Raw genomic sequence first — 144179 nt, 5'->3', positions numbered from 1 at the left:
GCGCACGAACGCGCGTGCGTGCGCGTGCTCGTGCGCGCTCACCTTCGCCTCCGGTCGATCCACTCTTTCTCCGCGCCGCCTTCGCCACCTTGTCCTCTCGGGTCGCGACCTGCAGCTCCGCGGCCGCCTCGTAGCTGCACGAGGACAGGCGCTGGGGGCTGCTGTCCCCGGCCGTGGCGGCTCCCGTGGGGGACCGCGACGATGGAGACGCGGGCCTCACTCCGCCGGGCTCGCCAGAGCCGCTTCGCCGCATCACGGCCGACACGGCCGCGGACCTTGGACTCTGCTGCTGCCACTCTGGTTGTTGCTGCTGGTGTTGGGTCTGCTGCTGCTGCTGTTGATGGTGGTGGTGCTGCTGCTGCTGTTGTTGCTGCTGCTGCTGCTGCTGTGGTGGTGGTGGCGGTGCACGTACGAGCGGCCGCCGCTGCTCATGAAAGCGGCGTCAGCGCACGGGAACCCCGGCGTGGAGACGGCGCAGGAGGCGGAGATGTCCGGGAACGAGAAGCGATGGAGACCGGGCAGCGGAATCCCGCCGTGTTCTTGGCTCATATATCCGAACATGGTGTGCTCCATTGTTGCGCTTCTTCCCTCTCTCTCTGCGAGGAGACTCGGGGCTGGGGTGGAGGGTCGAGGCGGGGGGGTAAGAGATGCCTTCGCTGTGCGTCAGATGAGGGACCCCAGACATTCGCGTCTCATCATCACGCGCGTACGTGCGTCCGCGCAGGATAGCGCGCCGGAGAGAGTACCGTGATCATCAGCTGAAGATAATTCGAAAGGACTCTGACTTCGGGAAAGTATCTTGCCGTGGAGACAAGGCGCGGTATACTTTGCACACTCACTGTGCCCGCCTAAGCAGCCTCAGAGCTATCACGCGAGCATGGGAGGAGAGACGCGGGCCGGGTTATAACGGAGAGTGGCTCCTAAAGGAGGGCGTGGGCCGGGGCGGGCGAGGGTGGAGGAAGAGGAGGAGATGGTGGTGCTGCTGCTGCTGGTGGTGGGGCTGCTTCTGTTGCTCGTGGTGGATTATTTGGAGGGAACTCGATGTGTGGGCGGATTCTCCAAAACCGCGGCCCCGCGGCCCAACGAGCATCGTAAATCATCGACATCAGGATTGCAGAAACTCCGACATCACTCACAACAACCCACCCCCCCCCCTCTTCAACAACTCACGCGCACTAAGCCCCGTGAGGGTCCACAGGGCACACAACGCAGCCGCTCAGTGGCTTCAACATCCACTTCCTGAACACAAGTTCACAACACACACAAAAAAATGCGAAGCACTCGGTGGAGAGAAAGAGGCAAACGGGTTTATTTTTATTTTATTTCTCAACCAGATGTGAGATGTGTGGCTCCGAGTAAGGGCAAACCCGCCACCCTGTAGTTTGTAGAATAAGTCACGTCAACTGGACCCGTGATGATGATATAAACAGGGTAATTCCATGGCACCGTGAGATATAACGCGGGGCCTCTTATCGAATAAAAAGTGTCTGATACTGCGTATGGCAGCGGAGCATGATCACAAATAACACAGGAAATCAAAAAGATATCTGCTATTGGGGTGGGAGATTGCCTGAAACGTCGCCTATTGTGTACGTATTCCTTGTCAGGGCAGCGTTATTCACGTTTGTTTTGCGTCTTTATTTTTTGAAGTCAGGCCATAGAAATAATCTGCGTCGCATCTCATGCATAGTTCATTAGGTTTGCAATGATATGGCGATACAGTACTACGATGTATCGTGTCTATCGTAAGGTCCACGATGATCGTGTCGTTCGTTTTGCTAAATATCGGTATATCGTAATTATAATGGGTCATATATAGTTTTTGTTCGTGACAAAATATGTACACGTTAACAAAAGCACAAAAAAGCAAACTTCTAAATAAGCGGCTATTGTTGATCAAAACTGGTTCTTTGCAAAACATTTTCCGGAATGATTGAAGACATTGTGGTTATTGACGTGGCCTAGCAGGAACGCGTTAGCCTATTTGTTGAAAAGGGTCACGGTTCGAATCCAGCGGCGGCCCTGGTTATTTCTGCAGTGTGCGTATTAACCATAAAACATACTACGCGCCCTCTGCCTCACAGTCGATGTCAAACATCCCGTTATGTCATTTGCAGGAGTAAGCCATTGTGTGGCGGCGTCGTGGTCCAAATTTACCAAATATGATAAATTACTCCGCAAATGTCTCCTTTGGAACATAATCATTGACCCCCCCACTCTCCCGCACTGCCAAAACTGTAGGCCTCTCATGAAAACGTGATGAGACTCAGGCTTTCGTCGGTAAACAAGTTGAATAAATAATAAAACATTACTATAACGTCGTAAATTTCGTGCTCTTTTTATTATTGATCTCACGTGTAACTGATGCTTTCTAAAGCTTCGATTGTCAGGCGAAGAGTTGCGAAGAACGCTTCACGTCACCCCGATCCGCGCGCAAAGCGATGTCAAATCAAACTACCCAAGTTGTGGGAAATTGATATCGCGATAATCGTCGTACCGGATGAACATTTACTATCGCGACAGCCCCCAAATGAGCGTTCATCACATGCCCCTCTTCTGGGTTCAGGCGGAGGCCGCGCTGCTTGCTGCTCGCGCCGTTGAGCTGGATGACAGCGGCGTCACCGTGGATTTGGATGTCGCTGAGAACGTCTCCTGCTGTACAATGTTTGTCGCTGGTACCGGCACGGCGCACATGGGGATGCGAAAGACGTGGTCGGGTCCTGTGGGGGTAGGGAGATGAGGGAGGGAGAGAGGCGTATAGGGAGTATGTATTATGGGTGTGAGTGTGGGGTACAGGGGAGTATGTATTATGGGTGTGAGTGTAGGGTATGGGGAGTATGTATTATGGGTGTGAGTGTAGGGTATGGGGAGTATGTATTATGGGTGTGAGTGTAGGGTATGGGGAATATGTATTATGGGTGTGAGTGTAGGGGTACAGGGAGTATGTATTATGGGTGTGAGTGTAGGGGTGTAGGGGAGTATGTATTATGGGTGTGAGTGTAGGGTACGGGGAGTATGTATTATGGGTGTGAGTGTAGGGTACGGGAAGTATGTATTATGGGTGTGAGTGTGGGGGTGTTGGGGACTCTGAGGGGTAGAGAAGTGATGTGATGAGCTGGGTGTGGAGGCAGGGGGAGACTGCGGTGTGCGTGGTGGTGTCGGTGTGGCGTGGTAGGGGGGAGGAGAGGGCCCATTAAAGCCAAGTCTCTTCCTCATCATCTGCTCCCGTCACTCAACAATAGCAGCAGCAGCAGACGTCCCACTGCCGGGGAGACGCATAAGTATGGACAGGGGAAGTTGAGGTCTTACATTTGTACCAATAAAAAATCATATCCGTGGATTAGCGAGGAATTTGATGACACGTGTGTCTGCTCTCCATCTGGCTTCAGTGCTGTGCAATGCAAGAACATATTCATACACGCAGCCAGCTTCACTCAACCGTCGCTGTTCAGACATCGGTATGAATGTTTACAAGCACAGTCCATCGGCAGTCCGCGCGTGAAAGGGTAAAGTGTGGGTACTCACACCTGTTACAAGAGCAAGCAAATGTCAGGTCTGTAACCCCTTTGGCAGAGTTTGTGAGCTCTCGTCTTGTACAACAACAACAACAGCAGCAACAAACCTCAATTCAGGCGTGTTCAGCAGCGCTGGGTCTTGGAGCAATGAGGCAATGAGGAGCACGTGACGAGGGATCTGCTGCTACAGGTCACGCCAGTGGGTCGTAGCGCGATTGACATGGTCCCTGGTGCGACGAATGAAATTGGACCCCTTTTGCAGCCGGTGTAACAGTAGTATACCCACAGGCCGTAGTATACCCGGGGTTAAAACTGCCTAGGCTAGATTATACCCGGGTATATTATGGCCTAGGCCAATTTATACTCTGGGGTATATTATGGCCTCAGCCAAATTATGCCCCTCTAGGCCAAATCTTACCCCCATGATAGTAATAGTTTTTACACCATTGGAACCTCATTTGCCAGTTGCAAAATATGATAATTGTTTTTTTACCCTTTTATCTGGCAACAAAAATGACACATTTTTTTTACAAGGAGTCATGTTTGCATTGACCACAATACCTGCAGTCGAAATGCAAACAAAAAACACAACTCTGATAATGTATGCACTGTCCTTGAAATTGATGGTGTTGGACCAGATGACGCCAAAAGGCGTCATCTGGTCCAACACCATGCGAGAATAGGCTCTAAAGAAAGCTGTCTCGGGTGTGGACCAATCAATTTCAAGGACAGTGCATACATTATCAGAGTTATGTTTTTTGTTTGCATTTCGACTGCAGGTATTGTGGTTAATGCAAACCTGACTCCTTGTAAAAAAGGTGTCAGTTTTGTTGCCAGATAAAATGGTAAGAAAACAATTATGATAGTAATAGTGTTGAGCGATATGCACATGAATTCGCTGTGGCCATGATCTCGGCATCTGTTGCCCAGACTCTATCACGAGAGATGCCAGAGGTGTTTACATATTCATTGGCATCTTGGTCCAAGTAGTCCTGTAGTTCTTAGTTCCTAACCCTAACCCTACTCCGTGACTTCCGACAAGACTTCAATGGAACTGCACGCTTATTCCACTTCACTGGCTTCGACTGCTTCTAAAAATGCTTCAATTGATCAAATTGAGATTCTTACTTCCATTTATACGATTTTTAGATATCGATTGAAGTTCGTTGTCGGCTGTTCTCTGTATGGATAATTGCCTTTGAACTTTCACATGGGGCATATTCTGGCCTGGAGGGGTATGGTCTGGCCCAGTCTAGTTTAAACCCCCGGGTATAGTTTAGCCAAGGACACTTTATCCCCCCGGGTATACTCTGGCCTGGGCCAAACTATACCCGGGTTTAATCGGGGCAGGGGTTATTTTAGCCTCTTACACCGGCGCCTGTGCCCCCGCTGTCCCGTGGTTTTCCGGTGCAGTTGTACCGCCTTCACACTCGACAGCCGCGCCACGAGGTCCACTCTTTCCTCGGTGCACATTGCGAGGATGGTGTGAGCTGCTGGGGTGCCGCGATGGCTTAGATGTTAACTACCTCGCCTGGTATAAATTTCGATTTAAAGCTTTCGTGACTGCAGGGATTCATCTTCTTGGTTCTTTCGGTAAAGTCACGTAGAAGGGAAGTAATAAAATAATAAAAATAAAACATAATAAAACAATTCTCACGACGTTTCGGCCACAACGCAAGCAGCCATCCTCAGGCGAAGAATGAAACACCCCAAGCTTGGAGCGTATATTTAAGCTGGGTTAGAGGGGGGGGAGGTGGGAAGAAGAGCGCCTAAACAAAATAATTTGCATATCAAGAGGAATTCAGCATATGGAAAATGCGTAGGAGGTGGGCGGGGGGGGTTCCAAATCAATACTATGCCCGTGCATTATGCAGGATTAGCAGCATCAAAGGGGGGGGGGGGAAGGGGGGGAGCATTAACAAAGGAAAGGAATGTTAATAGTATGTAGCTGTAGTTACTAAACAACCACGTAAAAAACTACAGTATAAACTGCATGACAAACTAAAGTATAAACTACATAGCATCATCAGTAAACTTACTATACTCTACAATAAGCTGAGTTACTAACAGTAAGTAATACATGAAAAATTCTACGTTGTAAAAAATTATATAATATGCTTCCATCTAAACTTTATTCTCTTACATCACACGCGTCTATACCGTACTATATACTTCCATAGGCAAAACCAACATTAAATTACATACTGTATTGCTATAAACCACCCTATACCTTATACATTTTTAATATAACACTATGTATTATTCTACCCACCCTAATGTGTATCAAAATGGTTTATTACGTCCTTCCAGTGATTGCTAAGCCAGAATCCATCTTCTCGGTTAAAATTGTCTCTGTGTTTGTAAATGTGGATCGCCTCATGTACGAATCTCTCATGATAGCCAGATGGCTTGCAGAGAACCTCTGTCTTGGAGAAGTCAATGTCATGTGAGCCCACTGAGTTGTAACAGTGATCTGCCACGGCTGAGGTGTTTGTCCTACAGTGTTTCAGGTCAGCTTTATGTTCACGGATGCGGTCCGAGACATGTCGTTTGGTTTCCCCAATGTAACTGCTACCACAGAGGCAACTTAGTTTGTAGACACCAGGGTACTGTATGTCTGGAACCACATCTTTTACAGACGGTACCAGATCACGGATTTTATGTACTGTGTTGAATCGGACCTGGATCTTGTGTTTAATCAGGATTTTGGAGATCTTTTTTGTGACCCCAGCAATGTAGGGTAAGGTGATGGTCTTGAAAGGCTCCTCAACAGGATCCTTCTTGGTGGTTGGAGTGATGGCTTTGCGGATTGTGTAGTCGGAGTAACCATTAGCCTTAAGAGCTTGGCGTACGTGTTTGAGTTCACTGGAAATGTGTTCATGGTCGGAGATGCATTGGGCTCTATGATATAGAGTCTTGATGAGGGAATTCTTCTGGGATGGATGGTGGTGGGAATCCGGTTTTAGATAAGCATCCGTGTGGGTGGCTTTCCTGTAGACAGAGTGGCTCATTGAACCATCAGGTCTCCTTTTGATTAGGACATCCAAAAAGGGTAGCTTGCCATCATTTTCGACTTCCATGGTGAATCTGATGGCTGGGTGTATGGAATTGATGTGGTCGAGAAATTGGTCTAGAGCAGGCCGGCCATGTGGCCAGATGACAAAAGTGTCGTCTACGTACCTCTTCCATAAGGTCGGGCGTAGAGTGGCAGTCTGGATGGCGTCCGTCTCAAATTTCTCCATGAAGATGTTGGCTACAACCGGAGATAGGGGGGAGCCCATTGGGGTGCCCTCAATTTGCTTGTAGAAGGTTCCATTCCAGGTGAAGTATGTATTGGTTAAGCAGTGTCTCACCAGGGGGGGTACCCCAGCATTCAGTCCTTGATGAACCAAGTCTTCAATGATTGCGATGGTGTCAGGCACAGGCACCTTGGTGAACAAGGAAACCACATCAAAACTGACAAGCAGGTCGTCTGGGGACAGGGCAATCCCCTTGATTGTCGATACCAGGTCAGTAGAGTTTAGTACTGCAGAGGTGGTTTTTCCAGTGAAAGGCCGTAGGATTTCGGACAAAAAACGAGCCAGTTTGTAAGTGGGGGAGTTGATAGTAGAGACAATGGGACGAAGAGGTGTATCTTCTTTATGTATCTTTGGCAAGCCGTACAATCTTGGTGGCCTGGCTGCAGAAGGTTTCAACGAGAACTGTTTGGTCTGATCAATTAATGCGGTTGAAGCAGAAATGATGTTGTTGGTTTTGGAGACGAGGCTGTTGGTGGGGTCTCTTTTTATTTTTGTATAGCTGCCATCGGTGAGTAGTTCTTGAATTTTGTTGTTGTATTCTATTTTGTCCATGATGACAGTGGCATTGCCTTTGTCGGCTGAGAGGATGACAATGTCATCCCTCTTTTTTAATTGAGCTAATTCAAAACGCTCATCTTTGCTGATGTTGCTAGCTGGCATCTTAGCGTTTTTGAGGGTTACAGAGATTTCCGATCTTGCTACGTCTGCAGCGATGTGACTCAAGCCCTTGAGAGCTACATCTACTCGAGCAATTATATCATTAACTGGTATGTGTCTAGGTGTGACTGCAAAGTTTAGTCCTTTAGCTAAAACGGATTTCAAACCTTCAGAAATAGGACTGTTACTGCGATTAATTACGACTTTGTTAACATCTAGCTTTTCAATGTGTGGGTCCGGTTTCTTGTTTGAGAGGCGGTTGAATTTGGAAATCAAGTTGTCCTTACATTTAGTCGACATAGCGGCAGCTGAAGAGGCAGTCATTTTTTCCACATGTTCCCAATCCGATGTGGACATTGTTGCACTCAAGGATAAGTGTGATTTGTAGAGTGTCTTGTCTAACTGATCTAGTTCGGTGCGCGTAAGTCTGATTTTCTCTGAGATAAGAGCTAAGCTAGTTCTAGACAGAATTCGTTTCGCATTAGAAGAAGTTACAGCAGCAGATGTTAGTGTAAATGCGTTCGGTATTACCTTAGAGTCGCGGCATCTCTTCAGAAAGGTGAGAGACTCGATTAGCTGAGCCTTCTTGTCCCGGAGCTTGTTGAAGGATCTCAAAGTTATGTGGAAACCCTCCCCGTAGAGGCGGTTAAATTTCGATTTAAAGCTTTCGTGACTGCAGGGATTCATCTTCTTGGTTCTTTCGGTAAAGTCACGTAGAAGGGAAGTAATAAAATAATAAAAATAAAACATAATAAAACAATTCTCACGACGTTTCGGCCACAACGCAAGCAGCCATCCTCAGGCGAAGAATGAAACACCCCAAGCTTGGAGCGTATATTTAAGCTGGGTTAGAGGGGGGGGAGGTGGGAAGAAGAGCGCCTAAACAAAATAATTTGCATATCAAGAGGAATTCAGCATATGGAAAATGCGTAGGAGGTGGGCGGGGGGGGTTCCAAATCAATACTATGCCCGTGCATTATGCAGGATTAGCAGCATCAAAGGGGGGGGGAAGGGGGGGAGCATTAACAAAGGAAAGGAATGTTAATAGTATGTAGCTGTAGTTACTAAACAACCACGTAAAAAACTACAGTATAAACTGCATGACAAACTAAAGTATAAACTACATAGCATCATCAGTAAACTTACTATACTCTACAATAAGCTGAGTTACTAACAGTAAGTAATACATGAAAAATTCTACGTTGTAAAAAATTATATAATATGCTTCCATCTAAACTTTATTCTCTTACATCACACGCGTCTATACCGTACTATATACTTCCATAGGCAAAACCAACATTAAATTACATACTGTATTGCTATAAACCACCCTATACCTTATACATTTTTAATATAACACTATGTATTATTCTACCCACCCTAATGTGTATCAAAATGGTTTATTACGTCCTTCCAGTGATTGCTAAGCCAGAATCCATCTTCTCGGTTAAAATTGTCTCTGTGTTTGTAAATGTGGATCGCCTCATGTACGAATCTCTCATGATAGCCAGATGGCTTGCAGAGAACCTCTGTCTTGGAGAAGTCAATGTCATGTGAGCCCACTGAGTTGTAACAGTGATCTGCCACGGCTGAGGTGTTTGTCCTACAGTGTTTCAGGTCAGCTTTATGTTCACGGATGCGGTCCGAGACATGTCGTTTGGTTTCCCCAATGTAACTGCTACCACAGAGGCAACTTAGTTTGTAGACACCAGGGTACTGTATGTCTGGAACCACATCTTTTACAGACGGTACCAGATCACGGATTTTATGTACTGTGTTGAATCGGACCTGGATCTTGTGTTTAATCAGGATTTTGGAGATCTTTTTTGTGACCCCAGCAATGTAGGGTAAGGTGATGGTCTTGAAAGGCTCCTCAACAGGATCCTTCTTGGTGGTTGGAGTGATGGCTTTGCGGATTGTGTAGTCGGAGTAACCATTAGCCTTAAGAGCTTGGCGTACGTGTTTGAGTTCACTGGAAATGTGTTCATGGTCGGAGATGCATTGGGCTCTATGATATCGAGTCTTGATGAGGGAATTCTTCTGGGATGGATGGTGGTGGGAATCCGGTTTTAGATAAGCATCCGTGTGGGTGGCTTTCCTGTAGACAGAGTGGCTCATTGAACCATCAGGTCTCCTTTTGATTAGGACATCCAAAAAGGGTAGCTTGCCATCATTTTCGACTTCCATGGTGAATCTGATGGCTGGGTGTATGGAATTGATATGGTCGAGAAATTGGTCTAGAGCAGGCCGGCCATGTGGCCAGATGACAAAAGTGTCGTCTACGTACCTCTTCCATAAGGTCGGGCGTAGAGTGGCAGTCTGGATGGCGTCCGTCTCAAATTTCTCCATGAAGATGTTGGCTACAACCGGAGATAAGGGGGAGCCCATTGGGGTGCCCTCAATTTGCTTGTAGAAGGTTCCATTCCAGGTGAAGTATGTATTGGTTAAGCAGTGTCTCACCAGGGGGGGTACCCCAGCATTCAGTCCTTGATGAACCAAGTCTTCAATGATTGCGATGGTGTCAGGCACATGCACCTTGGTGAACAAGGAAACCACATCAAAACTGACAAGCAGGTCGTCTGGGGACAGGGCAATCCCCTTGATTGTTGATACCAGGTCAGTAGAGTTTAGTACTGCAGAGGTGGTTTTTCCAGTGAAAGGCCGTAGGATTTCGGACAAAAAACGAGCCAGTTTGTAAGTCGGGGAGTTGATAGTAGAGACAATGGGACGAAGAGGTGTATCTTCTTTATGTATCTTTGGCAAGCCGTACAATCTTGGTGGCCTGGCTGCAGAAGGTTTCAACGAGAACTGTTTGGTCTGATCAATTAATGCGGTTGAAGCAGAAATGATGTACCCGTACCTGGCCGGGTACGGGTACCCGTTTGCGACCCTGGTGCGGCCGGGTACGGGTACGGGTAGACCGTGAGTCACTGGTGAGTAACTGTTTGTCACTCATTTCCCAACGTCTTGTCTCTTCTCACAATTCAAGTTCCTAGAATCAACCCACCCGCGCCTGCAACATGGCTTCATCCCAGAGGTCGCAATCAGGTACCCGATACCCGTACCCTACCCGTACCCGGCCGGGTACGGGTACGGTCGGGTACGGATACGGGTACCCGTTTGCGACCCTGGTGCGGCCGGGCATAGGTACGGGTAAGGAATCAAAACCCGTTGGCGACCTCTGATCCCGACCTTGACGCCTGCATAATTTGGAGTGTGCACGTTTGCCCCGTTGTCGCGTGGATTGTATTACTCCGGCTCCGGGTTTTTCCTCCACATTTAATGTATTCGGTTGCTATTAATATTATTACGATAAGCTGCTTAGTTGAGCTATCATGTGACCAGATCGCTTCGGAAAAAGAGCTATACAGCTCAGTGGGCCTTACCTGGTAAATATATATTTAGAAAAATGTATCTTAACCGGGAGATGAAATATAAGCCAGTTGGGACTCATGATACATTTAATTATTTACCAGGGCGAACTGCGACTCCAATATACAGGGTGATCCATGTATAAGCACCTCAACTGAATTATGAGGGCCCTCAATTTCTTCTTCAACGATAATTGAATGATGCGGCTGCCTTCCCGCTTGTCTGTTCGCCATAAGCGATTGTGAGACGTCAATTTGCATGAACTGCGACGCGACACACAGCACGGACCACCCTTCTCCACGTGGGGGGCTGCTGGAGTCCAATTGTCAGCACGCTGGGACAGTTTCAGTTTTCAGTTTCATTTATTTGGTAAAGCCCTGTGAGCCCTGTGAGCCATTCGGCTCTTGAATCGGGTGCAACCGCAACAAACAAAAACATGAACAAGAAACATCTTGAAGTGACTATGCGCAAACAGAAAAATCCAGGAAAAAACAGCAAAGTCTTCCAGAAAAAGCACCGCATTTCAACGCTGTGTGCAAAACTCCCAGTGGGATGCAAGTCAAACAATAACAACCATAAGACAATTTAGATTAAAGTTATCAGTCTAACTCTGTACTACAACAAACAAATATGGCTAATCCAAAAACTTTTCGAAATCACCAAAAGAAAGCTATAAAAGCAATGTAACAGTGATCATAGGATATGTGATTGAAATTTTACAATAAACGATTTACATAACATGTACCACCAAACTTTGCAGCCATAGCTGGCTGCATGAGTCACTCCATAACAGCAGTAGCATCAGTAGGAGTATAACAAAATGTTCAATGCACCTTTAAGATCAGCACACTATCATCAAAACTCAAGATCATACTTTGCAGCGGTCATCCGGAGCGAAACATTTGATTTCAGGCCACTAAATAGCAGTGGCAGCTAGGGGTGTACAACTCCTCTAGAGCAGTTTTGAGTGAAGATCTCACAGGTAGTGATTCAAGTTGCAGTTTATTGGCAATAGCATTCCAGACCCTGGGGGCATCAATAGCAAAGGCCCTTCCTCCAGTATTTGTACGGCAATAAGGAATGTGAAGCTGGTAAATGAGCGAAGACCTTGGGTCACATTTGTTCTTCGAAACAGAGAGGAGATTCAGCAGGTAGTCTGCGAATTTTTTTGTAAGTACATCGTGAATAAATAAGATATGATGCATAAGCTGTCGAACATTAAGAAAAGTTTGACCCAATGTAGAGAACACAGTGGTGGGTCCTATATGGGCAGTTCAATGCAAGTTAAGCTTCTTCAGTACAGTACTTGGGGCTGATTTATACACGATGTCACAGTAATCAAGTAGAGGCAGTATTGTAGCTTTTATCAATTCCAAACGGAACATAGGGGGGAAGCAGTGCATGTGTCGATACAGAAAACCATTTTTTTGTTTTTTTACCAATATAATCAAAGTGATCTTAAAAATTCAGTTTTGAATCCAGGATTACCCCAAGCTACGTATAGATCTTGACTTGCTCTATTTGATCATTATTTAAGGAATGTAATTGGGGAACAATAACTTCCTGCTCTAGTCCTGGTGAGAAGCATAGCGCCTTGGGTTTGGAGGTATTCAGGACTAGTTTAAGAGCACAGCGTCCCCCCGGTAAGAAACAGATGGATGATGGTTCCTAAACCCCCACCGCCTCTGCGCACACATTAGTATGTTTACCGCCATAATAGACTCAAGGGTCGGACAATCAATCGACTTCAACATTTGACATTTCTTTTGTAACACTCGCCTGTGACTGGTTGTCCCCCTGCCGTGAATTCGTGGTGCAATACCCCGCGGCGGCCAGAGGAGAGCGCTGTGCCGCGTTTTCGCACAGCCGCAGAGACCCAGTAGGCCCAGGAGGGGGCGTGCGCGTGGAGGGGTATGAATCTAGAAGGGGGCCCAAATCCATCAGTGGCTTGAGAATGACCGATGAGTATGATACGCAGTATTGGTTCGTCGTGAGCACGAGCCTGTGACCAAATCACTCTGAATGCGTCCGATTCTCGGAAGCTCAGGGTGGTTAAGATGTGGTCTTAAACGGCATGAAGACGGAGACAGGAATTGACACTCGGATGGAGTGGACGATGGTTGCGTTCAGCTTCATCGTCAGCCCCCTGGTTGACGACCGACGGAAGGGATGAAACAGAAACAACACAAGTTTCCAGCACTGCCACTAGGGGGGAGGATAGGACCTCCTTCAGAAGTTGTACGAGTGAATGGAGAGTCCCTGTTTTAACAAGAGGGCTGGCGTCCATATGGGCTCGCGTTGTTGGTCCTAAAGTAGCATAATTTATACCCACAGTCAACTGCAGGTGGCAGTGCTGTTCAAGGGTATGGCAATACGTATTTAACATTGTAGAATAATAATTATCCAACAACTGGGAGAAAAAACATCTCAGATTTCTCAATAATTAACTTGCGTCACTGCGAAGCAACAACGCTGATCTATAGTTCGGCCGAACACAATCGTGACTTTCCAATTCAGTTGTAAAATAAAATCCGTGCACTTTCTGCGATGGCTTCTTCACGGCAATGTTGGCGGAAGGGCCTCCGCTAGACGGAGTTCTAGCGAGAGAGGCATCGACTGCCTCCTCGGAGGAATGTTGGCCTACTCTTCCAAGCTGACCAGCCGTCCTTGGAGGAAGCGTCAATCGAGCTACAATCACTGGCGTGACCTTGTGCACGTAGATACTTCTTCACTGCTACTTGCATGCCTGTCAATTCACACGGGTTTACCCGTATTCTTGTACAGGGAAATTGCGTTTTCAGGTCCATACGGCGTTAAGATTTATAAGGGCACGGGGTAACCAATGAGGTCTGAATTAGTCTGTAATAAGATAGGCCCTTATACTCTTAGTTCTTTCGGTAAAGTCACGTAGGTAAAAAATGAAATTTAAATTAATTAAAAAGAAAAAAAGAAAAATCACGACGTTTTTTTTTATTAATTTTCATTTCATTTTTTACCTACGTGACTTTACCGAAAGAACTAAGAGTATGAATCCTTGCGGTCACGAAAGCTTCAAATCTAAGATAGGCCCTGATAAGGGGTTGCCAGGTATGGGTTGACAGGTATGCACTTGATGTCTCATTGCTCCAAGACCCAGCGCCGCTGATCAAACCTGAGCGGGGCTGTTGTTATTGAATCATACGAGAGCTCACAACCCCACGCTCTGCCATAGTGGATACAGCCCTGCCATTGCTTCCTCTTGAACGAAGTGGGAGTAACACCGACACTTTACCCTCCCGCACGTGGACTGTCGATCGATAACAGTGTTTGTCCCCATACTATACTGGTGAGTGGACAGTTAGGGTTAGTTTTTAATTTACATTGTTTCAACTGCCACGCCAAAAGTTATAATGGAACCAATACTAAACTAAACGATGTATATTCTTGGTTCTTTCGGTAAAGTCACGTAGAAGGGAAATAATAAAATAATATTAAACAATAAAAATGATCACGACGTTTCGACTGCAAAACAAGCAATCATCATCAGGTGTGAAATCCACAGCAAGAAAATTTGAAAAATCTTGAAAATTTTCTTGCTGTGGATTTCACACCTGATGATGATTTCTTGTGTTGCAGTCGAAACGTCGTGAGACTTTTTATTGTTTTATATTTATATTATTTTATTATTTCCCTTCTACGTGACTTTACCGAAAGAACCAAGAATATGAATCCCTGCAGTCACGAAAGCTTTAAATACAAATTTAAACTATGTATTTGACCAGGTAAGGCCTACCGATATATCTATATAGCTCCTTTTCAGAAGCAACCTGGCCACAAATGATAGCTCAGAGAAGTGGCTTATGTGAACAAAAAATATTCAAAACGCACGTTTTTACATGTGAAGGCATAAAATCAGAGGACCCGGAGAAAACTCCACGCGGCCACAGGGAGAACACGCAAACTACAAATATATAGCAGCAGGCGTCAGGATCAGGATCGAAGCCACGACCTACTGTGTACCAGGCGAGGTAGTTAACATCTCCTAGCCACCGTGATGATGATGATGAGAGAGAGACATGCAAACTCCAAATATACAGCAGGCATCAGGGGTCGGGATCGAACCCACGACCTCCTGTATACCAGGCGAGGTAGTTAACATCTCCTAGCCACCGTGATGACGATGAGAGAGAAAGACACGCAAACTCCAAATATACAGCAGCAGGCATCAGGGGTCGGGATCGAAGCCACGACCTCCTGTATACCAGGCGAGGTAGTTAACATCTCGTAGCCACCGTGATGATGACGATGAGAGAGAGAGACACGCATACTCCAAATATACAGCAGCAGGCGTCAGGGTCGGTATCGAACCCACGCGCTCCTGTATAGCAGGCGAGGCAGTTAACATCTCGACACCACGGCGCCCGGGGTGCTAAGCAGTCCACCATAGCAGCAGTACCAGCGGTGTTCGTGTGTGTGCGTGGCATACGTAAAAATAACGAGGCTGGAAGCTGACGTGACGGCGAGGCTCCCCTCGGCTTCGCACTCCCTCAGCGACAGTGGGCGACGATCGTGAACCGCAAAGGGAACACATCACACGGACGCTGCGGGCAGCTTGTGCACACAACGGGACGGACACTCAAGGGCACTCACTCGGCACTGCGAATGTGGTGGACCGCTGCAAACAATGGAACATCGAGTGATCAACTGGGTTCACTGTTAGTCATCCCCCAGAAACATCTTTGGGATTCACTCCACATCGACTGGACATATGTGAAAAAGAGCTTCATAGCTCATCGGATTCCTCCAGTAAAAATACATATTCTGCTCTCCCGAAGTCTCTGGCCTGGATATTAACACAGGTTAACGTAATGTTGTTAAATGTTTCAATTCCCCCATACGACACCACCACCATCATCAAAAACATGCAAAATGAATGGGGTCTATATGCGAGTCTACGGGTCTTCATGTGGAGTCTGTGGGGGAAAGGGCTCTGTATATAAATCTACAAACAGTATCTCACATTCACTCTGCTGCGTCTCCCGACAAGCTCGAGTGAATATTCAAAACGTTGACGTCACACTACCAAATGTTTCACTTCCCCCATACGACATCATCATAATCTCCATCACGTGCGCGTCTGTGGGCTCCACGTGTGAATCAAACGTGTCTCCATGCGGGAGTCTATGTTTAGGGGGGCGGGGTGTGAATGCAAATCGATCTTAAATTCACTCTGCTGCATCTCACCAAACCTCTTGAATGAACATCCAAACTTTGACGTCACCCTGGGCATCTTCTGCTCAATCAGCTGCGTGCGCGCGCACGGCTCGTGGCTATGGAAACCTCCTCTGCGTTTCAGGAGCGCGCGCGCGAGGGCGTGCGCACGAGCGCGTGCGTGTGCGCGCGACCCATGCGCGCTCGTGCACACCCGTGCTGCAATGACCTTTGCGCTCGCTGCGTGTGCCGAGGAAGGGGGGAGCCGAGGAGTGTGTGTGGGGGGGGGTAACAAGGTGCATTGTATGTCACTGCGCTCGGGTCACGGGACAGTGAGTTCGCGTTAATCAAATGGAAAACAAGCCACGCCACGCCTCTGCGTTGCACTCGAGCGAGATGTTGTTGTTTGTTCAGTCGGAGGCGACTGCGGCAAGCGAAGTTAACATTATTCGCGGCCACGAAATAGCGGGGGAGGGAGAGGGGAGGGGTGGGTTGGTTCTTCTTTACAAACACGCATTGCGCTGAGCCACGCAGAGTGATGGACAGCCTATCTCGCGCGACGTGCCCCCACGTCCTTTCTCAAAGACTTCGCGATCATGCCCTTCCTTCCATTCAGCTCTGTCCGTGATATTATTCAAGAAATTTGCATTCGATACGCCCAGTTGCATCCCAATTTATTACATCGCTAATGTACTTAATTCGCTGTGTTTCCCGCCTTCCCCGTAATCCCTATAATTTTCCGAGTCAAAACAATATTTAGTCGCTTATTTTCTCATTACATATCCCCCCCCCCCCAAAAAAAAATCTGACTTGCTTTTCTCTACTGTTTGGGCCTTTCGGTAAAGTCACGTAGATAGAAAAATAAAATAAATATTTAAAAAATCACGACGTTTCGATCGCAACACAAGCAATCGTCTTCAGGTGAAAAAATACAGCCGGCGGACTGCTGAGGCAGGAATAAATAATTGTTCTTATTAGTATATACAATATATGTATACTGTACAGGATAATGCATGTGAGCCTATATGTTAATAACACACTCTTGAACCCTGACTTTGAAGCTAGCTATCCCATCGGTCAAACGGGTTCGACTTGTCAATAACTTGTGTGAATACATAGTTTGCACTACTTATGGTGACAGTTCGTAGGACTATTCTTATTTTATTAGCAGCATGTAATGTTTCAAGAAAACACAATGCAAAACACCCCACATTGAAACAATGTTACATCCAGGGCTGGAAATGGGAAGGAATTAATGGGGACGACTCATAAAATATTTTCTCCATCCGTGGGTCTCTGTGGGTCTCTGTGCGTGTCTGTGGGTTTATGTGTGTGTCTGTGGGTCTATGTGCGTGTCTGTAGGTTTCTGTGTGTATCTGTGGGTTTCTCTGTCTGTGGGTTTCTGTGTGTGTCTGTGGGTCTATGTGCGTGTCTGTGGGTTTCTGTGTGTGTCTGTGGGTCTACAGTATGTGTGTGTCTGTGGGTCTCCCTGCATGTCTGTGGCTCTCTGTGCGTGTCTGTGGGTTTTTGTGTGTGTCTGCGGGTGTGTGTCTGTGGGTCTCTGTGCGTGTCTGTGGGTATCTGCGGGTCTATGTGTGTGTCTGTGGGTCTCCCTGTGTGTCTGTGGCTCTCTGTGCGTGTCTGTGGGTCTTCGTGTGTGTCTGTTGGTCTCTGTGCGTGTCTGTGGGTATCTGTGCTCGTCTGCGAATCTCTGTGCGTGTTTGTGGGTCTTTGAGCGTGCGTGCGTGGTGTCTGTGGGTCTCTCTAATATCATCTAGGGGTCTATCTGCGAGTCAAATAAATAAAACAGATGAATTCTTGATTCCTTCCGGAACGCAGTCGGGGTTCAAATGTACACTCCCACGACGGCGTTCCGGCCCATTTCCACCACTGGTTCCATCAATTTCAGCTGTGATTTATCCACTGCCTGGATGAAAGCATTCCCAAAGTCGTCCATCATACCCTCACGGTCCCGCGATGTAGTAATCCACCTCGCACCTGCAAACGAGCTGATTCCATCCCTCCATCTCCACAGTGGACATTCTCTCGGGCGTGAGTTCCCCGTTCCGCCTTGAATATCAACTCTGTAGTTAGGCTCGACCATCGGCCATCATCACCATCATCTTCCTCCTCCTGGCTCGTCATTTTTCCTGCTCGACGATGCATGCGAAACAATAAACAAATTACGACACGGCAGTCAATCACTGTGCAACATTTGTTTCTAACCTCATTGTCCGACTGTGAGCACGTGGCTCCTTAATAAAGAAACCCTTCCCAGGATAAGTGCGTCGAAGTCGTCTTTACATATGTAAGATGGAACTTCTTTCGCACCGTGCGTAGCCAAGCGTGCTAATCGGAGGTGCGGGCACATATCTGCTTGGCTTATGAGATGTAACCGCGTGTGAGGGTTACACTGTTTGGAACATTCCAGCCAGGCATTGGCAGCTATACTCCGGTTTCCGTCGGGGATGCGTTTCTGAAAGGTGAATATCGAAACGACGTCAGTCAAAAGCGAAGGCCGAGGCGACGGATACGAGAAAGCACGGACGATGCTGTCAGCGAATCAGGTAGTGGTAATTATAAAGGGCGCAACAGTAGCGAGCTGTTAACTACCTCGCCTGGTACACGAGGTCGTGGGTCCGATCCCGACCCTGACGCCTGCTGTACATTTGGAGTTTGCGCGTCTCTCTTCCCGTGGTCGCGTGGATTTTTCTCCGGTTCCTCCGGTTTTTTATTACACGCTTTTTATTAACTCACTCTGTCTGTTGTTGTTGTTGTTGTATCCTCAAATATTGTAACTCAATTTTAACCCACTTCCCAATGTGGTATCGACTGCAAACTTGGTATACTTATGTCATACTGATGACAATACTATATTCTGTCATAAAACATTAAACAAAAATATTTGTAAACATTATTTTTTTTATATGTTATGTTTCGGCTTGGGTCTAATTATTATCCACGGTCAACTGACGTTGGCTATAATTGGCCACGATCCCTTACGTTATGGCAAGCTTCGGGGTCACTTCCTGGAGTCGTGGAGTTTTTCCATTACTAGTACACTTCATTAAAGCGTGTTTAAAAAAAGTGTTTTTTAAATATCACTTATTATTTCCACCATATTTAGAAACGTGCGTTTAGAGTATTTGGCTGCTATACATTTCGACGTGATAAGCCGCTTCGTTGAGCTACCATTGGTGGCCAGGTCGCTTCTGAAAAAAGAGCTGTGTTGCTCAGTGGGCCTTACCTGGTAAAATACAAAAAGTGTTTAAATATTCATGAAGTTACAAAGTTTTGAAAGTATTCAATAGTAAACAAAAATACCTAAAAAGGTTGCTAATTGCAGTCACTTCCTTACATTTTGGAAACGATTGGGATAGCATACATTGAGAAAAGAATCAATACAGAGGGATCGCTCCTATGGAGGGTGTAATTGAATGTGTATATGTTCGCTTCACATTTGGCTGATTCAAACCCATCCTCCCACAGAAGAGCAGAGATGAAGTGACGACGTATTTGCGGAACGACGTGAAAGAGGGAAACATAAATCGGGGTATTTCTATACAAAGTAAAAAAAACCCCTATAAACTTACGATTTGGGCAATGGGACTAAACAAACAAAACTCAAAGTTCGACGCGTATGTACCAAGACCTTGTGATGCCTGGCCAAGCGAGCACTTTGACTTCAGCTTAAGTGCTCCCCACCACAGCTTTGAAAACGAAACGTGTTTCACGACAACAACAACAACAACAAAAACCCCGATCCCCTCGTAGTATCTACCTCTGCTGTGATGTAAAGCAGCGCTGCCTCTCCTTGCGGCTATGGGGCCGTCCATAAATGACGTCAAGCACCTGGGCGGGGGAGGGGTCAGATATTTGTGACGATGTGTGACGACGGGGGGGGGGGGGGAGACATGTGACGTCACATCAAAATGCGCAACTTTAAATAAATATAGACAACACGTTCTACTCAATTAAATAGACGTTTTAATACATGTTTTCTCCTACAACATCAGAGTGCAGCGCTACATTAAATACGCACTACAATGACAATAGTTTAAAGCGATTTAAAGCTTTTTTTCTTTTTTGGGGGGATGGGCAGAGCTTTGTGACGTCATATTTGAAGGGGGGGGGGGGCTGACTTTTTGCGACGCCGTGTGACTAGGGGAGGGGGGGGTCAAAAATCGTCCAAAATCGCGTGACGTCATTTATGGACGGCCCCTATGATCAAATCACCTGGAATGTGCCCCGATGATTCCATCAGATCTCATCCACGCCACGCATAGTGGAGCCTGCAATAATAATAGCGCCTTGCGCAGGCACTGCAAGGCAGGCTGCTAGAGGCTGCTGCCTGGGGCGACGCAGTGGGTAGCGTAGGGCAGTGCAGGGAAAACAAGATCCATCCATTGTTGTACCCAACTTCTGTGCTCCCCACCGCGTGCCGCATATGCTTCCGGGCCTTCACCAACCCCGCACTGACCGATATGGGGTCGTCCATAAATGGCGTCACGCGATTTTGGACGATTTTTGACCCCCCCTCCCCCACCTTGTCACACGGCGTCACAAAAAGTCAGACCCCCCTCAAGTATGACGTCACAAAGCTCTGCCCCCCCCCCCCAACCATATTTCCATTTTGAAAATAAAACATGCTTCAAATCGCTTTAAACTATTGTAATTGTAGTGCGTATTTAATGTGGCGCTGCACTCTGATGTTGTAGGAGTGTTTTATGACAATTAATGTTGTTATAACAATTCTATATTTATTTAAAGTTGCGCATGCTGATGTGACGTCACATTTCTCAAACACCCCCTCCCTTCGTCACAAATCGTCACAAATGTCTGACCCCTCCTCCCCCCCAGGTGCGTGACGTCATTTATGGACGGCCCCTATGGTGAAGCATGGTCAGATAACCCCCCCGACCCGCACGGGGTGGGCAGAGCCATCCTCTAAGTTTAACCGGTGCTCAGGGCGACGCGTAGGTTGGCTGGGACCTGAGTAAGAGTACTAAGCTCATGACAGGACAATACATTGCCAACTACCGCAGTACGGTTAAGCAAGATTAGTGTCAACAACAACAACAACGCACAAACTAGAACGTAATTTACACTATGGGAACCTCATTTGCCAGTAAAAATATGATAATTGGTTCTTTACCCTTCTATCTGGCAACAAAACTGACACCTTTTTACAAGGAGTCATGTTTGCATAGACCGCAATACCTGCAGTCATAATACAAACAAAAGAACATAACTCTGATAATGTGCACTGTCCTTAAAGTTGATTGATCCACACCCGAGACAGCTTTCCTTAGAGCCTAGTCTCATATGGGTTGGACCAGATGACGCCAAAAGGCGTCATCTTATGACTGCAGGTATTGCGGTCTATGCAAACATGACTCCTTGTAAAAAGGTGTCAGTTTTGTTGCCAGATAGAAGGGTAAAGAACCAATTAGAACGTAATTGTAACATTTAACAACGCATCGCTACGCTGTGTAATAATGTCAACTATTTGATTTATAGCAGTGTGGAATATTAACGCTGCTCTTGTGTAACAATTGCAATTTGTTCACTTTGGATGGGTGTTTTATTTTTTTACCAAGTCCTCTCCTCTTCCAGGATTTGTCTGTCACAGTACGAGAGGTACATGGATACAGAGAGCTAAACCCCGGATCAGCGTTCTGACACAGCATGAGCTGCCTGAGCCACCTAGATCTTTGAGGATATCATGTGTCCCTCTCTACCTTTCAATTACAAACACATTCCTGCGGAGGGAGCTGGTAGGAACGTTGGGTTGCTCGGTCAATGGCCAGGGTCAACGGCGGCGTGGTGTATTCCGCAAATATCGCCGACTGTGAGGGCGGGCACAAGCCGGCGTGAGTAGGTTAAACGTTGAGTTTATAAGGGCACCACGGGGTGACCAGCCCCTCTCCACCCAGCACCACCCCTCCCACCCCCCCACCCAGCCCCTCCCCACCCAGCCCTTCCCCACCCTCCCCTCCCCACCCAGCCCCTCCCCACCCTTCCCTTCCCTCCCCACCCAGCCCCTCCCTCCCTCCCACCCCCCACCCAGCCCCTCCCCACCCAGCCCCTTCCCACCCAGCCCCTCCCCACCATCCCCTCCCCACCCAGCCCCACCCTCAACACTCAGCCCCTCCCCACCCTCCCCTCCCCACCCAGCCCCTCCCTCCCCACCCAGCCCCTCCCTGCACGACGGACGGACGGACACAATAATCCCCTGTGGGCTGGTGTAACCAGGAGGTTCCTACCAGTATTATACTTCATCGTGAGTCGCGAGTATCAACCCATCATTCCTTCTTGCAAAGTGTTCTGCTCAAGCCCACCTATTTTGCGTCACCATTTGATTCTCTGATCCACATTTTTATTCCTCTCCCTTAATTTAACTTCATTCCACCTCTGGCAATTGCACACGTCAGGTTCAATAAGCCCTGACAATAATGCCCTAGAGGAACTTCATAAGTAGTTCTAATGTCCTTTCCCCACCCACCCCCATAATTTGTTCTCCAACACAAGGTTGTGCAACGCTGACTGTGAGTTTCAAATGTAAAATGTTTAAAGCATGTCGTGACATGACATTAATAGCACAATTGGGGTACGATTTTTGGAGGATAACCAACCCACGGAAAATAATCTCCTCAAGGTTTTATTTAGCAAAGTTGATTTGTGCGCTGCGTGTAGCCTACACAGACCACATCGCCTGTTTGTTTATGTGCAAAAAAACTGGAACATATGGCTAGAGCAATTAAAAACATTCAAAAGAATACACGGCGAATATTAACGTTGTTATCGCGATAACAAAGGATTCAATAGCCGTGTGTTGAAAATGTAATTATCGCCCAAATGCCCTCGTGTCTGGCACACTGCTTCTTTTTTCCCTTTCACGTTTCACAGAGATAAAGGCAATTTTACATCGCCGACAAAGACACACACATACAACAGTTAGTTTAAAGCAAATCTGAACGGTGCAACATAATATGATTCAATTGTTCGGCTAAACATGTCTATCTGCCCTTAAACTAATCTGTTGTACAATATAATCTGCTTCTGTATTCAAGAGGAATGGGCTATCTTTTATCTTTATGCGTCATCATACGAATATACTCAGACGCGTGTACTCTTCAAAATGTAAGACACTTCAGAAATACCGACTATAATCACCCAGGAATGTCTGTCCTTAACGCTCGTGACATCACTACACATCGACCAGCCCCCCTCATTAATAATCATGAGCAGGTGACGTCCTCCAAATAGACCCCCCCCCCCCCCCCATTATTACCTACTATAATGAGCCAAGAATGTCTGTGTGCAACGCTCGTGACGTCAATCCACATCAACCAGCCCCCCTCATTAATAATCATGAACAGGTTACATCCTCCACATGGACACCCCCCCCTCATTAATAATCATGTGCAGATGACGTCACTCCACATGGAGCAACCCCCACCCTCAATAATAATCATGAGCAGGTGACGTCACTCCACATCGAACAGCCCCCCTCATTAATAATCATTATTAGGTGACGTCCTTCAAATGGACACCTCCCCCCCCCATTCACATATATAATAGCCCAGATCTGTCCTTCTGTGACTGTGATTAACGCGAGCTAGCAGCCAACCAGAGGTGCGCCCCTCCCAAACATGTACGCTCCCGGATTGGTTGAAGTGCGTCACGTGACCGCGAACTGGCCACTTCCTGTTGTGGTGCGCCCCGCACCTCAGAGGCCCGAGAAGCAGCAACATGACGGCCACAGCGCCGGAGACGCAGCCACGGAAAGCTGACGGTCGATCCACTCACACACAGCTCACTCACTCTCACTCACACAATCGCATGCAGCTCAGAGGAGACGGGTGAGTCAGAGTGAGACAGAGCCATACTCCGTCCACTGCTGCCCTGAGGGACCCCCTTGCTCTCCACTGCTGCCCTGAGGGAGAGCCGCGCTATCTCCACTGCTGCCGTGAGGGAGCCAGACGCAACTCTCTCCATTGCTGCCCTGAGGCAGAGCCATGCTCGCTCCGCTGCTGCCCTGAGGGAGAGCCGTGCTCTGTCCACTGCTGCCCTGAGGGAGAGCCGTGCTCTGTCCAATACATTAGTACTCGAGTTTTTTTGGTGCTTAAATCCACTGCTGGATGAAGGCCCACCGCACGCTGTGCGAGTGGATCGTAAGGATTTACTTGACCAGTCTGTTGGGGGCCGCCGCACGCTGTGGTTGTTGGGGGGTGCCGCACGCTGTGGTTGTTAGGGGACGCAGCGCCCCCCAACAACCTAGTTCATAATTAGCGGGTGACGTCACTCCACATGGGGGGGGGCGAGGCGCCCCCCCCCTCCTCGAAGTCAACTTACAACCCTTACTGCAAAAGCAGAAAACCCTCACGTCACGCGATCTTCGAAACTCTGTTGAGACATCAAACTAAAAAGGACGTCATAATGAACAAGAGATTATAACCTTAAAATGAAATAGGTCTGTGTCACCGCGCCCTTACAAATTGCACACGCGTTGATGCAATAACTATCACGTTGCGGTCTACTTTTCGCTTGCAAGTTTCAGATTTACTGCAATACACCCGTCCTTGGACGGGTAAAAGGCTAGGACTTTAATAAAAAAAACCGGCGTCTACACGTGTGTTAAATTTGTTGTCCTTCTCCCACACCTCCGATTAGCACGGTTGGCTAGGTACGGTGCGAAATAAGTTCAACACACATACATAGTCACTGTGTAGGGTTTACTAAAAAGACTCACTTTTACAGTGCATTCATTGTTGACAAGAAAATACCATTGGTGCCAAATTATCATTATTTACGGTACCAATCTCTTTTTAGATATCTCTCAAATTCGCAGGATGTATCGGAAATTGCACTTACTCCACATTCTACTTTGCCTTTTTACTATGTGGCCATTCATGCTATGTTTGCACTTGGTTGGACTACACTCAAACCAAGATTTCATCTCTGCAGTGACGGTGCCTAGAATGGTGCATTAAAGAAGCCGGAGATACCAAGAAGCTACGCGCGAGAGAAATCATGGATTACTGAGACCAGCGGCAAAGAGGAAGGACAACGAGGACATCTGAACGTCTCTGTTAAATGCATAATCGTGGCAATTTATGCACCGTGTTTAGCATAGCTCAAACTATATAATGATGCGGCCATTTCAATAGATACGTCAACAGCGTTTATGTTCGTACAAAAGCCATTTAATGGTACCCTCATTGTGGGTTTTGAAAGTCTATTTTTAATTGTGTTCTCTTTTTCAACAATGCTACCCCAATTGTGTCTATTTGCGTCCCGTCATTAGACGAACAATACATTGTGAACTCTCTCCTTACAAAAGAGTGCACTGAAGTTGATATCACGCAACTATTTAACACATTCCTGCGGAGGGAGCTGGCAGGAACGTTGGGTTGCTCGGTCAATGGCCAGGGTCAACGGCGGCGTGGTGTATTCCGCAAATATGCCCGACAGTGATGGCGGGCACAAGCCGGTGTGAGTAGGTTAAACGTTGAGTTTTATAAGGGCACCACGGGGTGACCAGCCCCTACCCACCTAGCCCCACCCTCCCCAACCAGCCCCTCCCCACCCTTCCCTCCCAACCCCTCCCTTCCCTCCCCACCCAGCCCCTCCCTGCACCACGGACACAACAATCCCCTGTGGGCTGGTGTAACCAGGAGGTTCCTACCAGTATGAGATTCTTTCAAGTGACCACTGATCATACTAGAGGGCAGCACTTTCCCACTCGCCCGCCCGGCAAAAATAACGTTCGTCACATGGAAATCAAACCAATATTACCAGGGCTGGAATGTATCCAAATTGAGCGCATAACATAATAAAATTACGATGTCCATTAATTGGTGACCGGTCTGAGATGATAAACTCACTTCAATTGAGAACCCAGTTTCATCACATGACAAGCAGCTGCCTGGGTTCGATACTTCGACCTTAGGCTTTCAGCTGTGCTGGGCTCACGTGCTCTGACTTCGGAGCCACACGGACACTTCCCGTTCGGTTTCAAATCTTACAGGGATTTGTTTTTGTCTTTGTACATTAGATAGTTTTTTTTTCCATATGTATATATGTAGGTCACTATTGATATGCATGTAATGTTATTCCACATTCAGCAAGCACGCACAGTTTTAATCCAATTGCAAAAGGAATACGTACAAATCGATATAAAAATCTACGTAGTTTATAATGTATTTCTGCCAAAAGGGAAGGAATGCCACAATATTTCAATTGGATGATCCTCATGTACAGTAAATTAATGTAAAAAAATATATACATGTTCGACAATGTATGCGTGGAGCTCATTCCTGGGCTTAAACGTTGCATTTTGCAAGATACACGGATTCATTATGTATGCCTTTAACCACTTTGCTCTGAACATGGTGTGTTTTTTTTAAACAAAACATTGTTTGGTAGTCTTGCCACGAGGGAAGTACACCAGTGAGTACAAACCACGCATCTTTTTTGCCGGATATTTTTTCACACGTAACACTAGAGGCTTCAAACAAGCGTCGTGGCGGGGTGCTCGTGCCAGAGCGCCACCATCATACACCGCACTATATTTCCGGAAGAAAAAAAAACTCAACAAAATAAACCGCCCGTCAAATCAATACAACGAACTTGAGAAGTGCAGGAACGGTCAAATATATATTTTTTAAATGTCAACAATTAAGCCGTGGCACGTGTGACAGATGTATTGTTCAAAACAAGTGGGGCTCGTGCGAGTAGAAGTTGCACGGGTATCGTTCGGCGATGATACCCGCGGTCGACGAAGCACTTCGTTGCTTATTTGTAATTCAAAAGTGGGTGGCGTGCGTGCGTGCCGCCCGTGGTTGGTGGTGGCGGTGGGGGTGTGCGGCGATTGGGGGGGGAGGGGGGAGAAGTCGATTGAGGTCGTTCGCTCGTTCGCTCGCGCGTGCACGGCACCGATGCTGTCCAGGGGTGAGTTGAGGACACCCACCGACTGCGTCACGCTGGAGGAGAGTAAATCCGGCACACACGGGGTGCGAGAGAGGGGAGCGAGCGAGCGGGCGTGTCAAGCCCGCAGCTAACAGCGGCGGTAGTCACTGCTTGTGGTGGGTGCCGTTCGCGTGGTGGGGTTGTTGTTTTCGGTGGCGCGCATGCCGGCTTTTTTTTCTCTTCTCTCTCTCTCTTTTGTTGCATGGCCCACATAAAAAGCCATTACTCTAATGCACGTACGCATTCGCTCGTGTACGGCACCAGCTTCGATTTTTGTTGTTTGCGCGTGTAGATGGATGTCAGGCGTCGTTAAAATACGGCGATTCTAACGTATGGGTGGAAGGATGGAGCGGCGGCGGGGGGGGTCACAGGATGAAGGACGCACTGACACACACACCGCCACACACGCGCTCACAAGTTGGGCTTAGGTTTTTGAAAATGTACCGCGTGGAAAAACGGGAGTATCGCCGCTGTGGTCTTTTGCAAGTGTTCCAGATTTCACCACCCCCATGCTTTATACATTAACATGCCAGCACCATGCCAGCACCATGCCAAGGGGCTTCACGGGGGGCTTTGTGAATAATGTCTGCTCAGGAGTCTGGCCGCTGACAGTGGCTATACTATCAAGAGGCAAGTACGCACCAGGCCAGAGGGAATGTTGAACTTATTTTGCACGTAACCAGCCGTACTAATCGGAGGGTGAGTGTTCTGGAATATGTACCGTGCGTTTAACTGTTGCGGCTGATAGCCCCTTTTTTAATTTTCATTGTTGCACCTTGAACATCGGTCACCCAAATTAGATTCCTGGTCATGGCTGACAAGTGACGAGTGATATCTGGACTGCTCCTGCTGCCACGTACCCCTACCGCTACTCACACCGACCATCGCAGTGAAGTATGACTGAACAACATTCGCCCTGTAAATAAAAAAAAATATTTTATCCATTAAATATTTTTGTTATATGTATGCATGTCATGTATAGGTTACGTGCAACAAGTTTGCTAAACAAAAGGAAAGATATTGTCTTGAAGAACACAAATAGGCGTACATACGTAGGCTTAGCAATCGAAAGCGGAACAATTCAAATCTATGTAAAGACCTTAATCTGTATGTTCCAAAAACCTCAAGGGTACTTCCCGACATGGTAGGAAGCTGACATTGGTACATAAGTAGGCCACAAACAGGAAAACAATCTGAAAATCATTTTAAGGCCCCCAAATCTCCATAAACATGTTTGTGCCTTGTGTCATTGAGAAACCGTTAAAATACAAGATTTATAGAGCGTTAAACAGCAAATAAAATTAAAGCGAGAACCATTGTTCTATCTTTGATTATTTTTTAGATATTTCGGATTAAAGAGGGTTTGAACGAAAAAAAGACGCATTTTATGATATTCAAATTTGAATCATTCTATAACGGTCAAAGATAGGAGCTCACCCTCATAGAGTATTAAGTTCATAAATGTTTGTTCTTTCTAATATAAAATTGCATAATCTTTAAATTGAATGGTTTCCGAGGTGTACGTCTTTAAATTTAAGAATTTAAATCAAGTCGTCAACAATGTGTTTTTTGCAGAAAAATACAGATTTTGTTGAGTAGTTAGTGTCTGATCGTAGATAAAAATTGAAAAAAAAAATCATCGGGTTAATCATTATATTTATTGAAAACTTCTGCTTGGCGAAGACAGGCAATGTAATAAAGAGGCGCACGAGAGCATGTCGTTGGAGTGCTTTTGCAAAGCTGACCTTGGTAAGCAAACCAATTCACCTGAAGAAAAAAGTTTTCACTTAGTTCGTGCGACTTGCTGTGATTCGTGCTTCAGGAAATACGGCGGTCATCAGCGAAAAATATGGAACAAACTCTGAACAGGGCGCAAAGAAGCACAAAGTGACAACGCGCCAAGGCATGTTGCATCCTCTCTGCTCTTCTGTGGGAGGATGGGTTTGAATCAGCCAAATGTGAAGCGAACATATACACATTCAATTACACCCTCCATAGGAGCGATCCCTCTGTATTGATTATTTTCTCAATGTATGCTATCCCAATCGTTTCTAAAATGTAAGGAGGTGACTTCAATTAGCAACCTTTTTAGGTATTTTTGTTTACGTTTAAATACTTTCAAAATTCATAAATATTTTTTTTTATTTTACCAGGTAAAGCCCACTGAGCTGTGTAGCTCTTTTTCAGAAGCAACCTGGCCACATATGATGTACATTTGTAGCAGCGAAATACTCTAAACGGATGTTTCTAAATGTGGAGGGAAAAACCAGAGGACCAGGAGAAAAATCCACACGACTACGGGGAGAACATGCAAATTCCAAATATACAGATGTTAGGGTCAGGATTGAACCCACAACCTCTTGTATACCAGGCGAGGGAGATAACATCTCGCCACCGTGGCACCCATATACTTTCATCACCTATATATATTTAAAGCAATTTCTTTGGGTGGTGTGCCATCCCGAATGCCCCATACAGATCATCTGCCACTGGTCTACTGTATGTGTACCACACAGGCACACCGCTCGCCTGTGCTCCCATCATTTGTCGGTTGTTTGTGCACGAGGGTGACATCTTGCCAAGTATGTTTGGAGTATAAACACTGCCCCATGGATCAAATTAATATGCATACTGAAACTCACGTACCGAAACTCAGCTCCCTATGCAGATATAGATTAATGTGTCAGAAGAAACATTATATTTGAATATAACAGTAGAAGTGTTCAAAACATTAAATTGTACCATCAACAGGTGGAGTCCCAGTTAACAGAACGTTGGGCCAACGTTGGTCCAACGGTTCCAACCACATGCCAACGTTGGCTCAAAGTTGGCATGTTTTGTGTTCATCCCCCCCCCCCACCTCTGATTAGCACGGTGCGAAAAAAAAATCAACATACGTACGTTTACTGGAGTAGTCGTTGGGATGAGCCACCTTTTCATATTGAGAGCATGTACCGATCTTCCAATGTCTCGTGCCCTTTCACGGAATATTTCAAGTTATCTATTACAACGATTTATATTTTTTCCTCATTGCTTCTCTTGAATTGCTAAGGAATATACCCTGGTGGAACCGCAACACACAGCCCACATGCAAATAAAAGACAACGGAAATACATTTAATCCCGATTTACATAATACAATTAGAAAGCATCACAAGGCAACACAGGAGTCAAGCGTCTAACGTCATGTCAATCTTTGTAAGTTATGGATTCCTGCACGCACGTAGCCTCTCTTCATTGGCGCTGAGGTGGGCGGCAGCGTGGCGCTGTGGTAAACACTCGTGCCTCACAGCATAGAAGGGCCTGAGTTTAATTCCTTGACTTGGGTGCCTTGTGTGCTCTGTCCCTGTTCTGCACAGGGTTCTTCTGACTCCCTCTGGGGTCTCTGGTTTCCTCCCAGAGCTAAAAAAAAATACACACAATGTAACTAAAAAAACATTACCTTCAAGTTATTTAATTTGGATTATACACAGCAGCAATGTCATGCCCCCTACTGCAAAACTTGGCAGGACCCTCCTGAAAAGAGTATTGAGCCTCGGTGAGGTTTTCCTGAGTAAACAAGGGTAATAGGCAAGTTGTAAATTAAAGGTAAGAATGCATTTTTCAAACAGATAAAAAATAATCTAGATTTGAAGCTTTCGTGACTGCAGGAATCCATACACTCTGTTTCTTTCGGTAAAGTCACGTAGGTATAAAATAAGATAAGAAATTATCACGACGTTTCGATTGCAACACAAGCAATCATCATCAGGTGGGAAAAATAAAAATACCCCACAGGAGCTAGGTGGATTGTTGCATCACAGGATTGTAATAATAAGTAGCAGTAGCTGGGGAGGCTTTCAGCCAACAGTAGATGGACCATGGCTTAATGATGATGATGAAAAACACATTCGTAGTCTAAAAAAATCGGTACTATATGCTACATGCGACGTATGGTAGGTTGGTGAATCTATTTATTTGAACCAGGTGACATCCCGCTGAGACAATGTGTGTCTTCTTCAAGCGAGAATTTTGGCAAACTACGAAGGGAACGTACGGAAGGGTCTGGGATGCAGAGGGGAGCAAAAATGCCTTTTTTTAATTATCAACATGAGCCATGATCAATTCAAGGCGTCTTCATCTCTAACGATTCTGGAATATAACGATCCACGCTCCTCCTTCCGATATTTGGAAGCCACTGGAGCTATAAGCACTTTTAAATCTAGTTCAAAGCTCATTTCTTTAGAACTTATTTTTGTGTTTAGGTTGTCCTACCACGGACCACACCTATGATTATCACGGTTGGCTACATACGGTACTTAAGAAGTTCTACATATATGCATAACTTAGTACATATGTAGTGTAACAGCGCCGGCTGGTGGACAGCAGCGGCAACTGTGGTGGACAGACAGGACACACACCGGTGAGGGCGTGAGCACGGTGTGGGCAGAGGGGAGGAACTGGGGTAAGGGTCACAGAGGACTCCATCTGGAGGCCCCTGGAACCTGCTAGCGGGTTTGAGAAGGGAGGCGCAGTCAGGGCGGAGCCAGGCTGCGCTGGGAGCATAAAAGGAGCTGAGAGCGGGGGGCTCAGGGCTGTCGGTTCTGGGAGTGGACTCGTCTCGTCGTTGCTGTCGTTTTGTCACCGTCGTCGCTAAATGTCTCCACTAGATATTGCATTAGGAAGGATAGTAGTTGGCTATCTCAGTCAGCGCCGTCAGTGTTAGATGGCTAGTGTTGTGTACAGGCTAGGCTGAGCTACTGTGGAGAGTGTGCGGACGAGACCGTGAAAGTTGTTAAGAAAGTGCCTCCTAGAAACTCTGTCTCTGAATCGTTGACACTACACATACATCCACCGCGGATCTGGATGACACCTTCCCTTCCCCCTTGGCTGCCATTGATTTTTACCACTGGCTATCATCGCGTCTAGATATGTGTCTGGTTAGGGTTGCCTGCCGCAACCTGTAAGTCACAGAAAAACTGGGACATAAGGGGAAGAATAAGAAGGATTATCTTATGATGCAATAAGAAGGGACACCTACATGCAATTGCATTGCGTACAGTATTCCTAGGTCAATGACAAAAAGGTTAATGTCCCAGGAAGATTTACAGATTTCCCAGGATGGACAACTCAACAACAGGATGTACTGGAAAAAACCAGGACAGGTGGCAACTCAATGGCCTGCCAAAGCCCACTCACTTGACAGATACTAACACTGCTACTACACATGCCGTACAATGTGATAGTTATGAAGAAAAACAAGTTAAACTGATTTCTCGTTGGGATGGACATTGAGGTGGTGCTCATCTCCCTGGAGCCAGTGGTGGAAGTTCCACATTCTTATGGCGGGGAGCGGGGGGTTAGATTTTCAATCTTAGATTATGAACAACAGTTAAGTGAAACCAATCGAAGGAACGTTCACATGAGGAATGGGCGAGGATATCCACAGTGGAATTCCCAAAGGGGGTCTGGGATATGGAGGGTATTCTCCAGATTGTAAGCCACACACCCCCAACTTCCTGCTAGGGGTCAATTAATTTGGCGTCACAAGACATCTGGGCTACGCTGCTTAGGGCAAAGTGTGTCAAGAGTACAGTGTTTGCAAGCATGGGTGTTTCATTTTGGACGCACGAGTGATTTAAAGGCTGGGATTCATCTGGACACGGGGTTGTCTTATTTATACCACTGCAAGGAACTGCCAGGAATAATGGCAATGAAACGCATTAACATCTTACAAGAGTGTTAATGAGTTTCCTGCATATTTGATATGTTTCGTTTGGCAATCAATCGTAAACCGAGTAGCTAATTCACGCGCTGTTAAAATGTAAATGCTCGGATTTGTTTGTCATTTGTATTTTTGACAGGAACTAACGGTTATTTATTCATTGTTTTGCTCAGACGTTTAAAACTGACGTCTTCCTTTGCTAACAGTGACCAATCAGGCTCAGGAATAAGGCAGGCGATGCAATTTCCCTTTCAATGAAAGCAGGGCGGCGATCAAGGCCTCTTAAAAGCAGCACCCCGCAGCTTTGAGAAAGTCGGATTCTAAAAGCGCTACCACCAAATTGGCTCTCTGTGTGCGTGCGTCATAATCGAAAGGTAATTGCAGTGATGTTACTCCACGGTCAACAGCCACGGTTTTTTTTCCTCTTCTTAACGTGACGTCAAAAAACATCCCAATTATAGCCTTAACAGACTGTTGGGGCGACTGCTGTTAGCGAGTAGCACATGTGAAGGCCGGCACAGCGCACGAGGGGGTGGGGTGGCTAGCACCACGCCCGGCCGCCTTTGTCTCCCCGGCGGCGATGTTTACGCATAGCACCATTGACTCATTTGAGGCTGAGTTGACCTACGGGACCGGTTCAGATAATCGTCACCGGCGTTGCGCGGTGTGCGGGAATCGAACTCGGGTCCCTAAGCTTCGTAGTGCAGCGCGCTGACCGTACACACGCGCACACGCGCGCGCGTACGCACCGCAAAGGATTTGCAGGGATGTTCACAATCTCGTAAAACCTGTCCGACGGTACTGTAAAGCATTCACGCGCAAAAGCAGCAGCAGCGTGCGTGGCGGTGTCCCTGACAGCCAAGTGACCATACAGTGAGCTCTTCATTGTTTCGGATCTTGAGAGTCCATAGTGGTCAGCGCGCACAATAAATCTGCTGACCGAACAGTGGTTCGGTTGGCTCACATCGTGAGAAGGGGTTGTGGTCTTTACCTCCAATCCGCGCTTGTGCGTTATACGGTTACGGTAAAAGCGTTGGGATTATTAGATATATTTTTGCACAAAATAAGCGTGGCCTCGAGTGGCCACGTGTATGGCACATGCTGCAAAGGGGATACTTGCACAGCGCGCGGGCTGTAAACACCATCGACTGTCGTTAGTTCTGCGTGGCAAGGAGAGGCATTTGTGTTGAATCACGGTGGCGAGATGCTAACTAACCTCGCCTGGTGCGCAGGATATCGTGGGGTTCGATCCGACCCTGACACCTGTATATTTGGAACTTGCGTCTGAATGCTGTCTCCCCGACAGACCTGATCTTCACCTGAGGACGGCTGCTTGCGTTGTGGCCGAAACGTCGTGAGAATGATTTTATTATGTTTTATTTTTATTATTTTATTACTTCCCTTCTACGTGACTTTACCGAAAGAACCAAGAAGATGAATCCCTGCAGTCACGAAAGCTTTAAATCGAAATTTAATGTCAACATGATTATCCACTTCGTTGAAAAAAATAGTTTAGTTTAAATCTCATAGTTGCTCGGAAATCTCATAAATTGTCATGTTCAGCCAGCTCTAGTCGTTTCGGAAGTGCGCTTGAATATGGTCTGAGCACTGACGGATGAAAAAGTAAAAGGCGCAGTCCTGCAATTTTCTGCTCACGTCCCCCGGTCTAGAGAGCCCTTCTCTTAGAGCAGTGTTCTTCACGAGCTTTCAGAGGGAGGGGGACACCATCGCCGATAAGACATCATCAGTGTGAGGGCCGCCACACATTTGAAACCATTGGGGGTTTGACAGCAGCACGATGATGGGTGGTGGTGGTGGTGGTGTTTTCACATTTGTGTATTGTCAGGGGCCGCCAGTGGCCCGCGGGCCTCTCAATGAAAGAACAATGTCATCAGAGGGTGCTTCCATGCTGGCCAGATTATGTTTTTTGAAAAAGGAAGGAGTTACCCACACTCTACTTCAGCCGATCGACTTTGTTTTGACCCACTTATGGCTGCTCGATGGACAGAGCCGGAGCCGGACGGGGAGAGGGGGTTTAAGAACCTTTCCCTGTCGTCTCCTCTGGATTGTCGAGTCCGCTCACCACTACACCACCAGGGCAGTAATATTTGTTTAAAGGATATGGAACGAGTATGAAAACTGTATTATAGTGCAAACGCGTGGATATTAAATGCATCACATTGTATATATGTGAGTAACTTTTCTAATACGATAAGCACATTATTTATTTAAGACCTGACCCGGCTACGTGGTTCAGCAATTCTGCATGGGTAGATAAAGTGAACATCACTTTCTGGTGGAGTCAACACTGATTGTCCTATGGATAGACTCGCCCCCACCATAGAATTGTGGAATTCCCACGACTGGCTTAACGCTGTATAGAGAAGATGAGTGCCTCCTCAATCCTCATTTTGAGCGGGAAATTACTTTGACTTTCGATTTGAGACGAGGTGAGAGCCCATTTCCTGGGCCTACTGGTCCACTCTCTTCCTCTGAACACCATTCGTGAGTTAAAAGCGTGAACATTTCTGGGACGCAATCTTACATAACGTAGCTTGGAAATTTAAAGCATCTCTCCGGTGGGCGAATATAAAAAAAATGTGAATTATTTAACACGTGGTGTAATTTGTGACTCCACTGAAGGGCACACATTCGGCAAGGTGAGCGAGTTTGCACGCAACAGCAGTACAGAAATTGAAACGTGTAAAAAAACTTTTTTTTTACACGCAGCCTGCCAAGTTCTGATAGTTGAAATTGTTGGAGAAAGCTCTTAATCAATGTGACTCCTGGCACACAATCACTGGAAAACAGCATCTATTTTGGTTGGGAGAATTGAAAGACTCGACCAGACAGACTAAAGGCACGTGCCTCTAGTCTGTCTGGTCAACGCACATCTCGTGATGGTTTTAGCGATCATCGGGTGAACAAAAATCGGCTTGCCCGTAGTCTCTTCATCACCAGGGTTATATCGCCACCGGATATCGAAAGTGCGCCGAATGTGTCTTAATTCCGTGGCCTGTGCAAGGCCCACCTATTCCGACTTGCATCCCCATAAAATCGATTTAAAAAAAATTAAAACTAGCTCATTACTGATTCATTATTGTATTAATTTTCATTTGCCGCTTACCTTTCTTATCCTATTAATTGCGCACGGTTGTGATTTACTTTGTTCGGTCGGTGTTAGCCGCTGAGGTCGTCAAGGGTTTATTTTTTCATTCCTGTTGCGGTATGCCAGTGAGGCTCGTAGGTTACTTCACTATACTTCACCGCCCTAGTCCGTGCGGGTTAGTGAGCGCAGGGAGCACAGATGTGGGAGCAAAGAATCACGGTATGACAAAAGACTATACCGTTCCCGTTCCGTTGTCATATGCACTGACGCCGTTATTGAGGGTGGATTGATGGAGATGTGTTCATCACTCTTGCAGTGTCACGTGGTATTGAACATATGTGTACATATGTTGAACTTCTTTCACACCGTACGTAGCAAACCATGCTTATCGGAGGTGTGGGACACGCAACATTTGCAAACGTGTAGGCACACGCAACATTTGCCAAATATTCATGGCTGCAGCAGTGCAAGTAAAATAATATTTTTGCTATTTAACATATGGAAATGCATCACTTTTTAATTGCCAAAATGTACAACGTACAACTCTTTTGTCAATCTATTGCTGGATGAAGGCCTTCCCATTCGATATTGGTCATGAGAGGTGTTTAATTGCCCATATTTCACTGCACTCGGTCGGTGCAAATTGGTGATTGTGGGAATCAATACTGGTTCATCTCCAGTATATCAGCCACCACTGATTTAGCTGAGAATTGAACTCAAGTCGGTGCGATAAACACTGCACTATTTCCATCGGATTACAAGTATGAAAATAAATCACACCTCGCAGTGCATGTATAATGTAAATTTACCCAGAAAAGCCTCACAGACCCCCACACTGACATGAGGCACTGGCACAAAATGGAATTCCAGATGGAAAGAAAACATCTGAAATGCAGGAGAGAGAAAAACATTCATCCAACTCTACAGTTCACCTCAAGTTCTTAAGAAATCCACCTCTAAATCTGGAAATGTAAATTTTGCCGAATTCAAGTATCACACATATAAAGGTACAACCTCTCATCTGACACATTCTGCCAGTGTTAACACACACGAGAATGCAAACGCTCTGTTGTGGAGTATCCTGAGCAATACAAAAAAACACATACAAGGCAAAGGTGAAGCTGTACAATATCGTACTCCTCAAGTGATGCTCCTTTTATCCACCCAATAACTCTTCCATGGCTGGGTCAGACGCCTTGGAAGAGGCGAGAGCACACACACTTAATCCCAACATGCGCAACCTCTCAATCGTCTACCTGTGTTGAACACCTTCGTGCTTGCGTCATTGTTTAAACTTCGGGGTCCAGGGCTGGGAGATCGAACCTATGTTGCATATACTGTATGTTGAACTTCTTTCGCACCGTACGTAGCCAACCGTGATAATTTAAGGTGCGGAACAGGAAAACCTCTGGATTGCAAGTCCAGTGTGCTAACCATCACACCACGGCAGCAACCATCACACCACGGCAGCCTCCCATTGCAGCATATATATCATACTGTTTCGTGTTTGGCCCATTGGCCTTCTAGAATTGTTAATGTTATGGTGTTAGCGAGATCATTTATACACTTTGCGTGAAAAAAACACTTAATTTTTCAAAACACCAACATACCATATATTGATGCTCCTGATCAGCCATCCCTGTGTGGGGTGCTCTTTATTTGACAAAATAAGATTAAAATTAATAATTTGGCCAGGTAAAAATTACACCTCTTTTAAATAATTTACTCCACTGAAGACTACAACACATTTTCCATCTCCTTAGTTTTGTTGTTGTGAGCAGATGCATTTAGGGTGCAGTGACAAATAGATATGAGACAACCATCTTTATTAATTACATGTCATCACATCTCTGCTTTAAAACCCAGCCACAGCTGTCAAATTGACTTCTGGATAAGACACAAAAAAACACACGGACAATAAAAACCCTTCACAATTCATGGACAAACGCTCTGCAACGCCTTCGTACATTTCCACAAATGCAGCCTCTATGGCTCAAGAGGTAAAAAAAAACATCTGAACCTGGCATGGGAAACCCTCTGCGGGTGCCATGAATTTGCCAGATGAGAGGGCCCACGCCGGATTGGTTGGCCCCGTCTACACCCACACATCGGCCACATCCAATGGTGCCGCGGCTTGCTTGGCCAGAGGCCAGCAGCATAAATAACATCTGCGTCAACTAGGTTTGTGGCTAGAGCCGCTGTTGCCGCTTGCTATTGAAGCAGCACCGTATACATACAAGGAGGGGGGTAGGGGTTGGTGGTGGTGGTGGTTGTAACGCCGCAAAACAACAGTGTCGTGACGGCCATTTGCCTTCCAGGAAAAATCGCACGGCGAAGAGGACGAAGAGGCGGGCTGTCATAAGTGTGTGTGTGTGCCCGTGTGTGTGTGAACACATTTCACGCAGAGAAGAGAGAATCGGTCGTCGTCTTAAAATGAAAGTTTAAGGGGAGGGGGAGGCCGCTGAGAGAGGAACCGAGACCCGTGACACGGGAGCCGACTGGGGTTTGGCGTGAGAACGTTTCTCCCCTCTGGGGTTAGGGACTGGGGTGGATGGGTGGGTGGACTTGCGAGAGAGACACAACAACAACAACATCATCATCATCAGCGGCGGCGGCGGCGGCTTGGGTTGTCAGTGGCGCGAGAAGAAAAGTTTGGAAAAGCCAACAGGTCGGTACGGACGTTTCGGTGGCTATTCTTCAATGTGGCGAGTGGTTTGTGTTTATTATTGACAATTTTACAGCTGGTCCTGTGTGCACAGAACGGCACCATACATTTGCTATCTTGTTTTGAGCAACGTTTTGAATGCAATCAGCGTTGTTGTTGTTGAAGGGTAGGGTTAGGGTGAGTGGCATGGCATATTACCGTGTGTGTATGTGCATGTCTTTGTGGGTGTTTGTGTAGGATCTGTGTGTGTGTACGGTAACCAAATGTACTTATTTCCATCCCCCCATTAGATACTGTATTACATAATCTCGCACGCGTGATAACTGGCCGAACCGAGTACTACAGCGCTTGTTAAAGCTTTATAACACTGCGTCTTCAATGCTATAACTCAACAGCAGCCGTGCCGATTTAAAAGTAGATACGATGGACGGCCAAAAGCCGCCTGCCCCTCGAGACCAGATGACATTTGGGGCATTCGATCTCTCTTCGACATCGGCCTCATCCCCGTAATAATGATCATCGTGTACTGACGCAGATCAATTGACCGTCGTCAAATGTCAAAGTGCGCACGTGGTCGTAAAATGTTGACGCAAATGTCCCCGTTCTCTTGGCTTTTAGCGCGCGAAAAGCCAGAACCCTGCGTGCTTATGGTGACGGAATTATCATTTGGCTTGTTTGCACAAATCTGGACAACATTATGGAGCAGTATATATAAAAAAAAACCCAACTCCCCGAGAAAACAACATACCGGTGATAAATATTGTCGTTTGTCCGTGAATTATGGGTGAACTGCAAGGCATTTAATTGTTAGCACCAGCCTAGATTGTTTGTTTCTTGTGTGTACGCCCCAATTGTGTCTTGTCTATTTGTGTCCGTGTGTCAATTTGTGCTGATTATGTGTATGTTACGTGTATCTCATTTTTGTAGCTGGCTGTCCAGCACCTGGTCCAAAGGTCTGTTAAGACCATCATCATGTGTCTTTGTGTGCATCAGTCTTGTCTTTGAGTGCGTGTCAGTGTCTCTGTTCATCTATTTATCTGTGTGTGTGTCCATGTGTCTTTGTGTATCTATTTTTCTGTATATATTTATTTGTCTATCTTTATGCCGGTCTCTTTGTATCTGTGTCACTGTCTCTGGCTTTTTCTGTCTTTGTGCTGTCTCTGTATTTGTTTGTATCTATGTGCGTGTTTCATTGTCTTTGTATAGCTGTGTATTTGTATTTGTTTGTATTTCTGTGTCTATATCTGGCCGTGTTTGCGTACCAGTACGTGTATGTGTGAGCCTGTGTGTCTCTCTGTGTTTCTATCTGTGTGTCTGCGTTAAGTGTGCCTGCATATCAGTATATCTGCACGTTCCTGCGTTTCTCTGTTATGTGTGGGCCCACCTTTCAGCGGGGTCCAAACATCTAAAACTCTGCCATTTTTTCGCAATGTTCCTCCAGGATTGTGAAATGGGTCGTGATGCCACTTATAGGATGAGCGTAATATCACCCCCTTCGCCACTGCTTCTGCCTGACATTGGACAAACGCACATTGTGATGTGAATGTGGGCAAACTCGTTCGAAAGCAGTTTTTTTTCTCTCCCCTCCCCATTAATAAAGTGCTGTAAGGTATCTGTTTATTTTGATAGACTCGTAAATTCAGCATTGCAGGGGCAGACTTGTGGTTCAGTGCAATAGCCGTCAGCTTAACTTGATTATCTTCCGATTGTGAATGACAACACTGCCATAACACTCAAACTGATGTCGTTCACCTTGGTTTGTCTTGTACAAGGGCACACTGAAATAAACAAATAAAATAGCTCATTGCTTAACAAGTAAAGCTGGATTACAGTGGCAGATTAATTGTCTTATTTTCTTGCATAGTTTAGGGCAAATGTATAGCATGAAAACACTGCAACTACCTATACGCATTAAATACATTTTCATTTTGAGGTTTTATATAATTGCTACTCGAGGGGCAGCTGAATTGTTATAATGTTTTGCAAAAGAATACCAATCACACAGTCAAAGGATGATCATCCTGAGATTGAAGACATACATTTACAGATTCCAGTGATACAATGCTCTCTCTCTGTAGGATAGGGTGCGCATGCACAACGCAATTTCCACTGCCGTTGTGAATTCCACCGTCGATATTTCAGGCTTGGAATTCACTCGCCGCTCGCTTCGTCATCAATTCCCATGATTATTCCCGTGGTGTGGGCGGAAGCAATGGAGGTGAGGTTTTTACGACATCGCGAGCAGATAATTTTGGACGTGCGTTCAGGAACTATAAATGATGTCACGTCTGTGTAATTCGTCTATTTATAAATACAGAGACAGCTGGGCAGTGTTTACAAACTGTGGAACCGATGAAAAGAAAGCAAAATATTTGCCTAAATTCAAAAGTGATTTCCTGCTCAAATGACCATTGAGACAGTGAGTGATCTTCTCCTGTGTACAGTCCTGAGCCAGTAGTGGCAATTCCACAGTCCTATGACAGGGCGAGTGTATCCACATTGTAACCACTGTTGACTTTCCCACACAGTGATCCAGATTTTATCGACCCTAGAGGGATTATGGGTTGTATCAACCATCAACCAAGATCTGTACTTGTAACCTTCCGATTGCGAGCCGCCTTGCTGGTCGATGGCTATTTGATAATGAAAACCATTACCCTTACATTTTGATCTGAACTGTGGCATCACAATTCTGTACGTTTCCACTGCCCATGTTGGCCCCATCATTGTCAGAGCCATAAACGGAGAGTGATGGGCCGTTTTCCCAGAACAGTGGCTTTGTCTATGCATTTGCTTTGACGTTTGCTTAAAAAGTACCAACGCATGGGAAATGTTTGTGATTATATTAACATCTTCAAACCCCCCCCCCCCTCCACGAGAAAATTATCTATCTTAGTTATTGGAAGAGACGTTTTCTCAGAAATAAAATGTAAAGTGTGATTATTAAGTAGATCGTCTGCCCACTGTAATTCCAGTAATGAAGAGCAGGCCACATGGGGTTATGTGCAACATGCATGAGTGGATTACTCTTATAGCCATGTCATTCTGAATAGAAAATTGACATTTGCGCATAATAGGATGCTCTGTTTATTACCGCAACAGATTCTGCCTTGTTTTAGTTATCCTGATTTAGCCTTTCATCTTAATTTTAGCAAAAGTGGTTTAATAAGTGCAGATGCAGCATTTGATACTTATTAAAAGGTTTCAATTAATTACGGTATTCTTTCACAACCATTGTCATTTGTCGTGGAAACAAGAGGCGATTAGAAAATTAGATTCAGGCATATAGAAAAATATATATAATACGAGTGTTTGTTTATGTATTCATACGCAGACCTTTAAACGTTAAAAATATCCGCAGCGGTGGTGTCAAATTTAATGGCAATTATTAACAGATGCATGCACGTTATGTCGTTTGATCATTCAGTTTCAATAGACTTCTGAAAGACTCGATTCGCACAAGAACATGTTTAGAACGTTTTGTTGATAATGAAATCGTTGGATGAGTGAAGTGAACACTGCATTTAGAATGACTGTATTTGCCATGAGTGGTTTTACAAAATTATTTACATTTTGTTGGGGGTTTGACCTTTGATCTGAGGAGTGTACATGTGTAACCACTCTACATTTGTCTGGTTAATTTCTAACTTGTAAAAGATCAAAGTCTTGCTTTGAATGAATCTGATTTATAACAATATAAAACCAATAGACAACTTCCCCGATTCACATTGAAAACGGCGGGAGCACACGCACTCAACACGTGGTGGGTGTCGTTTTCAACTATCACTCCTCGCATTATCCTCCCCCACCTTGCTCTCAAACAACGCCACAACCTTTTAAACAATGACATTTACTGAAAAGCAGCCACTGTAGGGGGAAATTTGGCTTGGGGTGTGCAATCAGTTTTCACCGCCAGCACACACTCACAGCACATGCGCTGTCGAGTAAAACTATTATTAGTACCACCAGCAGGCACGACTGGCTGCTTGAAATATGTGAAGTCATGATGTACTTGAGTGTCTTGTTTTTTTTGAGGCGGTCAGGAATACACTGTAGCGTGGCGGATCTTCGAGTTACTAGAATGCAGCATGTGGGGAGGAGTGTGGGTTGGGTGGGTGGTTATTGGGCAATCAATTTGTTTTGAGCTCAGTTCTGGGTAAGTGGAGATGGAACACCGGATTTACGAGCACACGACTGACGGCGTAAGAAAACAAATACGTAGACAATGGCTCCTTCTCATATCCGTCTCTTCACATGGAAAAAAACAAACTAAAACAACTCACAAGTACAGTTTTACCTCGACATACGAAGTAGACGCGTTCCTGGAGATTCGTTCGCATATTGAAGTTACAGAGGCGTTCCCAGCCTCTGTAACTTACCATTTAATACTGTAAACGCATAATAGCTTACCATTCATATTTTCAACAGACATTTTGTATTGAAAATAAAATATTTTATACTGTATTAAAATAAAATAAAATAAACTGACGTCAATAAAAAAAAGTGAAGAAACATAACTTTATTCTTATTTATACATCACTGCAGATCGATTAATTTCTTAATCCTTTCACTGTATTTATTTATAATTTTGCTTTTTTTTCCGTGTAAGAAAATGGTGCGAAAAAAATCCAACGTTCATTCTACCGAAGCTTTGTTTACCAAATATATATATCGAGGTATTATTTTATTTCTTACACAACCTACATCAGGCACGGAGTTCGATTTTTGCAGATTTATGCCACCGTTTTATCCCACGCCATAATTTGTATTTATTTAGCTGCAATGTCGAGTGGCGAAATGGGATCACGTGATGTATGTATGTTGAGCTTCTTTCGCACAGTGCCTAGCCAACCAACGTGCTCATCAGAGGTGCGGGGGAAGGAAGACAAACTCTAAACACAAACAGTTCTAAAGAAATGAGTAGATTTAAAAGTGCATAAGCTCCAGTGGCTACCTAATATCGGTCGTTGCCCATACAAATAATAATCTGGTGGTTTACCAGCGTTATTGATTCAAGCAAGCCTCGCCGCTGATGAGACACTCTGTGTCGAAACCAGACCAGAGATTGCTTTGTACGTAATGCTGCAGGAATTATTCACTCCCAGAAGGCCGTGCGACTGATGTGGGTTGTGTCAGAAATACTTTGATATTTTTGTTTATGTGGAAAGATGAATAAGTGAAGGAGACATTTATCCGCTTATACTCTCCGCAACGTCACCGATGATTTATTTTCAGTTGTATACTATCCTACTTATATATACTATATATAATGTATAATTATATAACATCAGTACTTAATTGTAATACTTAATTGTAATATATAGTATAATTATATATTATTCTAATTATATGTAATTTTAAGTTATATACTATACTTTAGTACATTCAATGTGCTTGAAAGATGACACAAATCTCGGAGATAATTCAGAGATGGCTATAGATGGTACGGGAGAACAATAGACATGAATAGATATACAGTGCTGTATATAAATGAGATGTAACAGGAGAGCTGTAGCCCTGGACCAAATCGCCCGCAGTGTGCCCAATCTTGTCAGATCTCAGAAGCTAAGCAGGTTCAAGCCTGGATAGCGCTTAGCGGGTTAACTACCATGCGTGAAGGACAGGCGTTATTGGCAGTTGAGGGCAGTGCAGCAAATTTCCATATTGTTCTGTACTCCGTTTCACTAACCTGCACCGCCCAGCGTGGTGAGGCATGGTCAAACATCCTCTCAAGGTGGTGTGGAGAAATCCTCATCCAACCGGCGGATTAACAAACAGGCTGTGCATGTACCTAGCCTCATGTGCAGTGGATTAATCAGGCTCACAATTATGGTTGTCACCTTCCGAAAGTACAAAAAACGGGGCATATCTTGGGTAGAAGAACATCTCGCACTACCAGTAAATGGAGCACTACATGTACTCCAAATGCATGGTCTTGAGGGGCGTATACCAGACTATTATTATACTATTATTACGCAACCGACTTTTAATGTCCCAGGAAAGTCTTACAGATTTCCCAAGATTGCCTATCTCAACATGAGGATAATCCTGGCAATCCCACTGTGTCGTCAAGAGTGCACATGACACCAGATCCTTTTGAGCTCTTGTAGCCCCAGCTCTCGATGGACCCACCGCACCACACTATCTAATATTTTCCTGACTGTTTTTCACAACAAGCCCCAGGGCTCGGGTGAAACCCTAGCGAGTGCCACCCATTAGGGCCCAATAACCCAGCAGAGAGAGAGAGTGAGCTGATGCCAGCGGGGGGTCAGGAGTGCGTTGGGTTATATCAGACCCAAAATGCTGGAGGTCCAAAATGTGGTCTTGGCTTAGAGCCCAGGATGACCCTAATCTGGGCCTGAGATTCAGCCTGCACAACACGAGCAACTTGTTACTCAATGCAGTTATCCAAAGACAGGGCGATTGCACCACTGTTGGGCTGTGGGAGATGGCTTTAAAAAAAACGTATTCAAGGAACTCCAGCAGATTAAAATTGATTTATTTTCATGGCAGAAGAATGCCAAAGCGTAGCATTTTTAGCACTCGGTAAGCGGTAGCGCTCCCAACACTTTGTGAATTAAATGGAGATGGCACGTGTTACGCGATAGCAAGCAACCACTAACGATACTCCCACCCCCTGCTCTGTGTAGCCTACACAGACTGTTGGGGCAAGTGCTGCAAGTGAACCACCAACTAAGGGTGGCACAGCGCACGCTCGGTACCCTTTCGAGTTTCTCCACTGTTGATGTTCCCACCGCACGCACCCGTGGCATGTTCGGAACGTGGTCCCGATGATCACTCCGGTGCTGGATTTTTGTAGCGCAGTAACCATTGAGCCAACCGTAGGCGCTTGCGGTTGTTAAAAATCGGTCTTTTATTTTGCGTTACCTGTTAGACCAGGGGTCGGCAACCTGAGGCTCCTCAAGGACTGCTTCGTGACGTTATTTATTAAGGACCACCGTCTCGTATTCACCACAGTGCATTGCGGCTCTTGAAATATTGAGGGTTTTTTAAACAATTGTTTTTGCTATTTTGGTTGCTGACCGCAGCGAAACGGTTACCAGTTTTTGCCGCACATAGGAATGTCGGGGAATGAACGTAACAACGTAGCACGTTTACCTCCTCGGCTGAGAGATAAAGGAGAGCTGTCATAGTCTAATGGTAAGCACACTGGCCTCTGTCTACCTGGCAGTGTAGATGGAGATGATGCAGTCGATCGTGGTGGGGTTAAGTGTGGGGGTACTCCTACCTCTTTTAAGACACGTCTGTTCAGCATGGAAGAGTAGACCAAATACCCCCCCCCCTTCCACAGCTAGCTACCTTGGAGGCACGGCCCGCCAGCAGTGTTCTAGCGATTGCAGGACTGTTCTACTTTACCTTTTAACGGAGATAAAGATTGTGATTGAATTTGACTTATCCCACCATGGCACATGCCAATCAAGTGCGTTCATTACTAACTTTCAAACCGAAATGGTTACCGATTATTGAAACCTTACCGGTTTACTGGTTCTCCTTTAACAACCCTCACCAGCACAAACAAAGGCAAAGATCCCCCGTGTAGTCTTGACAGACTTGGGGCAAGTGGTGCTAGCAAGCCTATTAAGGCCGGTACGGCACGCGAGTGGGTGGTGGCCAACACCACGCCCGGCCACCTTTGTCTCCCTGGCGGTGATGTTTTCACACCACACCAGGTACTTATTTGAGGCTGAGTCGACCTAGGGAAGGCCCAGGACCAGTTCGGATAATGGTCACTGGTTGTTGGCTCTGAGTGGGAATCTAACCCAGGTTGCTGGGTTTGTAGGGCAGCACGCTAATCGCTACACTACCGGCACACACACACGCCGACGATTGGCACGCCTTAGTGCGTGCTGCAGCCCAAAGCTGCGTAATCTCTGCTTTGCTAATACGACAGTGGCCCACTGTACCATACCCACATGCATTCCATCCTTCATGGATTCCCGGTTAACATAATCCTCATCAAGACGGATTCGAACAGTTTAAGTAAAGTACATGGCAGTGTTTATAGCAGGGGCCTCATAACGAGGTGGCGCTGGCTTTTGAGAATGTTGCGTGGTTATTTTTGTCTCAATACTAAATTGTCCTGCTTGTTGCAGGTCAAGAAAATCAGTGGGATTCGCGATAATTCAATATTAGGTACGATAGACCATAACCTATAAACATCACCCCCTTTACAGCCATATTCCCTAAATCCTAACTTTTAACTCTTAACTCGTAAATCATGTACCCTAACCTTAAACCAACAATCTAAATCCCTAAACCACAACCCTAACTCCTTAATCCCAAAGATCTGACCCCTTAACCCAAAACGAAAACTAAAGATGTGACTTCCCTTATTGCAGCAACTGAAACCATAAGAACAAGAGCTGTGTGATTGGACAAAAAAAATACGTTCTTAATGTTCGTGCAGTACAGTATATATATGAAACAAAAAAATATGCCAAGACAGTAGCGTGCCACAGAGTTTATTTCTGCAAAGTAGCAATTTTTTGTAATCTTTTCTTTCATATCGTTGTACTCCGAGCGAAACGAGAGCGAGAGCGAAATAAAGGTACAAACAAAAATGTAGGAAAAAATATATAAAAAAAACCAACGTCAAATTGGGGGGGGGGGCGGTCGGGGAGGGGGGGTTGGGGGGGGGTTGGCGAGATGTCTGAGACCGAGGATAAAGAGCACAAGCGCTGTACTTGGTGTTCTTTGTGCATCAAAGGCCCCCCACCCCCCCGAGGGGCTGGAACGCGTCGAGTCGGCACGCCGTCTAAACAACACTGATCAGGCCCCGGGCACAATGGCGGTGGCGCGATGTGGCCAAAGTTAACAGGGCCCAATTTTCAAAGGACCACCGGCGTTCTTCGTGATGCTCGTGTCGTGGCAGCCGCATGCGTTGGCACTGTGGCCTGCTGTGGCCTGCTGTGGTCTGCTGTACACGCGCGCGTTCTGTTGTTGTTGTTGTTGTGGGTGAGTCCTCAGTGCGGTGTGTAGACGTCGACACTGGGGGAATCGATGGGCGGCCGGACGTGGCACTAACCACGCTGCTCACTCGTGTACTGTGTCGGCCTTCACAGCTGCTGCTCGCTAACAGCACTTGCCCCAACAGTCTGTTAAGGCTATACGGGGGATCTTTGTCTCTGTGTGTGCTGAGGCCACGGGCTACCGCTTGTGGGGAGCGGTAGGGTAGTCGTTAGCGCGCTGCGCTGCGAACCTGGCGAGCCGAGATCTATTCCCGCTCACGGTCAACAGCAGTGATGATTATTTGAACTGGTTCTGGGCCTGCTCTAGGTCGACTCGGCCTCAAATTAGTACCTGGTGCGGTGTGTAAACATCGCCACTCGGGAGACAAAGGCGGCCAGGTGTGGTGGTGGGCCCATCCACCCCCTTGTGTGCCGTGGTGGCCTTCGTAGGTGCTCGCAAACAGCACTTGCCCCAACAGTCTATTAAGGCTATACGGGGTATCTTTGTATTTGTGTGCTGAGGGATAAGAGGATGAGAGATGACGTGGGCTGATGTGGTGCGGGAAGATATGGGACTGATTAGACTTGTCCAATGACTGGTACCAGCGGTGTCAACAGCGACCTCTGTCAAGGATGCTACTGGGCAGTGCCAGGCTAGGTTCACTTTGAGGCGACAGGGCAGTTGGAGGCAGAGCGAAGCTGGCACAGTGCGTTTATTTAGTAGCCATTCCCCCGCACCTGTGATGAGCATGGTTGGCTACGTACGGTGCGAAATATGTTCAACATACACACATACGTACATGGAACCAAAGCGCACGTAGCCCGGCACACGCGCCCCGCGATAACGTCGCTGCCGCTCGGCGGGCCGGGGACGGCGGTTGTCGGTGCGCGCCGTTGACGAGTGGCTCTTGCCGTCGCACAGGGTCATGTCGGAGCTGCCCTGCACGTCGGTGCAGAACACGGTGGTGAGCACGTCGGCCTTCCTCACCGAGGAGGAGGAGGAGGATGACAACGCGCCACGCATCTGCGGGGTGTGCGGCGACCGGGCCACCGGCTACCATTTCAACGCCATGACCTGCGAGGGATGCAAGGGCTTCTTTCGGTAGTACTCACCCCGCGACGACCTAATTCTGCCACTCACCGCAGACCTCTCGGCAACCCCCCCACCACCACCCCCCCCCCTCTGTGCACTCTTGGCTGAATGTTCACACATGGCCACCCCCTTTTCTGTTTGACCCTTTCACTTGTTGGTGTCTTTTACGTGTTTGTTGCTGCTGCTGCTGTTGTTGAAGGGAGTGGGGCTGTTTGGTGATATTATGGTGGATAGAGTACTGAGAGTGTTCCCGTGACCAAATCGCCCCGAACGTTTGCCCGATCTCAGTTCTCAGAAGCTAAGCGGGTGGGGTTGAGCCAGGTGACCCGCTGCGCCTTAAAACACAATAATGGGCATTGGGGGCAAGGCAGCAGAATCCGTTGTTGTTTTGTACTACCCGACCTTTAACCTGCGCCGGCCAGCACGGTAAAAGTGTAGTAAAAATATCCCAAGGTGTGGGGAGGCCCTCGATCCTGCGGGGCATTGACAAGCGCACTTTTCGTGTACACGCACGCGTACTCCAAATGCGCGCTTGGAGAGGTTTGTTTTGTTACGGTGCAATATGGTACGTTGAACCTCCTTGGCTACCGTACGTAGCCAACCGTGCTCATCGGAGGTAATGCGGGTTGTCGTTGGTCGTGTGACCGCTGCTGTTTGGGATTCCGAGAAAGGCAATTGAAAATCTGCTTTTGGGCATTTGTTTGCTAGAGGCTGTGTGACGGCATTTTTTTGCCTTTCTCACTGTGGCCGCGCGTGTAGTGAACCCTGTGCATCGCCGTTCGCGTCCTTGGGCAGCTTATCTCAGCTGTTGATATGAACGCTTTTGCCACAAATAGCGGAAACTTCATCAAAACGAATATAGGCGCAGGGTAAAAACAAGCACCAAAGATTTGCTGTGATATTATTTCAATGTACTTGTTTACCCAGGAAGCCTGAGTCTTATGACTGTTTCAGGAGGGTCTTGTCAAGCTTCTGCAGAATGGGGTGATGTTACTATGCAGAATCCCAATTGAGTGATTGGCATTTTTTTTGCATTTAAACGTTTGTGAATACTAGTTAAACTTTTTTTTATCTATGAGAGGAATCCAGAGATCCTGGCAGAAACCCATACAGAACAGGGGGAGAACATACAAACTCAAACTCCGTACAAAAGGCACCCAAGTCGGGAATTAAATCCGAGGCGCCCTTCTTACTGAGAGACAGAAATTATACCACTGCACGCTACCCTGCCGCTCTAGAATCAGACCAAGTCAAAACTGACATGTGTGTGGTGGCTATAATCTGCAATCAGAAAACATGAGCCGCTTCTGAAATCATGCACAAATGTACGATGGTGCAGTGTTATTTTTCGCAGCAGATGACATGCACATTCCCTCCTTTAATCTCTGATCGCTGTAATCGGACAAATCAAACGTGATGTACACCTGGCAGTGGAGATTATAGACTGCAATCGGAGAACAGTGGCTACTTGTTAAGCTATGCACAAACGTATGCCGGTGGAGTTTACAGACGCAAATAGGTAAATGGATTTGGCACACAGCCCTTTATTACTTAAGCATCTTCAAGCAACAAACTTCTGGGCCTTTGGTAGGGTTTTTTTATCTGACACTTTTCACTTGCGCTGTTGCCAATTTGTTTTTGCCAGGCCTTCTGACCCTCCGTGCATATTGTGTACAGGCCTGGCTCCAGCTCCTCTCAGATGGTGGGGGGTGGGCGTGGACAGTATTCCTGTTGTGTGGGGGGCCACCACAAGAAACTGAACTCTGGTGCTCCAAAGGGACATTTGGTGGTGCAGAGCCCACCCCAGCACCCCCTACGCCCGTTGGATATCTCAAGCCTTAGCTGCCAGTAACTGCGTGTTGGGACACGGACGGTCTGACTCCCCTCGTGATTACAGTGATCACATCGACAAGACGTGGAGATCCAACTCTTGAATCAAATGGTATTTTTCTTTCACATAGTCATTAAGAGATTGTTGATTTTCCTAATAATTTTTTTTGATTTATTTGAGTAATGGATCACTGACTATCAATTTGAATACTCAATCGGATAATAGTTGCTGGGAGGGGGGGTGGTGCGGGGAGGAAAATGTCACCTCTATTGCCACGTGTGCCATTGCTGGAGCAGAGCTGTGGCTTAGTGGGGTGCCACGGTGGCAAGATGTTAACTACCTCGCCTGCTATACAGGAGGTATTGGGTTCGATCTCGACCCTGACGCCTGCATATTTGGAGTGTGCATGTTCTCCCTGGGGTCGCGTGGATTTTTCCCAGGTCCTCCGGTTGTTATATGCACATTTAGAAACATGCGTTTAGAGTTTTAGGCTGCTATAAACTTCCACATGATAAGCCACTTCGTTAAGCTGTCATTTGTGGCCATAGCCCAGTGGGTCTTAGCTGTTAAAAAAAATGATGCATGGGTATGGTCTAGTGATGTCAATTGGCATAATTGGTGTTACGCTGGGAGTGGCTTGTGGAGGTTTTCCGTCTTTCAGAAGGCTGGATATGGTGCCAGCTGCCATTTTTTTAAAGGGGCCCGACCACAGCAAAATATGTACGTAAATCTCTGCTGAGACGGCCCATGTGTACAGGATTGTTATTATACCCTATATATTGTTACAATCCTTTAATTTCTGCATCTTAGATTTCGTTCTCAAAAAGCTTTAACAGCCGCTTGCGCGCTCGTGCGCGTGTCTGCGCATCATGAGTTTGCATAGGCTTGCCCAAAACTATCGCTGTGTTTGATGGACTTACTTTGACTTGCCGTAACAAGAAACTGGCAAAATGCTACACTCTGCGTTGGTGACTGTAATCCAGGGTTTAGTTTAGTATGTTCCAGGTCATGTTCGGGGACACAGAGAAACTTGATATCTCACTCACTCAAACTAATTTGGAGCTTTCGTGACTGCAAGAATTACTCTTTGGTTCTTTCGGTAAAGTCACGTATAAAGATAAAATAGTATGCTATTATTTAATTTATTATTTTATCTTTATACGTGACTTTACCGAAAGAACCAAAGAGTCACTCAAACTAGTAAACTTTTCTTTTTTATTATACGAGGTAAGGCCGACTGAGCTATATAGCTCTTTCTCAGAAGCGACTTGGTCACTAATGATCGCTCAATGAAGTGGCTTATCATTTGGAAATGCACAGCAGCCAGATTCCAAGAACACAGGATGAGATGTTACTATCCTTTGTGCAAGCACTTCCAAGAGTTCATGAACAGTGAGCCTGGTGAAATTTGGGGAGCGCATCGTCAGTAGTGAACCTTTGGTTCCTAGGGTGTTTCGGCCTTTGATACTATACACCCTCCCCAAAGGCGGCCAGCGACAGGGTGATCAATCCTACGCTTGCGTCCCATTCCCAATTAGTCATAGGAGTTGCCTTGTTGTTGATAGCCAACATCCCATGGGACTATGCATGGCAGGGGCGTCCTCCTCCCTGAGTCAAGCATTGTTGACTGCATACCTCCTGGCCCTCTCACTTTGGGGCCCAGCTGGGGTCTTTCCTCTTCATCCAGAGCCACTGACTGCTGCCTTCTGCCACCTCCGATACAGCTCTGATTGCCGAACGCTGGCTCTGGCCCTTAATTCCCAAGTTTCTAAGCAGTCTGGTTGTAGATGTTGGCACAAAACCTCTGCAGCCCACCTCCACTGGTCGGACTTCTGTGTTCCAGCCATTATGCCGTGCTTCGGCAGCTAGATCGGCATAGCGCAGATGTTTTCGCTTATAAGCCTCATCTACTGAGTCCTCCCAGGGTACTGTGAGCTCAATGATGAAGACCTTCTTGAGCAAACGGGACCAGAGCACCATGTCAGGTCTTAGGGTGGTGGTTGCGATCTCCGGAGGAAACAAGTTGCCGGCCAATGTCAGCTAGCATTTTCCAGTCGCGGGCCAAGCGCAGCTGGTCTCTAAACGCATTTCTCTAAATGTGGAGGGATAAACCGGAGGACCCGGAGAAAAATCCACACAACCACCGGGGGAACACGCAAACTCCAAATGTGCAGACGTCAGGGTCTGGATCGAACTCACGACCTCCTGTATACCAGGTGAGGTAGTTAACATCTCACCACCGTGGCGCCACCAACCTACGCATCTCAAGCCTTTGCTTTCTGGAAGATGATGAAAGCACTCCTCAAAACAGTCTTCATCAGCCTTCAAAAGCACTGCATGTGTCGACAATTCATACATGCAGAATTATGAATGGTAATAATTTACAGCCATTTGTCAATCCACTACTGGATGAAGGCCTCACACGTTGTCTGTTTTTGACCACACGTACTTGGTTGTCGAAGGGTGGGGGTGGGCGGCCCCTTGACCGATTCAGATATCGCTTGCCGCTCTTTTTAGCCATGGCCAGGAATCAACAAATTTGCATTGCTAGGTTCATAGGGTGGTGCACGAACGATGCGGTAATCGCAAAACATGGTCGATGCATCTGTGCGTAACGCAAAGCGATCATGAGCGTCGTTGTGGAGAATATGAGTCGCACAATAAATAAGCGGACATTGCATCGCATTCCTATATTTTTCTGTCCACGTAAAAAAAAACATTTCACACATCCCGTCATCCAGAAGACTTGGAGCTGCATCATTTCAGCAGCTTTGGTTCAATACTAGCAAAACTTACGACCAGTCTTGACATGCAGTGTCTTATCAAGAGAAGTCAGGCTCACGTGAATCAACGCTGGTGAACTGGCAGATGTTCTCGTCAAAGGACACTCTTTGTCTCTAGACATGGGCCCGAGTTCGATGTGAAGGTCTGTGTGTGTGTGTGCGTGCGCGCCAGTTCTATGTTTGCTTGGTGTCAACGACCACTGATCTTCGAAAGTGTACTATGCCCTGCAATTTTACGACCCAGCTTTAATGAATAACAAAGCAAATGTCCCTAAATTCCGAGAAGGATCTGGACATAAACATGATTGGTGGGGGGGGGGATCAAAGTTTGAAGGACATTCAAACACCTAAGCTTGTGAAGTACTGGAAAGAGTGGACGTGGTCTCCCGTAATAATAGCTCCGGGGTGGGGGGGGGGTTAAGAGCGCCCTTTAGTCAGTCCATAGTCCAGCTGATTGTGGTAGGTGAGGCAGGAGTTACAAAAGGTCATCATTCTTGGGAGCCGGGCAGAAGGTTTCAATAACAGCAGTAAAGGAAAAAATGGGATGTCAGATGAAGCAAAGGCCAGATAAGGCCAGGTGAGAGTTAACTGGGACAAAAAAACATGCCCTTTTAAAGAAGATAATGTGTGCAAGTACCCATTAACACAAAGTGCACAGATAAAAACACAGTAACAACTGTAAACAAACGGCAGCGTTTGTGTGGTATCCGACAAAACTTAATTGATTCTTATGGCGGTACCCCGGGGTACCAAATAATACAAAATGACCGAGGCAATTAAATATTTTACTTCTGGGACACTATTTTTTTTCCAGGGGTGTACTTAACTCCGCGACTGGGGTACCAATCAGTCTGAAATCAGTGCCACTCCGCGATGTCGAAATACAGCGAGGACGATTGCGCCAAAACCCTGAACGCTCGCACGTGGCACCATAGTGGTGCATCGTGCACAGCTCGTCGAGACGAGTCGATTGTCGCATCGCCGACCATCAACAGGCTAAAAATGACTGCATCACGGACATGATGCGAGAGCCGGGGTACTATGGTACCGCCAAAAGGTTCAATTAACGCATGTCCCAACATTCGAAGCAAAAACAAACGTTAAAAAAACGACAGGCTCTCCTAAAGTGGTCACGCAATAAAATCAAAATAAGAGTGGAGTTGCAAGTAAATTGTCACTTTACAGTGCTGACAGCAAACGGAAAAGAGTGAAGCTTTATATATTTTTTTCCGTCATGAAGATTGCCTTATCGCAGAAAACATATACGCCTAAACAGGCCAACACCTTTGAACATTTGTCCTCATAGTTATTATCCGTTGGTGGTGAATCGGTCAACATTTATTTTATTACTATTTTTAAAAGTTGTGTGTTAACAATTGCTAACGTCCGGTTGGTGAGTGACGATCTAAACCAGTCCTGCCAACCCCCTCCACTTCTTCAGAAACCTGTGCCGCTCCATAAAATCTCTACATTTCTTGGGCAGGCCTTCATCCGTTGTCAAATTGAGAACGGCTGGAGTCAATAGAAATGCATGCCAGCGCAGTTATTTTTACTTGCATGCTTTTTTTTATCGAGTTACATTGTAGCTCTTCAACTCTTATGCAAGCATAGAACACAGCGGTATGAAATGTGTTGTGTAAAACCGTACGGGGTAGATGCTGAAATCCTCTTCAATTCAAAATAATGGAAGGACTAACGATTTGGACATAAAGTAATGGGATTTTGTAATTGCGTTAGAAGTGACATTAAGGTCTTTGGCCGAGCAATCTGTGTGACAGTGTGGGAGAGGCGCGGGCTGCCCATAGGGCTCATTGTAATCGCGCGTCGCATGACGTCATACTTTGATGTTAAATTAAAACGCAGTGCAGACTGAAATGATGAAAATCATCAGAGTGGACATTTATGTACGTGTGTATATGTATGTTGAACTTCTTTCGCAACGTGCGTAGCCAACTTGCTCATCGGAGGTGCGGATAGAGTAGATAGAGGTGTATTGGAAGTAACTGTAAATATCAATCGCTGGATGAACACCACCCCCAAGCTCCTGTGTCGGTCATGGCGGATGTTTGAGCATACTTCACTACGCTGGCCAGTGCGTGAAGAGGGCAGTGGCAGTGCAGGACCAGTTCAGATATCGCCCACCACTAAACGCTTTCCATGGCTGGGAATCGAACTGAGATCGGCAGGTTCTTAGTGCACCGCAGTGCACCGCAGTGTAGCACAGGAGCAGCTAGATGCAAAAGCACAGTTCTGGTATAAGCATGGTGGCGAAATGTGAACTACTTTGCTTGGTTCACAGGAGGTCGTGGGTTCGATCCAGACCATGATGCCTGTTTATTTGGAGTTTGCATGTTCTTTCCGTGGTCGCGTGGATTTTTCTTCGGGTCCTCTGTTTTTTTTCCTCCACATTTAGAAATCTGCGTTTTTGACTGCTATTCATTTGTATTTGGCTGCTATACATTTCCACACGATAAGTGACTTAATTGGGATACCATTTGTGGCCAGGTCGCTTCTGAAAAAGAGCTATATAGCTCAGGTGGGCCTTACCTGGTAAATCAAACATAATTTGTACTTTTTATAGTTTTGCATAGTTTATAAACAAATGTTTATGTTACTGTACTCTGGTGAGGGGGGGTACAAAGGTCAACTTCTGACGTTCGATTTGAGCCACAGCTGGTATTACTCGCAAAGGGGTGTGCTTATATCCAGCTTCTACCGAATTACGGTTTCTGGATTCAATGTGAATGTCGTGACTGATGATGCTTTCGAGCAGAGAGCGATCACTCGGGCCATCTCAAGATGGCAGAGAGCGATCACTCGGGCCATCTCAAGATGGCAGAGTGCCCTGTTGATCTCATCGGCGAGGCTGGTTCACGATGTGCTTCTACTCTGGTGACTTTCCGTAACTTGTTCTGCATGTCCCCCTTCAAGGTGGTTGCCGTAAAAAGTGTTTGTCGTTCAGATTTGCCGTTATTTAAAATGTCGATAAATTGTATGTTCGGGTTATGCCGGTTCGTGCTGTAGGACTTCTGTGCTTTTGAGGATCTTAACAGATGAGATGCTCAGAAGTGGGGTGGTGGCAGGGTCACTGAGCTTCCAGTAGGGCCGGTCGCACGTGTTGATGTTAAATAAAGTAATGGGAGTGTCCGGTGAAACGTGAAGTGAAAAGAGATTTGGAGGGGGGCCTTTGTGACCTTATTAAATGAGTTGGATATTCCATGGATGACTTTATAGTGACACTGCAGGTCACCAACACTTAAAATATGTCTGTTTCTTTTCTCACTCTGGTACACTTTGGAATTCAATCCAGTCGTCTTTTTTTCCTCCCATGATGTTATTAACACTGCTGAATTGGAGAACGCATATTTCCCCTTATGTCTGGTTGTGAGATAGTAGTAGGTTTTTACCCTTTTAAACTGGTACAAAACTGACAACCTTTATTCAAGGCATCATGTTTGCAATATGCAATATGCAAACATGATGCCTTGAATGAAGGTGTCAGTTTTGTACCAGTTTAAAAGGGTAAAAACCTACTACTATATTTTGCCACTGGTAAAAGAGATCTCATAGTGTAAATGGTTGTGAGATGCTAACTACCTCGCCTGGTATACAGGAGGTCGCGGGTTCGATCCTGACCCAGACGCCTGCTGTAGTATCTTTGGTGTTTGCATGTTCCCCCCTCACCCCCCTGTAGTCGTGTGGATTTTGCTCGGGGTCCTGCAGTCTTTCCCTCTACACTGAGAAACATGGGTTTAAAGTATTTTGGCTGCTATAAATGTCCACATAATAAGCCACTTCTTTGGGCTATCATTTGAGATGGCCAGTTTTGCCTCTGAAAAAGAGGTATGTAGCTCAGTAGTCGTTATCTGGTAAAATATATATTTTTTAGTTTAGGATGCCTTCAGCAGTGGGCCTGATGTTTCGAGTGGCGAATTGAGTTGCTCGTGGTCGAAAGGTTACGAGTTAAAATCCTGGATTGGGGTTGACTCGGGCCCATCATCCCTCCGTAGTCGATAAAATTAGTACCACAATTGTGTGTAAGTCAATCATTGTTGGCTTATGGAGAGTTTGCCACCCCCCACCATAGGAATGTTGAATTTACACACCTCGCTCAGGGTTGTAAACAGGAGATGGATGTGGAACACCGACACAAAATTCTCATGAGCACGAAATGACTTGAACTTGTTTTTTATATAAAGCACTGTTTGTCGCTGACGACTTGATGTTTTGGGCTTTTTGTGTGCGCTGTACGTTCAGCAACGGCGATTTAAAAATACAATGGTGAGCGCTCGCTCGTTGCTGGCGCTCGGTACTGTCATCGTTTACGCGGTGCCCGGCGTGGTAGTTGGAGGGCTTACGTAATGCAACTTGACCAACTACAAATAAAAAAAACGTCCTGCTATCCATATACCCTGTGGCGGCGGCGGCGGCGCACATCTTGAAGAACACAGCAGTGCCTTTGTTCTTCTTGGTTCTTTCGGTAAAGTCACGTACGTGACGTACGTGACTTTACCGAAAGAACCAAGAAGATGAATCCCTGCAGTCACGAAAGCTTTAAATCGGAAGTGCCTTTGTTGTTCACCTTGTTCATGGAGTACACTTATATTAATAATGATTTGTTTTAATCTTGACTTAAAGCCTTCGTGACTGCAGGAATTAATATTCTTGGGTCTTTCGGTAAAGTCACGTAGATAGGTTCAAAGAAAATAAAAAAAATAACAAAACTACGACGTTTCGATCGCAACACAAGCGGTCGTCTTTTCCTGAAGACGACCGCTTGTGTTTTTTGTTATTTTCTTTGAACCTATCTACGTGACTTTACCGAAAGACCCAAGAATATGCATTTGTTTGGACTACAATCATTTTGAATTCAATTATATACAGCAGCTCGGTCTGATTTCATGAGCTACGGAATCTACATTGCGTTTTTCAGATCAGATAATCAGATTAGTAGTAGGAAGCGGTCTTGTAGCATTTTCAAAGACAATAACGGGAACTTATCCTCATTTATAACAAAATGTCTTAACTCTGGAGTGACTGAGAGCCGGAATGGTTCTCAAGCTACGATTGGACACGATGTATCAGCCTTCCAGCACGACGGACTTGTACGAGAATGTTTAAGCAACAGACCATGAGATAGAAATTAGGACATTGGCTGTGTTACACAGCTGAATTTGGCCAGGGCTTAATATGAAAAATCGATTTTGTTTGGAGTGGTTATGTGGAAATCCACACTTGTCAATATTAATTAATGCTTTCGCATCAATTGGCGGCGGTGGCAGACGTTTTCTCGTGGCGACAAACCCGGCCACACTTGGAATGGAAGGGGTTAATATTTCCCTGCCATTGCCTTGGGCCTTTAAGTGGAGTTTTGATTTCATACACGCTCTACATGTTATGCAAGAATGGCACACCATGCCATCAGCAAGGCACGTTCTGGGAATTAACAATTTTCTCATGCAATATTTTTGAAGAGACTAGCACGATATTTCTGAACTGGGAAGACCTCGATTCAATTACCAGGTGCCACCATGTCAGCTTAACTAATCAACCACATACCAGCTCATAATAAAGGTTTTTGGGTTAGATCGCGTTATTATAAATATGTCGCAACCCTCCACCACCCGACACGGCCAATCAGTAAAAAATGTGTCACGTTAACAAAACGCCATTTAGTTACTTCAGTCCACCGGTGTGTTTGAAGAGTGAATCCACAACATTTAGAATTTTAGTACGACGTTTCGCTGGTAATTACATCCAGCATCTTCGGGCGATTTGCCAGAAGAGTGAAGCCATCCACCTGCTTCCGGTCTTAAATAGTGCAGGATGACGTCGTACTCAAATTCTAAATGTTGTGGATTCACTCTTCAAACACACCGGTGGGCTGAAGTAACTAAATGGCGTTTTGTTAACGTGACACATTTTTTACTGATTGGCCGTGTTGAGTGGTGGAGGGTTGCGACATTTATTATAACGCGATCTAACCCAAAAACCTTTATTATGAATAATTACTGGTCGCGAAAGCCTACGTGTTAAACTCACTTACCAGCTGCTGCGTTAATTGCTTTGCATTTCGAGTTATTAAGCAAGGATGACTTTTTTTTTCTTCCAGGGCAAGCAAAGATTTCGTTTTAGGACCTTGTGAAAGTGTTGATGTAATCTACAAGACATAGTTTAAGTATATAAAAAAATAAACAAAAATTAGCAACATTTCTTCTACGTGGTCAAAATAGAAAGTTAGGCATCTGGCACTTTAATGAACCGGACAATGCGTGTCTATCACAGCACTTATACTACTTTATCATTAAATTGCATTGTGGGGCCTGCGTTTACAAATACAGGTAGTCCCCAAGTTACGATGGTCCGACTTACGATATTTCGATTTTACGATGGCGATAGCGATATGACAAAATTGTAAAATATTTTACATTTCGTGCGGCAGGCAAACGCAGCAGCGTACGAGGTACGATACTATACTTGATCATCACCATCCTCCTCTTCCGACAACTAAGTTAGTGTAGCCATCAACAAACTAACATCGTTCAAGTGTGCAGACGACGGACAGAATCTTGGTGAGTTCAGTGCAATATGATACGTTACGATACGTTCAATGCATGTATGATACATAGTTTTAGCGATTTAATTTTAAGGCTACCACGATACGATACATACGTTCAATGCATGTTAAAGGTTTTTATAGCAGATAGGATTTTCATGACAAAACGTTCTATTAAATTGTAGTTAATATAGGTAGTCAAAGAATTTACCTTGTTTTTACTTTAAATGTCACTGTGCAATACAGTATTGCAATTAATAAATACATACAGTTTATACAGTACGGTACTGTAAATTGCTCTGTTTTGCTAAATTATCACCAATCTTTAAGACTCCTGGGTAGGCTAGGCCATCTTCGACTTACGACATTTTGTACTTACGATGGGGTCGTCGTAACGCATCTCCATCGTAAGTCGGGGACTACCTGTATTGCTGTCTGAGGGTGGAAGTGTTGATAACTGACGACTGCTCTGCCCCGATCCTCTTCTTGTGTGAAGCCACTGACAGTGTGGATGAGCGCTCTCTGTGTGCGTCTCACGTGCCGGTGTTATGTTATTACGTCGGAGATGGTCATTGTTATGCGTGCAGCAGACGCTGCCAGATGGGTTGTTTCTCTTCTAAATCACGAAATGAAACGCTCGTCGAAGAGGAATTCGAAATGTGGTCATTGGTCATGAAATAAAATCTCCAAATTATTTTGCGCATTGATCGGCCTCGGGTGCAATTTTTTTATTACCGTATAAATATATATTTTTAGACAACCATTTGCTTTCACGTCTTGGCAATAATATATTTAAAATGTACGCACTGCTCTTACAATATGCACGTGGGTGTATATTACCAGTTGTGTGTATCGTATGTTCTATGTTCTGGACAGTATATTCTACGTGTCTTATGAACCGGGAATGTTTTCCAGGCTGAAATGCAACAGATTAGCAGGAAAAATTCTCGCAAATCAGTGGCCGTCCAAAAACGGAATGTGCAATTATCCGTTTTTTTTACCGAGGTCAAATGTGAAGCGTTAGTGCAGTGCACACATCATCCACAGCAGAGTGCTTCTCTAAATTGGCTCGAGGCCAACACACATCTTACTGTAAAGTAACCCCCCCCCCTGGGGGGCCATTATAACCAGCAGCAACAACGTTAAATCTTCAAACCCCTGGCAAATACGTTTTCACGAGGCATTGCAGAACACGAGAGGAGAAAAAAAAATCTACCCGCTTGATAGCGACAATAACGGCGCAATTCTGGGGGGGTCACTTTGTTTTCCGCGTGATCGCTCTGGTAGTTTGTGTTTCTCTGATAAAAGCCGTGCACGCCGCTGTGGCTGGCGTGGACCGTGGTCACGGAGCGGGCGGCGTGCGGTGACATTTGCACTCGCGCTCGGAACTCGGCCGGCTTTCTAAGAGCCGTGCCACGTCTTTATGGGGCGGCCCGCTGTGGTCGTTTGTTGTTGGGGAGCACAGCAAGTGACCGCAGCGGCGGTGGGCGGGCGGGGGCGGTTAGCCACCTTGCAAAGTAAAACGACCGCTATTGCACAGTGTGGGTGCGTGTAGAGGCACGTCAGCTGATTGGCGATTCTGCTCAATCGCCGTCCACGTGCAACGAATGCAGTGCGGGCTTTTTAGCACGTGCAGGGTTGCCTCCTGGTCCACGGTTTTCTCAGGATCGTCGTCTTGTTGAGCTAGCTGTGCTGGGAAATGTGTAAGTACGTGTTTAGTTTGTTGTCCTTCCTCTGCACCTCCGATTAGCACGGTTGGCCATGTACGGTGCGAAAGAAGTTTAACATTCATACATAATACCGCCTCTCAACAAAATGCATTTTACTTGTAGTTCTCCCCTCTTATTTCTGGTATTAGGAGAGGAGTTTTTTTTTATTCCATGACATGTCCTGGTTTTTGTATTTCGCAGGTGGCAATCCTAAGGAGGGTGGCATGTCCTTTGAGTTGAGGCGAGCCTGCCTTTGTGCTTGCCGGTCTGTGGCTCGTAGCTGTTATGTAACCGCCTGTTATTGAAGAAGGACGACGGCTCTAAGCTATTCACAAGCGCTGTAATAAAAAAAACATGATGTATTTTCCCTCCAAATCATGAATCCCACTCCTCTTGCCAACACATTTGGATGATGCCCAAACACGTGCTTGCTGCACATTCTTTGGCCCTGCGATTGGCCGGTTTACCTGTCGTAGTTCCGCGTTTTTGTTTTAGGGGGGTGGGGGGAGTCAAACTCGTGATTTTTGTCAAAATGGTAGCCGCAGTGCCATGTTGTCGAGCGTTCCGTGCCCTCCTCCCTGCCATTCTTTTAACACCCTTGAGGCCAATTGATTTCGTGGAAACAACAGCAGCAGCGCATAAATCATGTGTCTATTACAGTAAACAAGCTGGCTTGAGTTACGCATATAAATGCAGAGCGGCGAGTTACTCCCTTTCCGACCCCAGCGGTAGTCGCACCGTGTCACCCATCGTGGTGAGACACTGTGGCAGGCCTATGCTCGGGACGTTACATTACCACGAGGCCCACGACAGTACGAGAAAACTCCTCCAGTCCGCAATCCTACGAGATAAAACTCCACCATTGCTTTCTTCCAACCATCCTCAGTTTTATTCTCCCCATCCTGCTTTTGTGGAACGGCCTCCTTAATTATCCCTGATTTATTTTCTCTTTCCCGCAGGTAAGCGAAGTAAATTCGCAGATAACCCACACGGGATAATAGGATTCGCGACATTTGACCCCCACGTTACCGTGGCTGCAGAGAGTTGTGTATTTTCACATTATGTGGCACATGTCAGGGGGTGGGGGTATGTGGGTGTTCCAGAAATCACATGTTAGGATGATACAGGATGCAGAATCAGACTCTTGTTGTTCCTTCACATTGCAAGCAGCGATTTGTCGCAGGGTTATTCAGAGTTGTTACAATCGTTTTTTTTTGTTGCAGTCCAGGTAACTGCATGGAACACATCGGTAAACATGTTTCAGTGTTTTGCCGCACGTATAGATATATTTAGCAGCAAGCATATAATTTGTACTTTTCCGAGACACGCAGGGAGCTACCACAGAGGTGAAATGGTCAGCACACTGGACTTGAAGTTCAGAGGTCGCTGGTTCAATCTGTTCTCCCAGCTTGGAAGCTGAACCGGCACAATTTTATTAAATCCCTCCCCCCCACCACTGCCTCTGTCCAGCCAGCGGTACAAATGGGGTAAAATGTGGGTACGCTCGCCTCTTCCGCGACGTCTGGTCTGCACTGTAGAGTAGACCAATGAGCACTTTAGAGCTCCCCTCTTTAGTGGAGGCGCTTCCACCGGCAGTGGCGTGAACGAGTGAGCGACCAATTTCAGGGATGCACCTTTACCTTTAGTTAAGGCGAAACGAGGATCCAACATGCCGCCCGGTGACTTGTGCCGCCGTGCCTGTTGCATGTCGGCACTTGCGGATCGGCGCCTTCGCTAAAGTCCCGCTTGAATCGGTTGCCTCCGTTTGCCCTCCTGCCTTCCGGAACTGGGAATCCGGTTCTGAAAACGGTTACCCGGTTAACGTTTAACAACCCTGTTTTTTTTTTCACAAATGGCATAATCGATTTGGGGCAAAGGGGAGTAGACCACGGTAGGGTTTTCTCGATGACTTTTGCATTCCGGTGAAGGTGTAGTGTGCTAATTCACAGACACTAGTAGGAGGTACTCTCTCTCTTTTATTCCAGCCTTCACAGCCTTAGGGGATAACCACACACCGGGTCGGGACAGCCAACACGCTGCCAGACCCACGGCTTGAAGAGGGCGATGATCATGACGATCACGACGACGACAGCACGACGAGTTCCATTCCAGATCACAGCAGCCCCGACTGTGAGTCGGAGCTCGCCTTTTATCCTGCCCAGGGTGGCCAGGCTCCGCCCCCCCCGCACCCCTCTGGATCCCCCAGAAGGCTCCGTGCCTTGCCCACAGGTCCAACTGGTAGAACGGGCTGCTACCCCTAATTCCATTGTCTACCAATCTCCCAGCGGCAAGCTCTACAGCGACTCATTCAATGTCACTACAAAAATCTGACGGATCTCTCTCTTTCTGCGGAGTGTAAGGAATCTTGAAACGGCCTTGATCCAATGTACAGTACGTCGGTACAGTATATTTATAATTTAAAATAAAGCAGACGCCACATCGTGTGCGGCGACTCGTGAACTTGCACACATCGGTAATATTAAATGTGTGTCTCTGATCTAGCAGGGCAGTATTTAAAATTGCTGTACAAGTGATTGTGCAGTAAATTTTTTATTGCAGTAAAAGCGTAACCGATGTCCGTTGGGATTTTTTTTTATTGTGGTAAACACTCAAGCCCGGTACAACGCGTCCTGTGGTTTCTGGGGGAGGAGACAGAAAAGCCGTGGTGGGGGGGCTCCTTGGCTGTGTATAGGTGGGGGGAGGAATGCTCGGTGCCCACCAACGTTGTGAATTTGTTTAACATTTTTTAAAATTAACTTTAAACAAATTAAGACAAATGATGTTTGTAACAAAGAATTATATCTGGGATGGCTGTGCCGTAATTACAAAACCTTTGACCCAGCAATCGCAAGGTCACGATTTAAAAAATGTAATCCTTGTCATAATTCAACGGCCCGTAATCTTTTGTAATTTTTTTTGTTGTTCGTAAAAATATTTTACCTGGAAAACCCCCTTGAGATAGAACATCTCATGAAGCCGCACGTTCATTTACGCAGACAATCTAGCACGGGCCAGCCCAGTGACGGCACTCAGCACAGCTCAAGACATCTTGAACACTGGCCTAAAGAAATTGGAAGATTATTTCTACTCCTGGCGACTTAAGCCAAACCCAACCAAGACAGTATCCTCAGCGTTCCGTCTCAACAACGCGGAGGCAGAAAGTACGCTGACGATCGAATTTTGTGGTAAAGCCATCACCCGCGACCCACTCCCGAAATAGCTTGGAGTGGTGCTCGATCGAAGTCTCACTTTTAGGCAACACATTGAGCAGTTGAACAAATAGATAAAAACATTGCCGGGCGTGGTGCTGACCACCCACCCCGTCGTGTGCCGTGCCGGGCTTCATTGGTGCTCGCGAACTGCACTTGCCCCCAACAGCCTGTTAAGGCTATACGGGGGATCTTTGACTTTGTAAGCAGCTATGAACCCGGCCACTCGAGTTCGATTCCTGGCAACGGGTAACATTAGTGGCAGATATCTGAATCTGACCTGGGGCAACCCTGGGTCAGCTTGCGCTTAAACTATTACCCCGTGCAATGTATAAACATCAGCACTGGGGAGATAAAGGGGGCCAGACGTGGATCTGTCCACACCATTCCTTCGTGCGCTGTGCCGGCCTTCATAGCGGTGCTCATGAACAGCACTTGCCTCAACAGCCTGTGTGATCTTCTTGGTTCTTTCGGTAAAGTCACGTAGAAGGGAAGTAATAAAATAATAAAAATTAAACATAATAAAATAATTCTCACGACGTTTCGGCCACAACGCAAGCAGCCGTCCTCAGGTGAAGAAACAGGTCTGTCGAGAAGATTCAGACGCTGTCTTCTCGACAGACCTGTTTCTTCACCTGAGGACGGCTGCTTGCGTTGTGGCCGAAACGTCGTGAGAATTATTTTATTATGTTTTATTTTTATTATTTTATTACTTCCCTTCTACGTGACTTTACCGAAAGAACCAAGAAGATGAATCCCTGCAGTCACGAAAGCTTTAAATCGAAGCCTGTGTGATGTATGATTATATCTGTAATGTATGATATAACATTTCTCCAAAACAGAGGTTTTTTTAGGTTCACTACCCTGGTTTCACAGTTGTACTGAATGGCTCTATGCTTTAGGGTGGTAATGCATGATGTTTAGCATGAATGACACCAGGAAACACATCAGAAAGCTATACGTTTATTGTTTTTGACCATTTTTCAATTCACTGCTGGATGTATGAAGGCCTCTACTTGCTGTGCCAGTAATGGAGGCTATTTGACCAAACTTCACCACTCTGGACAGTGCGAGTTGCTGAATGGGATGCCCAGAATGGCTTCAGATCATGGCCGGGATTAAAACTCGGGTCACCGGGTTCGTAGCGCAGCGTACACTAACCGCCAACCCACCCCATATTACCTCATTTCACATTTAACCATTGTGATATGTGGAGGAGCAGTGTTTGTGCAGCAGTTGGCAAACCGAACTATGAACCCCGCAATTTGAGCTTAACTACAGCCAACAGCAATGTCATCTGGACCAGTTCAGTACCCCCCCCACCTCACCCTCCCCCACCATTACTGACACATACTGACCAACGGGATGAGGTATGTGTCAAGTATCCACCACAGCCGACACGGTATCGGGAAGATCTCCAGCAGTGGATTGACAAATGGGCTGTGCAGTACGTGTGGCTGTACGTCTGTCTACTGGCAACAGCTGACTGCGCCACCGCCTGCAGACTGAACTAAGTCAAAGCTCTCGGATTTGTGGGGTTGTTTTGGCCGTCACCGCACGTTTTCCGCTGTGACATCCGACGTTTCTGGTAGCTTCTTCTCCGCGTGGGGTGAAACGTCGAGCATCGTGCCGACCGATACGTTGAGATTATTTTGCTGCTGTAAATTTCCACATGATAAGCCACTTCGTTGAGCTTTCATTTGTGGTCAGGCTGCTTCTGAAAAAGACGCTAATAGCTCAATGGGCTTCACCTGGTAAGGAAACAAATAGACTCGTTTTATTTGTATATTTTTTTTAAAGTGATTTGTTTACCTTTCCTATACTTGGCACTCCTGTCGTGTTTTTGTACTGTTGTTGTAACGTTCTGACCTGCCCCTACCGGACATCTGTGGCAAAAGAGCTTTATAGCTCATAAGATTCCTCCAGTATAAATATTCTCATTCTGACACGTGGCACACGGCCCGAGACCACACGCGGAGAGCGACATTGCTCAGCCCAGCCGCGGTAACGTACAGAGACCGCCACCTTCACAGAGGGATCGCTCGCACGCAGCTTTGCACCATGCCAGCTGCCTGGAAAATGCAGAGTGGACTTTGTGTGCACTCCCTTTAGAGCCCCATCTTGCAGGTGTTCCCATTTAAGTGAAGTGGATTTTTTTAACCAGGTGGGAGCCTGTTGAGACTACGAGTCTCTTTTTTTCAACAAAGAGCCCACCCCGGGGGTTACGAAGCCAATAAAATCAAAAATGCCAGACGTAAAGCCTTGACTTAGTGCTGCGTAGGTTTTTGCTGTTGTGGCTGTGTGTGGCTCTGCGTTGTGTTTTTTTGTTCATCGTACTGTCCAAAGCTTTTCTCCGTATGCTGGGAGCATCTCCCTAAATAAGCTAATCCCTTGAATTACATAACAGCTGTTATATATTAAATATACTGTATGCATACATCACAATGGATATTCTTTTCACAAATCTGGCATTGAGAAGCAAACTAAGACGAGTTACAATGCAATGATAAAAAAAAAATGTTTACGGTACGATTGCCAAATCAATGAATGCAACTCGTTACAGAAAACTTGACTGCGAGGGTCAAGGTAAAGGTGCAGGCCTGAGATTTGTTGCTCACACCACTGCTGGCAGAAGGCCATCCGCTACTGAGAGCGCTCTTGAGTGCTCCTCCTGGAGGTTTGTTTTGGGCCACGCTTCCACGCTGGCCAGACGTCTTGTAAGAGGTGGGACTACAAAGACAACACAAAGATCCCTCCCTGTAGCCGTAACAGACTGTTGGGGCAAGTGCTGTTAGCGAGCACCTATGAAGGCCGGCACGCCACACGAAAGGGGTTGGTGGCCAGCACCACGCTCGGCCGCCTTTGTCTCCCCAGTGATGATGTTTACACGCCGCACCAGCTACTCATTGGAGGCTGAGTCGAACCTAGGGAAGGCCCAGGACCAGTTAAAATAATCGTCACTGGTGTTGTCCGTGAGTGGGAATCGAACTCTGGTCGCCGGGTTCGTAGTGCAGTGTGCTCACACTACTTACACTTTACCACACCCGGCCTGCCGATCCACCAATGGCGAAGTAAACATTTCCACTGCTGGCTGGACAGAGGTGGTGAGGGGTGGGGGTTGTAAGAAACTTGCACCGTTGTTGTTTCACCTGGCGTGCAGGTCGAGAGGCAAGAGTTGTTAAACGCTAAAGCGACCGCCGTATATTTTTTTTGGTCCGGCGCAAGAGCTGAGAAAAGTTTCACAGACTCTGCCGGAATTCACGGTGGAGCCGTGCGTGGCTCAAGCCGATGCCCCCACCCCCCCACCCCCCCACCTGTCAGTGTGTTCGGTTTTTAGCGCCGCTCTTGTTATTGACGATTTTGGATTTTTGCTTTTCCTGGAAATCGGAATTCGCCCTGGCACTTTGCCGCGATTTGCATCCCCGTAGGAAAGCCGCGTGGGCACGGCCGCTGTGCCCACGTGGTGGTGATAGAGGGGCCGGGGGGGGGCGTGTGCCTCGATGGAAACTCGTGGGGGCTTGCTTTTAAAATAGCTCTCGAGCTGCTCTTGGGGCCAATTTCCCAATCGGGAAACTTCACTTCACGTGGCACACACACATCATCATCATCTACGCGAGCGGAATGTGCCACCGCGCATTGCTAACACCTGTGGCGATCAGTAAAACCCGAAGCGGATAATAATGGCGGAGCAGCATTGCTCCACGTGGCGGTTGTTTGTCGTTTACCAAACCACGCCACCACCGCCTCCTGTGCTCGTAACGCGCTGTCTCACCGCCGTGTGATTTATTGGAAGCCTCTGTGAATGCCGATTTTAGTCGACCTGCTGCGACTGTTTACGCAAAGCTGAACACTTCACTCTGTACGGGCATTCGTACACCCCCTCGTCATATTCCGATGCCGTTTTTGTCTAAAGCGTGCCGAATTGCGACGTCTTTCGTGATTCGGGTTGCCTAGAGAAGTACAGATTTCACTTGCTTGGTTACTCTTTCACCGCTACCACTGCTACGTTCGGTCACTGTGTCCGTGAACTTCACACCTTGACACCTACCCCTGCTGCCGATGACTCATTCTAACAGATGCGCCGTTTCCCCTCATCCTTCCACCTCATTGTTGAAATCGACCTCTCTCTTTCCTCACACTGCTCGACTCAGAATTACATCAGATCGTCTTCTTTTGAATTTTTTTTTAGCCTCGCCTCGCTCGATTCCCACGACGCAGTTGTTCGTCTCCGCCAGCTTTTAACCGCTCCTCGGCACTGTCTGCCGCTCGCCTGTTTTGGGTTTTTAGGCCTTCAGGCCCGAGCACGGCGATTGTGCTCTAAAGCAATAATGGGCTCAGGAACGCGGCTTTAATTGAATTGGACACTCAGTTTCAGATCTGGCGCAGGCCCTGGGGGAGCAGAACATCAAGCCACCGACCCACCCCCTCTTCATAACCCCCCACCCCTTTTTCCACTCGAGGCGTCACAGAGAGCGACATCCCCCTCCCCACCACCATCTCCCGCGTGTTTATCTCAAACTCCCATCTGACAGCACAGAGCCGAGTCAGGCAGAGACAGGAGGGGGGGGCATTGGGATTCAGAAGAGGTTGTCACCCGGCCTCTGTGTGCGTCACTGGCTGTTTTTCTCCACGCAGATTTGGTTTGGTGAAATTATTCGTGCAAATGGAAGTCAAGTGCCCACACTTGTGTTTTCAGACAAATTGAGCGAGCCCCGGGGCTTCAGCTAAGCCAAGTAAATAATAATGACGATACCGAACAACAGGTTGTACGATCGGACGGATAGGCTACACCCCCAGTCTGTATATCAGACAGGGTCCAAGTGCATGCCGGCTTTGCAGGAGCTACCGTTGTGCGAGTGCCCGTGACAAGGCTCGTGCCGCTGCCAAGTGATTGACGCGAGAGAGACGCGCCCACACGAGCGCCTGCTTATTTGGCTAAACGGTGATGCCACCGCTGCTCGTCTTGCCTGGCGCACACCGTGAACTTACCGAAGTGTGTGGCCACCACGGTTTTCTATCTTCCCTAAAGGGTGGGCGGTGGGCCCCCTCCTCACCTTCCGTGGCGACGCAGCGTGGCCGATTAAAAACACCAAACCTATTGGGCTCCGCATTGATTTCGCATAGGTGTTGCGTTTGTATTCTGTGCGCGTTCCCAGGTGAATTGCCGTCGTGAAATGCCATTAAGTATTGCGCCACAGTCGCGAGCTGTATAATTATTGTGTTATACCCCTGCCGTCCCACGGTGCTGAGGAAGGTATTTGGAATGTTTCTCCTGGCATATTTAGCCCCCGCTCGTTTGCGCTGCCTATTTGTGACGTTATTTAACGTTAACTCTTTTTTTAGAAGAAGATAAATGTTTTAACCCAAAATAATCTAGTTTTTTTTACAACGACCACCAATAACGGCTGCTTTACAGAAATGAGCCCTTTAGGTAATCTTATTGGTTCTCTGTTATTTAGAGAACATTTTAAGATTGTCATAGGTTGAGATTTCAAATTTTGCTTGGGGTTTTTAGCCAGCCCATCATCTATCCTGGGGTCGATTAAAAAGCAAGTCAACACAATGGTTTTTCTATGGATGGACTCGCCCCTGCCATAGAAATGCATAATTTCTACCACAGCCTCAGGGCTGTCAAACCATAGATGAGCACCAATGCCAAAGCGCTCATTTGAGCAGCATGACACCACTCTGGCTTTTGAACAGCCGCGTACAGAGATCAGCCTGAATGTTAGACAATGTGAATCGTAGTGTTGTAACTTATAAACGCGGTTAATCTCATTCGAGGCTGTCACTGAAGTCTGGGTATTCACACTCTTCGTCACCCTCGAATAAAACGACGTGTATATTGTCCGCGGGACGTACCTCATGGTCGGGGAGACTCATCGGTGTGCGGCGCACGCGCCTGCCTGCATGCGTGCGTGTGCGTTGTGTGCGTTCGCGTGTCGCGCAGGAGGAGCATGAAGCGCTCGGCCTCCTTCACCTGCCCCTTTGACGGGAGGTGCAGCATCACCAAGGACAACCGCCGCCACTGCCAATCGTGCCGGCTCAAACGCTGCAAGGACATCGGCATGATGAAGGAGTGTGAGTGGACAATGAAGACGCGCAAATGTCCTTTCACTACACAACCGAGTCGTGCCGGGACCCCATGTCGTGCCAGCCAAAAAGATTTGCCGTGTCACGAGCGTCGCACGAGGTCAACGAGTCGAGATGCGCGTCGGTGACGCGGCGCCTCCGCCGTTGTTTTAGTGGCGCTAACGTACATCGCACACGATGAGTGTCGCCATTAGTGCTGTCCCTGAGCCCGAATCAGATGTCTTACGAAGCATTGTATAACGGTTGGGTTCTGGATTGGCTCGGCAGGATAGCCGGTGGAAAACTAACCGTACCATGAGGGGCCCCCTGACCCTTTCTTGGCTCGGATGTGCCGGTGGAAAAGTACAAAGGTCACCCCCCCCACCCCTCAAATGTAACCGGCACGGGCTTTTGGGGCAAGTGCTGTTAGCGAGAACCTAATGAAGGCTTGAATGGTGGACATTTTGTCTACACAGTACTGATGTTAACGGATTTCCAGGCACTCATTTAAGGCTGATCCGACCTACGGGAGGTGCAGGGACCAATTCAGATATTCGCTACTGATGATGTTCGTGGCCGGTAGTCAAATGCGGGTCCCTGTGCTCGTGCTACTAAGTTGGACTGACAAAAGGGTCGTAGTGCCCTCCGCCCCGCATTACACTAACCACTACTCCACCGCTCTATCCACGCATGCACGCATGCACACGTGCACGCATACACATCCGGTCTATGCTGCAGATGTGACCGTTCAGAACTGGGTGGAAAAGGGAGCTCAAAAACAACACGTCAAAACGAAACAAATCTCTGACTCACAATTGGAACCTTTGCCAGTAGCAAAATATGATAATAGTTTTTTTACCCTTTTATCTGGAAACAAAACTGACACTTTTTTTTTACAAGGAGTCTCTCTAAGAAAAGCTGTCTTTGGTGTGGACCAATCAATTTCGAGGACAGTGCATACATTATCAGAGTTGTGTTTTTTGTTTGCATTCCGACCGCAGGTATTGTGGTCAATGCAAACATGACTCCTTGTAGAAAAAAGGTGTCAGTTTTGTTGCCAGATATAAGGGTAAAAAACCAATCATATTTTGCTACTGGCAAAGGTGGTTCCAATGGTGTAAATGCTTCCCCGAGCTCTCATTCTCTGATGGTGCATTGTCTTTGAGTTGTGCGCCTTTTGGCGTCATCTGGTCCAACACCATGTGAGACTAGGCTTTAAGAAAAGCTGTCTCGGGTGTGGACCAATCAATTTCAAGGACAGTGCACACATTAAATTTGATTTAAAGCTTTCGTGACTGCAGGGATTCATCTTCTTGGTTTTTTCGGTAAAGTCACGTAGAAGGGAAGTAATAAAATAATAAAAATAAAACATAATAAAATAATCTGAAATATATTATGTATAATAATATTATGTTTTATTATTATTTTATTATTTCCCTTCTACGTGACTTACCGAAAGAACCAAGAAGAAAAAAAGTGCATACATTATCAGAGTTGTGTTTTTTGTTTGCATTCCAACCGCAGGTATTGTGGTCAATGCAAACATGACTCCTCTTAAAAAAAAGGTGTCAGTTTTGTTGCCAGATAAAAGGGTAAAAAAACAAATTATCAAATCTCTGGCTGCAGTGCAACCGTGGCGCGCGTCAAGCGCACACAACAGAAACGCGGCATGTTTGTCAATAGCCACTGCCTTCAAAGGAAACGTATATAAAGGGGCGACATTTCAGACCGTGACCCCTCTTTTTTATAGCACATAAGCAGACTATGGTTGTTAAACGATAACCGCTAAACTGGTAAGCATTTTCACAATCCGATTTACCGGTTCTGAAAGTCGAGCACCGGTAATTTTATCCAGTGGAATTTCGGCAAATGAACTACACACCGATTTGGTGGACGCGAAAGTACAAGCAGCACGGCGGCATAAGTTACTGCGTGGCTACATGTGCCCTCGCTCGCAACCCTGCCATTGCTCACTGGCTCAGTCACTCAGGCCACTGCTGGTGAAAGGGACTCTACGAGAGGGAGCGCTCGAGGGTATTTGTCTTACTCCTCCACGCTGACCAGATGTCTCGGAAGAGACGGGGGGCATGCCCTCACTTTACCCCGCCACAGGTGACCTGCCGATCCACTAACCTTGGCGAACCCATTCATGCTTCCGGGTTGGTAGAAGCACGGGTGGATTTTTTTCTTTAATAAAACCTTAACCCCCCCGCATTGTTTCAACTGCCGTGGCAAGACATGGAATGAAACCAGCGACCACTGTGCTAACTCATAAACCACGGCGGCTCCCCTTAATGTTCCTTTAAAAAAAAAACTATTTAGGTATTTTATTTGCTCGGCGGTTTCATTTTACGCGGCAAATCCTGTAGAATGTAGTTTTAGCGGGTTTTTTCCCCTGTGCAATTACCGGTAATGTAAATAATACCCAATGTAACCACGCTCAAAGCAGACGCTTTTGAGGCTTGCTTGGGATCAACTGCGCGCTGCAGGGAGCGTGCGTAACTGCTCGGTGTCGTGCGTGCACCTGAGGCGTATTTGATCTCTCTGTCGTAGCAACTTTGAATGACCTTTGCCCGACCGGGTTTGTGTGTTTTCCCCCCCCACCAACCCCCCCGCTAAATTGTGATTGGTTATCTCATGAGCGTGAAATCAAATATCCGGCTAACTTTCTAGGCTTACAGTGAGGCAGCATGGTTGGCAGAGTGGTAACATGTGTTGCCTCACAGCAAGAAGGGCCTGGGCTTGATTCCCAACCTTGGTGCCTTTCTGTGTGGAGTTTGTACTGCATTTGACAAACATTCCAATGCCGAACATTTACTTGCAAATTACTCAGAAGGAATTAACACATGGCAACATTGTCTCCCACTCACACAAACTTGGCAGGACCCTATGAAAAGGAGTCTTGAGACTGGGTAAACAAGCGGAATAATAATAATATTACATTTTTGGGCAGTTTGCCGTGTTGAGTGGCCCAGACTAGTCGCTTAAGAGTCGCAGCCTGGCCTTCACACTGCATGCAAATAGCGGCTCGTTTTTGACAACTTGCGTTGATTACACTGGGCACTTCGTATGTAGATACGTACGTATGAGTGTAGCCAAATGAATAACTCTTCAGTGGAGCCCATCATTGTGAGTTTGCCTAAAAGAGCACTTATTCTTGGTTCTGAAACCCAATAGCTAGTAGAAAGATTGCTATCCATCACGTATGCTTGCTGCAAGATCACCTGTGGCTCCACCTTTCATCCCAACCTTGGCAACTCCCCTGGGCCCTGGCGTCAAGTTGTGCACACAGTGTTGACGTATGTGATTGCGTGCCTATCTGTCAACCTCGAGGTGAACCAACCGTGGCCCCTAACTGCAGTCCATTCTCATTTGCTGCATTCCTAATTAATACAAAAACAACAACAACAAAACGTATAGTGCCATAACATATGAGGCCATTACAAGGGAGCTGAACAAGCGACAAAAGCGTTACATGTGAGCCATTAGTCCATAGCAATGAGTAATAGATAATGCACTTGATCCAAGTTGCAGCAGATGACCAAATCACCCAGAATGTGGCCCATCTCGTCAGAATAACAGAAGCTAAGCAGGATGGAGCGTGGATAATGACGACAATGCATAATAACTGTTGACGGAGGCTACTGTGGCGTTACATTGTCAGCAGGCAGGCAGCGCAGCAAAATCAGTTGTGGTACTGCACTATGCCTCATTGTCTATGCTATCCGCCTTCAACCCGCACTGACCGCCACGGTGAAATATGATCAAATATTGAACACCCCATGACCCATATGGCGTTGGGAGGCTCTCATGCAGCAGTGGATTGACACAAGGGCTCTAGATGTACGTGTACTCGAGTCACAAAAGGCTAAATAGTGAAGAGTGCACAAAGCAACGTGGATTGGTGCATGCTTTGATTACATTTAGACATAGATATAAATGTGTTGTTAAACCCGCCACCACCCGACACAGCCAATTAGTAAGGTTTGTCACGTAATCGAATTGTAAATGTTGTGGATTTGCTCTCCAACACACCGGTGTGCTGTACTAGTAACGAGTTGGCATGATTTGTTTACGTAACAAATCTTACTAATTGGCTGTGCCGGATGGTGGCGGGTTTAACGATACATTTATATTCACGCTTTCTAACCCAAAAAAAGCCCTCTAATTGATATGGGAATGCTGTGATTACTCTCAGCTCTTCCAAAACGTCCGACCAGCATGACAGAGTTACCCAAACACCCTCGATAGAGCGGTCCCATGGAGCGCCCTCTGAGTGGAGGCCCTCCCGCCAGCAGTGTCGTGAGCGAGCAGTTTCACAGGCTGCACCTTTCCCTTCACTGGAACATTCCGTGCAGGTGCTGTGGATGTTGAATTTCTTGGTTGGCGGTGTTGTGAGGGATGTGGCAGTGTATTTGTACGCACGTGTGTTCAACTTCTTTTGTACCGTACGTAGCCAACCGCGTTAATCGAAGGTGCGGGGGATGGACAACAAACTAAACACTAAAAGCAGTTCTAAAGAAATGAGTTTTCAATCTCGATGATTTTAAAGTGCATAGCTCCAGTGGCTTCCCTATTTCGAAAGAAAGAGCATTCCAGACGGACGCAAAAGCTAATTTTAAAGTGCGGGTTGCAGTGACCGGCTTTCTTCGATGGTTCGCCAACATCTGCTGTGAGGATGACTTTGGTGGGGTGGGGCGGGGGTGTGCGGGAAAGGGGATGCCTTCATCCAGCAGTGGATTGGTCACGGTGATGACAAATAAAGAAGTTGATGAATCGAGAACAGTTACTTCTCCTGCACCTGCCGAATCTTCCGGAATTCTGTTTGAGTCTCCGTTAGGAGATGCGGCAGATCTGTGATCGTCACCCACTGCTCGACCCGTAAAAGAGCTGCAGCGGATTTTATGAAAATATGCAAATGGTGCATCGGTTACATTCTAGAAGCTGTAGTCGCGATATTAGCTAAGTTTCCTTTTGCCTGTGCAAGGCCATGAAAGGACATAACGTAGAGTTCAATTGAATTAATTTATCTTTCATTTGTGAGCAGACGAGGCCCCGCATTGAGATAGGACGGCTATCTTTTTTTTCTTTCTCAAAGTTATTGTTAAACATTGTCCTTTCCCCCCTCCAAGGGTACACGATAACGAGCGATAACGAGCGATAACGGCGCTATCGTTAGAACCTGCATATTGTGCTCTTAATTGCGTGCTCTAACGCCGTCGCAACGGCCACTGCCATGGCATCGCCACGGGGGTCGTTCACGTCCGTCGCAGTGATATCAGCAGCACGGTGTTGAACCGTCGGCAATCCCGCGCAAACCTCCGCTTTTTTTTTGACGCTGTATTCTGTCCGTCTTGTCCGAAGCCCGAGTGCTGCGACCGTGGCTCTCGGGACCGCGGTAAATGACTTGAGGTGACCGCAACGTGGCGGAGCCGCCGGATCTGCGTCGTACAGGGGCCCGCAACGATTGCGTCGGCCATTTTGCAGAATTTCATCGCATTGCGATTTCTTTGTTGATCATTTTATTTATTCTTCTTAATTATTTCCTTCTTCTGACACATTTCATGAAACAACAAAGTCGGTAATGAAAAATCTGAAATAAATAGCGATTATATGTTAAATTATTTATTTGCGATGTTTTTTCTCACCGAGTGACGGCATGGTAAATATAGAATGTCGTTATTTTCGTAGTTAGTGAAATTACTCTAAGGTCTTGTATATATATTGTGAAGTTCCAATGATTAGAAGATATACGGCAGCTTTGCATTCCATGAACTGAAAATAACTTGTGAAGTGATTCTAATTCGGACTTCCAGCAAAGCACAAAAAACAATAAAATAAAATGTTTAAATTCAATAACAAATTTATGGGAAACTGACGTCACGATGACCATGATATCATACAATTTTAGATCGTACCCGAGTAGTAACGGACATGGCGAGCTGTTTAGCGAAACGTGAAGTCAACTACTTGGTGTGGAATAAATCCCGCTGTTTGTTCGTTGATGAGACAGAGCGCAGATTAAAGTGTCACGCGGCGTTAGGGAGAAACTCTCGCAGCCGGGTTTACCGATGAGATACGATGTCTGTTTGAAACTGCGTCGACGTCCCGTCACGTCATTGTGTAGCATCTGACTCGTTATCCCGGCGTGAAATCTCGCCGGGCGCTGACAAATGACGAGCTGCTTATAGAAGGTCACGGACGCGGCCGGTACAAGGGAGGTCGCGCCCACGCCTTGGCGCTTTCATTTCGGTGACTCTGTCGGCTGTGGCAAGAAAATAAATGTGAACGCGTGCACGGCTTTGCGATCTGTGTGGGAAGAGGTGGAACCTCCCCCGGCCAGCACCGGGTGCCTCCTTTGAGAATCAACTAAATTAACGTGAATGCGAGGAGCAATTCTTTGCAACGTAAGTTGGAAACGATGGCAGGCATATTGCTGTCTCGTCGTTGTCAAAGTTGTGCCGCTTCGCTCTCCTGTCATACGCGGTTCGACTCAATGTGGCGCCATGGTGGCGAGATGTTAGCTACCTCGCTTGGTATACAGGAGGTCGTGGCTTCGATCCCGACCGCTGTATATTAGGAGTTTGGATGTTCTTCCTGTGTTCGCGTGGATTTTTGTTTGGGTCCTTCGGGTCTTCCCTCTACATTCAGAAACGTGTGTTTCGATGCATTTCCACGTGATAAGCCACCTGTTTGAGCTATAATTTGTGGCCAGGTCGTTTCTAAAAAAAGAGTTATATAGCTCAGTGGGCCTTACAAAGCTAAATAAAATTAGTCTAAATAGTTTTTTTAAAGTTAGAATGTATTCGGTGCCTGCAGAAACTGCCCGGCATGTGGAGTAAGATGTTAAGACGCCATGGCGAAAAAAATTACACCTAGCGCACAGCCTGGACACACGGCAGAGAGAAGGGTGAAGTGTATGGGATACTACATTTTATTTTGCCTCCCCCCACCCACCACCTTCCATCGAACTTTCAAACCTAGCTAGTTTATTGAATGGACAATGCCACCTTGTTTGTGCGAAACAAGGCCGAGCGCAATATCGCCAGCACACCGTGCGCATCCTTGCACGTGCGTTCCCGTCGAGCTGTGGACACGCGTTTGTTTCAGGGGGCCGCACGGCACCACTCGCCGACTGGTGAAAGGTGCGCTGCGGGGGGCACCACGTTTTGGCTTTTTTTTTATTCCACAAGCGGCGGTCTCCCTGCATAGAGTTTCGGGGTTTAGACCATTTTGTTGTGTCCCATCGCACGGCAAGTCGGGCTCGGCGAGGATTTTTTTTACTTTGCTGCGACGGGCAGCCCTGTAGCGTTGGCGGGGAGGGCGGCTGTAAAGCGGCTGAGTCCCCTACCTACCCCTGCTGAAGGCTCAGGCCCCATTCTGGATTCTTATCGATCTTATCTTATATATTTTAAATATATATCATGCCTTATTCCAAGGTGCTTCACAGCAATTACGAAATTGCACGTACGATTATAGTGGTTGAGATAATAAAGAGTGTGGTCGTTATTGAAAGTGGTTGTGTAGTTGTAATGCGGGCGTAAGCGACCTTCCGGAGGTGACGTCACGGGGGGTGGAGTCATGTGACGTGGGGGGAAGGTTCGGGGCTTTAAGCGGGTAAACCGGAAGGGGAAGGCAGTCGGGGTGTGAGCGGAAAAGAGTGAGGCCACGCGGGCAAGTGTGGAGAGGGGGGGCGCCGACGGCCATCGGGAGCCAACCCCGAAGATAAGAGGAAGCTGCGGAGTGGTGTGCAGCTGGGGAGGAGACAGCCAGGAGGGCTGCGTGTTAGAGGCAGCGGTGTGGCTGCCAGGAGGAGCTGCGGAGAGAGAGAGAGAGAGCAAGAAGCTGTGAGAGCTGCGGAGGGAGAAGAGCAGCAGAGAGTACAGCCAAGGGGGGCTGTGTGAGAGAAACAGCAGCGGAGCTGCTGTTGTGGATCGGGCCGACATTGGAGTCAGCACCGTGGAGAAGCTACAGAGTAAAGACAGCCGTGTGGGTGTACAGCACGAACCGAATAATAAAGGACACTGAGCCAGACATCGTGGTCCAGTCGTTTATTACACTGGTGTCGGAAGTGCAACGGCATGTCGAAACAAGTGAGGAAGAAAGTTAATCCGGCGCCTGCATCGGCTTCTTCGTCCGACGACGACGAACTCCCTCCAACCGCGGATCCTGTTGGGGTGGTGGAGGAGAGCCCGGCTGAGGCGACCACGGGAACGGGAGTGGAGGATGTTGGCGCGGTGGCGGGTCCATCGACATCATCAGACGCGGATCAACGATGGCAAGCGATGGCGGTACAACTGGAGGCACTTCAGGACGTCCTGGCGCATCTATGCCATCTCGTCGCGCCAGGGACGATGGATGATGCAAGTGGTGCTCCGCGGGCCGCCACGTTGCCTGTCCTGCCGCCGCCATTGCCCACGCGGCAAGAGGCCGCCATTTTGCGCGCTCCGTGGCGCCAAACCGCCATCTTGGCCACGCCGCGGGCCGACGCCATTTTGAAATTGCCATCACAACCACCACCATTGGAAGACGGCGGGAAGAGGAGTCGGAGTCGCCACCTTACAACAGTTAAAGAATTTTCCGTCGGTGGGGACTGGAGCGCGTTCGCCTGCCGCTTCTTGGCGGCGGTACGCACAGCAAGATGGACCGATGCGGAGGCTTTGGAGGTGTTGCCGACTCTCCTGGACGACGAATCTGTCCGATTCTTCCGTTCCATAGCGACCGATAAGAAGGCAACTTTACGTGGTGTTTTTCAAGAAATGGCCGATGCTTATGAGCCACCAGATGATGCGCATCGGCGATTCGCTCAACGACAACGAGCACCAGAGGAGTCGCCCGTGGCGTTCAGGGGTGCGGTGCTGGAGCTGGCCATGGCAGCTTATCCTGAGACGCCACAGGACCTGCTTGAGCCTCTCATATTAGGGAAAATGTTGGAGCTGTCTCGGGATCTAGGGATCCCCATGCCTGTGTGTGGGCATGAGAAGCTAACTTCCCGGATGGCTGCTAAGTGTCTCGATGCGCAATTCAACCTCCGTCGCTGGAAACAAGTGACGGCGTGGACGGGGGGGCCCGTCAAAGAAGGGGAGGCGTTGGGGTGGAACCCTGCGCAGGCCGTCTATGTTCCGGATGACCGGGGCCCTCAACAACTGACGGCCGCCTCCGCTCCATGGACGGGACGCGGCGGGCCGAGACCGCGCGCGGTGCTACCAGAACGGGGCCGTCAGGAGGCGAGGCCTGCGCTTCGGCGCAACGAGGCCGAATGTTTCCGCTGCGGGCGTAGGGGCCACTACGCCAGAGACTGCTGGGCCCGCTTCCCGGCTCCGCCGCAGCAGGAGGCCTCGGCACCGGTCAAGTCGGCTAAAGATCCTCCGAAACAGGCATGTCGGCACGCACCAGACACTCGGCAAGGCTTTCCACCTCACCCACCACCTGTGTTGCGCGATCCTATTGTTGTTGTTAAAGAAAGGCCATCGACGGGGCCTTTTCATTCAGTTACGCAGTGGCGCAAATTGGCACGGAGAGTTGTCGCGGCCGCTACGGGTTCGTCCACTGTACCGGGGTCCATACAAGGTGTGGACGTGCGCATTTTGGTTGACTCGGGGGCGTCTGCGACTATTATATCGGATGTCATTTTCCATCTGTTGGGCATTCCGTCGGGGGCTGTGCGTCCGGTTTATGGGTCGTGCGTCGCTGCGAACGGGGGTAGCATGGGTATCGTGGGTCAGGTGGATGCTAAGATATCTATTGGGGATGTGTCGGCCTCGGGTGTTGTGTTGATATCGAGATCTTTGGCGGTTCCTTGTTTGTTAGGCACCGATTTTTTGGCTAAGATGCCCATTTTGATCAAAATCAATGAGAATTGTATTGAACTGCCGGGGGGCCGTCAAATCTCGTTCCTGCCGTCGCCCTGGGGGCGACCTGCTTCGGCCGTACAAGTGCAGGCGCTGTCCGTCGCATCTGTGGACATCCCACCTGGTACACAGATGCTTATACCCTTGCGGTATCGGAAGCCCCTGCCTGATCGGCTAGGAGCGGTAGGGGTCTTGTTGTCACCGTCCGCCACGATATCAACCGGGTTGGCGTTAGTGGGGGCACAGACCATCGTCCGGCCGGATCAATTACCGTTTTTACAGGTGCTTAATGCGGGGGGAGAAAACGTCCGTGTCCCGGCCGGTACGGTTGTGGCACATGCCACTACGGCGTTTGCGACCCATGATTGTCCACATAGCCGGGGAGTTGTTGCTGGGGTTTCCGAGCCAAGGAGTTCGGATGATCGTTGGGTTGCTCATTTATGTGACGAAAATTCTTCCCTGTCCATGGAGCAACGTGGTGCGCTGCGTAAATTGTTGTTGACATATTCCGATGTGTTCAGCTCCGATGATTTGGATTTGGGCCGCACTTCCTTGCTTTACCATCACATTGAGACGGGCGATGCTGCCCCTATTCGATTAAATTCGCATCGGATGAGTCCTGCGGAGCGAGAACACGTGCGGGGGGCAGTGGAAGACATGTTGGCTGCGGACATTATATCGCCATCTAACAGCCCATGGGGCGCTCCAGTCGTTTTGGTTAAGAAGAAGGATGGCAAATTGCGATTTTGTGTTGATTTCCGCAAATTGAATAAGATATCGGTGGCAGATGCGTACCCCCTGCCGCGTATGGATGACTCCCTCGACGCATTGTCGGGGGCTAAGTTCTTTTCCACACTGGACCTCTCTTCGGGATTTTGGCAGCTTCCCCTTGACGAGTCCTCACGGGAGAAAACCGCATTCCGTACGCCGCAGGGGTTATTTCAATTCAACTGTCTCCCGATGGGATTGAATGCGGCCCCTGCTACATTTCAAAGATTGATGGAGCTCGTTTTGACGGGGTTGCAGTGGGAGACATGTCTTATATATTTGGACGATATCATTGTCTTCAGCCGCACATTCGATGAACATTTGACGCGGCTGGAGACAGTGTTCACGAGGATGCGTTCTGCCAAATTGAAATTCAAACCAAAGAAATGTCACCTACTGCAACGGTCCGTCCGCTATTTGGGGCACATCGTGAGCGCTGAGGGAGTGTCCACGGATCCGGAAAAGACGGCGTGCGTCCGGGATTGGCCGACTCCGGCCACCGTGGGGGATGTTCGGCGGTTTTTGGGATTTGCCTCGTATTACCGAAGATTCGTGCCGGGTTTTGCGACGATTGCGAGGCCTTTGCATCTCCTTACGGGTAAAGGACGGAAGTTTGTTAGGGGACAGCCGGAGGAGGCGGCCTTTCGGAGTCTGCGTGATCTATTGGCCACGGCCCCAACATTGGATTATCCCGATTTCGATCACCCATTCATTCTTGATACGGACGCGAGTGACACAGGTATTGGGGCGGTGTTATCACAGTCTAAAGGGGGTGTAGAGCGTGTCGTGGCGTATGGTAGCCGAGTCTTGTCTCCTGCGGAAACCCGCTACTGTGTCACTCGCAGAGAACTATTGGCGGTTGTTTTTTTCCTACGGCAATTTCGACCATACCTCTACGGTCGTTCTTTTATTGTGCGTACGGATCATGCGGCCTTGCAATATGCCCTTAAAATTGACCAGCCATCCGGACAGTTGGCACGTTGGTTGGACACGCTACAGGAATTTTCCTTCCAAATTCAACATCGGAAGGGAGTGCGCCATGCGAACGCTGACGCACTTTCCAGATTACCGCGGCGCGCCCCTTGTAAATGTGAGTCGGGGACGCATAGGTGTTCGCCGATTCCAAACCCCCCTCAGCCGCTCACGTTGGCCGTCGAGAAGTCGGACACTCCGATGGAACCGGGACCGGCTGACGGGGTTTTGAATCTGCCGCGGTCTGTCTGGATCCGGGAACAGATGATGGATGAGTCATTGGTGTCCTTGCGGAAGCGGTCTGCTAAGGACAATGGGAGTCCGAGTACGGCTGTGGGGCCGCAAACCGCTCTCCGAGATGGTCTGCTTATGTGGCGGGAGGGGTTCCAGGAACGTTGGCGCCTGGTGGTACCAACGTCCTTGCGGTTCGAGTTGATTAGAACCCTCCATTGTGACACTCTCTTACATTTAGGGGTGCAGAAGACCTTGTTGACGTTGCAACGTCATTATTTTTGGCACGGCATGGCGACAGATGTCGTAGGGCACGTGCGCGCGTGCCCTGCGTGTGCACAACGTAAGCCGCCGAAACATCCTTACGTGCCGCCTCTCCAGTCGATTCAGGTGTCTCGAGTCAATGAATTGGTGGCGCTGGACATATTGGGACCTTTTCCACCATCGGCGAGGGGTAATAAATATTTGCTGGTAGGGGTTGAGTACCTCTCCCGTTGGCCGATGGCCTGGCCGTTGCCCGATCAGTCGGCCGCGGCCATTACCGACGCCTTTTTGTTTGGGTATATTATGGATAAGGCGGCGCCTGAGAGACTCCTCACGGACCAGGGCAGGAATTTCTCTTCTAAATTATTGGCGGAAGTGTGCGCGGGCCTTGGGACTAAGAAAGTACGGACATCCCCATACCATCCGCAGACGGATGGTATGGTTGAACGGCTGAACAGGACGTTGTCTGCCATGCTTTGCCATACCGTGAGTGAACAACAATCAGATTGGGATCTGCACATCCCCGGGGTGCTTTCGACGTACAGGATGACGCCTCATGCGGCTACAGGATATTCGCCGTTTTACCTTATGTATGGTCGGGAAAACGTGCCGCCGGTGGATGTGCAATTGGGAACTGGGGTGAAGGGACCTCGTAAACCACTTCCTGAATACATTCAGGACACGGTTCGCCGAGTCACGGAGGCGCGGGAGAATGCCCGCGTGGCTACGGCCAAAGCCCAGGCCCGGAACGAGCGATATGCGCGACGGTCTGAGGGGGAGTGCCCTTGGAAGGTTGGGGACCTAGCCTGGCTTCATTGTCCACAGGTACGTCCGGGGACCTCGCCGAAATTGCACAAACCCTGGCATGGTCCCGTACGCCTCATTGCGGTTCCCAACCCACAGTCAGCACGCGTCCAGATTGGGTCTCGTCGCTGGGTTGTGCATACGTCGCGCTTGAAACCATATGTTGCTCCCTTACATGATGCGTCATCCCCCAATGTTGCCTTGCCGGGGTCTGTTGCTGCTGACTCTCCCCTGCCTGCGTCCATTGATCTCGCTAGAGCGCCTGTCGTACCTGTTCCAGACAGGCCGGCCGTGACATTGCGGGGGACGAGGGGCCCTGCTCGGAGGACGCCTGCCAGGTCTGCGGGACCTTCGAGCCCTGCAGCTCTTCCGACCCAGCTGCGGGCACGGTCACAGGACAAGCCCAAGACTAACTCTTTAGGGACACGGGACGTCGGTGGACTTCCGGCTACGACAGGGGGATTACCCCCTGTCATTCCTCGACTTTCATCGCGTTCCCGTTCTGCGAGTGGGCCGCCGACCGTCCGGGACGGGCCGGCGACCCGCACACGTTCCAAATCACTTACGTTTCGTTGATTGTTGCTGTCTTGTTATTTTTTCTTACAGTTGTATTTATTGCATGCTTTTGTACGTTCGTTGATGTTAATTGCGTTGTTGTTGTTCTTGTTGTTACATTATATGCTTAGTGTCCTTTAGGGGGGGAAGCTCGGTTCGCCGCATTACGATTTGCTATTAGTCAGCCGAGGTCGGCTGGGATTTTTCTACGGGGGAGGGTGGTGTAATGCGGGCGTAAGCGACCTTCCGGAGGTGACGTCACGGGGGGTGGAGTCATGTGACGTGGGGGGAAGGTTCGGGGCTTTAAGCGGGTAAACCGGAAGGGGAAGGCAGTCGGGGTGTGAGCGGAAAAGAGTGAGGCCACGCGGGCAAGTGTGGAGAGGGGGGGCGCCGACGGCCATCGGGAGCCAACCCCGAAGATAAGAGGAAGCTGCGGAGTGGTGTGCAGCTGGGGAGGAGACAGCCAGGAGGGCTGCGTGTTAGAGGCAGCGGTGTGGCTGCCAGGAGGAGCTGCGGAGAGAGAGAGAGAGAGCAAGAAGCTGTGAGAGCTGCGGAGGGAGAAGAGCAGCAGAGAGTACAGCCAAGGGGGGCTGTGTGAGAGAAACAGCAGCGGAGCTGCTGTTGTGGATCGGGCCGACATTGGAGTCAGCACCGTGGAGAAGCTACAGAGTAAAGACAGCCGTGTGGGTGTACAGCACGAACCGAATAATAAAGGACACTGAGCCAGACATCGTGGTCCAGTCGTTTATTACATAGTTATGGGGACAGCGAGGAGAACACTCGGGGAAAGGTTAAGGAGGGGTAGTTGAAAGGGCTAGTGTTGAGTGTTGGGTTAGCGGTAGGGGTTGAGGTAGCTAGAGTCGGGAGCCAGGGGAATAGCAGTGGCAGGATGGGCCAGGGCAGGGGTCTGCAAACCAAATTAACAAAAGAGCCTTTTTTTCGAATTCGGGAAAGAGCCCCCCAATATTTCAAGAGTCGCAGTGCAATGTGAACACATTCCTGCGGAGGGAGCTGGTAGGAACGTTGGGTTGCTCGGTCAATGGCCAGGGTCAACGGCGGCGTGGTGTATTCCGCAAATATGGCCGACTGTGAGGGCGGGCACAAGCCGGCGTGAGTAGGTTAAACGTTGAGTTTTATAAGGGCACCACGGGGTGACCAGCCCCTCCCCACCCAGCCCCTCCCCACCCAGCCCCTCCCCACCCTCCCCTCCCCACCCAGCCCCTCCCTGCACGACCGAAAAGTGCAATAATCCCCTGTGGGCTGGTGTAACCAGGTGGTTCCTACCAGTAATATGTGACGGCTGTCCTTAGATAACGTCACAAAGCAGTCCTTAAAGAGCCGCTGTCGACTCCGGAGCCACAGGTTTGCCGACCCCTGGGCTAGGGAGAAGAGACATATCGATCGCCACCCTCGTATTTGGGGGTTAGTGTCCCCAGGACAGCTACGTTCCAACCTTCATGATTTCCTCCTTCTCGAGGTAGACGGGCCGGGCCAGCCTTCGTACGCTGCGTGCTCGTGCGGTGATGTGCATCACGCTTGGCTTGCGTCCGTTGTCTCTGCTTGATGCTCATCGATGCCACCGATTTGACACGACAACTTTTAATATTGTTCAAGCTGGGAGAGCCGGCTTAAAGAAATAAAAATGTACCAAGTGTGTCTTTTTTTCCTTCTGCTTCTTTTACCGCATAATGGCATCTGTTAAATAAAAAGTGTATAATGCGTCGTGTTCCAAGTGACAAACTGTATCTATCGGGACCATTTCCTTTAATCGGTCATTACAGCTCCCTGAAGTCTGGCGTGCATCAAATGTGAGGTTGTTTTATACGATAATGACACATTACAGCAGTTGACCAATTATGCCCACTCAAAATCAATTTTCAAAGCCAATTATGTATTCGCGCCTAGACAACGTGCAGCAAGTGCACACAATTTGTGTGTGTGTGCGCTTTAGAATTAGTCATTTAAATCACGCTTCATGTCACCGTAACCTCTTCGCCATGATTTAAGGGCTTGCTGGCTAACTCGGCTACTATTGGGGCACCACGGTGGCGAGATGGGGCCTACCTTGCCTGGTATATAGGCCAAGGTAGTTAACATCTCGAACCTGACGCCTGTATATTTGGAGTTTGCATGTACTCCCCATGGTCACGTGGATTTCTCTCTGGCTCTTTCTACATATTTAGAAATGTGCTCTAGAATATTTGGCTGCCACACATTTGCACATAAGCCGGTTTGTTGAACTATCATATGTCGCCATGTTTTGTGGTGTTGTATTTATTGTGGGCCTTACCTGGTAAAATAAAAATAGTTTCGTTTTAGTAGTTTTAGTATCTGTATAATTTTAAAGTCTGTTGCCTCACATGGACTATACTTAAATGCATAGTGTGCAACCGTTCCTAAGAATTGAATTTGATGTAATTGGGCCTGGGAACATTCGGACGTATGCTTTCTGTCTGCATTTGCATCCAGAAGCAAGCTGTTGATTCTTGACTTAAAGCTTTCGTGACTGCAGGAATTCATATTCTTTGAGTCTTTTGGTAAAGTCACGTAGATAGGTTCAAAGAAAATAACAAAAAACTACGACGTTTCGATCGCAACACAAGCGGTGACGACAAGCGGTGACGACCGCTTGTGTTGCGATCGAAACGTCGTAGTTTTTTGTTTGTTTCTTTGAACCTATCTACGTGACTTTACCGAAAGACTCAAAGAATAAGCTGTTTATTTTTCATATAGATTTTATTACGACTGCGTGGCAGTCGTCCAAGCAAAAAGAATGAGTGAGGTGCCAGGCCAATTGGGGACACAAATGTGGTCTCTCCAGAAATTATGAGGAATCTTTAAACTTAAACTGCAAACAGCCAATTGTGACATTTCTACCGAATAAAAATCGAGGCCTAAATTGTGAACGTTAGACTTTATTGGGGGGGGGGATTCCTTCCAGGATTCAGGAATGCAGTGGCATGTTGCAGGGAAGCACGCTTGTGATCACTCATGTTGAAGTGTCTGTTCTGATACTGTATTCACACGTTCAGAGGAGACTCTTGCTAGAGTGGGCACAGCTGCTTGAGATTGGGCATTGATATTTCCGTGAAGTCTCTGTCCCTTTCCTGTAGCCCTTGCCCGTCCACTTGGCACTACGGCTGGGCAATCCCTGTTGGAATCGTAGTCGAGTTTTGGAATAAAATCGTGAGAATCGCCCAGATATATTCCTTCAAACAGTCCATGGCTAGCGCCCCGTGCCGTTTCCAACCCCCCACCCTGGTTAATGGAAATGAACATTTATCAATCGTAAAATAAATAACTTTGCACCCATTTGAGCCACCCATCAGCTCCGTTTGCCAAGACCTTGTTCCGTAAATCATTTTGATCATTGCGGAATGGTCTTTCAATTTAACATCTGAGATTGTGTGCGATGACGCTACGATGATGATGGCGGTGCTGCGTGCGGTGTATATATATAGCGTGGGACTATGCGTTGTATCACATTTCGGTCATCTCGTCTTTTTCTGGAAAGGAAAAGGAGATGTAAATTCAAGAAGTCCCTCTTCGGTTTCCTATGCCATTCTTTAACAAATGAAACCGGTCGTATCAAGATCATCATCGTTTGTATGTATGTAGAACCTCTTTCGCAACGTACCTAGTTAAAGTGCGCTAATTGGAGGTGCAACTTTGATGTTTATTATACCGCACCTCCCATGCGGTACACAAAGGGGGTGTTTGAGATAATTACTCCGCGTAGGAAGTGTTTGCAGACCCAAATACTACCGTGATCATGAACAACAGCTTTGTGTGCTTACTGCGTATGTGTTTTTTTTTTGCTGTGTAGCTGTGCAGCTCTGCGCGACGTTGCATTTCTGTGTTAAGCCGCACATGGCCGGCACAGTGTCCGTCATGCCGAGTGACGAGCGGCACGGCCCGCACGGAATGCTCGTCGCGGAGAGAGCAGCAGCAGTAGCTTGGTGTACGGCCTGATCGCAACAGTTGCCCCCCCTCCCTTCCTACCTCGCTGCCCCCCCCCCAACCCCGATGTGGTCACGACCTCGCAGTGATAATGACGGAGGAAGAGCTCCAGAGGAAAAAGGAGATGATCATGAAGAGAAAGATGGAGGACTCCTGCAAGGAGAAGTGTCGGCCACAGATGTCGGAGGAGCAGGAGCAAATGATAGCCACCCTCATTGAGGCTCACCACAAGACCTACGACTCCTCCTACTCGGACTTCGGGCAGTTCCGGGTGAGTGGCGCGAGGATAGGACGATGGCATCCGGACCGGCTGCGTGGCAAAGTGGGTTTGCATTCCCCGTCTGCTCATGACAGTGGATGGTGCGCGTTTTTTTTGTTCCGGTCCCCTCCCCCCAGCCCCTGTGAACCCAGGAGTACGAATGGGTTCCACCACAGTTGGTCGATCGGCAGAGGTCGCATGCGATGGGGTTAAGTTTGGGTGCTCTTACCTCCTCCAAGACGCGTGGCGGGCGTGGAAGAGTGGCATGAGCAAAGCCATTGCAGTGCTGCACCTTTGCCTTTAACTCATGGTGTCAGGAAACAATAATGTGCATCTCGGCTCTAAATGCAGGGCTGCCCTGTGTGTGGGCGCGCCTGTGTTGGTGTCCCCACGCAATGACACCGTCGGCCCAGTGTGGTCTGGATTTTGGTTGTGCAAGAGGCATTTCACGTCAAGATGTATTACATTGGGTGTGTACAGGAAATATATGAAGTACAGTATATGAAATAGTGTTGTAGGTCATTGTAATAAAAATGTTTTGGTAAATATTGTATTTAATAATATTGGTCATCGATCTGCCTGTGGGCTTTGCTCATTGTTACATTAATGTGACGTTTGTAGCATGTTTAAAGCTTAGAAGTTCAGCTGAACTTGAAAATGTATGTCTACTTTATAGCATTGTCATCTGGCTCCCTTTTAATTCATCTTGAGCTTCGATCTATCCACTGCTGGATGAAGGCCAATCCCCATCGTAGGCAGCGCCTCTCACTCTGCCTACGATGCAGCAAATCCATCCGTTGACAATAACGATTTGATTTTGATGGAGAGCCCCTTGCACCGATGCATCTCGGAGCGCCTTGCACACGATAAGCGACGCCCCCAGCTCCTGCAGAGCGGCATTCTCATCACCTACGATCGCTTCTCCTGTCCCGGCGCCCTTTCCGGATTCCGAATTGATTCGTTCCAATAAAATATCTAGCCTTTGCTTCCATTGTTCTTGTGAGCAATTCTTCGCTAACCTGAAATTTTATTTTCAAAACTTTTGAAAATATACCTCCGCTGCATGCGTTCACCCCCTGGCACCCTGCAAGGATGTCAGGTTGAGACTCTGGCAGGTTGGCACTGTGGCAGGACGGCACCAAGTCGAACCCACCGACTGAGTTCGATTGATGACTCTAGCGCCTCTCTGTGTGGAGTTTCTGTGCTTTCCTCCTGCTCTGCGTGAGTTTCTTCCGTGCTTCTCTGGTTTCCTCCCACAGCTAAACATAGGCGGCATGCTTGGTTTTGGCAAAAGATCCAAATGTAGCAGGACCCTCCTGAAAAAAAATTTGTTTTTGAACTGAGGGTGGCTTTCCGCTGTTAAAAAAACTAATTAACGTAATTTCCATGCAAGGCTCGGCGATATCGTGCATGGACTGTTGTTGGAATATCGTCGACAATTTACCCGTGTGACATGTCGTTCAAACATCCCACGCTGAGCTGTGTTGTGGAAAGCAATCGCTGAAGTGTGTTCGGGGCTATGATGAGCTATTTGTAACACGGTCCCCGATGATTTGATGCGCCGGGGCTAATGCGGCACGACGGAGCGATGTAATGTTAAACCAGAGAACGTGATAGCTTTGTCGATACAAAGTGTACTTTGTCTTTTTCACGAAGGTGCTTTCATCCCATTGATCAGAACAATTTAGCCATTGTTGTTCTGGCTTTTCTCTCTCTCATTTGCACGGCTCGGACGCAGTTCGTATTACCGCCGAGTTCTCGACTACCACGCGGTGGGAATTGCTCTTTGGGCAAACGAATAGCAAAGACGAAACACGCTACCGTGGGTAACTATGCCATGGAGAGGAAATTATATGAAACTTTACATAACCGCTGCTTCCCTCTACGGAACCGCCTCGTTTGGCAACCTTTTGGCCACCGTCCTAAATGTCACCGACACTGCATTTATTGCTATTCAAGGCAGTGTTATATATATATTATTATTTGTGGTTGTCTGGCACCACTACCATTCTAGTGTTATATAAAAAACATTTGCTTTTATTTTGTGAGCTAATTAGGCGGCTGCAGATTGCGCTGGAGGTGTGGGAACAATCCTGCCCTCGCCTGGCCTCCGGTGAACCCGCGGGTCAGGCCACGAAGCTGGCGCACACATCGAGTTAATTTAGTAAAAAAACAAAAATTGTAATAAACGCTGGTGTGATTTATGCAATGTACTGCGGTATTATGTGATGCTGCCACTGCGGTGTGATGATCAGCACATTGGGCTTGCAATCCGGAGCCCGATGGTTCCATACGATCTCCCGGCACAGCAGCCTGTATATTTGGAGTTTGCGTGTCTCTCTCTCGCTCTCTCCTCGTGGTCGTGTGAATATTTTTCCGGGTCCTCCGTTTTTCCCCTCCCTCCACATTTAGAATGAACATGCGTTCAAGAGTATTTGACTGCTGCTATACATTTCCACGTGATAATGCGCTTTGGTTGAGCTATTATTTACGGTAGCAAGGTCGCTTCTGAAAAAGAGCTATATAGCTCAGTGGGCCTTACCTGGTAAAATTTAAAATAGTTTATAGTTTAGGGTTTTAATCGTTTATCGTTGAAACGATTGGGCACAAACAGAACATGCCAATTTGTCACTAGTGAAGCACACCGATGTGTTGGAGAGCCAAGCCACAACATTTACAATCTGAGTACGACGTTTCGCCAGTAATTACAACTAGCTTCATCAGGCGACAGCCAGATATGTACTAGTTGGCTGTGTCGGGTGGTGGCGGGTTTTAACGACACATTTATATATTTACGCGATCTAACCCAAAAAAAAGTCTTATGGATGATATTGGTCGCGAAAGCCGACGTGTTAAACGTATTGGGCACAATACGTGCCCAATACGTTGTCGAGCGAAACGCAACTGTCTTTGGTGACCGTTTAATGCCATTTTCGGCATTTACGAGTGATGTCCGCATAGCCGCCGTGACAACGTGGAAGGACCACAGTGAGCCGAATAAAAATGTATCGCAGAGTTATTTCTTTTTCATCGTTTGCCACAGCGGAGAGAGCGAGCTGTGAAAGAAAGCACTGTGGTAGTTGACCACTGTTTCTCTGTGTGAGCGCGGAGAAGGCAGACGCGACCTTATCAAACGCGATACTACATTTTAAAAAATGTGTGCACCCTTTCCCACCTCCCCATCATGCGATATCGTGTGCAGCCCCCTGTGCGCAAGGATGAGTTCGACTCGAGTGACGACTGTTCCATGCCGGAGGCTCCCACGGACTGCTCCTTCGGCTCCTCTACGCCAGGTGTCCGTCCACTCCGCACATGTCCACACCTTACCTGCACTCTTGAGCAGAGGACTGTAGCCCACACTGGGAGTGGCGGTCAGAGTTGGCCAGAGGTACCTGGTGGCCCGGAGTCAAAAGCCAATTGGGGTGCCCACTTATTCCTGAGTGGCAGAAACTAAAAATGGGCCCATTGTGGCGCCCTCTCTTGTGTGAGGCTGAGGGCAAATTGTCTGCTGGCCCCTCCACCGCCCGACCCTCACCACCACCCCCCCGGGCAGCCAATTGTACACCCACACGGCGCTCATCGGTCACTGCATAGTATGTTCTAACAAAAATTAAGATACTCTGTATCGCCTTAAGAAGATATTGCGGCAAGTGCTGTTAGCAAGCACTATTTAGGGTGGCACTCTATACGATGGGGTGGATGGCCTACGCCACGCCCGGCCACCTTTGTCTCCCTAGTGCTGATATTTTCACACCGCATCAGGTACTTATTTATAGCCGGGTTTGTTTCGGGAAGACCCAGCACTGGTTTAGTTATTCACCACAGTTATTGGTCGTGAGCAGGAATTGAACCCGGGTCACCAGATTCGTAGTCCAATGCGCTAACTTCTACACCACCGCTCCCCACCCCATGTTATAACCAGTACCTCGAACTGCAAACCTTTTCACCACTCAGTCGTGCTGCCACCCCAACAAGAGGTGTTGGTTGTGTTTTTACCGACAGTGTGACCCTTGTTATTCCGAGTTTCTGCACTGCCACAACGTGTCCTTCTAAAAAATGATGGATGTTACCATTAAAGTTGCTTTAATAATTCTGCTAATGATTCTGGTCAAGCTCACACAGTGATTATTGTTTTTGGCCACAAGGCACATTTGTACATACTTTTGGTCCGAATGCTTCTTATACACCCGTAGACACACACGTATACATCGCTTGTATGGAAATGAACATAACATGTGCGTGTGGTTATTTTTTTTGATGCCTGCGTAATTTGAATCATACTCCTGCACGTGCCACGAGAGACTGGGAAACTCATCGCCTTCAAATCTGACAATGTGCTTCCTTTGGTTGGGGCTTGGGCATTTGTTGTTCTGCTTGGGTCAGCGTGACTTGCATGCCAGGCCTCTCCAAGTTATCCGCGTTGCCTTGGTTTCTGTAAACCATTTAAAGTATAATATATCCCGACAACTGGGCAGCTATCCAACATTTTATTCCCTTATAATGCCTAATGCATTTCCTGCGCAGGTTATGTCCAGACCAGGAGTGATGTTTGCTCAAAATTGTTCACATATTCAGATGAGCCCCTGTCTGTGATTCTGCTCAAAGGGGCATTTGAATTAACCACGAACCAGCTTCTCCTCTCCAGTGGAACATTTCCCCCTCCCTGGACCCATCGGTGACATTGGTTTTATTTCAACATGTCTGTCCCAGCGCGTCGTTTTTACTTTCTCGTGCAGGCTCATGCTATTCAGCTGATAGTGCGTGCTTTATTGCCCACAGCTGCCTGCCAATAGCTGCTTACCTATGCTTTGTTCACATTTTTATGAACAGGTTTCTCTCAATTTATGCGAATTCGGTTTTGTGCGATTGCACCCTGTATATACAGCTAACCTATTTCTACCCAGAATTCGCGATATGTGCTTTGAATTCACTCATTTGGGGCGGATATGCGGTCGGACGTGGGACAACATTGTGTGTAATGTGTGTGCTACTCGGCAGGCAGCTGCCTCGTACTGAGCATTGTGGGTTGGGTGACCGTTGGGTCCATGCTACACTTACGCTTTGTGCGCCTTTTTCTTGGAACGTATCTACCACATGAAGTGAGGGAAACCTATACAGTCCTTTTGTCAATCCATTGCTGGATGAGGGCCTCCCTATTCTGTGTGGGCCATGGGAGCTCTTTGAACTTACAGAGAGTACAGAGAAAATCTGGTTGTGCACACTGATATTATACATGCAATGGCTACGCATACTGTCCGCTTTAGCCTATACTTTATATGTGTAGTGGAGTCCAACCACGCGGAGACGAGGAATACTGTACACTCACACCAGTGTAGGTGCCCCCTATTCTCCGCCCTTCACTTGGACCTGGGATAGCGATATACGCCGGGCCTTACTTCGGCTACCCCTAGTCTCTCTCACCCGTCTGCCCGGGGCGGGGGATCAGCCAACATGGCCCTTCGACAAGGAGAGAGAGACCTCTTCCAGCCGATCCTTACCCTGGCTCCCCACGACGACCACGTGTCCGTCACGTGGCCGCCCTTAAGAACCCTCTCGGCAGCTCCTCCCCCCAGCTCGGCCCCACCCACTTTCCCGAAAGTGCTTTCCGAAAGTCCCCCCCCACGCTCATCCCTCATTGGCTACTCACAGTACTCCTCTACATATGTACTCGCTCAATAGCAGTAATAAACCTCTGTACATGTACACTCATGTTGGAAATCCACTGCTGGATGAGAGCCTCGCGATACCTTGTGGCTCATGCGGTTATTCAACAATACTTTACTAAGCTGGTTGGCGTGTGTTGATGAAGGCGAGGTGGCATAGACGTTGGAGCATAGGTACAGTACAAAGAGTACAAGAAATACGGTGGTTGCTCATCCAAGCACTCTCCAGACGCAAACACGCTTAGCTTACAAGATCTTGATGAGCTCTGGTGCAACTCCGGGTGAGTTGGTAAGGGGCATCGAGTGTTGTGCCAACGCTGGCCATTTACCCCTTGCTCGCTCGCACCCACACGCTCATTCACCTTACGCCAGCGTTTCGCACCAAGCACGGATTCCGCGCCCGTCATCGGCGCCGTCCCCCTAACCTAACCTAACCCTTACCTAACCCTAACCTAACCCTATCCCAACCCTAACCTAATCCTCACTTAACCCTAACCTAACGTAGCCCGAAACCTAACCCCACCCTAGCCTAAGCCTAACCTAACTCTAACCTAACCTAACCCTAACCATTACCCTAATCCTAACCCGAACCGAACTCTTTTTAGTCGGGCACTGCGCGATATCTTCTTGCGGTGACTTGACGCCTTGTGACGCTCCTCTTGATGCGTTGTGATGCTCCACTTGACACGAAGCCGCCACTGGCTGAGAGTGCTCCGTTAAAGCGGCACGCTGTCCCAGAAAGGTGGTCGCAAGATGTGGCTTTGGAGGAAAACAACTGGGGACTTGTGTTATTTTATATTACAATAGGCCGCACTCTTACCAACACTTGCATGGAGTGCCTTATAAAATTGGCCCCTGGTGGATTTTTTTGAACAGGCACTGTGAACTTATAATGAAACCGTACAATATCTTGTGAGACAGTGGCCCCTTTCTTCCGTTCTGCATTTATCACCTTTAAAAAAAAATAAACAATACCTTCAGCAGCATCCTGTGTTTCTGACAAAGGACGCGCTGCTCTAATTGCACATTACATTGTTGCGATGTGTGTGGAGTGGCCACTAGGCCCCCCGTGTCGAGTGTTACATTGTGCCGACTTTTGATTCACCATCAGTGCACTCTCCACGAAGTGTAAAACACTTAGATTGACGCGTGAAGTTTGTAGGCAGTGTTTCCGTAGTGCCATGCGAAGGCCGTCTCAACTTAAAGATTAAGAAAGATAAAAAAGGACTGCGCTATAAATATTTATATCCCAAGCACATCACAAATGCAGTGCGTGTTTTCCCTGGTGTTTGTGTAATTGACTATTTTCATTATGTCACAGTTAAGGAGTATTGCATAGACGTCGGATATATTATTCACATACGCACATACCAATTATCTTGCCGCCCCTGCTCACCCTATATATATTTGTAGTTGAACAAGATTAAAATGTCATCTCCTGAACGGATGAAGAGAAAATCTAAAATATTGAGCGACGGGACGGTGGTTAGCATGCCGTGCTGTGAACCCAGTGACCCAAGTTTTATTCCTGGTGACGGCTAATATCGGTGGAGAGGGACATAAGAACTGCCCCCCGCTACCCACCCCTTGGAAGCCCTATGGAACAGAGTGGTGAAGTATGGTACACACAATGCTCATGATCCACATGGCTTTGGTGGGGGGGGGGGGAGGAGGGCCTTTATCTGACGGCGGATTGAGACTGGCTTTTATTTTTGTTGGTTTAATACCTGGGCATGATTACCTGCCGGACAGTTGCAGCAGTATAGACCCGGAGCGGCTCGCAAATCGGAAGGCTGCGAGTTCAAATCCTGGCCGCCATGAGGTGGCTCGTCACATCATCCCTTTGGGGTGGGGGGGGTCAATAAAATGAGCAGCGTTTTTAGGCGCAGTCAACAGTAGGTCGTCCTATGTATAGACCACCTCCGCCCCGCCATAGGAATGTGGAATTCACACACCACCGTGCTTAGGGCTGTAAACAGGGAGAGGGGGGGGGTGCTCGTTCGCGCCAGAAATAACAGAAATAACTCTTGGACTCGCTGGCCTGGACAGCGGAGGAGGCCGCCGGGGGCGGCGAGCGCAGTAAACGGATGTTTTCCAAGAAACCGCTTTCTTGGTGAGGCACACGGCAGGTCATCGAGATGCACGGTGGCAGCGCGGCGGTCTGCGGTCTGCCGCGTCGTCGTCGCGCCCGCTGCGAGGGACAGAGTCCACCCGGGCCCTGTAGGCAGGGGCAAGGTGTTGGAAGGCCAAGGTGTTTGTCAGAGGCGTTTATATTGCCGGGCCATTATTAGGACTCTGCGGGGAGTGTAAAGGGAAAGGTTGTTTGTGCGTTTTGCAGGGGGGATAGGGAGGGGGAGAGGGTGGCGGTTGTGTGCACTGGACAAGAGACCCGCACGCCCCTCTTGGACACGTTTACCCATAGCGAGTGGGGAAATCATTCGGGCCAAGCAGAGGGGTAAATGCGCTTGAACAATTTCCTTTGGTTGATCCGTCACTGGTGACATATCGTCCTGTGTGATCGGCATCGTGGGAGGCATGAGGGGGTGGGGTGGCTGGTCGTTGTTCTGCATGCAGTGGGGTTGATTGAGGGTGGCTTCAGGAGAGGACAAAAAAAACAATGTTAATGATTACCTGGTAAAGAGATCATTAGGGCCTCGAATTTCCACAAGATGTCAATCATTGTCGAAGTTCGCAAACAGCAAAAAATACCAGAAATAACCAGGAACCCAGATGCCTTTCAGTATGCAAACCGACGTGAACAAAATTCCACATTTTCAATGCAGTGTTTTACAGATTCTAAAGAACATAGACATCCGTTGGTTGTTCTAATAATGAATTTGCTTATCTCTGCAACATTTTGTACGAAAGATTCTGTATTTTTCCATGAGATACCTGTGGAAATAAAAAAGCAGCTTATTCCCGACGTTTCATCAGTTATTACGTCCCGCGCCATTCACTCTGTTAAGAAAATCAAGTGGGCTTGAGCAAGTGGGCTGGGGCATGACACTTAGCGAGCAGGCAAGGCGAAGCCCTGTGATTAGTACCGATAGGGGTAGACATCCACAGTGGAGATGGAAGGAAGAAATCAGCTTCGTGTGCCGGTGGTAAATCGACTGTTGCATTGCAGGACCGTGAGAGATGGGAATGGGTTGGGGAGGTTTTCAAACTGCAGTGGATTGATCATGTTTGACTACGATGACGATTCCTTCATAGTTGTGTTACTGGGAATAATATTTTTCTATCGATTTAATCGCTGCTCCTATAGTACACCTTCAACACATCGTTCATTAGCACTTAGAGAATAGTTTTTCAGTGCGTGCGATTTGGTGGCGGTGTCGTGCAGCTGTAATAGCGCGCTGCGCTATGAAGCCGGCAACCCGAGTTCGATTCCTGCTTACGGCCAACACCAGTGACAATTATCTGAACCGGTCCTGAGCCTCCCCTAGGTCAACTCCGCCTCAAATGAGTACCTGGTGCGGTGTATAAATGTCAGCGCTGAGGAGACATAGGCGGCTGGGCTTGGTGCTGGCCACACCACCCCCTCGTGTGCCGTGTTATCCTTCATTGGTGTTCCCTAATAGCACTCGCCCCAACAGTCTGTTAAAGGTTATATGGGGGATCTTTGTCTTTGTGTTTATTGTTGCCACAGCATCTTCAGATGTTCTTCTGTTTAAATGCTTTACAAATGCAAGTTTTGAAAAAAATTATCGTACCTATTTAATAAATGTTTCTGCAAAAATGGAATACCTCCATTGTGAAATGATGCCTAAATATTGAAGGCCAAACAGATTTTAGGAACTAATGGCCCATGAGCCTCATTACACATGTCTCACTAAAATCATGTACGTATGGTGCGTACGAAGTTAAACATACACACATACAAAACACTGAACAATGGACAATTTAGAGGCCAATCAACCTTCTAAGCTGCATTTTCCTTCCATGAACCACTTCGTAAAAGAAATGCTCGAAAAGACAGACGAATATTGAGTACCGTTATGGCTGGGCTTCTATCGATGATGAAAATGCATTTTATTCGGAGTGCTCAACCATAGAGATCGAGCAACGATATCTTATCTTACATTCGTACATCGCCTTCACTAACGGCGCTTAATAAAGTAGAAACAACGGTGACAAAATTTAGATGGCAGGGGCATGCAAGGGTTTAACGAATGAGTGACCACGATAGAGGGGTACATCGGGGTCACAACAGGGTAGGGGAGGGGGGACGGGAAGTGGTAGGGGACGGTGAGGGGGGAGGGAATGGGAATAGAATGGAGTGCTCGACCGTGGAGATCATGGGTGGAAAAAACCCGATTTTTCCAGCGGCAGGCATCGGGTTTTTTCTTTAATACAATTAAACCCGATTTCGGGGAATGAAAACCTGGTTTAATGAATACGAAACTCTGATCCAAGGCTTAGGCTGCTTCCTCGTCGGTGCTGCTATCGTACTCGGGGCCGTCGGGCACGGGGGAGTCGTAGAATGCGGCGGGCAGGTTGGTCTTGATGAACACGAGCTTCTCCACAATCGTGGGCGCCAGTGAGTTCCTTAGCTTGGAATGGATGAAGCCCATCGTTGAGAAGTTGGCGAAGTGCGGTTCTGCAATTAGAACCAATTAAACCGGATTTCTCCCAATCTCAGATGATCGGGTTTAATATAAAAAAGACAATTAAACCCGATTGTAAAAAACCCGACTGTACCACTCTTGGTGGAGATAGAGCAACGAGATCAGGCTCACGTGCAGGAATAAGATGGATTGTGGCATCGCGAGACCGTGCGTTGCAGGATTGCAGCGACATACTACTACTATTTTACGTCTACATTATTTTTATTTTACTAGGTAAGGCCCACGGAGCTATTTAGGGCATTTTTCAGAAGCGACCCGACCACAAATGATACCTCAACGAAGTGGCTCACTGTGTGGAAAATTATAGCAGCAAATACTCTAAACGGATATTTCTAAATGTGGAGATAAAAACCAGTGGACCCAGATAAAAATATTCTGTATAACTCCAAATATACAGCAGGCATCGGGGTCAGGATTGAACCCACGACCTCTAGTATACCAGGCGAGGTAGTTAACATCTTGCCACCATGGGGAGGCCTTCTTTACATCCAGCAGTAGATCTATCACCAGCATCATGGCCTGAAGTGAAAAAAATATTATTCGTGCTAAAAACGACACGTTTGTAAATTGCGTTTTGCGGAACTACACTTGAATAACGCGCACCGCGACCCCATCCCCCCCCCCCCCCCCGCGTTTCTGCAGTCTTTAGCGCGCCAACTTGGCCTCAGTGGCGCGATGTGCGACGTGTGTGACGTGCCCTAATGCCAACGTCCGCGAATCTCCCTTGCAGGGGAGTCGAGCATGGACTCGGGGAACCTCGGATTGCTGGCCAGCTTCGAAAACTTCGGCCAGGGTGCCAGCAACATGACGTCGCCCTTCTCCATGTTGCCCCATCTGTCCGACCTGGTCAGCTACAGCATCCAGAAGGTCATCGGCTTTGCCAAGAGCATTCCCGGATTCAGGTTAGTTCTACATAATCACGGGCACATTTGCTATCCGCAAATGCTATGAGGAAGGCGTTATGTCTGGGAATGGGTTTGAAAAGGTCTTCGTACGGCAGTGGGTTGATGACTTTTGACGAGGATAATGATGATGATGATGATTTTTTCACAGTTGTGTTACTGGGAATAATATTTTTCTATCAATTGAATGCTGGTCCGAGAGAAAGTCTGGTTGTCGCTGTGCACGTCGACACATCATTTGTGATTATGCACTGTCTTCAGTAGTGTCACAGTAGTAGGGGGCGATGTTGCTGTGTAATCCCAATTGGGTTTTTTTTCCATTTCGTACTGTGCTCATGCACGTTGATCCGAGCGCGTGAAGCCGACGGGCGCTATCCTAGCGGAATTAAACTTCCACCGCGGGGTATTGTTTTCATTTGGAATGTGCCAGATTAAGAAAATGCAAGTCCAATTGTGAACGTATCAGAATTTTTAGTAGGCTCGACCATTATGCTGGTGCTATCTCGTCAAAAAATGTTTCATACGGACATCCCCAAATATATACGGAACAGATACGCTCACGAAAAGTTTTCCCAAAAGCAAAATTCAGCGTATCGAGTTGCTGTAGAATGAGGGATGACTGACTGTATGTGAATCGATATCTGTTTTTTGATATACGATTTTTAATGTGTTCCTCTGGAATGTGTACATTTTGTGTTTGTGCACTATATATCCATTATCAGTACGTGACTCAGGTTAAAGTAAAACTTTTGGAGGTACTGTTCCTATTTCAACAATTTATTAAGCAAGCTTAAATGCAGCGAACGGTATGTGCGTTGCTGCCTTGGCTTCGTAACAACGTATATCCCCGTTTATGTACATATTTATTATTTTCTTTTTTGTGATAAAAGAGTTGCACAGCTTTCATACGAACAGCATTACGTAAATGATGTTATATAAATGCGAAGTGGTTTTGCAGGTGCATGTGCTGCTGTGGTGTGTTATGTGGCTTATCTTTCCCAGTAACCACGAGCAGAAGACATTAACTCCTAAGATCCCTTCTCTAGCTCGCTCTCCCTCTCTCGTTCCCTCTCTCTGTCCGTCTCCCATCCATTTTGATCTTTTTAAGCGGGTGTCTCAAAAATTCGAGTTTTTTTGTCCCTAATGATTATTCAGTGAAACATTCACTTCCAGAACGCATGTGCTCTCTCGCTACCAACAATTCATTTAAATTTTGGCAAAACGGATGGTATGTAATTGCAGGCTACAGCCCTTCATGCGACTACAACTTAGCATGATTTCCCCAACGACTGCCTCGTGAATCACTGCCATGCTCCTTTTTTTTCTTCAAATAAACCTCTTACACGTCTACAGTTCATATCAATATTAAGCTGCGTGTCTAATCTGCACGTCCCACACACACGCAGATGTTTTTTTTCTCTCTCTCTCTATATTCCACATCGTGGCCGTAGAGCTTTCCGCGGAGGCAAGATTGTCCGGATAAATAATAGCAGCTATCAGATCGCGCCAAAAACACCTTTTTTTAATTCTGGGTAGCATGAAATGAAAGAAACAGCGGGGAAGCTTGTTTGCCGAGACAGAGAGGGGCTTGCAGTTTGTGACCTTGCTGTCTGCACGACAGAGTGCAGCCTGTCTGTGCGCACAGTGCATAACATCCATGCTCTCTGTCGCTTTCTGCCCATTCCAAACACCGTTCTCGTGTGCATTAATTTGCCTTTAAAATCCCGCAAAACTCGCACGGGGCACAGACTTCTCCAAGCGAGAGCCAAAGTCAAGGTGATTTAACTGCTCGAATGAGCATGGCGATACATCTGCGCTCAATCCGTTTACGTTCACGAGCTATTTGACGGACTGAGTCGACTCCCAACCCAGATTCGAACTCGCAACCTTCCGATCGCGGAAGCGGTGGGGGGGGGGGCACGGGGTCGTTTGCTCTGCCGCTGAAGCCACCCGGCCGTATCGAATTGAAGAGCAAGAGCTGCTCCTCATTCAGGCGTAAGCTTGATTTAACAAAAAAAAGGAAAAAGCATCACCTAAGCCAAGGGGACCTTATCTTGCTCTGCGTAACGTGGAGCGAGATACCCGGGGGAGAGAGGGGGAGGGAGAGAAATCCTCGTTTTGCATTCGTTCTCGGAAAACCTCGGGGATGTCTTTAAAATTTGCCGCGTGTTGGTTTCGACTGAATTGAATGTGCAGCTATGCCGGCTCCGGCATTTGTCAGAACAGTGGGATAATGGTTGCCGGGCGTGGCGTCCCGTGCCCTCCCCTGCCATAGCCTTGTCCTGGGCTGACCTCATTTGAATGCTCACTAAAAACAGAATCAGCCAAGCCATCGCCTGCAGCGGCAACAACAATAATATATAAGATATTTAAAAACTTTTTTTTTACAAACCGAGTGTTACAAGCCAGACGTTATCTCGTACAGTGCACGTGGTGTATGTGTCGTGGGAAATGTAGGCGAGACAAGTGAGCTGCTGTCTCGTGCAGAGTGCACTTGAGGTTATGTTTATTGCGATGCTATCGAACGTTACTGGGCATGTGGCATCATTTTTATACGTCCGAGGGAATTCACAAAACTCGGACGGGACTAAATTAGGCGGGGCTGTACAAAAAGCATGACTGATGATGGTGCAGTGACCACGACTTTACCTCACAGAAAAGTTAGTGCAGTGATGTATCGTATAAATACGGTATTATATATCTATTTTTAAACATAATCAATTTGCCATTGGCACCAAGTACCGAAAGTCATGTTGGAACGATTCTAGCTGCACGGTGTGAGGCGAGTGTTGTGGGCCCTTCTGGGTCACCTCCAGTGCTACTTGACTTTTGGGGTCACATTGAAGGCCTCGTGGTTTAAAAGGACATTCCCCTCCCTCCCTCCCTCTACCACCACCCCCGACTGCCTCCCCACGCCCTCCTCTTTGAATTGGCGCTAGCTCGCACTGTTGGAATTCCTCTGCAGTAGTGTGTAGAGTGTTGGTTTCCAACTTAATTGGCACAGATGCAGAAACTAGACAACTGCTGCCCTTTAATTGCGTGTGTGAGTGTGTGGTACGTTGTGGGGAGCGGTGGTGTAGCTGTTAGTGCGCTGCTCTACGAACCCGGCAACCCGAGTTCGATTCCCGCTCACGGCCAACACCGGAGACGATTATCTGAATCGGTCCTGGGCCTCCCCTAGGACGACTCGGCCTCAAATGAGTATTTGGTGTGGTGTGTCAACATCGCACCACTCGGGAGACAAAGGCGGTCGGACGTGGTGCTGGCCACCCACCCCCTCGTGTAACGTGCCGGCCTTCATAGGTTCTACTCGCTAACAGCACTTTCCCCAACAGTCTGAACGCTATACAGGTGGTCTTTGTCTTATCAGGTTCACCAGGACAACGCTCAATTATCACAATGCTTGGGTCACCGCCTCTCACCGAGCATTGTGATAGCCACCTCTCTAGAGAGGGGCTCCTTGTCGACGTGGCTGTGATGCAGTGGTTGTCACCGGTGAGTTTAAAGTTCTCAGGCTGAGGTAGGGGGCGATTAATGCTGTGAGCGAGAGCCCTTGACAATGAATGTTCTTCGATTCATTGCTTTATTCAACTACCTTGACGAGGTGGAAAAACCTCTGTCGTGTAGGCTGACGACATCCGCAGGGTTCTGTTGGGAAGACGATGCCGCGTGTGGCTGTGGGTGGATGGGGGAGGCAATGCTTGTTGTAGGAATTTATTCAGTTTGGCACTAGGTTCAGTTATTTTTAAACGTTAGTCATGTTTGTCTCCACATGCGTACTCCTTGTGTTTAAATAAACAAAGAAGGCACAAGGCGGTGTCAAAATTCTGCTCGCTTTTCAACATTCCTCCTCAGGCTTGCTGAACAATTGTAAATAAATTGGCGCATTTGTCCATCACGTGACAAACTTGATTTGATTGGGCGCTGTCGGATAGGGGTGGGTTATAGTTAAAACATTTACATGACACCTAAACGATCTAACCCCGGGGAATCTTAATTGTGAATCACAGTTACTGCAACCTCTTGTAGTGAATTCACTGGAACCGTTATTCCTTTATAAGGTGTGGCCTTGACTGCTTGTGGATGCGTGGCATACAACCTGCCAGCCAGCCCGGTTTACTCGGCTATGCCGGGACAGTCGGCCAGGCTGTTTTGGAGGATGCGAGATGCGGTGGGTCTGAGGGGGGGACAGCACTAATAGACATCGCTCGCTGTCACTTGGGAAATCACGACAGGTTACGGGAATCCAGGTTGGTGTTGTCGTGTAGAAACGGTCCGTCGCTTTATCCAGTCGTCGGAAATTGTGGATGTAGGCGGGGTGGGCGAATATCCACAGCCAAACGTTTCAGAAACAAGAAAACCCGCTGTGCAGTTTGGTTTAATTCCTGCCGGTCACAAATAAGAGAGTAATGTTTTAATAGATGTATGCGGTGCGACTGATCCATGTGTCAGAGCAGGAAATATACATGTAAAAAAACGTGGATATGCAAGGATATAATTAATAATAATTTTAGTTGTATAGAGCGTATTATATATGCTAATTGCTTCTGCCAACACTGTCCGATAATTATATACATAATCACGTGCACGGTTAAAACGTTTATAGCAATTATTGAGTGTGAAACCCTCGGAAAAAAAATTAATAAAACAAATCACAAACTCGGGCACTGAAAAGTACGCAAAGAAGCACGGTGCGGTGCACGTTTTGCAATACTTTGAGAGATTAACAGTGGAATACGCGGATTCCAGAAGAGGCTAGAAACATTTTGGTTACTATATAAAAAAACGTAAGCTTTTTGGGCCAAGACACGTCTCGAGCCAGGCTGATGGCTGGTGGTTGAGAATAACGCCGGAGTGGCTGCCAAAGGAGGAGGGCCTCGTCCACCAATAGAGATGGAGCGATGACAGTGGCGCAGGTGCTCGGTGTATGTTACTTTGTGATAATGGCCGTCACCGCCCGCTGGACGCTCACGGTTTTACCAACCCGAGAAATATCCCCGTCGGGCCGGATGGGAAGTGGAGACTGTTTTTTTTGGGGGGGACAGGGTAGGTGGGGGGCGGAGGGGGCACTACGCACCACCCACAACTTCCCTTCCCGGTCGACGTGACATCGCAGGACAGTGAGGGACGGTGATTGCATGGGGTGGGCGAGGGCGGCCTTCGTCCAGGAGTGGATAGATCACCGCTGATGACGGTGACTCGCAACGGCTCGCACGCTTTCAGTTCCAAGCGTACGTAAAAAAAAAGTGGAAATTAATGAAAACAACACCATTTCCCCTGCTGACCAACCGACCAACTCGACGCTGTTCACCAGTGTTTATGAAATCCATTTCAAACCCCGTCGCCATCTTACGAGTCGGAGGCTGCCAGAGGCTGTGCGCGGAGCAAACTCAAGAATGCTGCATGTCATCTTCACATCGTAGCATGCTCTGACATATTTGGCACGCAACGAAGCTAACGCTTCCTGTTGTGTATATCCTTCATGTCAAAATATTACCATCGTTTTGTGTCTCCAGCCAGCATGTTTCTGGCGAATTGGTTTTCTCATTAGCTACAGAGGACGCTTTGATTTTCCTCATTAGAATGCTGTGCCATATTTCACCATCTCTGAAAAAGGACGGACGCTCCATTTCATCCTGGCAAATATTTGCCCGGGCTGTGCAACGCGTTTCTTTGGAGAGACGGCTTAAAGAAATAAAACAGATTAATTTTCGAACAAACACAAAAAACCAGTGAAAAAACGGCCAGTCTCTGCATACCTCTTGAGCCAAATCTCAAGCTAGTGATTTTGGGGAAAAAACATGGCCTTGTGTTCCTGCAGCTTAAGGCAAGCATAAACATGTGGTGTAGCATGCAGTCATTGCCCAAGCACCAGTCCGAATAGCAGCAGCAGCAGCAAGCTCTGATGAGAGTGTCCGTGGGGTTTGGCTTCCAGTGGAGGAGGGCATGTTTTGATAGTGGTGCTGCGTTTTAAAAAAAAATCTATCCTGGGTACACCACTGGGTTTGCTTGAATGGCGATGAAACGGAGCGAGAGCGTGGCGCTACGGTGGCGAATTAATGTTGTTAATAAAGTTCGCAAAGACGCTTCGGTGCGGTCATATAAATGCGCTCTAAAGGACACGGACGGGGGCGGTGAAAGGGAGTAGCGTTATGTAACGTTAGACACACACAACTCTAAATTGAGAAATATAAATTCTGCGCGCGTGTCTGCACGCGCTTGATGTATCTTCTGGCGCAGCAATGCTCGCGCGCGTACAAGAGTTTCCTCATTTTCAGTTATTTCCCCCCGTATATCAATGGCCGGGCGGGCCAACTGTCAAACAATGCATTTTTTTGCATTGCGGCCTCGTGCAAAGCGTTGCAGTGATTTTCAAAAGAATATGCAAGGGGGTTGCAGATTATACCAGAGGGAAAAAAATATTGAGGAGTGGGGAGAGATTTGCGGCCGCCTTGGGTAAAGCAAATGGGGGGGGGGGGGTATTTTGCGGGGGGGGGGGGGTTGTTGGGGGGGTATTTTGGGGGGGGCGGGGGGGGGTGGTGGGGGGGGGGTGAACCACGACGTTGACTGAGACGTCTTGTTACGAGTGATTTCGGAACACGAAGCTTGCATTGACAGAATAATTACAGTACCGTGTATTTGGATCTGGTTGTTGGCTTTGGATTGGGTGCCTCGAGTCTCTATGTCGTGACTGCCACCTGCTGGTGCCTGGTCGAATGGCAGCGTTAACCCAACGGCAGCATCGGTGAGGTTGAAATGCACCTGTACGTGCGAGGTGAGCGGCGTGCAACGGTGGTGACGCACGCCCCGTGTGAAGTCGACAAAACGGTGGTGGGGGGGGGTTGCTCTGTCAGTAAATTAAATTAGCGATTCGCACGATAACTGTGAAGGTTTCGTTAATTGCTCGCAATGTGTTAATTACATATTTTGACGATGCTGCGTTGGCATTGTTGCACGAGCACAGTAAACAAAACACGGGCCTCCCACTAGAGGATATTTTGGCCTACTCTTCCAGGGTGGCCGGACATCTCGGATGAGATGAGTGTAGCCACGTGTTACCCCGCCGCACGCGGCCTGCCGATCGGCTGACCGTGGCGAGCCCGTTGATACCGCTAGGCGTGCACAGAGGCGGTGGGGTTCCATTGCCGAAAGCTGCCCTCGTGTTCCAACTCGGTGCTCCGAGTCGGCCGAACCGAACATGCGACCCGTGGGTCCCCGACCGTGGTTACCGTGCCATCTTTCCCGAAGCACGCCTTCTTTGCCGTCGTCATCGTCGTCGTACGGCCGATGTTGATTGAGAGCATCGGCGATAATTTTACGCCCGAGTCGGTTGAGTTGCGTAATTGCGTCAGGAGTAGCGGGAAGCTGTGAATCGTCCCTGCCGCGACGATGCCTCCTCCTTTGTAATTTGTGAATCGGGCTCCGGGTCGTTCTGGTGGGGACCGACGGTCGCACACCCGGCACGTCGCCACCAGCCAGGTTCACGTGATACGAGAGGTCCTCGTTTTCCTTTGTCTGGTCACTGTTGTGGCCAATAACGGGGTGGTGTCAATGTGCAGAGAACTGAACACGGAGGACCAGATCGTGTTGCTCAAGTCCAGCGTCATCGAGATCGTCATGCTGCGGTCCAACGAGTCCTTCTCCTCGGAGGACAACTCCTGGGTGTGCGGCAGCGAAGAGTTCAAGTACAGCATCAACGACGTCACCCAGGGTTCGTCCGCTCCCCCCCCGACCCCCACCCTCACCCCCCACCAGCTGTGATGGTGGACTCCCGTTTTCCATCTTACTATAAATCGTTCTCCTTATACCGTCCCTAGCTTAATCGGATCGATAAAACCGTGTGGCGACATCAACCCCCTACCTTCTCAATTCCAGAACTATATTAGCTCCTCTATTAAACCTTCAATCGTGCTCGTTGTTGTTATTGTTGTGGGCTTTGCATTGTGGCCTTTGGCCCCGTGTGCTTTGCAACTGGGATCAACGAGACGCAAGATGTCTGGCGGTGTTTAGAGTGACACGAGCGTAGGCCAAACGCAGTGGGCGGGATCCTGTGCAGGAACCGTTTCGAATTGAGGCTTGTTTAACGGGCATTTTGTCAAAATTGTAGAAAGACGTGACAGACGGAATGTGTGTAGTGCATTGAGACGGCAGGGACACCCTTCCATTAAACACAGCACGATTGTCTGCTCGAGAGTCTCAAATTCTTGTTTTCACGCTGCGGCGTTTTCGCAATGAGCAGCAAGCGGCTCACCCGGTGCGCGCGGCGACGTAAAACATCGCGTAGAGTTTTCAAAAGCAAAATTTGTTCGGACAGCCACATGAAAACCGATGCTTTCGGGGGGGCGGTGGGTGGGGGGTGGATGGTGGTCACGAGAGGCGAATGGGAACCCTCGCCTGTCCAAGCCCTGGCAGGCAAAGTGACAGCCAGAAAGAGAATTATTGCTTTCGGAGAAAGTGGGTGGCACGATCTTGTCCGTGGTAGGACATGCAGATTTTTTTTGCTGCAGTAAACTTCCACATGATAAGCCACTTCGTCGAGCTGTCATCTGTGGCCAGGTCGCCTCTGAAAGGGGGCTAATAGCTCAGTCGGCTATACCTGCTCAAATAAGAAATAGTTTAAATGCTTTATTCGTTACACACAAACACACACATACTCTGGGTCCTGTGTCTGTTCCTGGTGCTGTGAACCCAATTCTGAAAAGAACCTCTTACATTCACCTCGTACGAGCTGGTAGGTGAAGTGTAAATCTGTAATTTAACAACACGCGCAAAGGTGTGCTGCTGCTCACAGACAGCAGGAAGTTATGACTCCCATCGCGCCTTTCGTGCACGGTCATGTAACCACCACATGGCATGTACAGTGGTCTCAGGCTTGTTCAGAGCATCAGCTCAAAAGAGCTAAACTTTTGGTCGTATTATTGTTGAGACAACCAACTGAAAGTGGAGAGTTGAAAATGTCCCCATCAAGCAGCGGTGTTGCGTGGTGATGGGTTTTCTCACTGCACATGAAGGGCCTGGGATCGACTTGTGGTATAAATATTGAGGCTTTGTTCCTCGCCAGCATCTGAATTAATACTCATGATTTAGTGTTTTTGCTAATGTCTTGTTGTATGTATGTTGAACTTCTTTCAGACCGTGCGTAGCCAACCGTGCTAATCGAAGGTGCGAGGTAATGTCGGTATTGTTTCTCATTTGTTCATCAGCTTAAAATGTAACAATTACATACAATACGCATGCACTGTAAACAATCAATTCTTTACGCACATTCACGCCGACGATACACGATGCGCGTAGTCGTTGGCGTGAGAATCGATTTCTAATCGGCGAATCGATGGATGTTACATGTGTCGTAAACATTCAGTCCACTTGGCAGAACTTCAATAGCGATGGCTCGGGGCCTGCAGCTACGGAGAATTACAAGGTCAGCTTTGGGATTTCTAGGATTTGCTGATGGCGGTTTAATTGATAGCTGGATTGTGCATGCTCGGGCATCGCTTAATAATTCACTCGTGCTTGCCCCGTAGCCAGAGAAGCTCCCCTGGGAAGTGGTGTTCTTTCCAGTGTAGCTGCGTCGAGTGGGGGAGAGGAATCCTGTACGAAGCAGCTAATGCCCTCTGCAGTCTAGCTGCATCACATTGGTCCACTTTCAGGCAAACAGCGGGGAACCATACAGCCTTGGGTGCAGTTTGGTGTCGCTTGCAGTTTGTGGAGTACTTTTGGGGGGAACGGGCGATGTATGTCTGTCTGTATGTATGTTTGTTGAACTTCTTTCGTACCGTACGTAGCCAACCATGCTCATCGGAGGGTACGGGGGAAGGACTACAAACTAAACACAAAGAGCAGTTCCAAAGAAATTAGTTTTGATAATGAAAAGTAACAGAACAGTTTTATTAAAGAGGACTTGTTTTTAATCGGTGTATCGGTCAAACTTAAATCTAACTTTATTCCTTTTAAGGGACCTCTCTTTAAAAAACTCGGCCCCCTGTACATAAATGATTGTCCTCCATGAAATCCTTACAACTTTGCACTTAAAACAGTAATTAGGTTAATCTACAGCCATACTTTTTTTTGCACAAATTTTCTGTAAATGCCAAGCTTGAACAGTTAAGTAAGTTATTTTATTAACATGTTGGACGGTCAGGCAGGCCCTTATCTGATGAGGTAGAGAATGTTGCATGGTGGGGGCCGTGTAAGCAGAATGGAACGAGTCCCCAGATGTTTATTCGTAGTCGCGTATCGCCTGCGCCATAAGCATTGACCTTCCTGGAAAAATATTGAGCAAAAACCGATAAGCGTAGAAGTAAGCTTGGAGAGTTGCACGCTTGGCTGTTACATTTTACAGATAAAAGAGAGGCACACATGGATATAAGAGCATACAAAGGTTATTGACATGTCATAGAATGGTTCAGAAAAGTAAGTGGGTGTGGGCAGGTTCCATGTGGCTGGATGGGATTATGTCCGCTGGGTCAAAAATATCTCTGGACTGGCATCCAGACGGGAGGGCACGCACCCTTGAAGAATTTTGTTCGTGCCGATCGAACGATGAATTCGGCTTGCGTGGACGTGGTGCTGGTGGCTCGCTACATTGCTGGACCATGAGATTATGGTGACGGCTTGGGGGAGGGGGGGGGGGATCCTTCGTGCAGCAGTAGATAGATCAAGGCTTTCGAAACGGGGAGCTGCGGACGGCAATAAAGTAGTTCCTTGAGAGAATTTGCAATGGCTTTGGGAGGCGATTGATCCGGCAGTGGATTCGTTGTGGTTTCAGCACGAGGAGGCAGCGCCAGAGGATGGTGGCGGGAGGAGGGGAGGGGGGGGCAACACAGTGGCAGTTTCATAAAAATAAAGCAAACGCAAAAAGACCCCTCGGTGGCGGCGGCTTCGTCCTGCGACCCGTTGCCCACAACCCTTCCAGTGCATGTCGGCGCGTTTGAGGACACGCACGTGTTCGTAATAGACTTGGAAGCACTCTACTTGCAACAGGGGTGATGGATGGGGTACTGTATTTTGTATTTTGAAAAACCTGCCCATCTGTCTACTGGGAGGGGGAGGTTTTCCATTGGCGAGGATGGATCGGCGGCATCTGGTGTTTTTAAAACACAACAGTGGCTTTTGTTCATGATTTGGATAGCGCAATATGTGTTTATATATTTTTTTACGGCATGAATTTGATTTTTTGTTCAGTTCAACGAGAATATACGCGTAAACCATTGTACAGTGATATACGTACAAGAGGTGAAGAGATGCACACGTTGTATTCGTGCGATACTGAGAATGGCAACGCCCAAGGACACGTCACTGGGAGGGACGATGCCCACTGGTCGAGACGAAGAGCGGAGTGGCACACACCCCCAAGAGGGAGGGCCCACCACAGAATTTTATCACGATTGTTTTAGCACGGTTAGCTACGCACGGTGCGAAAGAAGTTCAACATACACACATACTTGGCTTACGATGACGACGATGATGAAGAAGAAGAGTGATGGCGCAATGCTAAGCGCACTGCACGGTGAACCAATCCAATTCCTATCCGTGGCCGACACAGGTACCACGTGATACCTGAACCGGGTACCCCAAGCAACACTCCCTCTGCACCAAGCCGTACTGGCCGGCGTGTGACTGTATAGTCTAACGACCTCCATGACTGAAATGCCTTCATCCAGCTGTGGATATAAAAGGCCTTGTAAACGATGTTAATATTATCATATAATACAGGTTTTTTTGGTTAGATCGTGGAAATATATAAATGTGTCGTTCAACCCGCTACCACCCGACACAGCCAACTAGTAAGGGTTGTCACGTAAACAGAACGTGCCAATTCGTGACTAGTACAGCACACCGGTGTGTTGGAGAGCAAAGCCACAAGAATTACAATCTGAGTACGACGTTTCGCCAGTAATTACAACTAGCTTCATCAGGCGACAGCCAGATTTGTGGAGAAATCCTCCTGTTTGATGGTGGCGGGTTTAAACGACACATTTATATATTTACGCGATCTAACCCAAAAAAACCTGTATTTTGGATGAAATTGGTTGCGAAAGCCTACGTGTTAAACTGATGTTAATCTCGTAGGTTAACATTCTTGTCTTCAAATTAAATAATTTTTTAAGGCCTGTTATTTTTAGAGGTAAGCAATGTTTTCAACACAACACTTGTGTTGCTTATCCGCCCCCTCCACCCGCATCAACATCAGCAGGGAATCTATCTATACATTTTTTACAGGCGTGGCAATTGTTTACAAGACAATTTTAGCCAGAGCCGCCTTCTTGTGCACACCTTTATGTAATTTTTAAGCTTTGCGAATTAAATAATTTGCCAGATAAATAGAACCACGAGCACATTGTTGCATCATTAAGCCGGCAGCGTCGTCGTCGCGTTCTCTCTGCGTGGCGGCGCGGGGTTGCGCCCGGCCACGGCTCCCAGCCACGAAGCGGCGGTCTCCTCGGGCAACTTCCCCGCTCGATGGCCGCTTTGATTGTGGGGGGGGGGGGGGAACTGTGGGAGGGGGGGGAACTGTGGGGGGTGGGGAGCTGTGTGTGAGATGCGCTGCTGTCCCACATCGACCGCGGAACCCAGCTGCATAGCGTGGCTGCGTTGAGCCCCTGGTACGGGAAATTCAATGCAGGTGGGCCCACTCTGTCTGCCCCCACTCTCCCCCTGCCCCTGCACCCACCCCCCCCTCCCGCTGCCCGCCACCCCCTACTCTCTTCGTGGCCCAGTACCTGGGCCGGAAGATGGACGAGTCGGCGACGTCTGGTGGCTTTATCGACAACGTTTGTCGCGTCGATGAGCGGCGCGAAAGTGCGACGCGAGCGACGCGTTGACACGGTTGCCGGTTCTCGACTCGACCCACGGCTGCTGTTTGGTATTAACACCCACCCCACCCCCTCCACCCCTCCACCATGCGTTGTCGTCTCCGCAGCTGGACACAACATGGAGCTGCTGGAGCCTCTCGTCAAGTTCCAGATTGGACTCAAGAAGCTGCATCTGCACGAGGCAGAACACGTGCTGCTCATGGCCATCTGCATCTTCTCTCCTGGTGGGTGTGCTCGCTCGCTTGCTCGCTCGCTCACTCACTAGCTCACTCACGAGCTCACTTGCCAGCGGATTCACTTGCTCACTAGCTGATTCAGTAGCTCACTCACGAGATCGCTTGCTCACCATCTCACTCACTTGCTCATTCGCTCACTCACTAGCTCATTCACTCGCTCACTCACTCACTAGCTCACTCACGAGCTCACTTGCCAGCGGATTCACTTGCTCACTAGCTGATTCAGTAGCTCACTCACGAGATCGCTTGCTCACCATCTCACTCACTTGCTCATTCGCTCACTCACTAGCTCATTCACTCGCTCGCTCACTCACTAGCTCACTCACGAGCTCACTTGCCAGCGGATTCACTTGCTCACTAGCTGATTCAGTAGCTCACTCACGAGATCGCTTGCTCACCATCTCACTCACTTGCTCGTTCGCTCACTCACTAGCTCATTCACTCGTTCGCTCACTCACTAGCTCATTCACTCGCTCGCTCACTCACTAGCTCACTGGTTTCACTCCACGTGCTGCAACCTACTTAAGCAGATGAATTTTATTTAGGGGATACGTCGGATGTCATGCCGATCGGCACGCGCTGCAACCAGAACACACATCGGAGACTTTGTTGTTCATAAACAGGTTGGCAGGATCTCCGCGGCAGTGCAATTGTAGGTGTGTGGTAATTCACCAAAGATAAAGATCCCCCGTGTAGCCTTTAACAGACTTGTGGGACAAGCGTTGTTAGGGAGCACCTATGAAGGCCGGCACGGCACACGAGAGGGGTGGGTGGCCAACACCACGCCCGGCCTCCAGGTACTCATTTAAGGCTGAATCGACCTAGGAGAGAGCCCAGTAACATTTAAAATATTCGCCACTGTTATTGGTCATGAGCGGTAAACAAACTCGGGTCACCGTGTTTTAATCACTGCGCCACTGCTCCCTATTTCCCAGCAGCCTCTTATTTTGGTTGTCTCGTTGGTATCGCTGCTTGGTTTTTTTCTTCCTTGTGTGCGCAGTTCTGTTCACCCGCGAAACTAATTGTAACTTTGGCGTGCCATTTGCATGAATAATTAACTCTAGCAAGCACTATTGAATTATATCATTGTGAGTGTGTATCGGAACAACTTGTACCTGGGTAAAACAAAATGTTAAAAGTCGCTGTTTTTCCACTTCAGTGAGCATTGCTTGGCACTTACTTCCCCGAGCCAGAGAGGTACAGACGCAGCCCTCCAATTGCTCGCTCACACCACTGCTGGCAGAATGACCATCAATAGAGGGCGCTCACAAGACCTTCTGTGCCAGTGTTCTTCACTAATTTTCAGAGGGGGGGGGGGGGCACTTTCGCCGATAAGACATCAGCAGGCTGAGGACCGCCACACATTTGAAACCATTTGGGTTTGACAGCAGCACGATGATGGGGGGGGGGGGGGGTTACATTTGTGTATTGTCGGGGGGCACATGTCAGGGGGCGCACTAAAGGCCACCCGAGTGCCTTTCAATGAATAAGACTGCTCTAGAGGGTTTTTGGTTTACTCTTCCACTCTGGTCAAATGGCCTGGAAGAGGTTGGAGAGGTGGAAGTACCCACGTTTTACCCCACCAGATAAGAGCTGCTGATCGACTGTGGTGCTGTGGACAAAATTCTAAACTCTCATGATAGGGGAGGCCCAGTCTCTGCATACTCACAGCCAAGTGGCAACTTACATTTCACGAAAGTGATTTTATGAACCGCGCTACAGATGATGATGATGACAATTCTGGGTAAAAAAATCGCGTCTTCTTCTTCTGTCTCTTCTTCCTCCTCCTCCTCCGCCTCCCCTGCCACGATCGACAAATCGGCGGCCGCAGACCGGCCGAGCCTGCTGGAGCGCGAGCGGGTGGAGGCGATCCAGGAGCGGCTGTCGGAGACGCTGCGGGCGTACATTGTGTGCAATCACCCCCCGCCCAGCAGCCACCTGCTCTACCCCAAGATGGTGCAGAAGTTGGCCGACCTGCGCAGCCTCAACGAGGAGCACTCGAAGCAGTACCTGGAGATCTCGCGCGAGGCCGGCGACGCGAACGACCTCACGCCGCTGCTCCTCGAGGTGTTCGGCTCTCCGCTCTCCTAACGGCGGCCCTGCCGCACGAGCCTCGGTCGTTTCTGTTTGCATCTGGAATTTTTTTTTTTAATCCTCTATTTCACGGAACTTTTGTTGTGGTTGTTTTTGTTGTTTTTTGTTATTGAGTCGACGTTGAGATGCAACCGGCGTGTGCTGGTGCATTGCAGATCCTTGATTTACCTGTGTTTTATCAAGGTCGCCAACTTAACCAGTTTTTGTCCCATCCTAGTGCTGGTTAGAAGTTTTGCATCGTTGGTCTTTGTTTGTCGTTGGGTCTGGTCGCCGACGTTGGGACATGTGGGACGCGCGGAAAGAGGATGTCATTTTGTTGAGGTCTTCGGCCAGGGCGATTCCTCCCTTTGGGGAGATGACCCCGGCGAAAAGGGTTCGGGCATGAGGTCTCACCCGGTTTGGTTTCAAGGTCACGCTGACGTGGCTTCTTCTCCGTCTGGCCCCCTGAACCTCGCATAAGCGATCAGGTGCTGGTTCCAGCTGACACGCGTTCTCATCGTTGTCTCTGTCTTCATGTCATTTATTTTTTTCCCTTCCTCTCCACATTTTACACATTACCTCAAATACGTACGTATCTCTCCACAGTGGCTGCTCAAAAAACCGTCCCGCTTTTAACGCAAAACCAGTGCCATATCAATCCTCAACGACGTGCCGTTTTTGGTTAAAATGTTCACTCTTGTCGAGTTTTAGGATCGTTAAATATTGTAATTATGATGATGACGACGACGATGATGATGATGATTGTAAGAATGATAGCGATGGTAAACTGTTGGGTGTGGACTGTGCATTGTGAGTGATATTCTAAGCAGATTGCATGACTTGTTAAGTCAGTAGGGGTTTTTATCGACGCTGCAACAGAAAAATGCGTCTTAACAAAAATATAATTTATTTTTACAGATATTCTTAGAGCTGCTATGTCTGTAAAAAAAATAACATTGCAATCCGTTTCACACGCATACTTGTGCTGTTTACGATTTGCATTGTTAACTTTTACAAATATATCTCAAAACAAAACTAGATGGACCGGAATACGGATTGACAGCGCAACGGGACCGCCGGAATGCGACGAAAGTCGGAGAGAGAGAGAGACACCGCTCGCTGTCGACCGTCTGCAAGAGAGGACGGCTCTAGACAAGACGAGATCTCTCTCAAAAAAAAATCCTAGGAAATATGCAAACATTACCGTAGCGAGTATGGACGATGTTCGCACCTCCATGGACTTGGCACTGCCAACTTGAGTGTGGTGGTATCGAGTGCAACAGTGCACTGGTTCTAATGACCCCAGGCCTGTGCTTGGTTGTCGGTGCGGTGTGGTGCGTGGCAAATATACGTTGTGAGCTTGCATGGCACCTTGGTGTCTCTCTCTCTCTCTCAATAGAGAGACACGACCTCTTGATTAAATAATTCACAAAATGATTGTTTAAACTACCTCTGTGTGAGGTTTCTTTTTTTGTTTTTACTAGAGCACATTCAGGAGATGATAGGAAAAATGCTTATTTTCCACACCAGCAGGCATAGCAGCTGCAACTCTATTGCTTGTTTCATGAATGAGAAAATTTTACTGAATAATGTTGTGGCTGTCAAAAACACACACACGAATGAAGTGTCATTCATTGCATGTTAACTTTACCAACTTTTTTAACCGTTTTTTTTTTCCACATTCCAAATTAATCTGTGACAACCAACGACAAGTTTTGGTGAAACAATGTTTGTGTTTTTGACGTGTTTACGTGTCATATAACCACGCTTATGACAATTAAGTTTCCCAGGCATTGTGTGTCTTTGGAAGAATGTGTAAATCAAGTAAACCACGTATTAGCGTGCAAGCTCATTCCTGACAATCAAGCTAAATGTGCGTGTGTCACTGTTTTACTTTCTTGCAATGTGGAAATTGATCAGGCAGTTTGTAGCGGCAAGGCATTAGCTGCACTCGAGTTGGCTATTTATGTCTTAACCTTTTTGACATCGGAAACATTGCAAAAGACCAGGGCTGTCCAGAGTAGGGGAGGGGCCTTCAACAAGGGGGGACATTGCCCCTTGGTCTCCCACAAAAGAGCCCTCCCCCATGTAAGCAAAGAGCGCCTGGGTATTTTTTTGTTGCGAATGAATTAACAGCGCCCCCCCCCCTCCCACATGGACATTCTACTCTGCGGCTCTCCAGCCATCGGGGGCCTCCATGAACTTCTCTGCACACAACACAGCCAGCCCTGGGTGGCGGGGAGAGCGGGGAAAGCGCCCCTCCTTGTTTCCAATAAGCCTCATTAAATTGGCCTTGTTTTCTTTTAATTTACGTTGTGTTTTCAAACTTATAACCCGATGCCTGCTTGAAAACGTTTACCCACGTCGTTTATACCCCCAAACAACCTTATCATGACCACGTTTTATTTGTCCCTTACCCGCTGCAACGACGGACGACAGCTGAGGTTAAAGTAACACTACTTGGGCAGTCGCATGAGCATTGAAATACACGTTGTCTATATTGTAAATTATTTATGTGATTTAAAAAAAAAAAGTGTACATTATTTTTTGCAAGTTTTAAAGGCTCTGGGTTCTGAATTATCGGTGGTTAACGTTTATGGGCATTTAGATTTTTCTTGTGTTTTCCTTTGAATAGTTTTCTGAACTGTAGTGTACTTGCCTTTTTCCAACGGACCCATTACTCTTGTTAGTGCTTTAGTGGAGTGAACTATGACATTGAGCTTGCTGGATTGCTGCGTGCTGTATTTGATTAAGCAAACTTCTACCTGGAACTCTGTCAAGGGTGTGTTGTCGCTTTCTTTGTACTCGGTGTTTCTGGATGTTGTGACAGGGTTGACAAAACTGAAGGATGTGGTGTCATCGTCACTTTGAGATATGCGCTGCTTTTATTGAGGGTTAAAACCGCCCTGTTTTAGAGCGACTTAGTTTTTGGACGGTGAAACGATCCTGTGTGTTTCTAGGTTGACGAAACGTTGCTGGCGCTAATAAGACATCGCTCGTTTTTCTCGTATCATGAGCTCCCGACGAAAGCACTTATTTTTCACGACGATATATAAACGACAGAATGTGTCACTAAAGTGGAATGTTGTTTATGATAGAGAAATTATTTTAGGATTAAAGAGATATATATATGCGTGTGACGTGGATGCGTATAAACACAATACAAATTGTCATACATTTTATATTTGTACAACGGATGTCCCCTATGCACATACTTTATTATTTTTCTGCTGTACCGTATACTTTACGGCATTTTAAGAGTTCAACTTTACAGAGATGGGAGAGAAAACATTTTATGATATGCTGGTGGGAATCTATGTCAGAGATGTTGTGTTTGTTACATTGTTTTTAAGATAAATTGGTTTTACACAAACAACGGTGAAAAAATGATGTTCAGCAGAAGCTGATGACGTGTTCTTTAAATTAACAACCTGATACGTATCAATTTTGCACTACATTATTTCTGACATCACTTTCAAAGTTAATTACCATGGTAACAACTAAATATGCATTATAGGATGTCTCAGTGGAAAGATATATATATAAACCTCTTGGTTGAAAAACAATGAATGTCGCAACAGCCATATAAATGATATGATTTGTTTATTCGGTAATTTTAATCGGTCATTTGCTCTTGAACGCGGTCCACCCATCGAGTGCGCATGCACTGAGCACGAGAGGCACAGAAAGCGAGCAGGATTTGTTTTTACTCGTCACGCATTGCGACTGATGATGACGACGGTGATGGCTTTTTGCCGATGGGTATATTTCTTAGGAGATTTGGCATTTCTCTCCTTTAATTGGGGTGTTTGCTTTCGTACAGCAACAACACAAATAATAACGGGATCTTGCGTTCCAAAAATGGGTAGAATAGAAAAAAAATGATTTGCTCATCTTGGCCTTCTTGCCTCTCTCCTCCTCCTCCTTGTACCCCCGACCTCTGCCCTTTCTGCAAGCATCACCTCGCCACGCATGGCACAGTCCTGCTGCTCCTCCCCATCCCAGCTTGATCTCTCTGTCGGGCTGCCAAGTTCTCAACAAACCACTCTGCGTGTTAAATGGGCATTTCGCACAAATACACACAACGGGGAAAACAGGTCGGGGCGATTCGGAGAAAGGACCCCCCGGGGTAGGAGGAGGGTGTAGATGCCTTCGTCGGGGCGGAACCGACGGAGACTCGAAGGGTCCTGTCGTCGAATTGGGGTGAGAGGGGGGGGGGGGTAGAGAGTGTAGTTTTTTTCTCCGCGTCGTTTTGTGTCGCTTTTTTGTTGCAAAACCTCGCTAGCTACGGCGGCGGCGTTACGTGCAAAGTAACATTCGTGCACGAGATCGCACGCATCGTTCATCCTGCTGTAATGTTAGAAGAAGAAGAAACCTAAGCCATTTTAACAAAGAATGTTTGTAAGCGTGTCCTTGCTTGTATATATCACGCCGTTTATATTGCGATGTCGTTCCGACGTAGAATTTGTCTCTGGAGACGCAATCTCATGATGGTTTTGACGAGGCACCAACACTTTGTCTGCGCACGTGGTCATGCGTTGCACTTGAGAATAAACAAACAGCTCTTATAGAGAGGTGGGTTTTTTGCTGTTGTCTTGGTGCAAGGAGTGGTTGTTGGCGTTACCCGCACGCTGCAACAAGTGTGCTGTTGAAAACAGGGCGATCCGTTTTTTGGGGAACCCCGCTGATTTATAATGGCCCGATTTCTTCTCAAGCAGTTCTTGATTTGTGTGAAAGCGCTGGCCTCTGTATCTTACACAGGAGCGTATTTCGTCCATGGGCCAGAGCAGAAATCGGTACCGCCTAATTGGAGCAAAACGTCAGTCGTATCCATCGATATGGCCACCGCGGGTGTATTATTTGATAACCTCATGCATTTCAAGTGGGTATCACGTAATTCACTGTTATTGGCCACGCAAAGAAATGTGGCCCATGAAAGGTATGCCACCTCAGGTGGTACAAACCAGTTCAATATCTGGGCTGGGTTCTCATGGACTGGTTAAAACGATTTAATACGTGCAGAGCTATCTGTGAGATACATGCAAAGGTTTGTATATTATTAAATGTTATTTTCCCTGCACAGTAAAATGCGTTCTCCCTATTATTTTGTGACGGGGGCAGGGGGTAATCCATAAATTGATCACCCCGTCGAATAAATAAACAATCCTGATCATGCCCGGAAATTCACCTTTGCGAAAACGGTACAAGCAACACAAACATTGGGTTCGTGATTGGACCGAGTCAGAGGGCGGGAGACGTGAAACGGAGCGGACGCAGCCGCCAATAATCCTCATCTGCGGTCATCGTGTGCGCCGATGCCTTCCGCATTTGGCTACCGCGGCGTGGGGACGTCGTCTCGCCTTTTGAGAAGCAGCAATTGTGGGCGTGGGGGGGGGAGATAAAGGAGGGCTCCGTGTGTAGAGAGCAATGCAACCACTCAAGTCCGTGCGAATCACGAGACACGCGTTCCCACAGGAACCATGAATTTTGTGAAATCGGGTTACGGGACGGCGGGGACACAACAAAAAACAATCGGGTTTTGTGCGTCGCAGTTTGTGTTCTGGATTTCAACAAAACGCGTGATCGCTCTGGCACCAACCTCTGCAACTGGGCGCTCGTGTTGTGCATTTTCAAGCTGTGTAGCGTTGCGCGCGTGGACTGTTCTCTCGGTAACGGTGTATTATGAATGTATACGGTATTACCAAATGACTAGAGTGACTTCTGACCTGTACCGGAGGTGCAACCAGCATTAATACAGCAAACTTGTACCCTATGTAAAAACAACCAAGAAAAATCCATATATATTTCATGACTAAAAGCTGTATATTTTATGTGCCAACGTTATGAATTTATACATTGGATGCTTGAATGTTTCATTGGCTCCTGTCGTATTTATACTGCTGTTAAAATATGACCCCCTTCCCCGCAACGACTCACAAAAACACATCCTAGTGTCGTTCTCGACTGCAGGTCTTCGGAGAAATGCCTTCGTTTTCTGTCGCGCGATTAGCAACCAACACCGGCATTGTTCACAATTGTACTCTTATGCAATATCACTCCGTGTGGTGGTGGGTCAACAGTGCCGCACAAGGCCGGCCCTTGGCTTTTGACGTTAGGGTCAGGTACAAAAAAAATGCCACGTCCCGTTTAGCACTGCGTAAACACTGCACGGGGCGCGTTCGTTAAATGTTTTGTTGGTTAAAAATGTGAATGTGTCTCATCGCCGCGCCTCGACTGACAGGGTAACCAACAAGTGATGGCTGATGTCCAGTGATATGTGTACACGTGTGTGCGTGTGCCATCGAATTATGTTGCTGTTGCTGCTGCTGCTTTTGTAGCTACCGTCCACTGACTGATCGGTGGACTATTTTTCGAGGGTCATTAAAGGCCCCTTAAAGGGTGTGGGATTGCGGTAACAGATGTTGCGCCGTGTCGTCGTTGTGCTATTGCCGGTGCTTGCGTAGAGCCTAGAGGAACTGCTGCCAGTGCCGAGTTGGCTGGGTGCAATGCGGGTGTCGTGGGTGTCAGTCTGGATAAATCGCCGAGCGAGGGAGCAGTGCTTTATCACGTATGCATGTACCTATGTTGAACTTCTTTCGCACCGTACGTAGCCAACCGTGATACTCGGGATGTTGCGGGGGAAGTACAACAAACTCAACACACAAAGCAGTTTTAAAGAAATGACACCTTCAACAGATGCTGCTCTCCTCCTGCCCACCCCCCCCCCATGATTGCACATTGACTCTCAAGCGTGATGGACATTGAGAGGCATGCACAACGTATTTATCTCGTGACGTCGCTGCATTCGAGCCGTTCCACAAATCCGTCGGCACTTAAAACAAAAACAGCATTGCGATTTCGTCGATCCAAACAGATTCCCTTTCCTTTGTTCACTTGACGTCCCTTTTGGCTGTGACCCCTCGCGTTTAGATGTTGTCACTTTATTTGTTTTTTTAAAGAGCTGTGCGCCCGTTTGTGTTGAACACCTTGAATTAAAGAGAGCAAACACAATTTGATAGTTTAACGATGTGCACGAAATACATGTGCAAAATAGAGAATGGTCTTCAGGTGTTCTACACAATCAGCCCCTCTGTTTTTTTGTATCGTACGATTGTTAATGTATGCAGCAACATTGCTTCGTGAGATTTACCCCCATCAGCGTTTAGCCATCACCTTGTATCCTCGTAAAAAAAAAAACTTGCTGTCGCTTTTTATTTAAAAACAAATATATGTGTCCATCTCGCAGCCCTTTTGCAAATACTGTATATACACAGACGCACAGCACAAGCTGTGCATATGCGTGCGCACCACACACCTGTAATCTTTACAATAAATTTTTTTTAATCTTGCTGAACGTTAAAACGGTATATTTGTTTAGCTGAGTGTGCATACGATTGTAAAATGAATGTGTCGTGAAATACAGAGAACATAAAAACGAAAACTGAAGTCTGTTTCATCTCAAATAATAGCGCGTACATACATATATATGCTGACCTACCACACAAGGCGTTGTGTCCTGTACATATGGGTGTAAAATAAAGGCTATATTAGGCATTTAAAGTATTTTTTGTAATTTTTTAAATTGTACATTACTTTGTTTTTACAGTTCTCATCATCATCATCATTTTGGGTGGCAGCGAAGTGGTAACACACATGCCTCGCTAGCGAGAAGGAGAAGAGTTCGATTCCAGGCTCGGGCGCCTCTTTCTGTGTGCTGTTGATTCTCCCACCGAGGATTATTCCGCGTTTCCGGTTTCCTCCCAGAGCTAAAAAAAACACAATGTGGACAGGATCCTCCTAACAAAGAGTATTTGGGCTTCGTGTGGTGGCTTTCCCGTGCTAATACGTTTAATTATTCACCCACGATCTGTCCGCTGCTAGATGAAGGCCTACCTATGTCGTCACCGTGTCTCATGGCCTTTGCATCCCTGCATCAATTTGCATATTCATAGTCGAGGACAGCAGGAATCATGGAGATTGATATTCATGTCTTCGAGAATATCAATCAAACTGTATTTCTTTAGAGGCACCTTTATTGAAACCAAGGCATGTATGTTGAACTTCTTTCGCACCGTACAAAGCCAAACGTACTAAACACGACATAAAGAATCCGCCATAAAAAATGTAAAACCAGAGTAATTATGTTACTCTACGGCCATACCTTTTGTATGCCATGATAATCGGGGTTCGGGGCCGTCCATAAATGACGTCACGCATCTATGGCGGGGTCAGACATTTGTGACGATGTGTGACAAGGGGGGGGGGGGGGTTGAGAATTGTGACATCACATCAAAATGCGCAACTTTAAATAAATATAGACAATATTTTCAAATTAATTAAATATATTTTTTAATGAACGTTTTCTCCTACAACATCAGAGTGCAGCCACACATTAAATACGCACTACAATGACAATAGTTTAAAGCGATTTGAAGCATGTTTTTTTTTGGGGGGGGGGCAGAGCTTTGTGACGTCATTTGAGGGGGGGTCTGACTTTTTGTAACGCCGTGTGACGAGGGGGGGGGGGGGGTCAAAAATAGCGTGACGTCATTTATGGACGGCCCCTGACGTATTACGTTTTTTTTCTGTGTGTTTACTTTGGAGGGTCAGGCAGTCAGCCCCCTTATCCGACGAGGTATAGGGAATTCCACAGAGTGGTTGGGGAGGCGGCGGGGGGGGGGGCATAGAAGCAAATGTAACGGGCCCCAGAAGTTTGTAGTCGCACCCTGGGGGGACATCTCGCGAGCGATCACTCCACCGGTGGATGATTGAAGCGGTGTGTCGGGCCAGTAGCGTGAAATCTGCGCTCTCAGGTAGCAGCATCCCAGGTCGTCGCCGGCGATTTACCTGTTAGGAGGCCGCCTTCGCACCGGCAGCTAGTACAGTCCACGGAGTCACCGACTTCACGTGACCGACCCTAACCCAGTGCCCTTCATTGCAAGGCCCGCGGCCCCCCTGGCCGCGCCTGGTGGACTTTAGTGCGGCCCCTGACGGGCAGACCCCGACAATACAGAAATGGTGAAAACACCACCCCCCTCTCCACCATCATCACCATCATCGTGCTGCCGTCAAAACACAATGGTTTCAAATGTGTGGCGGCCCTCACTGACGATGTCTTATCGGCGATGGTGCCCCCCCCCGCCGCCCCCTCTGAAAATTCGTGAAGAACACTGCCCTAGACGAGCCAGCCAAGCGACTATGTTCGACACTCTGTCAAGGTTTCTCAAACTCCAGTCCTCGCGACCCGCCACGCGACGCCTTTCCGCGACGACCAATTTGCTCCCCATTCAAATGCAAAGGAACTCGTCCCACGTGGCACGCTGGGCAATTGACGCCGTCTGTCACGTGGGACGCGTTCACGCGGACACCGAGGTCACAATCTTATTTCGAAGCGGCTTCATTAACGCAATAGCCGTGCTGATTTGCATCTTCCTTGTTCTCTCTCCAATGGCAAGTTTATCAATGGTCCTCTCGTCTCTTACGTTAAATCTGCCTCCGCGTTTCAAGTCTCCTCTGATGATGCACGTGGCCTGCCATGCCGGCACTGCGGAGGCGAGGGTTGGCGGTTCGCGCGCACGATGTCACACGACTCTTGTTCCCTTTTGGGCGTCGAGGTGCCGTTCTCTGGCTTGCCAGGAGAATGCGGTGCAGTGGAGTGTGGACTAAAACTCCACGTGCACCATCTGTAAGGGGATAGAGTCCCCCCCCCTCGCACGCGTTGGGTTTTCTCCGGTTTGCTCCCACACGTCAATAATAAACACTCATCATTGATTGGCCCAAAACCTCTAAACATGCACGCACCTCCATGTGTCGGGGCTTAGTGAGTATTGCGAGATGCAGTTCGCGTGAAATACACTGCTGTATAATGAACGCAATCTCCATATGTATAAAAGGCAAAGTTGTGAATGTGTGTGTCTGTTAAAAATGTTTAGCGTACTTCCCGACATGCAACAAACTTGAAATTTGCCATGTGGGTACTTTCCAGACTGTACACCATGCAACAATTGTTAAAATATATTTTTTTTGGGGGGGGGGGAGGTCAATAATGCAGATATTTTTTGCACAAGTGAGCTGTGACGTCACATCTGTCACGTGACCCGTGCACGTGGAAGCGTAACGCATTGTAGTGTAGTGGTTAGCGCGCCGCGCTACGAACCCAGCGACCCGAGTTCGATTCCCGCTCACGGCCATCACCAGTGACGATTATTTGAACCGGTCCTGGGCCTCCCCGAGGTCGACTCAGCCTCAAACAAGTAACTGCTGTGGTGTGTCAACATCGCCACTGGGGAGACAAAAGCGGCCGGGCTTGGTGAATCCTAGTCCCGGGCGAAGCCGGGTAGTAAGGCTAGTTATTATAATATTATTGTTTTGCCATCAAAGCAGTTAAAGATAATACTGCATTGTTCCAATAGGTGGCGCTGGAGGCTACGGCATGTAATTGTCCTCTGTGCTCTTGCCATCGACGGCTGAGTGAATGTTTGGATGTTGGATTTATTTCGTACCGTACGTAGCCAACCGCGCTAATCGGAGGTGCGGGAAAAGGACAACACACTAAACACAAAAAGGAGCTCTAAAGAATTGAGTTTTCGCTGTGTCCGGCATTGAAATAATCAAATATTTATCTGTTTAATTCACAAAGCTGTCGTTGTTTTTTGGCAACGTTTCATTTTTTTCTTCAGTTGATCATCATCATCATCATAAATCAGTCTCGAATTTATCCACTGCTGGATGAAGGAGGCCTACCCACGCCGTTGCCTTCGATGTCACGATGCATCTTCTCGCACTGCTGCTACGATAGCTGAGCTCATCACGGTGGCCACCCTGCATTTAAACATCAGCAAGACATAGGCGCTAACTGTAGGCGATACGTGTGGCGCATCATTGATGGGTCCGTTAATATATCTCTCTCCTTTAAAGCTAATTTTATATTGAACTTGTGTGTCTCTCTGACGCCCGACCACTGAGTCGTGACATCGACTGAAAGTTTCGCTGTATGCAGTTAGTCAGTAAATGTGCAGTGTATCAAAAAATAATAAAATCATCCATGTCTCGAGTTTCAAGGCTGGCTGCTAGCTGGGCTCCTCTCCACACCAGCAGTAACTCTGGCTGCGGGCCGTTGCCACCTAAACTCGCTGGGTAACTGGCTACACGGAATTTTTTTGTGTGCAACAAAAAGCATTGAGTTGAAACGGCAGAATAAGAAGTTCGGAAGACATCTACTACTACTAATAATAATAATTGTAGAAAGTGACACCGAAGCAGTGGAAGTAACGAATACAGAATGAGACTGACCAAGGGGCATTTAAAATTACTCTACCTTTTCAATCTGTGCTCATTTTCATGTAATTATTTCACCAGAATATATAATTTCCACAGAATAGAAACCCCGCTCACAATACACATTAGCTTGGCATTTTATTACATGAAAGCGGATTACTTTTAGTGCTCCCAGTATGGGAGGAAAGTGAAGATGAAAATGACAGAAGCTGTCTCTCTTTTTTTTCCATTGCAGGGCCAAAATTCCAGATGCGAGCCGCTCGTTCTGCCACCGAGCCAACCGGCAGGTTATAATGTCCCGCTAGCAACAATGAAAGGAAACAAATACTAATGCAAGATTTAGCAATGCAACCAATCAATGTATGTATCGATCTTGATTTGAAGCTTTCGTGACTGCAGGAATCCATACTCGTTGGTTCCTTCGGTAAAGTCACGTGGGTAGAAAAATAATAGATCACGACGTTTCGATGGCAACACAAGCAATCGTCATCAGGTGGGACAACCACAGAAAAAAACTGCTGAAGTAGGCTTACTTTAGCAGATTTTTTTATTGCTGTGGTTGTCCCACCTGATGACGATTGCTTGTGTTGCCATCGAAACGTCGTGATCTATTATTTGTCTACATACGTGATTTTACCCAATGTATGTATGTATGTTGAACTTCTTTGGCGCCGTACCTCGTCAACCGTACTAATCGGAGGTGCGGCAGGACAACAAACTATAGACAAAAATCGATTCTGAAGAAATTATTTTTTCAATCTCGATTTAAAAGTGCATAGCTCCCGTGTCCCAATACCAATGGGTGAATGCCGCCCTACGTTAGGTAGGTCATGGCAGGTGTTTGACCATACTTCAGCACGCTGGTCAGTGCGGCTTGGTGAAGGTGGGAGAGCATAGACGTTGGCGCAATGTACAGTACAACAATGGGAAGAGGGTAGCGTAGGGAGGGGAAAGGAGGAGCACACGACCGGTGCTGATACCCACTTGCCAAAAATGTAATAATCGTGGCCGGGTTCGTAGCGACACAAAACGTGGTCCCATGACATTTCCTTACCAGAAGGGGCCGTCACACTGTTGCCCATCATCATCCCGGGCCTTCTACAATCGGGCTCATCCTGGGACAGAGGACTACACGTGATTGACAGCGGGGGGGGTGTGGGGGGGGGCAATCGTCAGCATCAGCCAGCACGAGGAGAGGTTAGGCCACCGATGTAACTCAACGTCGCAATCTCTCTCCCTGGCGGTGCGTGGCGCTATCCCCAGCGCCGTCAGCAGGGGGCAGAGGCGACACGCAGTTGGTGGGCGCCGAGCGGCACGCGGCAGCCACGGGCGTCACGAGACCACTCAGCCGGCCTCACGGCGACAGCGACGTTGGCTGCGAGAACTCACAAACACAACGCCGCGCTGCTGGGAGAGGCCCCAACGCAGGAGATCCCCGGGAATTTGATCTTCCAGCGAAGCTCACGGCTCGCCCTGAAACCGCGTCAGCACAAACCATGGCCAAGATGCGGATGCCAGATAGTGCAAAGGGACCGAACAAAAAAAACCCACCATCTCTCAAGTCTGCGGTCATCCAGAATAGACGATCAGACGTATAACGACGCAACGCCCGATACGTCGCAGCGACGATCCACTACGCTGCTCGTGACACCGTTGCCTGTCTTGACTCAGTTGGGCGTCAAGTTGAAGTTGTTGCGCTGCATCTACATCAGGCGGACGAAGATAGGGAAAGTTGAGCGCGTGAATCGATCACCCCCCGTGATTTGATTTGCCTCGTGGTTCTATTAAATTACCGGATTCATTCATTGCTATACCGAAATTACGCGTGCGCCGACTCGCACTGCTGACCAGAGCGGTGAAGTATGGTCAAACAACGACCCCCCCCCTCCTCACCCAACATGACATGACCACCACGGCGTGCGGTGGACTTATGTCCAGCACTGGATTGGTAAACGGGTGAAACACGTTGATTGTATTGTTACTAATATACTATTATTGCTGTGGGTGTTTGTGACTGAAAAAACTCGTCTCGTTTCGTGATGTCTACACGGGCAATGCTTGTTTGCGTATGCGAATGCGCGGGGTTTCCTTTCGTCGAATTTAAGTCCAAACAGGCGGCAGATATGTAGAGATACACGACTGTTTTTAATAATCCACGCGACATTTCAGAGGTCGCGGTGATCACTCCGTGCGTTCACCCGCACGTGGCGACGTGGATGTGCGCGCGTGCGCATGTTCATCGACATGTATGTTGCGTACACACGCGTACAGTGTGGAGGACTCTCACCGGAGACTGGCATGTTCGATCAACTGCTGGATGAATGCCTCCCCTCCCCAAAGCCGCCGACCGCCGCCGCCTCTCGCGGTTCTGCGATGTAACCATAATAATCATATTAATCTATCATCCTGCGAGCCTGTTGCGTGATGTATTTATTTTAACCAAGACCCTTCCTTGAACCCTGTGTTCGAGAACGGCCTATATTGTTCTCGACGGACTCATCGTTGACTTTGAGTGAAGGCAGTCATCGACCTAACATGTCCATCGATCATAAATACCGCCGTGTATTTTTAAACACCGCTTGTGTATGGCCATTTATGGGCTTTTTAATTATTTATTTCAGAAACTGGGTTAAGTCATAGGCCAATGATGAAATCACCTGGAATGCGCCCAGCTTTTTGCCAAACCTCGGAAGCTAAGCAAGGGTTCGAGCCTACATAGAGCCATGAGTCTGCATAGGGTCATGAGGCTGCTGTTTGTGCGGAGCGACCGTGTCAGTAGCGGGGGGTTGTCCGGTAAAATCCACTGTTGTACTCCACCCCAGTGCTCCAACGTCTATGCCCCACGCATTCACTCACTCGCCCGCACTGGCGACAAACGTGGTGAAGTATGGTCATATCACCTCGCCCCCCCTCACGCCCTCTCCACACACCTCGCCCCCCGCACGACGTGGCGAAGACCTTATCCAGCTGTGGATCGATAACATGTCTGCACAGTACGTAGTATTGTTGTTACTGTTGTTATTAACGACGGGGTAGATTTATGAATGTTAAATCTGTACATTAGTTGGCAACAGCAGGACGGCACGCGTGTGTGTCCAACGCCTTTTTGTGACATCAGCCGGGCGCAACAAGATTTCTCTGTGAACTCTCTCCCCGTGTTGGAATCTTTTTCTCGACCCTATTTTAAACAAGAACTCGCCACACATCCCAGGGTTGACATTCGTGACGATCACGGGATTCTGCTGGATAATTACAATTTGAACAATTATAATTATCATTCATTATCACGACATATATCACCTTGTTCTCTATAGTTCACTTAAACTGTGACTTGACAATCAAGATATGTGTTTCTAACTGGGAAACTCGTTTTTTTTCGCCAGGTTATTTCGCAGAGGCTCTTGTGTGCAAAAAAAAACCGGTTTACATATTCGGGTTTAATGAAATGCAAGCGTACGATTTTACGTTGCATAAAACGAATTCTATACCTATGTGTCGTTGCAGAAAGTGGGCACATTGAGGTTCAACTTGTGCGGTCAGTCTTGGGAGTCTTCTGATCACACCTGGCCACTGCGGGTCGGTGGAGGAGGACTTTCACGAAACCCGCTCAGATGTCAACCGCCACTGTTGCTCGAACGGAGGTGGCCTGGTTTCATAGGCCTAGGTCGTGCTACTGCTTCTAATATAAATCCCATACATCGGGGCATTATCTACGAATTTGAACACCGCTCGCTTTGTATAGCGACACTTGTGGCAAATATACCCGTGTTATTTTGAACCTGAGTAATTGTACATTTTAGCACCTTTCTATCGATAGCGCCTGCGTCTGAATCTGTATCCTAGAACTTGCTGTGCCTAATGTGTGTTTTCGTACAAGATATTAAACATATATTTTTGCCAGTCTTATACAACCATAGGAGGAGGCGTCAGTGTGCATTTGGACAACATATTCCAGCGCGTACAGTTGGAACGTGCATACATCTCAGATGATTGTTGTTGTTATGGTTGTATCTGTTGTTGTTGTTGTTATGGTTGCAGCTGGTGTTGTTATCGTGGGTCCGAGTTTGTGAGTGGGCCAACGTGCAGAGTTGTGAGGGTGATGAGGTTACGGGGTGAGGTGATCGTGTGAGTGATGGGGGGAGTGGTGACGAAGACCTCAGAGAGGTGGAAAGGGAGGGTTTGGTGAGTGGCGAGTGAGGTGGTTGTGAACGGTGGCTGTGAGTGGTGGTGTGTGGTGAGGGATAACTGAGAGATGAGGTAGCCTTTGGTCACGGGTGCGGGGGTGAGCGAGGTGGTTGTGAGGTGATCGTGAGTGGTGGTGAGAGCTGAGTGAGGCCAGGGTTTGTGTTCGGGGGTGAGGTGCTGCGGCCGGTTGTGGATGATGATGATGATGGTGACGGGGAGTGGTGAGGGAGGGGATGAGGGGAGGAGGTTCGAGGGGGAGAGGGAGGGAGGGGATGGCGCAGAGGGCGAGGGGACGGGGCTGCAGGGAGGGGGGTACAGCATCGTGCACCTTGGGGCCGGCTTATCCAATGGGGCTCCGGCCCGACCCCCGCGCGGAGTCTCCACGCATAAAAGGCGCGCGCCCGCGGGACCCAGCACGCGCGCGCCACAGAGAGCGAGAGAGATATTTATAGAGAGAGATACAGAGAGACATAGGGGGGGGAGAGAAAAAAACAGGTTCTGTGCTCTCCGGCTCTCTCCGCTCGCTCACCTGAGCGCGCGGGGCCAGGCCGGCGCACCTGTTGTACCTGCAGACACACTTACCTATCAGCGGGAGGGCAGGCGACAGGTACAAAAGAGGCACTTTTACCTGGGCAAGGGACACCTTCGGCACACCTGGAGAGAAGACGCGTCGACAGAAAGAATATCGCGCTGCGAAGAGAGCGAACCTCGAGCGAGGAGGAGGAGGTGGAACACCTGCACGCGGCCACACCTGGAGAAGATACACGCCCAGCTGAAGATCCGTCCGCCAGGAAGGAGTCTGCGTAGACACCTCCGGATCTTCGGACGACAACAGCAACAGCAGCAAGCAGGCACGGCAGCTCTACCTAGGAGACGGCACACCTGTAAACGCAGCACCCCTGTCTACGGCAACAACAACAACAGCAACACACCCGCCAGGCCGTTCGCCTTAGTCCGCGGTCTAACATGACGGATGTGTTCGACTGCGGCTCGGCTGACCTGCGGCCGGACTTCATGAAGAGAGAGGCCGACTTCTACGGGCTTCACCAGGCGCACTCATCCCCGACTCTCCCCGAGTCCACATCCACGGACTCCAGCATGAGCTATTACCCCTCTCCTCCGAGCGCCTACGCTGGCTACGGATCCTACTGCGCGCCGGCCTACGGGCAGCAGCAGCAGCAGCAGCCTCTCAACCACTACCCCTACCAGCTGCCGCTCCAGGGAGCTGACAAGTCGTACCACCAGGGCTACCACCAGTACGGGGTTTTTGGTAGCGCCTACGAGGCGTACGGGCAGAGCGCGCCACCCAAGGCTACGGAGGATGGTGAGTTACCGATCTTTCAAACTGAACCGCGTTCACAATGGTGATCGTAATCACCCGTGTGGTCACCGTCATCATCGCCTTCATCGTGATCATCATCGCTATCATCGTCATCATCAACATAATTATCAGCAACAGCGGCACCATCATCATCGCTGTTGACATGAGCCAGTGGCATCCACGAACGCTTTTGCGCAGCGAGATGAGATCGTGTTTAAAGGTTTATTTTTTTGCTTGATCGATTGATGAATTTACCAGAGGTCTGTACCCTTTTGCATCAAGGGTTACCTTAATCGACGTATGCATACTGTGTGTACGCCTAGACTGTATGTTTGCACGTATGTGGAAACCACGTTATGGCGCGTGTTACTAAAGCGCTCGCGCGCGCCATCGTCGTCGTGATGGAGCAGATGTGCGGCGTGGACGCGTGGTGACAGTCGGATTGATCGGCGGCGGACACGCGCTCGACGTAAGAGCGCCGCTCTAGTCAAGGACCGTTGGGCAGTTGTCGCGCACCAAGCGATGACCACGCGTAGGTCGCTGCTGTGTTACAGTGCTCAAAGGGGGCCCCACATTTATCGGCAGCCCTTGAGCGAATATCAAAACATCACAGCGTACCGTGTAAGACGTTGCTTTTCCTCCACGGAAGAGCGTCGATGTTTGATACGGATGAGATATATTTTCGCTCTTGAGCCGTCTTCATAATCGTTAACATCTTCGGGACATGATCAATCCACTGCTGGATGAATGTCTCCCCCAAGCCGCCGTCAGATACTCTTAGTCGATATCAAGACGGAATGACACAATCCCTCGCTCGTGTCATTCCATCTCTCGATCAAGCCGCTCAAACGATGACTGAGCGCGCACGACTGTTCGCAAATGATGACCGCGTTTGTGTGTGTGTGCGCGTCTCTTTCTTTTCTCTCTCTACCCCTCCTGCTCGCCCTCCCTCCGTGCGCAGTGGACGAGAAGGAAGAGGCGTCGCGAGAGAGCGGAGTGCGCATGGTGAACGGGAAACCCAAGAAGATTCGCAAGCCCCGAACCATCTACTCGAGCTTCCAGCTGGCCGCCCTCCAGCGCCGCTTCCAGCAGACTCAGTACCTCGCTCTGCCCGAGCGCGCAGAGCTCGCCGCCTCCCTGGGAGTCACGCAGACCCAGGTGCCCCCGCGTGACACATTTCGCATGCGCGTGTGTGTGTGTGTGCTGGTGTGCGTTGCGGTCCTGGGCCTCCCCTAGGTCGACTCAGCCTCAAATGAGTAACTGGCGGCGGTGTGTTAAACGTCGCCACGAGGGAGACAAAGGCGGGCGAGCGTTGTCAGCGAACGGCCTATTTAGGATGAGCGCATTTCGTGCACGTGTCTAATACCACTTGCCCCCAACAGTCTGTTAAGGCTATGTGTATTGGGGTAATCCTTTGCCTTTGCCGTGGTCAGCCAGTCGGCCGGCCGCGTGTTCCCGTGGCGTCCGACGTATAAAACCACGTACCGCGCGAGAAAACCATCGGTAATGTTGAGTCAGGCTTTTAGGCGAGGCCCCATTCGGCAGGGCTCGGCTCGTAACACGAAGTGGCCACTGCTCGGTTGGCGTGCGTAACGAGGTCGTGTTGCGTTACGACAGCGGCTCTCGCGCAGAGCGCAGCCCGCGGACACGAGGAGGAGGGGGGCGACACGCCCGGCCCCGCGGTGATGCGCGCACACCCCACGCGTACCTTCTGGGTCGAGGCGCCATGCCTCGAACTTCGCGTCATTTGTGTTGTTGTTGTTGTTGCGTTCTCTGAACGAGCCGCGCTGTCACCGAGCGCGGTGTGCGGGATGAGCGAGGTGCGGCAGGGGTGGAAGACGGTGGCGAGGTGTTGACTACCTCGCCGGGTATGCAGGAGGTCGTGAGTTCGATCCCGACCCAGACGCCTGCCGCTGTATATTTGGAGTTTGCGTGTCTCTCTCTCTCTCTCCGTGGTCGCGTGGATTTTTCTCTGGGTCCTCTCCACATTTAGAATCAATATCACGCGTTTAGAGTATTTGGCTGCTATACATTTCCGCGTCTGGAAAATAACTATATGGCTCGGTCGGCCTTACCTGGTAAAATAAAAATAGCTTTCATTTCAAACGGCGAGGCCACCTACCGAACGGTGACAAGAATAAATAACCCAGATATTACGTCCTCCTCCCCATATGTATCTCTCCACGTTAAACAAAATAACACTTTCTTACACATCTCATCGGCCCCGCGTCCTTCGGGGAGTTTTTTTTTTCCCCCCAGCAGCTTTGGTTTATTACAGACAAACTCTGCACCGGGCTCGCTCAAACCAATGCTGCTTGAACCTACTCGAATGCCAAAGGGTGTCTAGGGCTTTTTCTCATAGAAATGCGTCGTAGGTTCGACGCAATGCGACGTGCTACAAAGAAGGGTCATTGCCCGAAACGTCACCTCTTGTATATTCGCTTTCCCTTGAGGGCAATGGTATTGGCGAATGTGTAGAGTTGTTAAATGGAGCTTGCGGTTGGGAGTTTGAGGGCTTGGTCGAGATGAGTGGCTGGGCATGGAGTCATAGGTGCGGCCACGCGTCGTTATGCACACACTCGTCGTTGTTGTTATGAACGGAGACGTGTGGTTTTTTTTATGATGTAAAAGTGAGGGCTGAATAGCCCCAAATGTGACCAGACAACTCCTGGCGTTACCTCCATTCAGCAGCGGGTTGAGTAAGGACTGGACGTGACTTTGTCGTAGATACTCGGTCGTTTCTGAAGCCAGTGAGATCCATTGAGTGTAGGACTGTAAATTTCGATGTAAAGCTTTCGTGACTGCAGGGATTCATCTTCTTGGTTCTTTCGGTAAAGTCACGTAGAAGGGAAATAATAAAATAATTAAAATAAAACATAATAAAATACAATTCTCACGACGTTTCGGCCACAACGCAAGCAGCCGTCCTCAGGTGAAGAACAGGGCTGTCGGAAAGACAGCGTCTTAATGGATTTTGAAGGAATTCAGACGCTGTCTCCCCGACAGACCTGGTCTTCACCTGCGGACGGCTGCTTGCGTTGTGGCCGAAACGTCGTGAGAATTGTATTTTATTATGTTTTATTTTTATTATTTTATTATTTCCCTTCTACGTGACTTTACCGAAAGAACCAAGAAGATGTTGGACTGTACTTTATATGCGACCACTTCCCACGCTCTCCCCGCACGCGTTCACCAATCGGCACTGACACTGTTGTGGTGAAGTATGGCGAAATAGAACCACCCTCCCCCGCGACCCACACGGAACGAGGAGGCCCTTCATCCAACCATAGGGCTGTCTGTGTGTGTGTATATATATGTGTGTGTGAAACTGTGTGTATGAGACTGCGGGTATGAGACTGCGTATATGTGTGCGCGCGTGTTTCAGGCGGCAATTGCAAGTATAATTTTTGCATTGTACATTTTAAATGGGAGACATTAATGATTCATGGTTTTGTTTCTTCCGTTTAGCCACAAACTATGCGAATCATAATCCACGGAGACCGCGATTCCTCGCCATGTACTTGAGCGACCATGAACGAACCAGGATGTTGAGAGTAACACACATTTATTCATGCTTTACTTTAATTCCGCATGAAGTTAAATCAGTTATCGTCGCCACAATTAAATCAAACTCATTTAATGGGATTTGCCAAACACCTTAGCGGCAGGCGAGCTTTCTGAAAGATACAGTGTCGAGACTCAGCGGAGCTCTGCTGTACGGTGGCGAGATGTTAACTACCTCGCCTGGTATACATGAGGTCGTGGGTTCGTTCCCGACCCTCACGCCGGTATATATGGAGTTTGCACGTTCTTCCCGTGGTCGCGTGGATTTTTCTCCTTGTCCTCTGGTTTTTCCCCTCCACGTTTAGAAACGTGCATTTTGGGTATTTGGCTGCTATAAATATCCACATGATAAGCCACTTCGTTGAGCTACCACTTGTGGCCAGGTCGCTTCTGAAAACTAGTTATACAGTTTCGTGGGCCTTTCCTTGCTTGCATGTGTGTATGTTGAACTTATTTCGCACCGTATGTAGCCAACCTCGGTTGGCTGCGGTAGTTATGTAATGTATTTTTAAATTGTAAACATCGTGTAATATTTTGAAACCACGTTCTGAACCCCTATTTTATACACACTATCATATATATAAGTTTAGTTCCTTAGTAATACCTCTATTTTGTAGGACACTTCTGTACATATTTTTAGGAGTTCACTGTGTGTACGTTTAGTAATTTCCGTATCTAATTGTTCATTGGAACTTCGGTTTGTGGTTCGGGTTGTGAGTAATTGTTTGAGCTGAATCCTAAACGACTCCTCGGCCTTTGTCGCCGGATTTTGGTGGGCAGAGAGCGAGAGATATTTCACTCGGAGTGGGCAAAAAATAAAAGTGCTAATGTCATATAACAACAACAATAACCCCTTTCACACCTACCATCTTCCACAATTATTGGAACACATATCCCGGGTGCATCATTACTTTTCCTATTATTATATTTATACATTGTGTGTGTGTGTACGTGTGTATGCTGGTGTTATTGGTTTGGCGTTGAGAAAGGAATTGTCATGAGCCACAAAGCTCAGTGCTAGACACTGAGCAGAAACTATCGAGTCACGCGTGTGTGTGCGCGCGTGTGTGTGTGCGTGTGTGCGCGCGTGTGTGCACGCGTGTGTGTGTGCGTGTGTGCGCGCGTGTGTGCACGCGTGTGTGCGCGTGTGTGCGCGCGTGTGTGCACGCGTGTGTGTGTGCGCGTGTGTGTGTGCGCGTGTGTGTGTGCGCGTGTGTGTGCGCGCGTGTGTGCACGCGTGTGTGTGTGCGCGCGTGTGTGTGTGCGTGTGTGTGCGCGTGTGTGCGCGCGTGTGTGTGTGCGTGTGTGCGCGCGTGTGTGCACGCGTGTGTGCGCGTGTGTGCGCGCGTGTGTGCACGCGTGTGTGTGTGCGCGTGTGTGTGTGCGCGTGTGTGTGTGCGCGTGTGTGTGCGCGCGTGTGTGCACGCGTGTGTGTGTGCGCGTGTGTGTGTGCGCGTGTGTGTGTGCGTGTGTGCGCGTGTGTGTGCGCGTGTGTGCACGCGTGTGTGTGTGCGCGTGTGTGCGTGTGTGCGCATGTGTGTGCGCGTGTGTGTGCGAGTGTGTGCGCGTCTGTGCGCGTGTGTGTGTGTCTGTGCACGCGTGTGTGCGCGCGCGTGTGTGCATGTGTGTGCATGTGTGTGCGCATGTGTGTGCGCGTGTGTGTGCATGTGTGTGTGCATGTGTGTGCCGTGCTGGCTTTCATAGGTGCTCGCTAACAACACTTGCTCCAACAGTCTGTTAAGACTACACGGGGGATCTTTGTCTTGTTTGGGGGGGGGGGGTCGTGCCTAGCGCACTGCACTACGAACCCGATAACCCCACTTCGATTCCCGGCCGCTGCGAACATCAATAGCGATTATCTTAACGATCTCAACCAGCCTTGGGTCAATGCATAGCCATAGGTGAGTAACTGGTGCGGCGTGTAAACCGTCCACAATGGAGAGACAAATGCGGCCGGGCTTGGTGCTGACCATACCAGCCCCTCGTGAGCCGTTTCGGCCATAACTGCTCGTTAATGACAAATGCCCCAACAACGAGGGGTGTTCGTGCGTTCGTGCGATTGGCATCACATCCATCACTGTCTGCAGCATCTCCCACCTTCCACGTCTAACCCGGAACCGCGTCTCTTCCCTGGACGGAGCGCAGGTCAAGATCTGGTTTCAGAACCGGCGCTCAAAGTTCAAGAAGATCGGCAAGCACGGCGAGATGATGCCCACGCCGGCTCAGGCCAGCCCCGCCAGCAGCGACCCCATGGCCTGCGACTCGCCGCCGTCGCCGGGCCACCAGCTGGCCCCGTCGTCCACCACGGGGGGCCCCGGCCACCTGGGCCCCGCGTCATCCCCTTGGGACTGCCCCAGCCCTGCGAACAGCACGGCGCTCTCCGCCGTGCTCATGCAAAGCGCCCAGCACCAGCAGCAGCAGCAACATCAGCAGCATCAGCAGCATCAGCAGCATCATCAGCAGCACCAGCAGCAGCTGCATGCTCAGTACCCGCCGGTTGGCCCTTGGTTTGGGGGGCACGCTCACCTGCAGGGGCCGTCCACGTACGGGCAGCAGCAGACGCCGCCGCCGCTGCTGCACGCGCCACACATCGACGTGAGCGCGACCGCCGCGTTCTAGCGAAGCGGAGCGAGGGGGGAGGGGGGAGGAGACGGAGGATGCGGCGACAGAGCAGCCACGGGCGTCACTTGCGCGACTGGCGAAACTGTTTGGATCAACACGTCCTGTTGTTGTTGGTATCATTACCACCACCAACCACCACCACCACTACTACTACTACCACGAGACCACCTGCACCGCCACGACGACCATCTTTAATGTTGCTGCTGCCACGCGGCGGGGACAATCCGAATAAAATCCGCGCGAATTTTTTTAAAAGACGCAGGCCGACTTGGTGCAAGCTTCAAATGCGTGACATTTCAAGACGCATTTGTGTTTTTTTTACTCACTTACTTACCACCAACGAGTAATTTAAAAAATATATATATAATCGTTGGGTCGTCGCATTAAGTGCATCAGTTGAAGACAAAAAAAACAGCGTAGATATTTCAGGGACAATGGAGGAGTTCGTACGTTGACTTTGTCAGTCTCTCGGGGTCGAGACTCTATGTATTATTATTGTTGTTGTAGCTGTCCTTCGCAGTGCCTTCCTCCGGTTATAGACAACACACACACGACACTTCTAATTTATCAAAGCTTGCAACAACGCAATATTTGCTGAAACAACAACAACAAGAACGATGATGATGATGATCAAAAAATGGTAAAACAAAACAATTACGTAAAGGTATACGGAATTAAATATAAACACAGAATTGTACATAACCCTCTACAACGATATCATTATACCCCACCTCTATACTATTGATATATATTCAGTGTCATATATATAAGTTATTGAATTTCAGTGTCGCTCCCGTGAACGTTTGTTTCGCGTTGTGTTCAAGAAAACTAAAAAAAAAAAATTCTAATATCGCTGTAAATATTTTGGCGGCATCTCGCCATCAGCTTTGCGCGTGCATCATGCACCAGTGCACGAACCTCATTGGGTATGGGTCACACACGCGCACATCGTCACACGTGCGCGAACACACGCACGCACGCGTGTACACACAACCCATAGCTAAACATATACAAAAACACACACCACACGCATTCACAACAACAGCAACCAACGAATTTGCACGCATGCACACACACACACGATCACACACGCACACACTGCCTCGCACATACATACACTCAATCATAATACAACATCCATACGTAGCATACAACACAGACAAAGATCCCCTGTATAGCCTTAATATACTGTTGGGACAAGTGCGATTAGCGAACACCTATGAAGGCCGGCACGGCACACGAGGGGTGGTTGGCCAGCACCACGCCCGGTCGCCTTTGTCTCTCGGAGTGGCGATGTTTACACACCGCACCAGGTACTCATTTTAGGCTGAGTCGATCTAGGGGAGGCCCAGGACCGGTTAAGATAATCGTTACTGGTGTTGGCCATGAAGTGGGAATCGAACTCGTGTCGCCGGGTTAGTAACACAGCGCGCTAACCGCTACATTACAATTCCCCAATCAAAATACACAAACATAGACCCCCCCCCCCCATATAGCCTTTAATAAACTGTTGGGGCAAGCGCTGTTAGAGAGCGCCTAGAAACAATCACACACGACAACCAACACATTCACGCACAGACAAATACACATGCACACACACACACACACGTACACTCATACACACACAAACACACGTACACATGCACACACACACACACACACGCGTACACACACACACGCGTACACACACGTACACACACATGCACAAACACGCACACTCAGAAGGTTCCGTTCACATGAAACCTTATCCGTCGCTCTTAAGTTTAAGCGCAAAAGGGCGCGCACTTTTGCACGAGTGCATATGGGTAAGCGTAGCCCCTTTACGACAACTTTGGTGGAATATGATGTATTATTTATATTCATTAAAGTTCGCAGTCTCAGTGGCCCCGTAATTTATTTGTAACATGAGACCCCCCCCCCCCAATCCCCTGCGCGCGGTAATAAACGTGGACGTTTGTACATTTCGCCTGCTGTGAAATTCACTCGGCCCGTGGCATCCGTGGGCACCTTCACTCACTCCTCACAGCGGCGCTAACGTCGGGCGCAAAAGCATCGTCTTGTCTCCTCGCCTCCAGACATTTCATCTCTCTCTCTCTCTCCTGCCGATGCCAGCATCTTTCTCTCTCTATGTCGAGCATCTCCTATTATCTCCACTATCTCTCGCTCAACTTTCTTCACCAGTGAAATAAAATAAAAACATTCATAGATTGTAACCGCGGGGTATGGAAGCGTTCAATTGTGTGCGTTCCAAAAATATTATCCATGCGGGTTGGCAAATTTGATACTGTAAATCATTTAGTGATGGTAGGGTGCTCATTAGCTGTACAGTACAATTTACGACGTCACTGGGGTGTTTTAGTTTTTAGTTTTGGATCGAGCCAGTTCAGTTCGAGAGTTCGAATGTTTGTTTTCGCAAATCTTCTATCATGGTTATGCATTGTAAAATGATACAATACCTAGCTTACACGTGGGTTTGCGCGTACATTATAATTTTGCCGTTGGGTATTTTTTTTTTTTATAAACGTTCTAAATTGCCAACAGATTTACGCAAGCAAACATCGGCAAACTATTGTTCACACATTCATGAACAAATGCGTACAAAGTCGTTCGCCGTTTTGTGAACACGTGCGTGGCACGCCCCAACGGAGACAGCGTGTCCGATGTACCGTGCACGCGGGCATCGCAGAGCCGACACGCTAGCGCGATTAATCGTGGAGTCTGTTCCGCAACAGCCAGTAAACAACCACGTACCAACGACGACGGCGGGCCCAACATCGTTGTTCGCATGCGGTTGAAAGCGTTGCTGGGACGATGTTGGCCAACCACAACGTTCCATGTTTCACTGCGCCGCTCGCTACTAATAGTGCGGCTATTCATAGGCCAATTTACAAACCCATTCATCAAAACGCGTAAAAAAATACACCCCACGCATTTTATTGTAAGGCTCGGTGGTTTAAAGTTCAGTCTCTAGCCTTTCTATTTACGCGTGCTATATGAGGAAAGAGCCATTGCTCGAAACGTCGTCTCATTGCGTACTTTTCCTTTTCAAGGCCACGCACGATGTTATCGAGGAACGCGTTGAGTCATTATTCGAGATCCACCAATCGCTCGTTCAGGATCCACCAATCGCTCGCTCATTCACCACCAACCACCACGACGGCGCGAGGTCTCTGTGCGATATCATCTCAGTCTACCACTTCGCGCAATCACGAAGCGTCGTCCCGCCTACGCGTTCCATGGAAGACGCAGAGTCGGGGGAGATTTTCTTCTCGTCCGCGCCTCTTTTTCCCGGTCGGCGAGCCGGTAGACATTGTCACACCCGGCACACCACATCCACGGATGTGGCCACTGTTTACTTGCATCTTCTTGGTTCTTTCGGTAAAGTCACGTAGAAGGGAAGTTATAACTTGCAGTTTACCAAAGAGATGCGATACACATTTTGTGTTCAGATGAAGTCGTTTGTACAGTAATGTACACATACATTTAGACGCGTCCTTGACAATTGTATTTCCTTCGTCATCACCTCGTCAATCCCCGGTCTAAACATAGTGCGTTTACCCATGAACCAATTAAATAACGTTATCGTCACACAGGCACGTATGTACGTTGTAGGCGAGGTGAAGTCATTGGCTCACGGCACTTCGTGCCAAGAGTTCATTGCTGAGCTTTTTGGCACTGGCAGGCACGGCGTGTCCACTCTGCAACGCAAACTCCTCTCTGCACAGCACGCGCTCACGCACACGCGGCGGCTCCACTCGGGGGGTCGGTAACGCGGAATGTGCGCGCACCACGTCCAGTCTCCCTCTCGCGAGTACGGCTGTGGCAACTACCCACGGGCTATATGCTGCTCCAGTCTAGCGGTTAACCCGGTCGATCCTTGGATACGCACAAAGATGCCCCGTGTCGCCTTAGCAGACTGTTGGCGCAAGTGCTGTTAGCACCACGCCCGGCCGACTTCGTCTCCCCAGTGGCGATGTTTTTACACACCGCGCCAGGTACTCGTTTGAGGCTGAGTTGACCTAGGGGTGGCACAGGACCGGTTCAGATATTCGTCGCTGGCGTTGGTCGTGAGCGGGATTCGAACTCGGGTCGCCGGGTTCGTAGCGCGGCGCGCTAACCGCTACAATACCTCTCTCCACAACATAGTGCATTGCCCATATACACACAAACACACACTTACATACAAGGTGATCAAATTAGAGATTCCCCGTTGATTTGTATTGACTGCCAAAGAGATGTCTTCATATCTCACAGAAAACGAGAGGAGGAGATAGCAAGGGATGGGGGAGTTTTAGATGTAATAAGTATACAGCATTGGGATTCATGGGAGACATATACATAGAGGATTTAAAATGTTATATAATATATTTTATGTAATTCTTCCCTATGTGTTGGGGTACCCATCTATATGCATGCAAGGTCGGGGTGGTCGTAACGTAAATAGCGCTTTGTGTACCCGGCGACTCTAAGTTTTATTCGGGCTCACGGCTACCATCAGTGATGACTGCTGAGTGATATTAACACCGGGGTTGTCCTCTCTCCTCCACCCCTTTTACCAACTCGCACTGACCAGTGTGGTGAAGTACGGTGAAAAAGAAATCCCCTATGACCGACAACCGCGTGGAGAGGCCTTCATCAATAGGGTAGATCGAGAATGGCTGGTGTTGTGTTTGATCCGTGAGTCAACCTGCACACACACACACAGCGCTGTAATCTAAATCGCATGTATCTCATCGAGAGCGCCGTGCCTGTGTTCGTATGCGGGGAGCGACAACGTAGTGGTTAACGCACTCAAGCTACGAACGCGGCCACACCTGAGTTCGATTCCCGCTCACGCGGAGGAAGCCTCCAGTGGCGAATGATAGAACACGCCAACTATCAGAACTGAGTTCTCTGCATTTCCCTCTGTAGGGTCGACTCAGCCTTAAACCAGTGACCTTGGCGCAGTGTGGCCAACGTCACAAGTCAGCGTGGGCTACGTGACGCTGTCCTCAATAGGTGCTCGCAAACAGCAGCACTTCCTTTGCCCCAATAGCCTTGTGCAGACTCGGCGGTAGTTGACGCTGCGTAACTGCATCATCGCACGCACGCACGTGTGCATGTACGTGTGCACGCACGTGTGCATGTACGTGTGTATGTACGTGTGCACGCACGTGTGCATGTACGTGTGTATGTACGTGTGCACGCACGTGTGCATGTACGTGTGTATGTACGTGTGCACGCACGTGTGCATGTACGTGTGTATGTACGTGTGCACGCACGTGTGCATGTACGTGTGTATGTACGTGTGCATGTACGTGTGTATGCATGCAATGCAGCCTGCGCGCAGTACGCATGCCCCGTTGGGAGCGGAGCGTGTTTACATTTATATGTCACGGGGAATTCGTGTGCGGTTGCGCTTTTTTGCCGGAAGCGAGGCGAGGGCCATCGGAGCGCGGTGCCGATCGCACGCAAAGCCCTTTTTGTTCCCGAGAAATGGCGAGAATGCGCCCTCCTTGCTCAATGGGTTCTCTTTCTTATCCGCGGCAGACAGAAGGCCTCGTGTGTCTCTCTCCCACACCGCCCCCCCCCCCCTCTATGCGTGCGTCGCGCACATCCTCATTGCTCTCTCCACTGCTGCACTCAGACGACGAGGAGGATGAGGAATTGGTGGCTTGCGTTTGGTGGTTGGGAGGCTGGGGAAGAATGGGTTGCAGCAATGCCTCAATAATAATAATATATATATAATAACCTGTTGTCTACAGCATCATGAGACTGGATTATTTAGACAATGTGCACACAACATAACAATATTGCGCTGAGCGTTCCGTCCACGGAGGAATATCTCCCTTTAGACGAATTATCGCTGTTTCTGCCTCGCACGCCGCGTCCAATGTCACGCACATGGCGTGTAACGCAGAGCTCAGGCGGGGGGGGGGGAGGGGGGTCGAGTGGCCTCCTCCCCACGCCGCGTAGCTCGTTGTGCCCGGAGTGCGTGGGGGTATTTGGCCATACTTCACCACGACGCTCAGTCAGTCAACCTGCACGGTGTCGTTTTGTTCGTAGCCGATTCCACAGCCACCACCACCACGGAAGCGATTCCACGGTCACGGAATTACAAGACGACTTGCGCGGGCACACTCGTTATTATTATTCTACGCGCGCACCGCCTCGATTGGAAACGAAGCTCTCGCGATTCATCTCACGCGAGGGACACGTAGGAGCCGCGCACGCAGCACGCTCCACGGCTCCAGCCACGGCGATAATTGTCACGCTCTGGGGCATGGTCGGGTTTCTGAGTCATCCGCCGTAATTCCGTTACCGCCGGAATCGACGCCCGTGCATTTGTGCACATCGCGATCGGTGCACTCCGCGTCCACGTCTTAGCGCTGCCCGACGCGGCGCCCCCTTGCTCGCCTTTCAGCCATCGAGAGCCAAAGCGCAAGGCGCGTATATAAATCGTGGCAACAAGCCCCGATGCCGCTGTTGCCCTCGTTCCAGTTGATCTTCTTTCAGTTGCTTCTCCTGTTGCTGCCGCCGCTGC

General features: G+C 48.2%; 3 protein-coding genes across 3 annotated transcripts in view; 2 read left to right on the top strand and 1 right to left on the bottom strand.

The window, feature by feature from the left end:
* Nucleotides 1-861, bottom strand: part of LOC144934301 (uncharacterized) — a 7518-nt gene extending 6657 nt beyond the window's left edge. Inside the window, 2 exon segments of the mRNA XM_078859976.1 lie at nt 43-387; nt 390-861. Coding sequence (XP_078716102.1) covers nt 43-387; nt 390-573 — 529 coding nt within the window. The 5' untranslated portion in view covers nt 574-861.
* A 37123-nt stretch (nt 862-37984) lies between these two features.
* Nucleotides 37985-122234, top strand: LOC144934443 (vitamin D3 receptor-like). Its single transcript, XM_078860195.1, has 9 exons — nt 37985-38487; nt 48376-48555; nt 70585-70715; nt 88198-88382; nt 91573-91663; nt 99392-99563; nt 107123-107274; nt 112486-112602; nt 114446-122234. Exons 2-9 carry the CDS (start codon nt 48380-48382, stop codon nt 114703-114705), a joined length of 1284 nt encoding a protein of 427 aa, XP_078716321.1. The 5' UTR covers nt 37985-38487; nt 48376-48379; the 3' UTR covers nt 114706-122234.
* An 8524-nt stretch (nt 122235-130758) lies between these two features.
* LOC144934300 (homeobox protein DLX-5-like) lies at nt 130759-137653 on the top strand. The gene is made up of 3 exons (XM_078859975.1): nt 130759-131473; nt 132432-132628; nt 137180-137653. The coding sequence occupies exons 1-3, from the start codon at nt 131116-131118 to the stop codon at nt 137651-137653; spliced, it is 1029 nt and encodes a 342-aa protein (XP_078716101.1). The 5' UTR covers nt 130759-131115.
* Nucleotides 137654-144179: the final 6526 nt, after the last annotated feature.

The sequence above is a fragment of the Lampetra fluviatilis genome, chromosome 10, assembly GCF_964198595.1.
Source record: "Lampetra fluviatilis chromosome 10, kcLamFluv1.1, whole genome shotgun sequence".
In the NCBI taxonomy this organism is placed as follows: Eukaryota; Metazoa; Chordata; class Hyperoartia; order Petromyzontiformes; family Petromyzontidae; genus Lampetra; species Lampetra fluviatilis.
This window is presented reverse-complemented; position numbering and strand designations above follow the sequence as displayed.

What these genes read in the sequence shown, in the direction of transcription:
- LOC144934300 (XM_078859975.1), top strand. Translation starts at nt 131,116, where the DNA reads ATGACGGATGTGTTCGACTGCGGCTCGGCTGACCTGCGGCCGGACTTC. An exon ending in ACCCAAGGCTACGGAGGATG is followed by an intron (nt 131,474 to 132,431) that starts GTGAGTTACCGA and finishes CTCCGTGCGCAG; the next exon opens with TGGACGAGAAGGAAGAGGCG. An exon ending in TGGGAGTCACGCAGACCCAG is followed by an intron (nt 132,629 to 137,179) that starts GTGCCCCCGCGT and finishes GACGGAGCGCAG; the next exon opens with GTCAAGATCTGGTTTCAGAA.
- LOC144934443 (XM_078860195.1), top strand. Translation starts at nt 48,380, where the DNA reads ATGTCGGAGCTGCCCTGCACGTCGGTGCAGAACACGGTGGTGAGCACG. An exon ending in GGATGCAAGGGCTTCTTTCG is followed by an intron (nt 48,556 to 70,584) that starts GTAGTACTCACC and finishes CGTGTCGCGCAG; the next exon opens with GAGGAGCATGAAGCGCTCGG. An exon ending in CATCTGCATCTTCTCTCCTG is followed by an intron (nt 112,603 to 114,445) that starts GTGGGTGTGCTC and finishes CGGCGGCCGCAG; the next exon opens with ACCGGCCGAGCCTGCTGGAG.